The sequence below is a fragment of the Ranitomeya imitator genome, chromosome 3 (genome assembly GCF_032444005.1).
Source record: "Ranitomeya imitator isolate aRanImi1 chromosome 3, aRanImi1.pri, whole genome shotgun sequence".
Classification (NCBI taxonomy): Eukaryota; Metazoa; Chordata; class Amphibia; order Anura; family Dendrobatidae; genus Ranitomeya; species Ranitomeya imitator.
In genome coordinates this window covers 324,196,677-324,340,855 of record NC_091284.1, presented here as the reverse complement: position 1 = coordinate 324,340,855, position 144,179 = coordinate 324,196,677, and positions in this window count along the sequence as shown.

Sequence of the window (144,179 nt, the reverse complement as noted above, 5' to 3'; positions counted from 1 at the left end):
GTAAAACGGTACTCCTTCTCTTCCAAGCTCTGCGGTGCGCCCAAACAGTGGTTTACCCCCACATATGGGGTATTGACGTACTCAGGAGAAATTGCTCAACAACTTTTGTGGTCTAATTTCTCCTGTTACCCTTGTGAAAATAAAAATTTTGGGGCAAAAAGATCATTTTTGTAGAAAAAATGCGATTTTTTTATTTTCACGGCTCTACGTTATAAACTTCTGTGAAGCATCTGGGGGTTTAAAGTGCTCACCACACATCTAAATAAGTTCCCTAAGGGGCTAGTTTCCAAAATGGGGTCACTTGTGGGGGGTTTCCACTGTTTAGGTACATCAGGGGCTCTTCAAACGCGACATGGCGTCCAGTCTCAATTCCAGCCAATTCTACATTGAAAAAGTAAAACGGCACTCCTTCTCTTCCAAGCTCTGCGGTGCGCCCAAACAGTGGTTTACCCTCTCATATGGGGTATCGACGTATTCAGGAGAAATCGCACAACAACTTTTGTGGTCTAATTCCTCCTGTTACCCTTGTGAAAATAAGAATTTGTGGGCGAAAAGATCATTTTTGTGTAAACAAATGCGATTTTTTATTTTCACGGCTCTACGATATAAACTTCTGTGAAGCACTTGGGGGTTCAAAGTGCTCACCACACATCTAGATAAGTTCCTTAAGGGGTCTAGTTTCCAAAATGGTGTCACTTGTGGGGAGTTTCCACTGTTTAGGAACATCAGGGGCTCTCTAAACGTGGCATGGCGTCCGATCTCAATTCCAGCCAATTCTGCATTGAAAAAGTCAAACGGCGCTCCTTCACTTCCAAGTTCTGCGGTGCGCCTAAAAAGTGGTTTACCCCCACATATAGGGTATTGGCATATTCAGGAGAAATTGCATAACAAAGTTTATGGTTACATTTCTGTTTTTACACTTGTGAAAATAAAAAAAAATGGTTCTGAATTAAAATGTTTGCAAAGAAAAGTTAAATGTTCATTTTTTCCTTCCACATTTTTCAGTTCCTGTGAAGCACGTAAAGGGTTAATAAACTTCTTGAATGTGGTTTTGAGAACCTTGAGAGGTGTAGTTTTTAGAATGGTGTCACACTTCGTTATTTTCTATCATATAGACCCCTCAAAATGACTTCAAATGTGATGTGGTCCCTAAAAAAAATGGTGTTGTAAAAATGAGAAATTGCTGGTCAACTTTTAACCCTTATAACTCCCTAACAAAAAAAATTTTGTTTCCAAAATTGTTCTGATGTAAAGTAGACATGTGGGAAATGTTATTTATTAACTATTTTTCGTGACATATCTCTCTGATTTAAGGGCATAAAAATACAAATTTGAAAATTGCAAAATTTTAAAAATTTTCGCCATATTTCCATTTTTTTCATAAATAATCGCAATATCGAAGAAATGTTACCACTAACATGAAGTACAATATGTCACGAAAAAACAATCTTAGAATCAGCGGGATCCATTGAAGCGTTCCAGAGTTAAAACCTCATAAAGTGACAGTGGTCAGAATTGTAAAAATTGGCTCGGTCATTAAGTACCAAATTGGCTCTGTCACTAAGGGGTTAATTATCCCCTCCCTTGTGTATGACTGCTCGCGTAACGTGGATGATTGCTATCTAGCTCCCGACTTAGCCATCAGCACGTGAAACACAATACAGAGTCAGATTGCTGAGACCGCCATTGCGGCGCCGTGCGCTTTCACAGCACTTTCCTTACCCAAGCCTGGGTGGTTAGTGGCATCCGCCAGAAATTGTTAGTTTTGTTACGTGCGGTACTGCGGCCCTGTGACGCAACAGGGTTCGCTTCTTTCACACAGGGTGAAGCTAACCCGTGTGTATCCTCATTGTACCGCCATATAGTCTGTCATTGCTTAGCAGCAGGTTCCATCTCTGCACGGTGGACCCCGGGCTGCGAACACACCTTATTCCTTTTTTCTAATTATTTGGTGCCTTCCGCTAGCCCTAACAAGTACTTTGTCCAAAAATATACCAATATTTGACAAAATAGAATCACACCCCGAGACAATTGGTCTGCCTGGAGGGTGCACGAGAGATTTGTGTATCTTCGGCAACGTATATATTACCGGAGTAATTGGAAATTTAACAGTAAGAAAATCATATAAATCTTAATCAATAATTTGCCTTTCCATAGCACTATTAAGAATAGTTTTAATTTCTCTGGCAATATCAAATTTAGGATCATATGATAATCTCTCGTACACCCTCGGGTCTGCCAATTGTCCCTTAATTTCCTCAATATAATAATTCTTGTCTAAAACAACAACCCTTGTCAGCCTTCTTTATAATTATTTCATCATCCTGCACCAAATCATGTAGGGCTTCAATTTCCCCTATTGTCATGTTAGGGTGTCGAAATTTTTTTGAACAATTATTCTTTAATATCTCAATATCACTATTTACAGCAGATATATAAGCTTCTATCACAGGGGAGTTCTCAGATGGAAACTACCGTATTTTTCGGACTATAAGACGCACCGGACCATAAGACGCACCCCAAATTTGGGGTGAAAATTGCAGAAAAAAAGATTTTTTATAAGATGGGGGTCCGTCTTATTGTCCGAATTTACAGTATCTTACCTGAGGGCTGGCGGTGGCAGGGCAGGGTCACAGGAGGCAAGGTGTCGGCAGAGGTGGGGTGATACTGGGATGAGGAGGTGCTGGGATGAGGAGGTGCTGGGATGAGGAGGTGCTGGGATCAGGAGGTGCTGGGATCAGGAGGTGCTGGGATCAGGAGGTGCTGGGATGAGGAGGTGCTGGGATCAGGAGGTGCTGGGATCAGGAGGTGCTGGGATCAGGAGGTGCAGTGAGAGGTATGGCGTGAGAGCGGTCCCAGGCTTACCGTGCAGGCAATGCAGGCTTACCCTGGCGGCAGAGGTGCGGTGGCAGAGGTGCGGTGGCAGAGGTGCGGTGGCAGAGGTGCAGCGGCAGAGGAGGTGCAGTAAGCGGGGTCCCTTTCCCCGGTATGGTGATTCAGCAGCCCGGTAAGCAGCAGAGCTGGGTGAATCCTGTTGTTATCGGTGGGCGCGGCCATCTTCCTGAGGCCGCGCATGTGCAGATGAAGCCCTCTGCTTCCCGGGGCTTCAGGAAAATGGCTGCGGGAGGCCGCGCGTGCGCAGATGGATATCGCGGCGGACATTTTCCTGAAGCCCCGGGAAGCAGAGATCTCCATCTGCGCATGCGCGGCCTCGGGAAAATGGCCGCGCCCACCGATAACAACAGGATTCACCCGGCTCTGCTGCTTACCGGGCTGCTGAATCACCATACCGGGGAAAGGGACCCCGCTTACTGCGCCTCCTCTGCCGCTGCACCTCTGCCACCGCACCTCTGCCACCGCACCTCTGCCACCACACCTCTGCCGCCACGGTAAGCCTGCATTGCGACTATTAGACGCACCCCACATTTCCCCCCCCCTTTTTGGGGGGGAAAAAGTGCATCTTGTAGTCCGAAAAATACGGTACTTTTTTTCTTTAGGGCTACTTGTTTATGTATGTAAGTTCTCTGTAATCACGATTCATGGAACAGGGGCACCGGAGTTTATTTTATTAGCAATTGACTATTTAGTCAATTTTAACCACTATCACGCTGTACATAATGGAATATACCTATTAATGGTAGATCTTAGGGGTATTTAAACCTGCACAGCTGCACTTTTGTATAGAATGTCATTTCATATATCATGTACTAATTTTTATAATATTGCACCTAATGAGCTTTTGTAATGAGATGTTTATGTGTTTCATACATAAGGCTGACTCACTCTTATGTTCACTGCTTGAGAAAGGATACTATATCCGAAACGTTGCCATGCCGTTCAGGCAATAAAGTCCACTTTTTTTCTATTTTCCTGTGCTGCTTTCTCTTTTTTACCTTATATTTGGAGACCATTGGATTGCTGGTTGGGAGAGCTTTGCACGACATGTGAGTTGGTGCTGGATGCTGTTCCAATTTTTTTCGTATATATATATATATATATATATATACAGTATATTCCGCATACTGCAGGCAGGTGTAAAATATAGCAGGTGAGGAAAGACCAAAAATAAAGTGGTATGTGTAGGGTGAAATGTTTATGTACATAGCATAATAGCATTATAATAATAATAATAATCTTTATTTTTATATAGCGCTAACATATTCCGCAGCGCTTTACAGTTTTGCACACATTATCATCACTGTCCCCGATGGAGCTCACAATCTAGAATCCCTATCAGCATTAACAAACATGCCATAATTTGGGGTTAAAAAGGTTATGTAGTAAAAAAAAATTGACAGTTTACTAATCTGCATCAAAAGTGCATGTGCAAGTGAAAACCTTGGAAAAGACTGCCCTCTAGAAGCGTACCCATGTTTTATGTAATCCCTCTGGGAAGGAGCCAGACCCTGACACAAGTTTTGATACAGCTTTTATCAGCGGGTCTCATGCTAGCTGCTGTACCTACCACTAGGGTTGAGTGAAACGGGTCGAAATTTTTCAAAAGTCGCCGACTTTTGGCAAGGTCGGGTTTCATGAAACCCGACCCGACCCCAGTGTGGGGTCGGTCATGAAGTCGGCGATCTTTTGAATCTAGAATCGGAATTCCGATACCGATTCCCGATATGTTTAAGATATCGGGAATTGGTATCGGAATTCAGATTTAAGTGTAAAATAAAGAATTAAAATAAAAAATATCGCAATACTTACCCTCTGACGCGCCCTGGTACTAACCGGGAACCTTCCTTCCTTAGAATCAGCCTTCCAGGACCTTGCAGTGACGTCGCGGTGACGTCGCGGCTTGTGATTGGCCGCGCGGCCGCCCATGTGACCGCTCGCGCGACCAATCACAAGCCGCGACGTCACCGCGACGTCACCGAAGGGCCTGGAAGGGCTGATTCTTAGGAAGGCAGGCTGCCGGAAAGAAGCAGGGCGCGTCCGAGGGTGAGTATATTCCTATTAGGTATATACTCACCCTCGGACGCGCCCTGCTTCTTTCCGACAGCCTTCCTTCCTAAGAATCAGCCCTTCCAGGACCTTCGGTGTTGTCGCGGTGACGTCGCGGCTTGTGATTGGTCGCGCGATCGGTCACATGGGCGGCCGCGCGGCCAATCACAAGCCGCGACGTCACCGCGACGTCACCGCAAGGTCCTGGAAGGCTGATTCTAAGGAAGGAAGGTTCCCGGTTAGTACCAGGGCGCGTCAGAGGGTAAGTATTGCGATATTTTTTATTTTAATTCTTTATTTTACACTAAAATATGGATCGCAGGGCCTGAAGGAGAGTTTCCGCTCCTTCAGACCCTGGGAACCATGTAAACCCAATGCACTGCATTGGGTTTCAGGTTTCGGCCGACCCCGACCCCGACTTTTTTATAGGATCGGCCGATTTCACTCGACCCGACTTTTTCAAAAGTCGGGTTTCGTGAAACCCGACCCGATCCTATAAAAGTAAAGGTCGCTCAACCCTACCTACATTTTTACACCTACAGCAGTCCATTTACAGCCCCTGTGCCAAACATTGTGCTCGTGTTGTCTAGTGTCTGAAAGCAGAACTGAATTGTTACCATATTATTCCTGTGTTAATCTCATTTTCAGACATCTGTGTGGTTTTGAGTTTCAGAAGTAAACACCTTTTAATACCCCTAAATAATACTTACCGGAGTGTTTGTCTAATATTTAGCAATCTGTTAAGCTTGTTCCTGATACTTGCTTTAAAATCTCTCTGCCAGGCCATTTTGATCATATAGGTGCTATCACCTATACGCTATTCATTGTGCTCAGCTTTCTACCAGATGGGTGGTCTCTTATATGCCAAGTCACCCCGTTCATTTGTGACCATTACTATAATCAGTTCTAGTAAGAATGTATGCAACTATTTAAAAGAAGCCACACCAAGTTATGAACATGTAGAATGGATGTTATAAAAGTTACTATTTATTAATTTTACCCGTGTCATTAACATTTTATATTTTATTGTTAAATAAAAAATATTGTCATGTGTTAATTTTGTGTGACTATATAATGATTTATATAATCTAGCGGTGATAAGCCATGTGAACAGTCATGTATTGCTGTATTTTACAGCTACTTGCAACTAACTATAACTATCTATCTATATATATATATATATATATATATATATCTTTATGTAGCTACTCTTTTATTAATTTTTATATATAAATCTAGGAATTAAATGGTATGAATATTTGGTATAGTCACATCTGTGTGTATTCAGTGTGCCAATATGTATGTGTGGTGGTGGGGGGGTGTTCAGTGCGGCCTGTCAGTGTTCCACAGACTGCCTCATTAATATGCAAATTAGCCCGCTCTGTCTGAGAATCCTCTCAGACAAGCTACATGGATATGTAAATGCTAACGAACCTCTTGAAATGGCAAGTTTGCTTCCTTAGTGAAGAAGCACAGGGCAGGAGGGGGCTAAACACGAGGGGTTCAAATCTGACAGCATTATGTATGCTGTGGGGTCTCTGAGGATTGCTTCATGCTTATTCTCAGTTTTTCACCTTAATTTCAATCACTACAAACCTGAACAATTAGTTTTACTTGACCTCTACAAGTAGGTAAATGAGGTAGAGAAAAGAGCCTAATTCAATCATATATATATATACATTTTTATTATTATTATTATTATTATTATTATATATTTATATAGCACCATTGATTCCATGGTGCTGTACATGAGAAGGGGTTACATACAAGTTACAAATATCACATACAGTAAACAAACTAACAATGACGGACTGATACAGAGGGGCGAGGACCCTGCCCTTGCGGGCTTACATTCTACAGGTTTTAAAATTATTAGTATTACACTTCATCAGAACTTGAGTCTACCTGTATCTCAGGAAAGCTTGACACAGGATTTATTAACTCCCAGGTCTTCCCATATTACTGATCCATTTTACAACCCCCATGCCTTTATAACAGACTTTTCTGATAACTCCATATAATCTTTTCCTCTGTCAGTGTAACATACCTCTTTAATAAGTTATTTCATCCTTTATGACTTCTCATACTTCTCAGAATACCCTATCCAACTTGTCTACAGTGCCTTGCGAAAGTATTCGGCCCCCTGGAACTTTTCAACCTTTTCCCACATATCATGCTTCAAACATAAAGATACCAAATGTAAATTTTTGGTAAAGAATCAACAACAAGTGGAACACAATTGTGAAGTTGAATGAAATGTATTGGTTATTTTACATTTTTGGGGAAATTCAAAAACTGAAAAGTGGGGCGTGCAATATTATTCGGCCCCTTTAACTTAATACCTTGTTGCTCCACCTTTTGCTGCGATTACAGCTGCAAGTCGCTTGGGGTATGTCTCTATCAGTTTTGTACATCGAGAGAATGAAATTCTTGCCCATTCTTCCTTGGCAAACAGATTGAGCTTAGTGAGGTTTGATGGAGATCGTTTGTGAACAGCAGTTTTCAGCTCTTTCCACAGATCCTCGATTGGATTGAGGTCTGGACTTTGACTTGGCCATTCTAACACCTGGATATGTTTATTTGTGAGCCATTCCATTGTAGATTTTGCTTTATGTTTGGGATTATTGTCTTGTTGGAAGACAAATCTCTGTCCCAGTCTCAGGTCTTCTGAAGACTCCAACAGGTTTCCTTCAAGAATGGTCCTGTATTTGGCTCCATCCATCTACCCATCAATTTTAATCATCTTCCCTGTCCCTGCTGAAGAAAAGCAGGCCCAAACCATGATGCTGCCACCACCATGTTTGACAGTGGAGATGGTGTGTTCAGGGTGATGAGCTGTGTTGCTTTTATGCCAAACATATCGGCATTGTTGCCAAAAAGTTCGATTTTGGTTTCATCTGACCAGAGCACCTTCTTCCACATGTTTGGTGTGTCTCCCAGGTGGCTTGTTGCAAATTTTAAGGGACACTTTTTATGGATACTGTATATTCGATAAATGGCTTTCTTCTTGCCACTCTCCCATAAAGGTCAGATTTGTGCAGTGTACGACTGATTGTTGTCCTATGGACAGACTGTCCCACCTCAGCTGTAGATCTCTGCAGTTCATCCAGAGTGATCACGGGCCTCTTGGCTGCATCTCTGATCAGTCTTCTCCTTGTTTGAGATGAAAGTTTAGAGGGACGGCCGGGTCTTGGTAGATTTGCAGTGGTATGATACTCCTTCCATTTCAATATGATCACTTGCACAGGGCTCCTTGGGATGTTTAAAGTTTTGGAAATCATTTTTTATCTAAATCCGGCTTGAAACTTCTCCACAACAGTATCATGGACCTGCCTGTTGTGTTCCTTGGTCTTCATGATGCTCTCTGTGCTTCAAACAGAACCCTGAGACTATCACAGAGCAGGTGCATTTATATGGAGACTTGAATACACACAGGTGGATTATATTTATCATAATTAGGCATTTAGGACAACATTGGATCATTCAGAGATCCGCAATGAACTTCTGGAGTGAGCTTGCTACACTGAAAGTAAAGGGGCCGAATAATATTGCACGCCCTACTTTTCAGTTTTTGAATTTCCACAAAAATTTAAAATAGCCAATAAATTTCATTCAACTTCACTATTGTGTTCCACTTGTTGTTGATTCTTCACCAAAAATGTACATTTGGTATCTTTATGTTTGAAGCATGATATGTGGGGAAAAAAGTTGAAAAGTTCCAGGGGGCCGAATACTTTCGCAAGGTTATAGGTAGAAATCGGTCACAGGAACGCTGAAAAGAGACACTGACACTGGATACAGTTTAGCCACAACATGTCAGTTGAAACGCGCTTTGGCTAAACTGTATCCAGTGTCAGTGTCTCCTTTCAGCGCACCTGTGACCGATTTCTACCTATAACCCTGTGTCTATCCTCCTTTGGAGGTTTTCGGCTGGAGCTGCGGCAGTTCCTGGCACTTCCCTTATCCCTGGGGCTGCCTCCTCAGTGCTCCTAAATGACCGCCTTAAGCTTCTTTCACACTTGCATCGTTTGGCCTCCGTTGCAATGCATCGTTTTGGGGAAAAAAAAACCCATCCTGCAAATGTGCCCGCAGAATGCGTTTTTCCCATAGACTTGTATTGCCGACGGATCGCGACGCATTGCCATACGTCGCGTCCGTCGTGCACTGGATGCGTCGTGTTTTGGCGGACCCTCATCACGCAAAAACGTTCAAGGGAACTTTTTTTCGTACGTCGGGTCCTGCATTTCCTACTGCGCATGCGTGGCCGGAACTCTGCCCCCTTCTCCCCGGGACTTTTGATTGGGCAGTGGATGCATGGAAAAACTGCATCCACTGCCCACGTTGTGCCGAATTTTCCCAAAGCCCGTCGGTATGTCACGCCGACGCTTCGTGACGGCTCCCTACCGGTGGAAGTGTGAAAGAAGCCTAACATTGACTCTGAATACTTTCTCAAGCCACTGTATGTCCAAATAATTTCCCACTATAACGTATTTTCTATATGAGGATGGTTTCCCACATCCACATGCTTATGAAGCTGCTATGGTCAGGTCAGGAGACCCTTGTATTGTCCATGTATCGAGATTTGAGTATGAACAATGAAACACAGATGTGAGAATCCAGCTGTTACCTGTCCTGGCTCTGTCACCAGGCCTTGCTTCCTTCCCTTATGTCTGGCTCCATTTGTGTTAGCTCATGCCAGATTACTGTTGTAACCTGGCAAACACCTCTGACATCATGACCCAAGTACTTTTAAAATCGGCACAGGCAGCCATGTGTGGTCTGAGTATTGAGATAGCATTGCTTTCAGCAACCAAGTAATTGTCATGTGCTATTTTACCTTCCCTTTGGCTCAAGCTCTAGTTAGGTGACTAATTATCTAAAACTACTCCTGACTTTAATTGAAGTACCAGCATTTATTTCTATGTTCAGTTACTCTTACCTAGATGTAGTCAACAGCAAGCTCTACAGTCAAGTTTTCAGATTGCCAAGTTCTTATTTTTCTCAGCAGTGTACATACCTCATCCTCTGCAAGCAATGTAACGCATCACTGTGAGCTAGTTTCCACTTTGCTGATATATTTCTGCTGCTTATGTGTGAACCACACTCTCCAAGCAAGTTTATCAATACTTCACTACTACCACATGGTTAACTTTTTACTTGCTACATAGTCCTGTTTGCATACATCTGTGCTATAAGTCATAACTCTGCAAAGTTGGCTTCCAGATTGTTTTTTTCATTTATTACTCTAGTGTGTAAGTGTGCATCCCGTGGTCCTGGTCGTCACCGTAATATCGCTTTCCTCACGGGGAGAGTGATGTTACGTTTGAAGGCAAAAATGGATAACTGTCACCAGGTAACACAAGTATGCAACACAGTCACACTCCAGGCCACCAGGGGGAGCTTTTGATCCTATTTACTAGGTGACTCACCCTCTATATATATAGCTGGCAGTTTGGAGGGAAAGTGAGTCAGTTCTGGACAGTCAGTGCCAGACTGTAGTCTGAGGAGAAGAAGGTTTACACTACTGTGTAGTGGCAGTGTTGCAGCTCCTGGGAAGAGACATACAGAAGGCCGAATATATTGCAGAGAACATGCAGGAGAGCAAAGCACAGGATGGGAATATCAGAGGGGGACCAGCCACAAGCAGGCTGCCTCCTTCTGAGGTACAGAGACCGGTAGCCGGAACACTGAGGTTGTAAGGCCCTCTACGACTTACATCAGAGACCTGCAGGACAGCTGAACTTCAAGTTACCTGTCCGACCTAATACCCAGGAGGCACGGTGGCACACCTCAGAGGCTGGGGTGTGCTAGAGTCCCTATAAAATGCTTCAAGCCACCAGTCATATGGGTCATGTCCTATCCTACACGGGGGACAGAGAGAGAGATAACATCTGTGAGGTCCTTATGTGAAGCTTTAAGCAGTAAGGGACTACACCATCATGGCGCTAGAGGAAGGCTTTTGATTTCCACCTGGAAAAGGGGACTCCTAACTTGCCTCCAAACCGACCGGACCCTACCTGCCCTGTCATCCGGTGCCCTGGACTGTGGCTGCCTGAAGTCTTCATTAAACAAGGTAAAGAGACTGAAACCCTGTGTTCTCGTTCTTCACTGCACCTTTCACCATCTTCCATCTACACACCGGGAGCCCTGGGGATATACTTCACCTGTGGGAAGGTATACCATCTAGCTGCCATAACATCACCCCAGAGGACCCTTTAAAGCAACGTTAGTCCCCACTGACCGAATACCAAGGTGGCATCACGAACATAAACTATATTTCCCTTTAAAGACCTTTCCCTTTTACATGGGTGCCCAGGGCCACGGACCGGGTCACCACCGTGACATCCCCCTGTGAACACTGGACCCGGTACCGAGTAACCCCTAGGCCCGCCAGGCGCTCCATTCCTGGCATCACGAACGGGATGGACTGACCCAGCAAATCGGATCATGTGCGCCTTAAAGACTGTGCCTGAACTGTGCTTTATTGAGAGATTGTGAACTGTGATTTGCCTCCAAAATTGCTGCCCAAACCACCGCCATTACAGTGCCCCAAGGAGTGCTGGAGAAGAAGGGTGTGCCATCATGGGAGGACACTGATGAACGCCCTCTACGAATGCTATTACACGATGCGGACGTGCCCATCAGCCAAAGAGGTCCGCCTCCAGATTTGCAATAGCGGGAACAAGAAGGAGAAGAAGCCCCACCCCCAGAAGAGAGGGGAGCAGCATGTGTGTGTGGCCGCAGAGGACAGGTAGTCAAGATGGAGGAGGGTGAGCAGACCCTGGAGCGTGGGATGGAGCATGAGGACTCTCCCAGCCAGGGCCTGCAAGAACTGCACCCTTCACTGACAATGAATCCGGACCTCCTGCAGAAAGTAGAGGAAGAGCGCAGCTGTCAGCTTGTGCGACAGGAGCTGGAAGCTGTGGTTGGGTGGAAGAAGACCTTCATCAGAAGCCTCACCAGACATCTGTTGGCAGCCTCGTTTGGTCCGGAGCAAGAAAGAAGTTCCGGCGCTCTGAAGCCAGAAAGCAAGGCCCTGCTGGAAAGCAAGATGCTGCAACCGGACACGACCATGCCGCAGCACCAGGCCCGGCAACCAGCATTCCAGACCCTATCGGAGGTGGAGAAGACCAGCACCGGAGGGACCGCATCTGATCCGCCCCAGTAACCAACCCCGCTCCAGCGACTGCTTCTGCCAAAAGCTACTGACTCCGCTCTAGTGACTGACCTGGCCACTGCTACCGACGAGTCACTGGTAGGCCTGCTCCCAGCACTATCAGCCCTCCGACCTGATTGGGGCCATTACGTTTCCAGAACCATGACTCTAGTAAGTCGAGTCAGCAAATCCTGGCCCAGCAAGCATAAGAGAAAGTAAATGAGAAAAGTGAAGTGACTGTGCATAGTTCAAAGTTGAAAGTTAACCTACTGAAAGAGTTAAATGACTGTTGGAGTTTAAAATTTTGTTTATTTGAAAATACATTGAGGCCATGGACAGTGAATGGTCCACAAACTTTCCATTGTACATAGTTGGCACCCACAAGGTGCACTCTGGTTCTGCCCACTTGCCGGCGTGGGTAGGGCCTTACTTGCTTGTAAATAGTTTGCACCTTCTTAAAGGTGCTTCCTACTGGTTTTGCAAAGAAGTTTTAAAAGGCTCCTTCTAACATTGCCGTGAAAGTTGCTTTGTTTTCCAGAGACCTGAAGAAAAACCCGTCTGGTGCGGCATAATTCCGGGTCTGGATACACGCCTTGTAGCCCGCCCAAGAACAAATGTTGAGGGTTAATGATGGGTCCCTTGCATCATTGTTGCTGTCAAAATGTTATTAACTGATTTGAATATTACTTGAAAAATGTTTGCACCCTTAAAAGGGATGTTTGCTTTTTGCTCTTTATGCAAGTAATGTTTGAAAGTATTGAAGAAGTTAGGTAGGATAGTATTCTTATATAGCAAGTTAGGACAATGAGCCAGAATAAACTGAGACTTTGATAGTATGGAATGAAAGTATTAAATGATGCACTGTAGAATAAAAAGAAGTAGATATAGTAGACTCGTGGGGGTTGGTCAGAAGCTTTGCACTTGCAAGAAGAATAAAGAAAATGTTCATTTTTGTAGATAGTATACCTTTAGAAGGTAATCACTTTTCATAGCTAGTTAGTTATTATACTGCTTTCTATTATTAAAAATGGGCCCACAATGTAAATAATTCTTGTAACGTTCAAGTGTCCTTATCTCCCATAAAGGGAAGCTCCAGTTCATACTATTAACTTGTTTTACATGTTTGTAGCAATTTGTAAAAATTGTATGTCTTTTTGCTAATAACTATTGTTGGTCTTCTTTTCCCAGTCCGCAAGTACTGGATTTAACGAGGGGGAGTGTGGCACCCCAGGGCCCTGGTCGTCACAGTAATATTGCCTTCCTCACGGGGAGAGAGAAGTTACGCTTGAAGGCAATAAGGGATGACTCACCAGGGCCAGACTGGGACTAAAATTCAGCCCTGGCATTTAAAGTTACACAGGCCCACTTTTCACATGGTGACTGTATAATATCTTTGTACACTTGTAGGTTACAAGAAGTGAGGGGAGTGTAACACGACTATATAACATATAATTACAGCTGTATCCAGCATTACAGCTCGGTCCTATTTATTGCTTTTAGTTGCAGTACCAAGAAAAGCCACTACTTTACCTACATAACTGGATCTTGTAGATAATGAAGGGATGAGACAACCAAAGGCTATGGAACCTCATTCTGATGCTCCATAAACTTTGCCTACAGCCACTTTTGGTTCTGCTGCGCAACATGAGATCCGGTGACTCTGAAGAGCGGTGACATCAGTAACGTCACCGCTCTTCAGATATTCTGGGTCTTGCGCTGAAGCTCGGCAATTGTGAAGAGCGGTATTGTTACTACCGTCACCACTCTTCAGAGTCATTGGGTTTCACCAGGACCACAAAGAACAAAAAGACAGCGCCACAATGGATGGTGAAAAAATAAGAGCTTACATTTATTCTACCTCCTGTAGCGACGTTTTGGTCAACAGACCTTTACTGAAACATCACTACAGGAGGCAGCCAGCCCCCACAGAATGTAATGCTGTGCTGAGGACTGTATTATGCTATATGGAGGACTGAGCCAGCCACCATAGAATGTAATACAGCACCGCCCCCATAGAATGTAATGCAGCCAGCCACTATAGAATGTAATCCAGCCATCCACCCATAGAATGTAATGCAGCCAGCCCCAATAGAATGTAATGCAGCCAGCCCCCATAGAATGTAATGCAGCCAGCCCCCATAGAATGTAATGCAGCCAGCCACCCATAGAATGTAATGCAGCACAGCTCCCATAGAATGTAATACAGCACAGCCCCCATATAATGTAATGCAGCCATCCCCATAGAATGTAATGCATTCAGCCCCCATAGAAAGTAATGCAGCCAGCCACCATAGAATGTAATACAGCACCGCCCCCATAGAATGTAATGCAGCCAGGCCCCAATAGAATGTAATGCAGCACAGCCCCCATAGAATGTAATAAAGCAAAGCCCCCATAGAATGTAATGCAGCACAGCCCCCATAGAATGTAATGCAGCCAGCCCCCATAGAATGTAATGCAGCCAGCCCCCATAGAATGTAATGCAGCACAGCCCCCATAGAATGTAATGCAGCACAGCCCCATAGATTGTAATGCAGCACAGCCCCCATAGAATGTAATGCAGCCCCCCAATAGCCCCACAATCCAGTTGTCACTCGGTGATATATTTAAAAAAAAAATGTCATTGCACACCCGCAGTGTCAGCGCCAGGCAAAGCGGGGAATGATGGGAGAGGGGCAGACGCTCTCTCCTCCATCATTGCATTCAACTGTACCGGCGTCATAGATGCTTGTATAGTTGAATGCGGTGGCGCTGGCAGGGGGGTGAGTCGTGGTGGGGGGGGTGAGTTTGCACTGGCGAGCAGCCCACAACTGCCACCGGCCCTTCTGGCATTTGCCAGAACTGCCCGATGGCCAGTCCGGCCCTGACTGTCACCAGGTAACACAAGTTTGCAACACAGTCACACTCCAGGCCACCAGGGGGAGCTTTTGATCCTATTTACTAGGTGACCTCCATCTATATATAGCTGGCAGTTTGGAGGGAAAGTGAGTCAGTTCTGGACACAGTCAGTGCCAGACTGTAGTCTGAGGAGAAGAAGGTTTACGGAGCTGTGTAGCGGCAGTGCTGCAGCTCCTGGGAAGAGACATATCGAAAGCCGAATGTATTGCAGAGAACATGCAGGAGAGCAAAGCACAAGAGAAGAATGTCAGAGGGGAACCAGCCATGAGCAGGCTACCTCCTTCTGAGGTGCAGAGACTGGTAGCCGGAACACTGAGGTTGTAAGGCCCTCTACGACTTACATCAGAGACCAGCAGGACAGCTGAACTTTAAGTTACCCATCCGACCTAATGCCCAGGAGGCACGGTGGCACCCCTCAGAGGCTGGGGCGTGCTAGAGTCCCTATAAACCACCAGTCATACGGGTTATGTCCTTTCCTACCCGGGGGAGCAGAGAGAGAGATAACATCTGTGAGGACCTGATGTGAAGCTTTAAGCAGTAAGGGACTACACCATCACGGCGCTAGAGGAAGGCTTTTGATTTCCACCTGGAAAAGGGGACTCCTAACTTGCCTCCAAGCCAGCCGGACCCTACCTTCCTTGTGAGCCGGTGCCCTGGACTGTGGCTGCCTGAAGTCTTCAGTAAACAACGTGAAGAGACTGCAACCCTGTGTCCTCGTTCTTCACTACAGATTTCACCATCTTCCATCTACACACCGGGAACCCTGGGGATATACTTCATCTAGCTGCCATAACAACACCCCAGAGGACCCCTTAAAGCAGCGTCGGTTCCCACTGACCGAATACCACAGGTGGTGTCACGAACATAAACTATTTTTCCCTTTAAAGACCTTTCCCTTTTACATGGGCGCCCAGGGCCACGGACCGGGTCGCCACCGTTACATCCCCTGAGAACAATGGACCCGCTACCGAGTAACCCCTAGGCCCGCCGGGCGGTCCATAAGCACAACTCTACAAGCCTGAACCAGTTCTCATTACATAAGTTCTATACTTCAATTAATTAGTTGCTTGCTGCTTGCTACAGATTTTCTATACATCTACTGTTCCTCTCTGTGTCCTAACATCTGGCTTTGCTTCATTCAGTGCTTTCTGCTCTACTTTTCCTGTATGTAATTTCAAAGAAAATACTTGTCAAGTTTTTATTTCAGTGCAAGTGGTCAATATGTGGTATATGATCTATGTGTGAGTGGTGCGTTAATAACACTTGTGTATCATGTGTAGTGTCTGTAAGTGTCATATGTGTAACATGGTTCCTATGTGTGTGGCTTATTTCTAGTCTGTGAACGGGACTTGTGCATCATGTGGTTTATTTTAGGTGATGCATATGTGTTATGTGTCCTGGTTATAGGTTTCATAGGTGCAGTATTGGTCCAACCTGTGTCTGATACGTGTATGTCATTAGTTCAGAAAGTGGCGCATGTGCCCATTAGTCCGGTAAGTTAGTTACCCACATGTACCATGACTGAGTCCAACTTGTGACTGGCATGTGTCTTGATTGTGTTAAAATAGGGTTATTGTGCTAAACTTTCCCCATCTGCTAAAGGATAAAACTGCTCAAACAGACAGATTTACCATTTGGAAATCTAGCACACTAATAAGTACCTTTGGGGCTGTAATGGTTACTAACTAGTTGACCCACAAAAAGACAAGACTAAGAAGGAGCAGAATAGAATTTTGAGGCTAACTCATGAGGGAAATACCATTTGAGATGTCTATATCACCTCAGTAATAGGACATTTTAACAGCTAACAGACTGGAAATGGTTAAAGAGATATAATCTTGTGTTGGATTCTAAATCCTCTGACAGGCTTTCTGTGTTTGAAAAGTTCAGGATGGCTGCTCTCATGTCTAAAGTAAAAAACAAAATGGCATTTGGGGCTTGACTTTTTTATACAGTGACCCTTATCTTCCTCATGTGTCTTTCTCTCCACAGGGAAAAGGTCAATCTGTGTCCAGCCATCAAACTGCCCTCTACAAAACCCATTAATGCCTTCTGTTCATTATCAGCAGACAGAGCATTTTTGAGGCAATTTCCTATTGTATAGGATACATTTGGCCTCATCACACAGAGTTACTAAGACACACACCACCTGTAGAAACTCTAGTACATTGATATATTGTAGATGACTGACTCGTTCATGCCTACCCACCTTTCATTTATACACATAGACGGTAGCAGTTGCCATTTTCTTTCCTCAGCACTTCCACAACTGTTCATAAATGAATCACTTAGTGCATGTACCATACTGATAAATTCTTCTGAAATTACACGAAGTCAAATAGCGATGGCAGGTAGTTATGAGCGAACATGCTCACCACTACTCGTTACTCGCCCGAGTATCAGTGTACTTGGTGTACTCGGCGAGCACCGGGCATTTCCGGGATTATTCGGTGGTAACTGGTGTCTCCACCCAGCATTCTTGGCGGACTTTAGAGACCCAATCACGGTGCAGGGATTGTCTGCCAGGCCATTAAACGCTACAGCCATCTTTGTTGAGGTCGTGCAGTGATTGGCTTGGCCGTAACAGCATCATTCCGAGTATAGGAGACCTGGCGCCGCCCTGTTCGCCGCATTCACCTCCAGATTCAGCGAGAGTAGGGAGAACTGCTGCTGAGATAGGGTCAGAATCGTGGTTTTAATAGTTAGTGTAGGTCTGTAACGCTTACATCCACAACTCCTCAGAAACCAACAGTCCTATTTAGGGCTAATTCGTGGGTCACGATATTGCAGCGCTAGGTAGGCAGGGCACAGCATATCCACATCAGTACAAGGCCTGCAGGCACTGTATGTGTGTACATAGCTCCCACTGCATCCTTCCCAAAGCTCCATAACTGTCTGCTGCTGCTTATTTACTATATATCTAGTTGCAGTTTTCATTGTCTTTTCTTTTTTCTAAAAATTCACCCCCCCCCAACAAGGAACAGTCTGTTCTGTCAGACTGATGCCTGTTTAAAAATCATAATTTGTCAGGCATACGTAGCATAGTTGTTTGTGCTAGCCTTGTGCCACTGTTTTTTTTTTAATTCATCCAAAAGCTCCCCCAAAATTAATACAGTCTGTTATGTCAGGGTGAGTCCCGGTTTAACTGTTTTTGAAAAACCGTATTTCCACAGGCATACGTAGTTGTGTGTGCTAGCCTTGGTCAAATTTTTTTTGCTTACATTCACGAAAAAGCAAAAAACACATTAATACAGTCTGTTAAGTCAGACTGAGTCGTGGTGTATCTGCTTTTGAAAAATCAGATTTCCGCAGTAGCATAGTTCTGTGTGGTAGCCTTGTGTCACTCTTTTTTTTTCTTCTTCATATATCTGCGTGCTCCAAGTTTTGGCATTTTAGGCCGCTTTTCCACTGTTTTTGCTGTCTGTGACTCTACTTATATACAGCACTATTTTGCATTAAAAAAATACAGGCCACATATTTGGCAGTGTTGTATTTCCATGACAGGCCTCATATATCTGCGTGCTCCAAGTTTGGGCATTTTAGGCCATTAGTTCATTTTTTCCTGTCTGTGACTCTACTTATATACAGCACTATTTTGCATTTAAAAATACAGGCCACATATTTGGTAATGTGGTTTTTCGTGACAGGCCTCATATATCTGCATGCTCCAAGTTTGGGCATTTTAGGCCATTAGTTCAGTTTTTGTCCTGTCTGTTACTCTACTTACCGTATTTTTCTGACCATAAGACGCACTTTTTTTTCCTCCAAATTTGGGAGGAAAGTGTGGGTGCGTCTTATGGTAGGGATGTAGTATGTGGGGAGGGGGGCAGCAGCGAGTGGGATCGCAATGATATCCCACTTCAGGAGGCAGAAAAATGTCCCCACTGCAAGGAATCAGCTGCTGGGGAAACCCTGTGGTCCCAATGATTAAGTGCAGTGAATATTCATTAGCTACTCCCCGCCCACCTATCAGCTGAGCAGTGAGCCCAGAGCAGCAAATGAATACTGCACTTAAGCAGGGACATGGATTCCTCAGCACTGATTCCTGCAGCAGCTGGGTAGGTCCATGTGTCCGGGGGAGGAGGAGGAGGCAGCAGCAGGGTCCAGGGGAGAGGAGATCGCTGGTACCTTCCTGGGCTGGAGCTGAGTGCTGTGCAGGAGGACCTGTGATGATGTCAGAAGTGGGCGGGCTGGAGCATCACATGGCAGCACAGAGCCCTCCCTCTTCTTGACATCATCACAGGTCCTTCAGACTCCAACGCTAGAATCTGCTGGCTTCCATTACCTGTGCTGTGGAAAGGCAACAAGAGGGAGGGCTCTGTGTGCAGTCATGGGATGCTTTTACCTCACCACAGTGGCTGGCTGCCACAATTAAGAGGTTAGTCTTTCCAAAACACAATAAAGCACTCTGCCACTCCTTTAGTGAACTATAACTCCCAGCATGCCATAGGATCTGCAGGACATGCTGGGAGTTATAGTTCTCCCATGGAATTTTAAAGCAGCACTCCAGTGTTATTTTGCAGTGCTGGAGTGGTGCTTTAAATATAAGCCCTGTGCCCCCATTCTTATACTCAGCATCTTCATATAGTACTTCACAGACACCACACTGGTCCCGCAGCTTCCAACATACTATTATATATAATAACACCACATATAGTAGTATGTTATTAAATATTTTACCACATTTCAATTTTTTGCTTCAAATATTTTTTCCCCTATTTTACACCTCTAAAACCTGGGTGCGCCTTATAGTCCGGTGCGTCTTATAGTCCGAAAAATACGGGTATATACAGCACTATTTTGCATAAAAATACAGGCCACATATTTGGCAGTGTTGTATTTCCGTGACAGGCCTCATGTACACTGCCTGGAGCCCTGTGCGCTGCCTGGGGCCCTGTGTTCTGCCAGGGGCCCCATGTGCTGCCTGAGGCCCCTGTGGGCTGCCTGGGGCCCCTGTGGGCTGCCTGGGGTCCTGTGCACTGCCTGTGGCACCGTGTGCTGTTTGGGGCTCCCTGTGCGCTGCCTGGGGCCCTGTGCACTGCCTGGGGCCCTGTGTTCTGCCAGGGGCCCCGTGTGCTGCCTGAGGCCTCTGTGCGCTGCCTTGGGCCCCTGTGCGCTGCCTGGGGCCCTGTGCGCTGCCTGGGGCCCTGTGTTCTGCCAGGGGCCCCGTGTGCTACCTGAGGCCTCTGAGCACTGCCTGAGGCCCCTGTGGGCTGCCTGGGGCCCCTGTGGGCTGCCTGGGGTCCTGTGCACTGCCTGGGGCACCGTGCACTGTTTGGGGCTCCGTGCGCTGCCTGGGGCCCCTGTGTGCTGCCTGGGGCCCTGGGCGCTGCCTGTTCTGCCAGGGGCCCCATGTGCTGCCTGAGGCCCCTGTGGGCTGCCTGGGGCCCTGTGGGCTGCCTGGGGCCCCTGTGGGCTGCCTGGGGTCCTGTGCACTGCCTGAGGCACTGTGCGCTGTTTGAGGCTCTGTGCACTGCCTGGGGCCCCTGTGTGCTGCCTGGGGCACCTCTGGGCTGCCTGGGGCCCTGTGCACTGCCTGGGGCCCCGTGCACTGCCTGGGGCCCTATGCACTCCCTGGGGCCACTGTGTGCTGCCTGGGGCCCTGTACTCTGCCTGGGGCCCCGTTTGCTGCCTGGGGCTCCGTTATTGATTATATCACTCAATGGTTCTCAGAAGGCTGAAAAATCTGATCTACAGCAGCTGGGGTATATTCTGACCTGGAGGGGTATAATCTGGACTAGTGCAATTTATACCCCGGGGTATAGTTTGGGCTAGGCCAGAATATACCAGGGTCAATAGATATATATGACAGAAAAACATGGTAAAGTATTTAATAATTTGTAAATTTATAACCATGTATATATAGGATTACTGTGGCCTATCATCAACTACTACATAGATACTGAAAAAAAAGATGATCAAAAGGCAATAATTTCAGTAAAAAAAACATAATTTTATTAATACAACTTCATTTAAAAACATACTGCCAATCATTAGGGAAGTAGAACCACCAACATATACCACACCATCACCGGTGTCAACGCACAGCGTCCTAGCATCAATAACTTACAGGTATTAGTACCGGGCAATGTTACAATAAAACACCATGGTACATTGCAACAATACAGACAAATTCCTGCCCTCTGTGCCACTACTCAGGCTAATAACCATACCTCCTAACACAAACCCCTATAAAGCCCACAAGAGGCCTTTATAAAAAGGGGAAGTTATAGTTACCATTCAAGGGAGTAGCCGTCACCACTGGACTCCGTGCGTCTGCCCCGACGCGCGTTTCGGACTCCTTTTTCAAGGGGCTTATTGAGTGCAGTGATTCCTGTCATTTTATAGTTCTGGGATGCAGCGAGGGACGCCGCAAACTGGATGTAGAATGTCCGCCCCGGAAGTGATGCGCCATGTTGCCCAGCTACCAGCGACGCCAGCCGGGCGTCGGCGTCACTGCATGAACGGAGCAGGGGAAAACCCCCGCCCCGTCACCAGATGCCAAGAGTCGGTGGGAGTGGCCAGGAGTGGGCAACAGGGGAAAGGACACTGGGATCAAAGGATGTCATACTGCACATCGTATATACCGTCGTGATCACAAACCCATAATACCGATTAAACTATTGCCGGGCTACTAATAAGATAACCGTACTAATGACATACTGACCCGCTCAATCATTATAATACATAAATACATAACAAATTAATACAGCAGGCAATTTGGGTGAAATTCCGGTCTCCAATAGAAGTCCTTAGCTTGTTTTTCCATCATTATTGCATCAATTATTAGTGTCCTTTTTCTGCCACGGCAGTTTCCATCAAGCTGGCAATCAACGTGAAACATAATACAAAACACAAAAATATTATCTAAAAAAAATATAAAAACAAAAATTAAGGAACACATAGAGATGGTGAGAGATACGTCGCTAACAGTCGACAGGTGATAGGATAGGACTACAGAAATGAGGCGTAGCTAATATTTTCATTGAGTCCAGATGGATATATGGTACCCAAGGTCCATATCCACCTGGACTCCAACTGGGCCAGTCTTTTGGTCATATTCTCTCCCCGAATACCAGTATCAAGCACATCAATGCCACGGACCCTAAATAGGGCCCCATTACAATCATGATACTGTTTAAAATGACGGGGAATTGTTTTTAATGACTATACATCATTCACAGTTGCTGCGGCCGCTGTGCCCAACACGTGCTCTCTGACGCGTATTTTTAGTTCCCTGTTGTGAATTCTGTTGTCAAGCTCCCTCCTGTGGTCATGAATGGTACTTCGGCTGGTTCTGTCCATGGGCTTCCTCTGGTGGTTGTGAGTGGGGCTGCGGCTTCTGAGTTTCCTTCCACAGGTGACGAGGTTAATTCGTTAGCTGGCTGCTCTATTTAACTCCACTTAGATCATTGCTCCATGCCACCTGTCAATGTTCCAGTATTGGTCTGTTCGCTCCTGGATCGTTCTTGTGACCGGTCTTCTCCAGCAGAAGCTAAGTTCCTGCTTGTTTTTCTCTTGTTTGCTATTTTTCTGTCCAGCTTGCTATTTTGATTTTTGTCTTGCTTGCTGGAAGCTCTGGGACGCAGAGGGAGCGCCTCCGCACCGTGAGTCGGTGCGGAGGGTCTTTTGCGCCTTCTGCGTGGTTTTTTTGCAGTTTTTGTGCTGACCGCAAAGTCACCTTTCCTATCCTCTGTCTGTTCAGTAAGTCGGGCCTCTCTTTGTTATATCTATTTCATCTCTGTGTTTGTGATTTTCATCTTAACTCACAGTCATTATGTGTGGGGGGCTGCCTTTTCCTTTGGGGAATTTCTCTGAGGCAAGGTAGGCTTATTTTTCTATCTTTAGGGCTAGCTAGTTCCTTAGGCTGTGACGAGTTGCATAGGGAGCGTTAGGAGCAATCCACGGCTATTTCTTGTGTGTGGGATAGGATTAGGGATTGCGGTCAGCAGAGTTCCCACCTCCCAGAGCTTGTCCTGTATTATTATTACTATCAGGTCTTTCCGTGTGCTCTTTACCACCTGGTCCATTATTGTCCTAACCACCAGGTCATAACAGTACAGGTGGCCCAAAGTATTAATGCATCTCAATAGAGGGATAAGAGAAGTTCTGAGACCATTTTTTTTTCTTTGCACTGTGTTTTGCCTTTCTTTTCCCCTAGACCTCTGGGTGGTTCAGGACACAGGTGTGGATATGGACATTCAAGGTCTGTCCTCTTGGATGGATAATCTCACTGCAAGGGTACAAAACATTCAAGATTTTGTGGTTCAGAATCTGATGTCAGAGCCTAGGATTCCAATTCCTGATTTGTATTTTGGGGATAGATCTAAGTTTCTGAGTTTCAAAAATAATTGTAAATTGTTTCTTGCTTTGAAACCTCGCTCCTCAGGTGACCCTGTTCAACAAGTGAAAATCATTATTTCTTTGTTACGTGGCGACCCTCAAGACTGGGCATTTTCCCTTGCGCCAGGAGATCCGGCATTGCGTGATGTTGATGCGTTTTTTCTGGCGCTTGGATTGCTTTATGATGAACCAAATTCAGTGGATCAGGCAGAGAAAATCTTGCTGGCTCTGTGTCAGGGTCAGGATGAGGTAGAGATATATTGTCAGAAGTGTAGGAAGTGGTCTGTACTCACTCAGTGGAATGAATGTGCCCTGGCAGCAATTTTCAGAAAGGGTCTCTCTGAAGCCCTTAAGGATGTCATGGTGGGATTTCCCATGCCTGCTGGTCTGAATGAGTCTATGTCTTTGGCCATTCAGATCGATCGACGCTTGCGTGAGCGTAAAGCTGTGCACCATTTGGCGGTATTATCTGAGCATAGACCTGAGCCTATGCAATGTGATAGGACTTTGACCGAAGCTGAACGGCAAGAACACAGACGTCGGAATGGGCTGTGTTTTTACTGTGGTGATTCCACTCATGCTATCTCCGATTGTCCTAAGCGCACTAAGCGGTTCGCTAGGTCTGCCACCATTGGTACGGTACAGTCGAAATTTCTTTTGTCCGTTACTCTGATTTGCTCTTTGTCATCCTATTCTGTTATGGCATTTGTAGATTCAGGCGCTGCCCTGAATTTGATGGACTTGGAGTTTGCTAGGCGCTGTGGTTTTTTCTTGGAGCCCTTGCAGTATCCTATTCCATTGAGAGGAATTGATGCTACGCCTTTGGCCAAGAATAAGCCTCAGTACTGGACCCAATTGACCATGTGCATGGCTCCTGCACATCAGGAGGATATTCGCTTTTTGGTGTTGCATAATCTGCATGACGTGGTCGTTTTGGGGTTGCCATGGCTACAGGTCCATAATCCAGTATTGGATTGGAAATCTATGTCTGTGTCCAGCTGGGGTTGTCAGGGGGTACATGGTGATGTTCCATTTTTGTCTATTTCGTCATCCACCCCTTCTGAAGTCCCGGAGTTTTTGTCGGATAACCGGGATGTATTTGATGAGCCCAAATCCAATGCCCTACCTCCTCATAGGGATTGCGATTGTGCTATTAATTTGATTCCTGGTAGTAAGTTTCCTAAGGGCCGACTGTTCAATTTATCTGTGCCAGTACACGCCGCTATGCGGAGTTATATAAAGGAATCCTTGGAGAAAGGTCATATTCGCCCGTCGTCATCACCGTTAGGAGCAGGGTTCTTTTTTGTGGCCAAGAAGGATGGTTCTTTGAGACCTTGTATTGATTACCGCCTTCTTAATAAAATTACAGTCAGGTTTCAGTATCCTTTGCCGCTGCTGTCTGATTTGTTTGCTCGTATTAAAGGGGCTAGTTGGTTCACCAAGATAGATCTTCGAGGGGCGAATAATCTTGTGCGTATTAAACAGGGCGATGAATGGAAAACAGCATTTAATACGCCCGAGGGCCATTTTGAGTACCTGGATGTGCCATTTGGGCTTTCCAATGCTCCATCAGTATTTCAGTCCTTTATGCATGACATCTTCCGAGAGTACCTGGATAAATTCCTGATTGTATATTTGGATGATATTTTGGTCTTCTCGGATGATTGGGAGTCAGGTCAGAATGGTGTTCCAGGTCCTTCGTGCTAATTCTTTGTTTTTGAAGGGGTCAAAGTGTCTCTTTGGAGTTCAGAAGGTTTCATTTTTGGGTTTCATTTTTTCCCCTTCTACTATCGAGATGGACCCTGTTAAAGTCCAGGCCATTTATGATTGGACTCAGCCGACATCTGTGAAGAGTCTGCAAAAGTTCCTGGGCTTTGCTAATTTTTATCGTCGCTTCATCAGTAATTTTTCTAGTGTTGCTAAACCATTGACTGATTTGACCAAGAAGGGTGCTGATGTGGTCAATTGGTCTTCTGCGGCTGTGGAAGCTTTTCAGGAGTTGAAGCGTCGTTTTTCTTCTGCCCTTGTGTTGTGCCAGCCAGATGTTTCGCTCCCGTTTCAGGTCGAGGTTGATGCTTCTGAGATTGGAGCAGGGGCTGTTTTGTCGCAAAGAAGTTCTGATGGCTCGGAGATGAAACCGTGTGCCTTCTTTTCTAGAAAGTTTTCGCCTGCAGAGCGCAATTATGATGTTGGCAATCGAGAGTTGTTGGCCATGAAGTGGGCATTCGAGGAGTGGCGTCATTGGCTTGAAGGAGCCAAGCATCGCGTGGTGGTCTTGACGGATCACAAGAATTTGACTTATCTCGAGTCTGCCAAACGGTTGAATCCTAGACAGGCTCGTTGGTCGCTATTTTTCTCCCGTTTTGATTTTGTGGTTTCGTACCTTCCGGGCTCTAAGAATGTGAAGGCTGATGCCCTGTCAAGGAGTTTTGTGCCCGACTCTCCGGGTGTTCCTGAGCCGGCGGGTATTCTCAGAGAAGGGGTAATTTTGTCTGCCATCTCCCCTGATTTGCGGCAGGTGCTGCAAAAATTTCAGGCTGATAGACCTGACCGTTGCCCAGCGGAGAAACTGTTTGTCCCTAATAAATGGACTAGTAGAGTTATATGTAAGGTTCATTGTTCGGTGTTGGCTGGTCATCCTGGAATCTTTGGTACCAGAGATTTGGTGGCTAGATCCTTTTGGTGGCAGTCTTTGTCACGGGATGTGCGTTCTTTTGTGCAGTCCTGTGGGACTTGTGCTCCGGCTAAGCCCTGCTGTTCTCATGCCAGTGGGTTGCTTTTGCCCTTGCCAGTCCCGAAGAGGCCCTGGACGCATATTTCTATGGATTTTATTTCGGATCTCCCTGTCTCTCAAAGGATGTCGGTCATTTGGGTGGTTTATGATCGCTTCTCTAAGATGGTCCATTTGGTACCCTTGTCTAAATTGCCTTCCTCCTCTGATTTGGTGCCGTTGTTTTTCCAGCATATGGTTCGTTTACATGACATTCCGGAGAACATCGTTTCGGACAGAGGTTCCCAGTTTGTTTCGAGGTTTTGGCGATCCTTTTGTGCTAGGATGGGCATTGATTTGTCTTTTTCCTCGGCTTTCCATCCTCAGACAAATGGCCAAACCGAACGAACTAATCAGACTTTGGAAACATATCTGAGATGCTTTGTTTCTGCTGATCAGGATGATTGGGTGTCCTTTTTGCCTTTGGCTGAGTTCACCCTTAATAATCGGGCCAGCTCGACTACTTTGGTTTCGCCGTTTTTCTGCAATTCTGGTTTCCATCCTCGTTTCTCTTCAGGGCAGGTTGAGTCTTCGGACTGTCCTGGTGTAGATACTGTGGTGGATAGGTTGCAGCAGATTTGGACTCATGTGGTGGACAATTTGACATTGTCCCAGGAGAAGGCTCAACGTTTCGCTAACCGCCGGCGTTGTGTGGGTCCCCGACTTCGTGTTGGGGATTTGGTTTGGTTGTCGTCTCGTTATGTTCCTATGAAGGTTTCCTCTCCTAAGTTTAAACCTCGTTTCATTGGTCCGTATAAGATTTCTGAGGTTCTCAATCCTGTGTCATTTCGTTTGACCCTTCCAGCTTCTTTTGCCATCCATAATGTATTCCATAGGTCGTTGTTGCGGAGATACGTGGCCCCTGTGGTTCCATCCGTTGATCCTCCTGCACCGGTGTTGGTTGAGGCGGAGTTGGAGTATGTGGTGGAGAAGATTTTGGATTCTCGTATTTCGAGACAGAAACTCCAGTACCTGGTCAAGTGGAAGGGTTATGGTCAGGAAGATAATTCCTGGGTCTTTGCCTCTGATGTTCATGCTGCCGATCTGGTTCGTGCCTTTCATTTGGCTCGTCCTGGTCGGCCTGGGGGCTCTGGTGAGGGTTCGGTGACCCCTCCTCAAGGGGGGGTACTGTTGTGAATTCTGTTGTCAAGCTCCCTCCTGTGGTCATGAATGGTACTTCGGCTGGTTCTGTCCATAGCAACCGCATGATTAAAAAAGCCTTTAATAGGGCTAAACATGCGTCTAGAAACACCTTACTATACGGCCCCAAAGAGTTTAAAAAAGATCAAAATATGGTCAGATTTGTGACGAATTATCATTCACAGTTTGCCCGCATGATGAACATTATGGATAAATCATGGCATATTTTGAGGGCAGATCCAGTGATTGCTAAATTTTTTACCAGCAAAGGCAGCTATAACAGCTAGGAGATCAAAAAATTAACGCGATCACTTGGTATATAGCCACGATGCTGCGGAGTCCCACGACACTTTTTTAGATCATATGCCAATACGACAGGGATGTTCCTCATGCGGCCGCTGTGTCGCTTGTGTAAATATTGAAAAGAGTAACAACTTTGAGAGCCAGGATGGCTCTCGATCCTTTAAAGGGAACCTGTCACCCCGAAAATCGCGGGTGAGGTAAGCCCACCGGCATCAGGGGCCTATCTACAGCATTCTGTAATGCTGTAGATAAGCTTCCGATGTTACCTGAAAGAGGAGAAAAAGACGTTATATTATACTCACCCAGGGGCGGTCCCGCTGCTGGTCAGGTCGGATGGGCGTCTCCGGTCCGCTGTGGCGCCTCCCATCTTCATTATAAGACGTCCTCTTCTGATCTTCAGCCACGGCTCCGGCACAGGCGTACTTTGCTCTGCCCTGTTGAGGGCAGACAAAGTACTGCAGTGCGCATGCGCCGGGCCTCTGACCTTTCCGGCGCCTGCGCACTGCAGTACTATCCTCTGCCCTCAAAAGGGCAGAGCAAAGTACGCGTGCGCCGGAGCCGTGGCTGAAGATCAGAAGAGGACGTCTTGAAATGAAGATGGGAGGCGCCGCAGCGGACCGGAGACGCCCATCCGACCTGACCAGCAGCAGGACCGCCCCTGAGTGAGTATAATACAATGCCTTTTTCTCCTCTTTCAGGTAACATCGGGGGCTTATCTACAGCACTACAGAATGCTGTAGATAAGCCCCTGATGCCGGTGGGCTTACCTCACCCGTGATTTTCGGGGTGACAGGTTCCCTTTAAGATAAAAAAATGGATAACTTGCACAAGTCGGTATGTAATCTATTATGGAGTATGCCCATGCTGTAAAATCTATATTGGTATGACTAGTAGGCAACTAAAAATACGTGTCAGAGAGCACGTGTTGGGCATAGCGGCCGCAGCAACTGTGAATGATGTACAGTCATTAAAAACAATTCCCCGTCATTTTAAACAGTATCATGATTGTAATGGGGCCCTATTTAGGGTCCGTGGCATTGATATGCTTGATACTGGTATTCGGGGAGGGAATATGACCAAAAGACTGGCCCAGTTGGAGTCCAGGTGGATATGGACCTTGGGTACCATATATCCATCTGGACTCAATGAAAATATTAGCTACGCCTCATTTCTGTAGTCCTATCCTATCACCTGTCGACTGTTAGCGACGTATCTCTCACCATCTCTATGTGTTCCTTAATTTTTGTTTTTATATTTTTTTTAGATAATATTTTTGTGTTTTGTATTATGTTTCACGTTGATTGCCAGCTTGATGGAAACTGCCGTGGCAGAAAAAGGACACTAATAATTGATGCAATAATGATGGAAAAACAAGCTAAGGACTTCTATTGGAGACCGGAATTTCACCCAAATTGCCTGCTGTATATTTATATATTAATTTGTTATGTATTTATGTATTATAATGATTGAGCGGGTCAGTACGGATGTTATTCTTCTAAGAACATTCCATTAGTCCGGTTATCTTCTTATTAGTAACCCGGCAATAGTTTAATAGGTATTATGGGTTTGTGATCACGACGGTATGTACGATGTGCAGTATGACATCCTTTGATCCCAGTGTCCTTTCCCCTGTACGCGCGTGTTGCCCACTCCTGGCCACTCCCGCCGGCTCTCGGCGTCTGGTGACGGAACGGGTGTTTTCCCCTGCTCCGTTCACGCAGTGACGCCGACGCCGGCTGGCGTCGCTGGTAGCTGGGCAACATGGCGCGTCACTTCCGGGGCGGACATTCTACACCCGGTTTGCGGCGTCCCTCGCTGCATCCCGGAACTATAAAATGACAGGAATCACTGCACTCAATAAGCCCCTTGAAAAAGGAGTCCGAAACGTGCATCGGGGCAGATGCACGGAGTCCAGTGGTGACGGCTACTCCCTTGAATGGTAACTATAACTTCCCCTTTTCATATAGGCCTCTTGTGGGCTTTATAGGGGTTTGTGTTAGGAGGTATGGCTATTAGCCTGAGTAGTGGCACAGAGGGCAGGAATTTGTCTGTATTGTTGCAATGTACCATGGTGTTTTATTGTAACATTGCCCGGTACTAATACCTGTAAGTTATTGATGCTAGGACACTGTGCGTTAACACCGGTGATGGTGTGGTATATGTTGGTGGTTCTACTTCCCTAATGATTGGCAGTATGTTTTTAAATGAAGTTGTATTAATAAAATTATGGTTTTTATACTGAAATTATTGCCTCTTGATCATCTTTTTTTCAGTATCTCTACAGAATATACCGGGGGTATAATCTGGCCTAGGCCACTTTAACCCTGGGTATATTCTGGGCGGGGGGGTGTCCTTGAGGCCTGTAGCGACATGGCCTCCGACAGTGACGTGCTGTACGTTGTCACACACCCTCCCAGCCACACCACCCACCAAATGAACTGCTGCATTAGGCCCTTAGGACTTGGATGGGGGGTTCTTCGGCCTGTCTGGACAGTGGGGACTGATATGACCAGTCCGCTTGCAGAAGAAACACTGGCGAGGTTCGGTGGTAGGTCTGGTGCTGTTGGCCACGGGGACAGGACCTCTGGTGTTTTGGCTGGCAGGGGTACTGGCGTTGATTGCAGGCTTACCCCCTCTCCAGCTGGTGGTGACTGGCTTGCGCACTTCCGATCTACGGTTGGCCTCATAGGCATTGGCAATCTGCGCTGCTTTCGTCACATCTTTCGGTTCTCTGTCCATCACGAACTGTCGCACCTCAGCTGGGCAGAGATGTAAGAACTGGTCTTTGATCATCAGTTCTCGCAGCTGTGCAAAGGTGGTCACTGACAGTCCTTGGATCCACTGGTTAAAGTGGGTCCTGAGTCCATGCACCACATCACTGTAACTGTCTTGTGGGCCACGTTGGAGGTTCCGGAACTTTCTACGGTAAACCTCAGGTGTAAGCTGGTACTTTGCTATGAGGGCCTGCTTGATGGCCTCATAGTCACCATCTTGTTCTTGAGGGAGGGCAGCAAATGCCTCCAGAGCTTTACCTCTCAGCCCTTGTGTCAGGTATCATGCCCATTCAAGAGTAGGCAGCTGGTACTGCCTGCAGGCTTTCTCAAAGGCCCGCAGAAAAGTGTCCAAGTCCCCGTCCTTTTCCATAACAGGAAAGTGATCAGGTCGGGGCTTCGGTATCTGAGCGCTGCTGGGCTCACGGCTCCGGGCGGTGGAGGGCATCACCCCCTGCTGGAGCATCTCCCGTTCATGTTCTTGCTGGGCTTGGCGCTCAGCTCTCTCAGCCTCCCGCTCTGTGCTCTCAGCCTCTCGCTGGGCCTCCCACTCGGCTCTCTCCTAGTGTTGCTGGATCAGCTGCCGACGTCCATCATGGTCATCGGTGGGGAGTAGTTCCAAGACGGCCAGCAGGTGGGGGTCCAATTTGCCCTGATTGCTAATAGGGCCGGCATTCAATGGTTGGACCTCTGCTGCAGCACCGTGTTCGCTTGTGCTGGCTTCTGCGGCCACTGGGCTCTATGCACTGGCTTGGTCTGCTTCAAATTGCACCAGTTCAGCGACCATTTGAGCCTTGGACTTGCCATGGGAGTTCAGGCCATGGTACGTGCATACCCCAGCAAGAGTGTCCTTCTTCTGCTGGGCATACCAGGCTTCTCCTTTCGCAGCCATGGTTGCCAAATAAAAGATAGGATAGAAAAACAAAGAGAATGGTAGGGGATAATTACCAGTACACACAATTGTCTCATGACTAATAAACACTGAGTTCATTCTCCAAACTTATTTGCGCAGAGTTCTTGCAAGAACTTTGCAAGTTTTTAGTGAGAGGAATGATCACTCAAACCAAATCACTAATGCTCTAAGATCCCACCACCTTGCCACCAATATGTCACGAATCCCACTGCTGCCACCAATATGTCATGAATCCACACCGCTGCCACCAATATGTCATGATTCACACCGTGACTGTCACACCTACGTCACGGATCAGGGTCACTTTAGGCCAACAGACGGCTATCACATGTGCAGGGGGGCTTATCTTAGTTATCCCTCCACTGTGACAATGTGATGGAAAAAAAAAACACACACACGTCTATGGACCTCTTAGTTTACAGCAGGGGCTTATTCTAGTTATCCCACTGCTCTTCAATATACCACGAACTGCAGGGATTTATGTATATCCCGCTTTACAGTTCTGCTTGAACTTGCAGCTCTCTGGCGCCCCCTTACCCTCAGGCCAGATTAGGTACTGCATCTAGGGTAATTAGTCGCCAGAAAGTCTGCCTGCTATGTACTGGCTATTGGGCACGCTGCAGCGACGCAATATAACTACTCCCACTCAGGCGGGAACAATAATTATCAACGCCGCAGTCGCTACAACAACACCCAAAGGCCCCGCACACGATATGCTGCCACCAGCTCCGATTAACCGGGTCCGAAGCTAACCCAAAACAGTAGCGTAATTCTCTTCAGAAGATTTAGGGTACATTTTAGAGCAGAAGAACGAATCTAGTATATTAAATATTATATTAAATATTATACTCCATAAAAGATTTTAAGGCAGTGTTTATAAAAAGGCATATAAAGATGTTACAAAAGAGACAATTGAAATATGTACAAGGTAAATTATAAAATAAACAGGGATTAAATAAGAAAAGGTACAACTTACATGTTCTCAGTTCATATCAGGCAAAACCATGCTGCAGGCAGACCCCCAAATGTCCCAATGCATAGTACGGCTCTAGTCCTCAGGTAAAAAAAAACTCAGACTCCGGCTGGGATAAGGGTGGAGACTTTTAAACCCCCAGGCTCATAACATCACTAAAGGGGTTGAGTTAAGATCGCCCTCCCCTTACCTCAGCTGTAAGTTTTCTCCAACCATTCTTATAATTGTCATATTTTCGCTGGAGAATCTGGCAGAGTCATAACACACATCTCATCCATCTTGTATTAAGATTTGCTCTCTATAGATACTAAATTCGGGCTAGTGGGACACACAGTTCCAGAGAAATACGTACCTTTTTACCTGTTGGAACTGGAAGCCCGCGTTTACCGTGGCGGATAGATCCGCCGATGGACGTTAACAATATGTACTTTTTATTTTCCTAGCCTAAATCGTTGGCTCAATATCTTGCTATAACAGAACAAAGAGCCGCATGGCTTTGAGAAAGCTATCAGACCGGCTCTAGCTGGAGAGAGAATTCTGCCGCTACCATTGCACTAGACCTTTCTGGCTTGGGGGAGGGCAGAGCATTGAGAAGACAAGCTCCACTCACACATTGAAACAAAGAGAGCCAGAGAGAGAAGGGGGGGCAATGCCGACCCTATATGTGCTGGCAGAGAAACTAAACTTATTATATACATTTTCCTCACAATGTTTTTAACACTAAGGTTCAGATATGGTTTTAAATAAGGCATTTCCTTGCAAAACAAATCAATTTCATTGCAAACTACAAAATTCAAGGGATCCTAAGATTGAATAGTTTGAGTGCGCACATTTCTGTATATGTTAACAAAAACATACAAAGGTTAATAAGTTCATATAAGGATTACATAAATATACTGATTACGTGTATATGAAGATTAACTACATACAGTATAGTTAGGTAATCACCAAGAGGCTTTTAACCCCTTTCTACCATTGGATGTACTATTCCATCCATGTGGGGTGGGCCCTACTTCCCAAGGACGGAATAGTACGTCCAGAGGGATCAGCTGCGCTCACGGGGAGAACACGGCCGATCGTGGCCGGTTGTCAGCTGACTATCGCAGATGACATCTGGCACTATGTGCCAGGAGCAGTCATGACCACCCCGGGCACATTAACCCCTGGCACACTGCGATCAAACATGATCACAGTGTTCCGGCAGCATAGGGAAGCATCGCGCAGGGAGGGGGCTCCCTGCTTGCTTCCTTGAGACCCTCGGAGCAACGCAATGTGATCGCGTTGCTGCAAGGGTCTCTTACCTCCTCCCTGCAGGCCCGGATCCAAAATGGCCACGGGGCTGCATCCGGGTCCTGCAGGGAGGTGGCTCACCAGTGCCTGCTCAGAGCAGGAGCTGGGAAGCCTCCCTGCTGTGCATGTCAGATCGCTGATCTAACACAGTGCACAGCAAAGTATCAGATCAGCGATCTGTCACTTTACTGTGATGTCCCCCCGGGGCAAAGTAAAAAAGTAAAAAAAAAAATTACAAGTGTGAAAAAAAAATATTGTTACAATAAATACAATCCTTTATCTAAATAAAAAAAAACAATAAAAGTACCCATATTTAGTATCGCCGCGTCCATAACGACCCGACATATAAAACCGTCCCACTAGTTAACCCCTTCAGTGAACACCGTAAAAAAAAAAAAGGCAAAAAACAATGCTTTATTATCATAAAACTGCTTTATCCATTTTACCAAACGTGGAATGTTATAAACGAGATCAAAAAATGTCATGTGCACGAAAATGTTACCAATAAAAACGTCAACTCGTCCCGCAAAAAACAAGACCTCACATGACTCTGTGGACCAAAATATGGAAAAATTATAGCTCTCAAAATGTGGTAATGCAAAAAAATGTTTTTTGCAATAAAAAGCTTCTTTTAGTGTGTGACGGCTGCCAATCATAAAAATCCGGTAAAAAACCCACTATAAATAGTAAATCAAACTCCCCTTCATCACCCCCTTAGTTAGGGAAAAATAAAAAAATAGCAAAAAGGAATTTATTTCCATTTTCCCATTAGGATTAGGGTTAGGGTGAGGGCTAGGGTTAGGGCTAGGGTTAGGGTTAGGGTTAGAGCTAGGGCTAGGGTTAGGGCTAGGGTTAGGGCTAGGGTTAGGGCTAGAGTTAGGGTTAGGGTTGGAGCTAGGCTTAGGGCTACATTTAGGGTTGGGGCTATTGTTAGGGTTAGGGTTGGTGCTAAAGTTAGGGTTAGGGTTTGGATTACATTTATGGTTGGGAATAGGGTTGGTTTAGGGTTAGGGGTGTGTCAGGGTTAGGGGTGTGATAAGGGTTACCGTTGAGATTAGGGTTAGGGGTGTGTTTGGATTAGGGTTTCAGTTATAATTGGGGGGTTTCCACTGTTTAGGCACATCAGGGGCTCTCCAAACACGACATGGCGTCCAATCTCAATTCCAGCCAATTCTGCGTTGAAAAAGTAAAACAGTGCTCCTTCCCTTCCAAGCTCTCCTGTGCGCGCAAACGGTGGTTCCCCCCACATATTGGGTATCAGCGTACTCAGGACAAATTGGACAACAAATTGTGGGGTTCAATTTCAACTGTTACCCTTGAAAAAATACAAAACTGGGGGCTAAAAAATATTTTTTGTGGAAAAAAAAGATTTTTTATTTTCACGGCTCTGCATTATAAACTGTAGTGAAACACTTGGGGGTTCAAAGTTCTCGCAACACATCTAGATAAGTTCCTTGGGGGTCTAGTTTCCAATATGGGGTCACTTGTGGGGGGTTTCTACTGTTTAGTTACATCAGGGGCTCTGCAAATGCAACGTGACGCCTGCAGACCAATCCATCTAAGTCAGCATTCCAAATGGCGCTCCTTCCCTTCCAAGCTCTGCCATGCGACCAAACGGTGGTTCCACCCCACATATTGGGTATCAACGTACTCAGGACAAATTGGACAACAACTTTTGTGGTTCAATTTCAACTGTTACCCTTGGGAAAATACAAAACTGGAGGCTAAAATATAATTTTCGTGGGGAAAAAAATGTATTTTCATGGCTCTGCGTTATAAACTGTAGTAAAACACTTGGGGGTTCAAAGCTCTCACAACACATCTAAATGAGTTCATTAGGAGGTCTACTTTCCAAAATGGTGTCACTTGTAGGGGGTTTCAATTGTTTAGGCACATCAGTGGCCCTCCAAACGCAACATGGCGTCCCATCTCAATTCCAGGCAATTTTGCATTGAAAAGTCAAATGGCGCTCCTTCACTTCCGAGCTCTGCCATGCGCCGAAACAGTGGTTTATCCCCACATATCGGGTACCAGCCTACTCAGGACAAATTGTTCAACAACTTTTGGGGTCCAATTTCTTCTCTTACCCTTAGGAATATAAAAAATTGGGGGCAAAAATATCATTTTTGTGAAAAAATATGATTTTTAATTTTTACGGCTCTGCATTATAAACTTCTGTGAAGCACTTGGTGGGTCAAAGTGCTCACCACACATCTAGATAAGTTCCTTAGGGGTTATACTTTCCAAAATGGTGTCACTTGTGGGGGGTTTCAATGTTTAGGCACATCAGTGGCTCTCCAAACGCAACATGGCGTCCCATCTCAATTCCTGTCAATTTAGCATTGAAATGTCAAACGGCACTCCTTCCCTTCCGAGCTCTTCCTTGCGCCCAATAAGTGGTTTATCCCCACATATGGGGTATCAGCGTACTCAGGACAAATTGTACAACAACTTTTGGGGTCCAATTTCTTCTCTTACCCTTGGGAAAATAAAAAATTGGGGGCGAAAAAATAATTTTTGTGAAAAAATACGATTTTTTATTTTTACGGCTCTGCATTATAAACTTCTGTGAATCACTTAATGGGTCAAAGTGTTCACCACACATCTAGATAACTTCCTTAGGGGGTATACTTTCCAAAATGGTGTCACTTGTGGGGGTTTCAATGTTTAGGCACATCAGTGGCTCTCCAAATGCAACATGGCGTCCCATCTCAATTCCTGTCAATTTTGCATTGAAAAGTCAAACGGTGCTCCTTCCCTTCCGAGCTCTCCCTGGCACCCAAACAGTGGTATACCCCCACATTTGGGGTATCAGCGTACTTAGGACAAATAGTACAACAACTTTTGGGGTCAAATTTCTTCTCTTACCCTTTGAAAAATAAAAAATTGGGGGCGAAAAGATCATTTTTGTGAAAAAATATGATTTTTTTATTGTTACGGCTCTGCATTATAAACTTCTGTGAATCAATTAATGGGTTAAAGTGCTCACCATACATCTAGATAAGTTCCTTAGGGGGTTTACTTTCCAAAATGATGTCACTTGTGACATTGTCAATGTTTAGGCACATCAGGGGCTCTCCAAACGCAACATGGTGTCCCATCTCAATTCCAGTCAATTTTGCATTGAAAAGTCAAATGGCTCTCCTTCGCTTCTGAGCTCTGCCATTCACCCAAACAGTGGTTTACCCCCACATATGGGGTATCGGCGCACTCAGAACAAATTGTACAACAAATTTTGTGGTTCATTTTCTCTTGTTACCCTTGGTAAAATAAAACAAATTGGAGCTGAAGTAAATTTTTTGAGAAAAAAAGTTAAATGTTCATTTTTATTTAAACATTCCAAAAATTGCTGTGAAACATCTGAAGGGTTAATAAAGTTATTGAATGTGGTTTTGAGCACCTTGAGGGGTGCAGTTTTTAGAATGGTGTCACACTTGGTTATTTTCTATCATATAGATCCCTCAAAATGACTTCAAATGAGATGTGGTCTCTAAAAAAAAAAATGGTGTTGTAAAAATGAGAAATTGCTTTTCAAATTTTAACCCTTATAACTCCCTAACAAAAAAAATTTTGGTTCCACAATAATGCTCATGTCAAGTAGACATGTTGGAAATGTTACTTATTAAGTATTTTGTGTTACATATCTCTGTGATTTAATTGCAGAAAAATTCAAAATTAAAAAATTGCGAAATTTTCAAAATTTTTGCCAAATTTCCATTTTCTTCACAAATAAATGCAGGTAATATCAAAGAAATTTCATGACTATCATGAAGTACAATATGTCACGAGAAAAAAGTGTCAGAATCACCGGGATCCATTGAAGCGTTCCAAAGCTATAACCTCATAAAGGGATAGTGGTCAGAATTGTAAAAATTGGCCCTGTCTTTAATGTGCAAACCACCCTTGGGGGTAAAGGGGCTAAACACGATCCGTCTGGAATATCAGAGAAGCAACAACAAGACAGAGAACCCCTGGGAGATTACCTACACTGCATGGGAATCCCCAATTATGCAGATATCAGCACACTGTACACGTACAGGTAAGCCAGTTTTGGCATCTGTCTTAGTCATGTTTCTCTGGTCTTACATAGTTAATAACACTGTGTAGTAACTCTAGTTTCACCCCCACCTTCCAGTGGCCACTTTTCAAGGTTGGATGAAACTGAGATATCATGAAGTCATCAGATGAGGGGCCATAAACCCCTAGAAAATAAAAGCCACTATCATTTAGATCAAACCACCACCGTCATAGTTTCAGTAAACCTTAATGTTTTACAATGACAAACAGTTACCATATTGAGGCTTAGATCTGTTTGTGAAGTTAATAAACAAACATTTATCAAGATTGTGTCACTATGAGCAGTCTGTCACATCTGTAAATGTTTTACAAGAAATGCAGTATCAGGACTAAGGAAGTGGACCCTCTGGGTCACGACTTCTGAGCCCCCGAGGACGAGTGAACCAGATGATGCCACCCCTTGTATAGGGAGCGTTAGGGACAGGCCCAAGGAGGGTGAAGCCGCAACTGCCGGAGCCAAAGTGACGACTGAAGTTAGAACACAGAGAGAACGGCAGATGGAGGGAAGATGGAACTAGTGAAGTGACTAGAATGGCGGAGGCACTGGACAGATGGAGGCAGCAAAGACAAGGTACTGACCGGTAAGATGCTAGCACACGACAGATGAAGACAATGGAGACTCAGGACTGGCAGGGTACGGCAGGAACACAGGACTGGCTAGGTATGGCAGGAACGCAGAGCTGGCAGGAGACGGCTGGACCACAGGACTGGCAGAACACGGCAGGAACACAGGGCAGACAGGAAGGCAGGAATACAGGACTGGCAGGAACGGCAGGAATACAGGACTGGCAAGACACGGCAGGAACACAGGACTGGCAGGATACGGCAGGAACACAGGACTGGCAGGACACGGCAGGAACACAGGACTGGCAGGATACGGCAGGAACACAGGACTGGCAGGACACGGCAGGAACACAGGACTAGCAGGAGACAGCAGGAACACAGGACTAGCAGGGACGGCAAACAGTCAGAGTAACAGCAGAGATACAGGGATCTGAGCCTAGGAACCTACGAAGATGCTGGCGGTAAGCCAGCGAACGCAATAGACACAAAGGTGTCTGAGCAGGGCAGGCGCTGGGAAGAAATACCCGACGGGCGCTGCCATATTGGAGGTGGAGCCGCCGGGTCACGACCTCCCAGAAGCCCCAGCAATGAAAGGAGCGTGTCTGCGCATGTGCGGAGTGCAGAATAGACGAGCGCCGGAGAAGCTGGAAGACGGAGAGCAGGAGGAAGCATCGGGAGAGCGCCGGCCGGACAGATGTGTATGAGGAAGCGGCGTAACATGCAGCTATGTGATTGTCTAAATGCATTCTGTATACTGTCTTTAAATCTTGGCTACAAATCGCCATTTGTATATTTGCATTTTGTACATTTGAGGCAGACAAAGTTAAGGCTCGCAAGGAGAGAAACAAATATTGTGGAGAAAGCTATATTTTTAATGAACTACTGAGGCTAAATAACAGCATTGCTTTATCAAATTTATATGAAGTGCGACGCACTAACTTGCGGTGGATACCGCGTCCTCCACTGACCAGGACACGCAGGCTGTATACTATGGAAGGCAATACCGCCGGACTTATCCCCCTGAGACACTGGCTGTGTCTACCTATATCTATGACCTTAATGAAAACCCATAATCTTTCGGGTCCACTAACTTCTGTTCACGATCAAATATTGTGACTGATGAAGGTCCGGCTATAGGACTGAAACGTTTCTTCTGTTATTTACCGTGGACAACATTAAATCACTTTATCTGATTAAGTTAAGTCTGAGTGCCGAGTATTTTGCTGTTATTTATGTATGGAGTCTGACCTGAAATTCAATGGCCTTGTTGATGTTGGTAGTCAAAAACGGCCCTCTTCTGCTCACAAATCCTTTCCAACACATGCAGCGTAGAGTTCCAGCGTGTGAGGACATCACACAACAGTCGGTGAGCTGGAAGCTGAAAACGCTGTTGAAGCACGGCAAGGGCGGCAGAAGCTGTAGCTGACTTTTTGAAATGGACAGACAAACAGCGTATTTTCACTAACAGATCCGGCAGCTCTGGGTAGCTTTTCTAAAAACGTTGAACCACGAGGTTAAGCAGATGGGCCAAGCAAGGTATGTGTGTGAGCTCACCTTGCCTCAGAGCCGCCACCAGGTTATGGCCATTGTCACACACGACCATGCCTGGCTGTAGGTTCAGCGGTGTCATCCAAACATCTGACTGCTCTTTGAGCGCTGTCTACAACTCTTCTGCATTGTGCGGTTTGTCACCTATGCAGATTAGCTTCAGTACACCCTGTTGCCACTTGGCTGAGGCAATGCTACAGTGCTTCCAGCTTATGACTGATGTGTTGATTACAGAGATGGAGGATGAAGAGGAGGAGGAGGTGCAGGAGCTGTGCACAGTGGGGGCAATCATGATTGATGTAGGGCCAGCAATCCTCGGCGTGGGGAGAATGTGTTCGATCCCAAGGTCCAACTGGGTCCCGGCTTCCACTATGTTAACCCAGTGTGCCGTCATTGAGATGTACCGTCCCTATCCACAAGCACTTGTCCATGTGTCCGTGGTTAGGTGGACTTTCCCTGTAACAGCATTGTTTAGGGCACGGGTAATGTTGTGGGACACATGCTGGTGTAATGCCGGTCGGTACGGCACACCAGGAGAAATAGTGGCTACTGGGGACCGAGTACCTTGGGACCGCCGCCTCCATCAGGTTGCAGAAAGCTTCCGTCTTACCAAGCAGAAAAGGCAGCATTTCTAGCGCAAGCAGAAGAGAAATATTAGAATTGAGGGCTGTGGCCTGTGGGGCGTTGTGCTGGGACAAGGACGTGGACGGGCTTGCTGATGGTGCTGCTTGACTGTGGGCCACAACAGGTGCAGGGCTAGAGGCATCTTTACATGCACGGTGTTCAGGGCATTGGCTTCTATGCAAAACAGTGGAAGAAGCAGTGGTGTGACCAGCAGCTAGTCGTCCTGGAGCCTGGGGTTCGGCCCACAAAGTTGGGTGCTTTGCTTGCTGTGCCTGATCATGCTGGTGGTGGTCAGGCTGGTTGTTCTGCTACCCCTGCTGATGCAGGCATGGCAGGTGCTGCACATGGCCTGTTTCGGGTTATCGGCAGAGTCTTTAAAAATAACCAAACTCGGGAAGATCTAACAGTTATGTCACGATTCACACCATGACCGTCACCCCTACGTCACGGATCGGGGTGACTTTAGGCCAACAGACGGCTATCACATGTGCAGGGGGCTTTTCTTAGTTATCCCCCACTGCTAACAATGAGATGAAAACACACACAAGGCTATTGGCCTATCAGTTTACAGCAGGGGCTTATTTTAGTTATCCCACTGCTCTACAGTATACCACTAACTGCAGGGATTTATGTCTATCCCGCTTTACAGTTCCACTTGAATTTGCAGCTCTCTGGGCCCCCTTACCTTCAGGTCAGATTAGGTACTGAACCTAGGGTAATTAGTCACCAGAAAGGCTGCCTGCTATGTACTGGCTATTGGGCACACAGAAGCGAGGTGATATAACTACTCCCATTTAGGCAGGAACAATAACTAGCAACGCCGCCGTCGCTACAACGACTCCCAAAGGCACAGAACAAGGTATGCTGCCACCAGCTTCGATTAAACGGGTCCAAAGCTAACCCAAAACAGTAGCGTAATTCCCTTCAGAAGACTTAGGGTACGTTTTAGAGCAGGAAGAACGAAACTAGTAATTTAGATATTTTACTCCAAAGATAAGGCAGTGTTTATACAAAAATATTACAAGGATGTTTCTAAAGAGACAATTGAAAATATGTACAAGGCAGTTATAAAAATAGCATGGATTAAAGAAGAAAAGTAAAACTCACATGTTCTCAGATCATATCAGGTAAAACCATGCTGGCAGGCAGAGCCCAGATGTCCCAGTGCATAGTACAGCTCCTCAGGCAAAAACTGCAGGCTGGGTTAAGTGTAGAGACTTATAAACTCCAGCCTTGTGACATCACTAAAGGGCTGGTTAATTATATTCACTGAGGTCAGAGATATTTATGTTCTCAGACCCTGGAGACAAAAGAAATTCCTGAGAGAAGGGAGGGACAACAGGTGGCTTTGCAGGATTGGTCACCTGTATTTTAAAGCCACACCCTGCTCACACACTAGTTTCAAGTTACCCAGTGTCTGCCATAGGGCTGGTTTGTTGTATTCGGGGGGGGGGGGGGGGGAGAGAGGGGGTTTTCAGCTGCCATGTGCTTTCAGGACCATGGTCAGAAGTGCAAAAACCCCTCAGCTATGGTTTTTACATTATCGTCACACTTATATTATTCATTATCCTCATAAGTTGGAATGGCAACTTCCCTCATGTTGGTGTTACTGGGAACGGATGCACGCCTTCTGTCTGTGGCCACCACACTGCTTCTTCCTGCCTGTTGGGGGATATGCCTCCTTCATCATTTGTGCTGCTGTCCTCGCTATGCATATCCTCCTGCCAGGTTGGGTCAGTCACTATGTCATCCAAAACCTCGTCTTCCACATCCGCACCCTGCTCCTCCTCCTGACTTTCTGGCAATTGTGTCTCATCATCGTCCACCTCTTGTGACACTTTACCACCATCGCCTTCGTGTGACTGGGGCTGGTCAAAGCTTTGGGCAGCTCTACATGCGATCTCATCTTTCCCCACTCCAAGTTGACTGGCAGATATTTCTGAATCTTGAAATGGAAAACTGAACAGCTCTTCAGAGTGTCCAAGTGTGGGATCAGTTGTCTCAGGGCACTCGGCATGGTGGGAGGAAGGAGGATCAGGTTGAGGAATATCCTGGCCACACTCATGGCTACTCAGACTTGACCGTGTGGAAGACAAGGTGGTGGTGGTGGCTAAGTGACTGTAAGCATTATCCGCTATCCAACCAACAACCATTTCACACTGCTCTGGCTTCAATAGTGGTGTGCTGCGGTCCCCTAGAAACTGGAACAGGAAGGTCAAGCGTGAAGATGTGGGTATTTGTTGTTGCCCACTTTCACCTTGCCCACTGCCTCATCCTCTGGATGCACCATCAGCAACACGTCCACTTCCCTGTCTCTTGCCCTGTGCCTTAACCATTTTAAATGGACTACTGCACTATTTCAAATGCTCAACAGAAATGTCTTTATTAGTAGCGAAATAATCTGTGATCGATATGACTGCAAATCTACAATTTTTCAAACCCAAACACCAGGCAGTCCTCAGCCTGACCTAACAGACTGTATTCATTTTTGGGGGGCTTTTTTTTAAAAGTTAATTTATGTTAAAAAGTGCTGCATAGAATTTGAGTATCACACAGCCAAAAAGTAAGTACACCGGCCTCCAATGCCAAAACTTGGAGCAGAGATATATGACGGCTGTAACAGAAATACCACACTGGCAAACCTGTGGCGTTTGGATTTTTTTTAGGCTAAATGGCGCTGTATAGAATTTGAGTATCACACAGCCACAAAGTAAGTACACCGGCCTATAATAACCAAACTTGAAGCAGAGATATATGAGGGCTCTCACAGAAATCGGACACATTGGTAACAAAAGGAGGAACCGCAGGGGTGATAGAAAACACAAGAGGTGAAGGTATGAATCGAGAACGGAGGGCAGGGGCTGGCTGGCAAATTTTAGCCTGGGGGGCAAGCGCACAGCAGTGGCCCATGAGTAGCGACCCATCCTTAAAGGGGTTTTTGGATCTTAAGCTACATGTCTACAGACACTATGTGTGAATCCTCATATCGTGAGCACTGTGATGGTTCTCTGGTATCGGCGCTGGGAACAGGTGGTCTTGTTACTGCAAGCATGCAAATATATAATGTATATATTTTGACACACACACGCACAGTCCCACTGTATAATGAGACAAACACAGGGCCGGACTGGGACAAAAAAGTAGCCCTGCCTGCCACACAAACCCATATCCATTTAAATGGGTTTTCCAATATTTTTTTTTTTACTTTCCCATTAAAAAAACCCCTGAAAATAATAAACCAGTATTACATAGTAACATAGTAACATAGTTAGTAAGGCCGAAAAAAGACATTTGTCCATCCAGTTCAGCCTATATTCCATCATAATAAATCCCCAGATCTACGTCCTTCTACAGAACCTAATAATTGTATGATAGGCTTCCCAAAGTCCAAAGTCACCTCCCTGACAATAGAACAGGAGGAGTGGTACTGTGCAGTGTATATATACAGGACAGGAGGAATGGTACTGTGCAGTGTATATATACAGGACAGGAGGAGTGGTAATGTGCAGTGTGTATATACAGCAGAAGTGGTACTGTGCAGTGTATATATACAGGACAGGAGGAGCGGTACAGTGCAGTGTATTGTTGTGAATTCTGTGGCAGAGCTCCCTCCTGTGGTCACAAGTGGTACTTCGGCTGATTCTCTCTGTGAGCTTCCGTTGGTGGAGGAGAGTGGTACTGCGGCTTCTGAGTTTCCTTCCTCAGGTGATGTGGTGAAGTAATTAGGTGCTGCTCTATTTAACTCCACCTAGTGCTTTGAACCTGGCCTCCAGTCAATGTTCTAGTATTGGACCTGTTTCCTCCTGGATCTTTCCTGTGGCCTGCTGCTCTGCATAGCTAAGTTCTGTTTTGCTATTTTGTTTGCTGTTTTTTCTGTCCAGCTTGTCTATTTGTTTTTTTCTTTCTTGCTGGAAGCTCTGGGACGCAGAGGGTGTACCTCCGTGCCGTTAGTTCGGTACGGAGGATCTTTTTGCCCCCTTTGCGTGGTTTTTGTAGGGTTTTGTGTTGACCGCAAAGTTACCTTTCCTATCCTCACTCTGTTCAGAAAGTCGGGCCTCACTTTGCTAAATCTATTTCATCTCTACGTTTGTCTTTTCATCTAACTCACAGTCATTATATGTGGGGGCTGCCTTTTCCTTTGGGGTATTTCTCTGAGGCAAGGTAGGCTTATTTTCTATCTTCAGGCTAGCTAGTTTCTCAGGCTGTGCCGAGTTGCATAGGGAGCGTTAGGCGCAATCCACGGCTGCCTCTAGTGTGGTTGGAGAGGATTAGGGATTGCGGTCAGCAGAGTTCCCACGTCTCAGAGCTCGTTCTATGTTTTTGGGTTATTGTCAGGTCACTGTATGTGCTCTGACCTCTATGTCCATTGTGGTACTGAATTACCTTATCATAACAGTACTGGAGGCCCAAAGTACTAATGATTCCCAATAGAGGGAAAAAAGAAGTTCTGAGACCATTTTTTTTTTCTTTGCACTGTGGTTTGCCTTTTTTTTCCCCTAGACATTTGGGTGGTTCAGTACACAGGTGTGGACATGGACATTCAGGGTCTGTGCTCTTCAATGGATAATCTCGTTATAAATGTACAAAAGATTCAAGATTTGGTGGTTCAGAATCCTATGTTAGAACCAAGAATTCCTATTCCTGATTTGTTTTATGGTGATAGAGCCAAGTATGTGAATTTCAAAAATAATTGCAAACTGTTTCTGGTCTTGAAACCTCGCTCCTCTGGTGACCCAGTTCAACAAGTGAGAATTATTATTTCTTTTTTGCGTGGCGACCCTCAAGACTGGGCATTTTCCCTTGCGCCAGGAGATCCTGCATTAAGTAATATTGCTGTACGACGAGCCTAATTCAGTGGATCAGGCAGAGAAAAATTTGCTGGCTCTGTGTCAGGGTCAGGATGAGGTAGAGGTATATTGTCAGAAATTTAGAAAGTGGTCCGTACTCACTCAATGGAATGAAGGTGCGCTCACAGCTATTTTCAGAAAGGGTCTCTCTGAAGCCCTTAACCCCTTTACCCCCAAGGGTGGTTTGCACGTTAATGACCGGGCCAATTTTTACAATTCTGACCACTGTCCCTTTATGAGGTTATAACTCTGGAACGCTTCAATGGATCCTGGTGATTCTGACATTGTTTTCTCGTGACATATTGTACTTCATGACAATGGTAAAAATTATTTGATAGTACCTGCGTTTATTTGTGAAAAAAACGGAAATTTGGCGAAAATTATGAAAATTTCGCAATTTTCCAACTTTGAATTTTTATGCAATTAAATCACAGAGATATGTCACACAAAATACTTAATAAGTAACATTTCCCACATGTCTACTTTACATCAGCACAATTTTGGAACCAAAATTTTTTTTTGTTAGGGAGTTATAAGGGTTAAAAGTTGACCAGCAATTTCTCATTTCTACAACACCATTTTATTTTAGGGACCACATCTCATTTGAAGTCATTTTGAGGGGTCTATATGATAGAAAATACCCAAGTGTGACACCATTCTAAAAACTACACCCCTCAAGGTGCTCAAAACCATATTCAAGAAGTTTATTAACCCTTCTGGTGCTTCACAGGAATTTTTTGAATGTTTAAATAAAAATGAACATTTAACTTTTTTTCACAAAAAATTTAATTCAGCTCCAATTTGTTTTATTTTACCAAGGGTAACAGGAGAAAATGGACCCCAAATATTGTTGTACAATTTGTCCTGAGTATGCCAATACCCCACATGTGGGGGTAAACCACTGTTTGGGCGCATGGCAGAGCTCGGAAGCGAAGGAGTGCCATTTGACTTTTCAATGCAAAATTGACTGGAATTGAGATGGGACGCCATGTTTCGTTTGGAGAGCCCCTGATGTGGCTAAACATTGAAACCCCCCACAAGTGACACCATTTTGGAAAGTAGACCCCCTAAGGAACTTATCTAGAGGTGTGGTGAGCACTTTGACCCAACAAGTGCTTCACAGAAGTTTATAATGTAGAACCGTAAAAATAAAAAATCATATTTTTTCACAAAAATTATCTTTTCGCCCCCAATTTTTTATTTTCCCAAGGGTAAGAGAAGAAATTGGACCCCAAAAGTTGTTGTACAATTTGTCCTGAGTACGCTGATACCCCATATGTGGGGGTAAACCACTGTTTGGGTGGATGGGAGAGCTCGGAAGGGAAGGAGCGCCGTTTGACTTTTCAAAGCAAAATTGACAGGAATTGAGATGGGACGCCATGTTGCGTTTGAAGAGCCACTGATGTGCCTAAACATTGAAACCCCCCACAAATGACACCATTTTGGAAAGTAGACTCCCTAAGGAACTTATCTAGAGGTGTGGTGAGCACTTTGACCCACCAAGTGCTTCACAGAAGTTTATAATGCAGAGCCGTAAAAATAAAACAAAATTTTTTTCCCACAAAAATTATTTTTTTAGCCCCCAGTTTTGTATTTTCCTGAGGGTAACAGGAGAAATTGGACCCCAAAATTTGTTGCCCAATTTGTCCTGAGTGCGATGATACACCATATGTGGGGGGAACCACTGTTTGGGCACATGGGAGGGCTCAGAAGGGAAGGAGTGCCATTTGAATGCAGACTTAGATGGAATGGTCTGCAGGTGTCACATTGCGTTTGCAGAGCCCCTAATGTACCTAAACAGTAGAAACCTCCCACAAGTGACACCATTTTGGAAACTAGACCCCCTAAGGAACTCATCTAGATGTGTTGTGATAGCTTTGAACCCCCAAGTGTTTCACTACAGTTTGTAACGCAGAGCCGTGAAAATTAAAAAAAAAAATCTTTCCCCCCAAAATTATTTTTTAGCCCCCAGTTTTGTATTTTCCCGAGGGTAAGAGGAGAAATTCGACCCCAAAAGTTGTTGTCCAATTTGTCCTGAGTACGCTGATACCCCGTATGTTGGGGGAAACCAACGTTTGAGCGCATGGCAGAGCTCGGAAGGGAAGGAGCGCCATTTGGAATGCAGACTTAGATGGAATGGTCTGCAGACCTCACATTGCGTTTGCAGAACCCCTAATGTACCTAAAAACCCCCCACAAGTGACCCCATATTGGAAACTAGACCCCCCAGGGAACTAATCTAGATGTGTTGTGAGAACTTTGAACCCCCAAGTGTTTCACTACAGTTTATAACGCAGAGCCGTGAAAATAAAAAATCTTTTTTTTTCCCACAAAAAATATGTTTTAGCCCCGAGTTTTGTATTTTCCCAAGGGTAGCAGGAGAAATTGGACCCCAAAAGTTGTTGTCCTATTTGTCCTGAGTACGCTGATACCCCATATGTTGGGGTAAACCCCTTGGGCACACGGGAGAGCTCGGAAGGGAAGAAGCACTGTTTTACTTTTTCAACGCAGAATTGGCTGGAATTGAGATCGGACGCCATGTCGCGTTTGGAGAGCCCCTGATGTGCCTAAACAGTGGAAACCCCCCAATTATAACTGAAACCCTAATCCAAACACATCCCTAACCCTAATCCCAACAGTAACCCTAACCACACCTCTAACCCTGACACACCCCTAACCCTAATCCCAACCCTATTCCCAACCGTAAATGTAATCTAAACCCTAACTGTAACTTTAGCCCCAACCCAAACTGTAGCCCTAGCCCTAACCCTAGCCCTAACCCTAATCCTAACCCTAGCCCTAACCCTAGCCCTAACCCTAGCCCTAACCCTAGCCCTAACCCTAACCCTAGCCCTAGCCCTAGCCCTAACCCTAAACCTAACCCTAGCCCTAACCCTAGCCCTAACCCTAACCCTAGCCCTAACCCTAGCCCTAACCCTAGCCCTAACTCTAACCCTAGCCCTAATGGGAAAATGGAAATAAATACATTTTTTTAATTTTTCCCTAACTAAGGGGGTGATGAAGGGGGGTTTGATTTACTTTTATAGCGGGTTTTTTAGCAGATTTTTATGATTGGCAGCCGTCACACACTGAAAGACGCTTTTTATTGCAAAAAATATTTTTTGCGTTACCACATTTTGAGAGCTATAATTTTTCTATATTTTGGTCCACAGAGTCATGTGAGGTCTTGTTTTTTGCGAGACGAGTTGATGTTTTTATTGGTAACATTTTCGGGCACGTGACATTTTTTGATCGCTTTTTATTCCGATTTTTGTGAGGCAGAATGACCAAAAACCAGCTATTCATGAATTTCTTTTGGGGGAGGTGTTTATACCGTTCCGCGTTTGGTAAAATTGATGAAGCAGTTTTATTCTTCGGGTCAGTACGATTACAGCGACACCTCATTTATATCATTTTTTTATGTTTTGGCGCTTTTATACGATAAAAACTATTTTATAGAAAAAATAATTATTTTTGCATCGCTTTATTCTCAGGACTATAACTTTTTTATTTTTTTGCTGATGATGCTGTATGGCGGCTCGTTTTTTGCGGGACAAGATGACATTTTCAGCGGTACCATGGTTAGTTATATCTGTCTTTTTGATCGCGTGTTATTCCACTTTTTGTTCGGCGGTATGATAATAAAGCGTTGTTTTTTGCCTCGTTTTTTTTTTTTTTTTTTCTTACGGTGTTTACTGAAGGGGTTAACTAGTGGGCCAGTTTTATAGGTCGGGCCGTTACGGATGCGGTGATACTAAATATGTGTACTTTTATTGTTTTTGTTTTTTTATTTAGATAAAGAAATGTATTTATGGGAATAATATTTTTATTTTTTTTTTCATTATTTTGGAATATTTTTTTTTATTTTTTTTTACACATTTGAAATTTTTTTTTTTTACTTTTTTACTTTGTCCCAGGGGGGGACATCACAGATCAGTGATCTGACAGTTTGCACAGCACTCTGTCAGATCACTGATCTGACATGCAGCGCTGCAGCCTTCACAGTGCCTGCTCTGAGCAGGCTCTGTGAAGCCACCTCCCTCCCTGCAGGACCCGGATCCGCGGCCATCTTGGATCCGGGGCTGGAGGGAGCAGGGAGGGAGGTGAGACCCTCGCAGCAACGCGATCACATCGCGTTGCTGCGGGGGGCTCAGGGAAGCCCGCAGGGAGCCCCCTCCCTGCGCGGTGCTTCCCTGTACCGCCGGCACATCGCGATCATCTTTGATCGCGGTGTGCCGGGGGTTAATGTGCCGGGGGCGGTCCGTGACCGCTCCTGGCACATAGTGCCGGATGTCAGCTGCGATAAACAGCTGACACCCGGCCGCGATCGGCGGCGCTCCCCCCGTGAGCGCTGCCGATCGCATATGACGTACTATTGCGTCCTTGGGAAGTAAAGCCCACCCCACATGGACGCAATAGTACGTCTAATGGCAGAAAGGGGTTAAAGATGTCATGGTGGGATTTCCTATGCCTGCTGGTCTGAATGAGTCTATGTCGTTGGCCATTCAGATCGGTCGACGCTTGCGTGAGCGTAAATCTGTGCACCATTTGGCGGTATTACCTGAGCTTAAACCTGAGCCTATGCAGTGCGATAGGACTTTGACCAGAGTTGAACGGCAAGAACACAGACGTCTGAATGGGCTGTGTTTCTACTGTGGTGATTCCACTCATGCTATCTCTGATTGTCCTGAGCGCACTAGGCGGTTCGCTAGGTCTGCCACCATTGGTACGGTACAGTCAAAATTTCTTTTGTCCGTTACCTTGATCTGCTCTTTGTCATTGTATTCTGTCATGGCATTTGTGGATTCAGGCACTGCCCTGAATTTGATGGACTTGGAGTATGCTAGGCGTTGTGGGTTTTTCTTGGAGCCCTTGCAGTGTCCTATTCCATTCAGAGGAATTGATGCTGCGCCTTTGGCCAAGAATAAGCCTCAGTACTGGACCCAGCTGACCATGTGCATGGCTCCTGCACATCAGGAGGTTATTCGCTTTCTGGTGTTGCATAATCTGCATGATGTGGTCGTGTTGGGGTTGCCATGGCTACAAGTCCATAATCCAGTATTAGATTGGAAATCCATGTCTGTGTCCAGCTGGGGTTGTCAGGGGGTACATGGTGATGTCCCATTTCTGACTATTTCGTCATCCACCTCTTCTGAGGTTTCAGAGTTCTTGTCTGATTACCGGGATGTATTTGATGAGCCTAAGTCCGATACCCTACCTCCGCATAGGGATTGTGATTGTGCTATCGATTTAATTCCTGGTAGTAAATTCCCAAAAGGTCGACTGTTTAATTTATCTGTGCCTGAGCACGCCGCTATGCGGAGTTATGTGAAGGAGTCCTTGGAGAAGGGGCATATTCGCCCATCATCGTCGCCATTAGGAGCAGGGTTCTTTTTTGTAGCCAAGAAGGATGGTTCGCTGAGACCTTGTATAGATTACCGCCTTCTAAATAAGATCACTGTTAAATTTCAGTACCCCTTGCCGTTGTTATCTGATTTGCTTGCTCGGATTAAGGGGGCCAGTATAATCTTGTGCGTATTAAGCGAGGCGATGAATGGAAAACTGCATTCAATACGCCCGAGGGCCATTTTGAGTATCTAGTAATGCCATTCGGACTTGCCAATGCTCCATCAGTGTTTCAGTCCTTTATGCATGACATCTTCCGAGAGTACCTGGATAAATTCCTGATTGTGTACTTGGATGACATTTTGATCTTCTCGGATGATTGGGAGTCTCATGTGAAGCAGGTCAGAACGGTGTTTCAGGTCCTGCGTGCTAATTCTTTGTTTGTGAAGGGATCAAAGTGTCTCTTTGGTGTTCAGAAGGTTTCATTTTTGGGGTTCATCTTTTCCCCTTCTACTATCGAGATGGACCCTGTTAAGGTCCAAGCCATCCATGATTGGACCCAGCCGACATCTCTGAAAAGTCTGCAAAAGTTCCTGGGCTTTGCTAATTTTTATCGTCGCTTCATCTGCAATTTTTCTAGTATTGCTAAACCATTGACCGATTTGACCAAGAAGGGTGCTGATGTGGTCAATTGGTCTTCTGCTGCTATGGAAGCTTTTCAAGAGTTGAAGCGTCGTTTTTCTTCTGCCCCTGTGTTGTGTCAACCAGATGTTTCGCTTCCATTCCAGGTCGAGGTTGATGCTTCTGAGATTGGAGCAGGGGCTGTTTTGTCGCAGAGAAGTTCTGTTTGCTCGGTGATGAAACCATGCGCCTTCTTTTCCAGGAAGTTTTCGCCTGCTGAGCGAAATTATGATGTGGGCAATCGAGAGTTGCTGGCCATGAAGTGGGCATTCGAGGAGTGGCGTCATTGGCTTGAAGGAGCTAAGCATCGCGTGGTGGTCTTGACTGATCATAAGAACTTGACTTATCTCGAGTCTGCCAAGCGGTTGAATCCTAGACAGGCTCGATGGTCGCTGTTTTTTGCCCATTTTGACTTTGTGATTTTGTACCTTCCGGGCTCTAAAAATGTGAAGGCGGATGCTCTGTCTAGGAGTTTTGTGCCCGACTCTCCGGGTTTATCTGAGCCGGCGGGTATCATCAAAGAGGGAGTAATTGTGTCTGCCATCTCCCCTGATTTGCGGCGGGTGCTGCAAAAATTTCAGGCTAATAAACCTGATCATTGCCCAGCGGAGAAACTGTTTGTCCCTGATAGGTGGACGAATAAAGTTATCTCTGAGGTTCATTGTTCGGTGTTGGCTGGTCATCCTGGAATCTTTGGTACCAGAGAGTTAGTGGCTAGATCCTTTTGGTGGCCATCTCTGTCGCGGGATGTGCGTTCTTTTGTGCAGTCCTGTGGGATTTGTGCTCGGGCTAAGCCCTGCTGTTCTCGTGCCAGTGGGTTGCTTTTGCCCTTGCCGGGCCCGAAGAGGCCTTGGACACATATCTCTATGGATTTTATTTCAGATCTTCCCGTCTCTCAAAAGATGTCAGTCATTTGGGTGGTCTGTGATCGCTTCTCTAAGATGGTCCATTTGGTACCCTTGTCTAAATTACCTTCCTCCTCTGATTTGGTGCCATTGTTCTTCCAGCATGTGGTTCGTTTACATGGCATTCCAGAGAATATCGTTTCTGACAGAGGTTCCCAGTTTGTTTCGAGGTTTTGGTGAGCCTTTTGTGGTAGGATGGGCATTGACTTGTCTTTTTCCTCGGCTTTCCATCCTCAGACTAATGGCCAGACCGAACGAACCAATCAGACCTTGGAAACATATCTGAGATGCTTTGTTTCTGCTGATCAGGATGACTGGGTGTCCTTTTTGCCTTTGGCCGAGTTCGCCCTTAATAATCGGGCCAGCTCGGCTACCTTGGTTTCGCCGTTTTTCTGCAACTCTGGGTTCCATCCTCGTTTCTCTTCAGGGCAGGTTGAGTCTTCGGACTGTCCTGGTGTGGATACTGTGGTGGACAGGTTGCAGCAGATTTGGACTCATGTAGTGGACAATTTGACCTTGTCCCAGGAGAAGGCTCAACGTTTCGCTAATCGCAGACGCTGTGTGGGTCACCGACTTCGTGTTGGGGATTTGGTTTGGTTATCTTCTCGTCATATTCCTATGAAGGTTTCCTCTCCTAAGTTTAAACCTCGTTTCATTGGTCCGTATAGGATTTCTGAGGTTCTTAGTCCTGTGTCTTTTCATCTGACCCTTCCAGATTCTTTTTCCATACATAACGTATTCCATAGGTCATTGTTGCGGAGATACGTGGCACCTATGGTTCCATCTGTTGATCCTCCTGCCCCGGTTTTGGTGGAGGGGGAGTTGGAGTATATTGTGGAGAAGATTTTGGATTCTCGTCTTTCAAGACGGAAACTCCAGTATCTGGTTAAGTGGAAGGGTTATGCTCAGGAAGATAATTCCTGGGTCTTTGCCTCTGATGTCCATGCTCCCGATCTTGTTCGTGCCTTTCATATGGCTCATCCTGGTTGTCCTGGGGGCTCTGGTGAGGGTTCGGTGACCCCTCCTCAAAGGGGGGGTACTGTTGTGAATTCTGTGGCAGAGCTCCCTCCTGTGGTCACAAGTGGTACTTCGGCTGATTCTCTCTGTGAGCTTCCGTTGGTGGAGGAGAGTCGTACTGCGGCTTCTGAGTTTCCTTCCTCAGGTGATGTGGTGAAGTCGTTAGGTGCTGCTCTATTTAACTCCACCTAGTGCTTTGATCCTGGCCTCCAGTCAATGTTCTAGTATTAGACCTGTTTCCTCCTGGATCTTTCCTGTGGCCTGCTGCTCTGCATAGCTAAGTTCTGCTTTGCTTTTTTGTTTGCTGTTTTTTCTCTCCAGCTTGTCTATTTGTTTTTTTCTTTCTTGCTGGAAGCTCTGGGACGCAGAGGGTGTACCTCCGTGCCGTTAGTTCGGTACGGAGGGTCTTTTTGCCCCCTTTGCGTGGTTTTTGTAGGGTTTTGTGTTGACCGCAAAGTTACCTTTCCTATCCTCGCTCTGTTCAGAAAGTCGGGCCTCACTTTGCTAAATCTATTTCATCTCTACGTTTGTCTTTTCATCTAACTCACAGTCATTATATGTGGGGGCTGCCTTTTCCTTTGGGGTATTTCTCTGAGGCAAGGTAGGCTTATTTTCTATCTTCAGGCTAGCTAGTTTCTCAGGCTGTGCCGAGTTGCATAGGGAGCGTTAGGCGCAATCCACGGCTGCCTCTAGTGTGGTTGGAGAGGATTAGGGATTGCGGTCAGCAGAGTTCCCACGTCTCAGAGCTCGTTCTATGTTTTTGGGTTATTGTCAGGTCACTGTATGTGCTCTGACCTCTATGTCCATTGTGGTACTGAATTACCTTATCATAACAGTGTATATATAAAAGACAGGAGGAGCGGTACTGTGCAGTGTATATATACAGGACAGGAGGAGCGGTACTGTGCAGTGTATATATACAGGACAGGAGGAGCGGTACTGTGCAGTGTATATATACAGAACAGGAGGAGCGGTACTGTGCAGTGTATATATACAGGACAGGAGGAGCGGTACTGTGCAGTGTATATATACAAGACAGGAGGAGTGATATTGTGCAGTGTATAATGCAGGACAGGGAAGTGGTACTGTGCAGTGTATATATACAGAACAGGAGGAGCTGTACTGTGCAGTGTATATATACAGGATGGGAGGAGAGGTACTGTGCAGTGTATATATACAGGACAGGAGGAGCGGTACTGTGCAGTGTATATATACAGAACAGGAGGAGCGGTACTGTGCAGTGTATATATACAGGACAGAAGGAGCGGTACTGTGCAGTGTATATACAGGACAGGAGGAGCGGTACTGTGCAGTGTATATATACAGAACAGGAGGAGCGGTACTGTGCAGTGTATATATACAGGACAGGAGGAGCGGTACTGTGCAGTGTATATATACAAGACAGGAGGAGTGATATTGTGCAGTGTATAATACAGGACAGGGAAGTGGTACTGTGCAGTGTATATATACAGAACAGGAGGAGTGGTACTGTGCAGTGTATATATACAGGACGGAAGGAGCAGTACTGTGCAGTGTATATATACAGGACAGGAGGAGCGGTACTGTGCAGTGTATATATACAGAACAGGAGGAGCGGTACTGTGCAGTGTATATATACAGGACAGGAGGAGCGGTACTGTGCAGTGTATATATACAAGACAGGAGGAGTGATATTGTGCAGTGTATAATATACAGGACAGGAGAAGTGGTACTGTGCAGTGTATATATACAGAACAGGAGGAGCGGTACTGTGCAGTGTATATATACAGGACAGGAGGAGTGGTACTGTGCAGTGTATATACCGTATACACAGGACAGGAGGAGCGGTACTGTGCAGTGTATATATGCAGGGCAGGAGGAGTGGTACTGTGCAGTGTATATATACAGGACAGGAGGAGTGGTACTGTGCAGTGTATATATACAGGGCAGGAGGAGTGGTACTGTGCAGTGTATATATACAGGACTGGAGGAGCGGTACTGTGCAGTGTATATATACAGGACAGGAAGAGTGGTACTGTGCAGTATATATATATACATACACACAGGAGTGGATGAGTGGTACTGTGCAGTATATATACACAGGAGAGGAGGAGTGGTGCTGTGCAGTGTATATATACAGGACAGGAGGAGCAGTACTGTGCAGTGTATATATACAGAACAGGAGGAGTGGTACTGTGCAGTGTGATATAGAAGGGTTAATAGTTTGCCTTTAAGTGCGTTTTGCCTTTAATTGTTAGAATTACTAGAATCTGTTGATGCAGTAGTCTGATGGTCTCCACTTCAAGGAGACTACCCTTCTTATCATGTATGTTCTCAATAGTCAGTCACAACATGTTATTTGGTACGTGAGAAAATAAAGGTCAGTATGACCCTGGGTGATGGTGGGGGCTACATGAATTGCATTGAGAATTACATTTGTTGTAAATGGTATAAAATATTGCTTCTTGCTCTATTCCTTCAGATAAAAGTGACTTGCTCACAGGATATGTGTGAGGTGTCTTTTTGTCTCCAAGCGCGCTTGTAAAATGACGGGCGTAACTCCACAATTTGGTCTCACTGGTGATCTGTCAGCTGACATTGGTCAGAACGAAAACAGCTACAACAGTTTTGGCACCCAACGTGGGGCCGTGTAACCAGCACTATTCGGAATCCGTATGTGGGAGCTCCTGGGAGATTGGACATGCAAAACACCAGCTGCAGGAAGGTGAGAAATATTATTCTTACAACCTGTTTTGCACTTGCAATCTCTCATCTGGATCTCTCCATACCTCTGGGTAAAAGGCTGCGAACATGGTTCAAAGAATCCACATCACCAGTGAGTTTTGTGTTTGTTTTCTGTTTATGTCCGTATGAGAGTTGAATAATAGAGTTATAAGATGATAATTGTTATCTGTATTATTTGTCAGTATCCTAATTGGTTGTGTATTTGTTTAGTGTATGTGTGAAGTACAGAGCTGGGATAGACTCTTTGCAGTGTTGTTATTTTGGTCATTTTGGATTGGCAGTACATCATATGAAGCTGTATTTTGTATTAGGGCCGTGGTTTTTGTTGTTTGGCCTTAAAGTGCTTTCAGAGTGTCAGTGGACACTGCTGCAGTTTTTGTTATATAGATTTGTGTTAATTCCAAAGTGCAAAATAGGCAGGCTGTGTGAACCTTGTATGTATGTATGTCTATGAGAACTCTGAATGAGATGACAGGTGAGTAAATGAGTATAAGGGATAAATAGATAAATCCCTGATTGATGAGGGGTTCCGTTAGGTGTGATCCTCTGTATGTGACAGAAGACATTATTCAACGCAGTTTGAGCTGAATTAGGTGGAGTGATTGAGATAAGGGATTTTCTTCTTGTAAAAATCAACTGAAAGGTGAAAGGAAAAGAAACAACAATCCCTGAATGAGCATGTATGAATGAGTGATCACATAAGTATCATTACTTATCTAACTGTTGTTGAGGGTCCAGGATGAATGAGTTGTGGATATTTTTAATGTACATTTAATTTACATCTGAGATTCAGTGAAACCCGTGTTATATATGGTTTGACATTGGATAGGTTTCTATATGTGTTTTGGCCGGACGCGGTCAGAATCAGCTTATTCAAGTTGTGCAGTGATCTGCCTGTATAGAGAAACTGTTTTTAATTCCGAGAGGATGAATGGTTTGTAGAGATTAAGTCTGAAAACTGCTGTATTCTGTTTCTGTGTGTAAGACAAGCTCTTATCTGTGTTTATACCTGATGGGAGGGGCGGACCCCTGCACGAATTGTTTGTTATTTCTACTCTCTGTGCTGCGGGCCAGAGGAAGGGGGGCTATGCAGCTGCGCTGAAGAATATGGAGCTGTGCATATTCTGTCCTTGGTTCAGTACGCGCTGAGAGATTTGTGTTTAAAGCAATAGTACTGTATGTATTGAAGTAGAAAGAAATATCGTAAGTTCAAGTTGGAATTTGAAAGTGAAAGAATTGTGCCTATTTTAGAGGAAACTTGTAAGTGATTGAAAGATTGGTAAAAGATTCACCTGCTTCAAGTTGAGTAATTGATATGTATATATAGCAAATTGAGGATCAACAGAGGAGGTAGCCAACTGCACGGCTGATGTAGTAGGTGGTGTAACCTGCTACAGTCAGCCTACAGCAAATAGGTGGTGTAACCTTGCCGTTCCATGGAGCTGTGCTAGCCAGCTGATCTACCGGGTGGTAGGTGGTTTAACCTGCCCGCTAGAATCCTTTAGGTCTACCGGGTGGTAGGTGGTGTAACCTGCCCATTAAACCTTGACACTCGCTCTGACTTGTCACGTGTTGCAACCCTGGTTTAAGGCAAGGCACACTAAAAAGGGCATTTTTAGAGGTGAGTTGTCTGAGCGGATAAGTTGAAGCCATGGGCAACTTATTCTGTGTGCAGTCAGCGCCCCCAATGGGATCCAAAAACCGCTGTACAGATTGGAAAAAGGAAGCAGTGAAAGATGTGAGACCAATATTGAAAAAGGCAAAAATGCCAGTGAGTGGATGGATGTTTGGATGTTCAAAAAGGCACAGACAAAGGAGGAAAATAGCATGTGAATAAATGGCATCTGAGAGAGTGCAGCAGGACGGAAGTAAGGTGTATAATGAATGTTTTGATGCTCAAAAGTCCGACTATGACCGACACATTACTGCTACGGTCATACCTTTGTATAACCAGAGACCAAGACAAGACACATGGACTTGTAAACATTGCGGTCAGACAAACCCAGACTGGAGAAATACTTGTATGATCTGTGCTGCAACCCAACCTAAGTTAATTACACTGAATCCTGTCCAGACAAGATCACATGTAGTGACATAAGAAGCTGACACAGGATTGTGGTTAGTGGGTAGTGGGGACATTAACTTTTGGGAGTAAGCTGACAGTAATCCTTTTGGGAAGGAGCTGTAGACCAGCATGTCATGTCACCCCCAACCGGTCATCTAGTCACCCCCACCATCAGAGAACCAACCACATCAGGTAGTGTAAGACAGATACAGGAGTATAATCCCTGGAAGCCCTCTGACTAGCTAGCTATGCTAAAATAATTGGCTGACCCTGAGAACAAACCTTTCCCATTTTACAGTCAAAGAAAGACAATATGATGGACGTATAAGTGCACCTGAGTACACCTAGAGAGTTAGTGAGCACAAAAGCAGGTGACGTACTGGGATGCAAATTAAGACTTTTACAGATGTGGCAAAAGGAGAGAGTGTAGAGATGTACTCTCGACTGTTACAGCTGAAATGGGCAGACATGGGGTACAGTCCAGTAAACCCACTCGATGTTAAAATATTTGTAAATACATTCATTGACGGTATGACAAAAGGCTTACGAGACGCAGTACAGACAGCCAGACCTAAATGGAGAAATGTAGATCCAAAGACCTCCTGAAGGTTGCTCAGGAGTTGAAGAAACTAGGACAATAAGACGACGTGTCATGTATGCTGGAGTACAAGGAAAACACTAGAGACATAGTAAGGGACCTAAGGACTTAGAAACAGTGAAGTGCTGGAATTGTGGAGAAAATGGACACTCAGACCAATCTTCCACCTCCTTCACCTTCAGACTAGGAAACTGACAACCCAGTGACAAATGTGTGCCCTGTTCTTGTCCCCTCCGGACCTGGTCCTGCCTTGATGACCACCATATCAATGCTGGGAGGGAAATAGACAGAATTCTTGACCGACACTGGGGCAGCTGGGACTAGTACACAAAGACTTGAAAGTGCCAGACACGATTACTGACGAGACTGTGGAATGCGTGAGGGTAGAGGGACAAGCGACTGAAGCCCCTAGGACTAAAAAAAAAGACTAGAATCACGAGACAGCCAAGAGGTGCTTACAAACTTATTGTTAGTGACAATACCCCTATGAATTTGCTGGGAGCAGAGTTGAGTGCTGTCTAGGCCACTATACAGTGCTCTCCTGAGGGTATTACAGTCACAAGTCCCCTTTTCATATAAACACTTGTGGCAGAGGGACGCCAGGGTCTTCCACGTGCACATTATACCACAGGTAAATCATGCCCTATTATAGTTACACTTAATTCCATTAATTTACCAGTTTAGTAGTTTCCTTACACAAGATGGTAGAGTTACCATTTATTTCTAGGTTGTCTTCATATGATATATAGTTTTTTAGCCATTCATTATATTGGCTCAAACCATAGTCACTGTTTATTCGTCTTTTCCACTTCTTATACCTTATCGCAAGCAACTAGTATTGATATTTGGTATTTTTCAAATCCCTTCTTTTTGTATTTAGAACTGTTAGTTATGGATTTATATAGGGCTGCTACTTTCTTAGAATAAGCTTGTGCTTTGCTGTGACCTATGGCATCGTGCTCCCCCATTTTATGACTCAGTATCTTTCTTAATCATATATATAATTTTCTTTTGGTAACATTTTGTGAATCAAATTTAGTTTTTTTTAAGGGATACTCTACCCAATCAAATACGGGTATAAATATTTGGACATTAATGTGTGACTTATATAAACACTTGTGTAATATTGCAGAAATGGTGTATATGGCAAGAGTAGTGAAAGTAGCACCTGACACCAGAATGTCTGAGGACAGGGAAAAGAGTCAGGTACCAGACACCGTTTGGGCAAGGGGAAAATCTGATATAGGTCGGCTGCCCATTCCCCCTGTCATGATAAATCAAGAGAAGTAATCACTCCTCTTTGGTTAAGGCAATACCCCTTAAGTCTAGTCAAATCAATGGCCCTGAGCAGGAATATTAAAGAGTATGTTAAGGCAGGGGTTCTAGTGCAGAGATATTCCTCCTGCAACACCCCTTTGTATCCCATTAAGAAAAAAAAGGACCCAAGGGTTCGCCTGACACTTACAGAATAGTTCATGACTAACGAGCTATTAATGATGTTACAGTGAGTGTGACCTCAACTGTCCCTAATACACACACCGTACGGTCACAGATCCCCACGACGTCAAAATGTTTCACAGTTATTGATTTGACAAATGCATTCTTCTCTGTACCACTGCACTCTGACTGTCAGTATCTTTTTTTCTTTCACTCACGAAGGTAAACAATACTGTTGGACGGTAGAGTTGAGCGACCTTGACCTTTTTAGAGTCGAGCCGGGTTTCGCGAACCCCGACTATCTCAAAAGTCGGGTCGAGTGAAATCGGCCGATTATGACGTAAAGTCGGGATCGACCGAAACACGAAACCCAATGCAAGTCAATGGGGCAGCATAGTCGGCAGTGAGTGGGGGCCAGGAAAACACCTAGAGTGCCCATTTTAATGTCAAAACCATCCATTCTTCTTAATGAAGCTTGTCAAGGTAATTTACCTTATAATAATTGGAAGGCATTTGAAATTGGGGGTCATTTGGTTAAAGTTGTGGTGGGTAGGGCTGGTTCAAGTAATTAGTGGGCCCAGGAAATCTGGACCACGTCACGGCAGTGGAGCAGGGAGAGGTAAGTATTTCAACTTTGCAAGTGCTGTGAACCTGAGCAAGCAGGGGGGGCCCACTCGTTGGCATTGGCACTGGCACAGGGCCCCTCAAAGTACAGCGGTGTGTTTGCACGGCGGGGGCGCCTCCCACCGGCAGCAACACTTTTGCGTACTATGAGAGGCCCTGTGCCAGTGACGTCGCCAACTAGTATTCCTCCCCCCACCTGATGAAGGAACCTGCACTTTCATCTGCACCTTCCTCTTTGTCCCCGTGTAAGGTGGTATGGTATGCGGGAAGAGCAACCTGACTTTCAGCAGGGTCACAATGTTGTTGTGTAGCGTGCACGGGGAATGTTGCGTTATGGGTCAATGTACCAGCAGACTCATCTATCACTGGCTGGGCAATGGGCAGGATGAGGAGGAAACACAGATATAGGCCCAAAGAATAAAGTTGGCTAAATGCAGTTCAAAATTGGTAACACAGGACTAATCAGGGGGCATTGCAGTGGAGGACAACTGGAATGAGAGGCTGACACAGAGAGTAGGCCCAAATCAGTAAGTAGTCGAAATGCAGTTCAAAATTGGCAACCGTAGTAAACAGGCGGCACAGCTTTGTTCAGTGGAGGAGAACAGCAAGGAGTGGCAGACACCGATAGTAGGCCCCAACCCAACTAGTAGGCCAAATGCAGTCTAACATTAACAACTACTTAACGAGCGCCTGAAAACGGAATTTCAGGACAGGAAACCAGGAGAACAGCAAGGAGTGGCAGACACCGATAGTAGGCCCCAAACCAACTAGTACGCCAAATGCAGTTGTTCCGTTTAACCACAATTTAATGAGAGCCTGAAGATAGAAGTTCAGGAAAGGCAACCTGGAGAACACCTTGGAGTGGAACACACCATCTCTCTACACCCCATACCCAATTTGTAGGCCTAATGCAGTGTAGTTTCCAAGAACTACTAAACGAGAGCCGGAAGATCGAAGCTCAGGAAAGGCAACCTGGAGAACACCTTGGAGTGGAACACACCATCTCTCTACACCCCATACCCAATTTGTAGGCCTAATGCAGTGTAGTTTCCAACAACTACTAAACGAGAGCCGGAAGATCGAAGCTCAGGAAAGGCAACCTGGAGAACACCTTGGAGTGGAACACACCATCTCTCTACACCCCATACCCAATTTGTAGGCCTAATGCAGTGTAGTTTCCAAGAACTACTAAACGAGAGCCGGAAGATCGAAGCTCAGGAAAGGCAACCTGGAGAACACCTTGGAGTGGAACACACCATCTCTCTACACCCCATACCCAATTTGTAGGCCTAATGCAGTGTAGTTTCCAACAACTACTAAACGAGAGCCGGAAGATCGAAGCTCAGGAAAGGCAACCTGGAGAACACCTTGTAGTTGAACACACCATCTCTCTACACCCCATACCCAATTTGTAGGCCTAATGCAGTGGAGTTTCCAAGAACTACTAAACGAGAGCCGGAAGATCGAAGCTCAGGAAAGGCAACCTGGAGAACACCTTGGAGTGGAACACACCATCTCTCTACACCCCATACCCAATTTGTAGGCCTAATGCAGTGTAGTTTCCAACAACTACTAAACGAGAGCCGTAAGATCGAAGCTCAGGAAAGGCAACCTGGAGAACATCTTGGAGTGGAACACACCATCTCTCTACACCCCATACCCAATTTGTAGGCCTAATGCAGTGTAGTTTCCAAGAACTACTAAACGAGAGCCGGAAGATCGAAGCTCAGGAAAGGCAACCTGGAGAACACCTTGGAGTGGAACACACCATCTCTCTACACCCCATACCCAATTTGTAGGCCTAATGCAGCGTAGTTTCCAAGAACTACTAAACGAGAGCCGGAAGATCGAAGCTCAGGAAAGGCAACCTGGAGAACACCTTGGAGTTGAACACACCATCTCTCTACACCCCATACCCAATTTGTAGGCCTAATGCAGTGGAGTTTCCAAGAACTACTAAACGAGAGCCGGAAGATCGAAGCTCAGGAAAGGCAACCTGGAGAACACCTTGGAGTGGAACACACCATCTCTCTACACCCCATACCCAATTTGTAGGCCTAATGCAGTGTAGTTTCCAACAACTACTAAACGAGAGCCGGAAGATCGAAGCTCAGGAAAGGCAACCTGGAGAACATCTTGGAGTGGAACACACCATCTCTCTACACCCCATACCGAATTTGTAGACCTAATGCAGTGTAGTTTCCAAGAACTACTAAACGAGAGCCGGAAGATCGAAGCTCAGGAAAGGCAACCTGGAGAACACCTTGGAGTGGAACACACCATCTCTCTACACCTCATACCCAATTTGTAGGCCTAATGCAGCGTAGTTTCCAACAACTACTAAACGAGAGCATGAAGATTGAAGCATTGGCGAGGAAACCTGGGGAACACCTTGGAGTGGAATACACCATCTCTCTACACCCCATACCCAATTTGTAGGCCTAATGCAGTGTAGTTTCCAAGAACTACTAAACGAGAGCCGGAAGATCGAAGCTCAGGAAAGGCAACCTGGAGAACACCTTGGAGTGGAACACACCATCTCTCTACACCCCATACCCAATTTGTAGGCCTAATGCAGTGTAGTTTCCAAGAACTACTAAACGAGAGCCGGAAGATCGAAGCTCAGGAACGGCAACCTGGAGAACACCTTGGAGTGGAACACACCATCTCTCTACACCCCATACCCAATTTGTAGGCTTAATGCAGTGTAGTTTCCAACAACTACTAAACGAGAGCCGGAAGATCGAAGCTCAGGAAAGGCAACCTGGAGAACACCTTGGAGTGGAACACACCATCTCTCTACACCCCATACCCAATTTGTAGGCCTAATGCAGTGTAGTTTCCAACAACTACTAAACGAGAGCCGGAAGATCGAAGCTCAGGAAAGGCAACCTGGAGAACACCTTGGAGTTGAACACACCATCTCTCTACACCCCATACCCAATTTGTAGGCCTAATGCAGTGGAGTTTCCAAGAACTACTAAACAAGAGCCGGAAGATCGAAGCTCAGGAAAGGCAACCTGGAGAACACCTTGGAGTGGAACACACCATCTCTCTACACCCCATACCCAATTTGTAGGCCTAATGCAGTGTAGTTTCCAACAACTACTAAACGAGAGCCGGAAGATCGAAGCTCAGGAAAGGCAACCTGGAGAACACCTTGGAGTGGAACACACCATCTCTCTACACCCCATACCCAATTTGTAGGCCTAATGCAGTGTAGTTTCCAAGAACTACTAAACGAGAGCCGGAAGATCGAAGCTCAGGAAAGGCAACCTTTAGAACACCTTGGAGTGGAACACACCATCTCTCTACACCCCATACCCAATTTGTAGGCCTAATGCAGTGTAGTTTCCAAGAACTACTAAACGAGAGCCGGAAGATCGAAGCTCAGGAAAGGCAACCTGGAGAACACCTTGGAGTGGAACACACCATCTCTCTACACCCCATACCCAATTTGTAGGCCTAATGCAGTGTAGTTTCCAACAACTACTAAACGAGAGCCGGAAGATCGAAGCTCAGGAAAGGCAACCTGGAGAACACCTTGGAGTGGAACACACCATCTCTCTACACCCCATACCCAATTTGTAGGCCTAATGCAGTGTAGTTTCCAACAACTACTAAACGAGAGCCGGAAGATCGAAGCTCAGGAAAGGCAACCTGGGGAACACCTTGGAGTGTAACACACCATCTCTCTCCACCCGATACCCATTTTGTAGGCCTAATGCAGTGTAGTTTTCTACAACTACTAAACGAGAGTCGGAAGACCGAAGCAATGGCAAGGAAACCTGGGGAACACCTTGGAGTGTAACACACCATCTCTCTCCACCCCATACCCAATTTGTAGGCCTAATGCAGCCTACTTTCCGACAACTACTAAACGAGAGCACGAAGATCGAAGCTCAGGAAAGGCAACCTGGGGAACACCTTGGAGTGTAACAAACCCTCTCTCTACACCACGGAAGGGCTGATTCTTAGGAAGGAAGGCTGTTGGAAAGAAGGAGGGCGCGTCCGAGGGTGATTATATTCTTATTAGGTATATACTCACCCTCAGACGCGCCCTGCTTCTTTATTTGTAATGAATGTTTATTTGCAATGTGGTTTTGACTTACTCTATTTTTTTGGTAAATAATGATTTTATTATTTTCATTGTTTTGCATCTTCTTGGCAATAATATAAAGAAGACGCGACAGGACAACACTCGGTGGATGCCATATCTGTGTTTTAAATTGAAAAAAACTTTCAGTTAACTACTTGCAGGAGAAAGTTATTGTAGCTGGTGGCCATTTTTAGTACTGTACCAGATTTTTGTTGTATGTGTTTGTTTTTAATGTTAAAATGTCTGCATTTGATATCTCTCCAGTATTTTCTTTTTTATAAGCAAAATACTTATTTTTATATTTTCTGATGTTGGTTCAAGGGGTACACGGGCAGCAGTAGACAGGTCAGTGGAGGCCTAGTGGAAGGAGGGACCGCAGACAGGCTTAAAAGCCCTAACATAATAAATTGGGCTGGCTGTAGGCAATTTAAAATTGGTTCTAGGGGAACACGGGCGGCAGTAGACAGGTCAGTGGAGGCCTAGTGGAAGGAGGGACCGCAGACAGGCTTCAAAGCCCTAACATAATAAATTGGGCTGGCTGTAGGCAATTTAAAATTGGTTCCAGGGGAACACGGGCGGCAGTAGACAGGTCAGTGGAGGCCTAGTGGAAGGAGGGACCGCAGACAGGCTTCGAAGCCCTAACATAATAAATTGGGCTGGCTGTAGGCAATTTAAAATTGGTTCCAGGGGAACACGGGCGGCAGTAGACAGGTCAGTGGAGGCCTAGTGGAAGGAGGGACCGCAGACAGGCTTCGAAGCCCTAACATAATAAATTGGGCTGGCTGTAGGCAATTTAAAATTGGTTCCAGGGGAACACGGGCAGCAGTAGACAGGTCAGTGGAGGCCTAGTGGAAGGAGGGACCGCAGACAGGCTTCGAAACCCTAACATAATAAATTGGGCTGGCTGTAGGCAATTTAAAATTGGTTCCAGGGGAACACGGGCGGCAGTAGACAGGTCAGTGGAGGCCTAGTGGAAGGAGGGACCGCAGACAGGCTTCGAAGCCCTAACATAATAAATTGGGCTGGCTGTAGGCAATTTAAAATTGGTTCCAGGGGAACACGGGCAGCAGTAGACAGGTCAGTGGAGGCCTAGTGGAAGGAGTGACCGCAGACAGGCTTCGAAGGCCTAACATAAGAAAAATGTCAATACAATGGTATTGACAGTGCCAAGCATTGAAGGATGTCAGCGCATAGACTAAACATTGGTGGAGCTGTGAGAGAAAATTTTGCAAGTCGTAGAGCACTGTTTGACCTGGGGGGGGGGACTGTCTTGTGGCCGGCGGTACAGGCCCAGGGCCCCTCATATTACAACGGTGTGTCTGACGTTGGGTGCGCACCACCACCGCCAGACACTTTATTGTACTATGAGGGACCTAGTGGCAGTGCCGTCGACCAAAAGCGGGCACACCCACCTCTTCAGACAAACAGTACTCTCACGGGTGCTGGCGCCAAGTGGCGATACCACAGCCCCGTGTGGGGACTTTGGCCATTTAGGGAGGTGTTAACATGTCGGATGCTGGACAATCAGGTGCTGCAAATTACGAGATTGGAAAAGTCGTTCAGAATAGTCCACAGGCAAGACCTTTACATAGGAAAGCTAGGTGTCAGCCGGGCAAGGTGGGGCAAAAGATTTCGAAATCCAGTTGTGGTTCATTTTAATGAAGGTTAGATCATCTACATTTTGGGTAGCCAGACGAGTCCTTTTTTCTGTTAGTATTGAACCTGCAGCACTGAATACTCTTTCTGATAGGACACTAGCTGCCGGGCAAGCAAGCTCCTGCAATGCATATTCTGCCAATTCTGGCCAGGTGTCTAATTTTGATGCCCAGTAATCAAATGGGAATGACGGTTGAGGGAGAACATCGATAAGGGATGAAAAATAGTTTGTAACCATACTGGACAAATGTTGTCTCCTGTCACTTTGAATTGATGCTGCAGTACCTGTCCTGTCTGCGGTCATAGCACTCCACAACCTGGTCAGAAAACCCCTCTGGCCAACGCCACTTCTGATTTCTGCCCCTCTAACTCCTCTGGTCTGCTGGCCCCTGCAGCTCGTGTGAGAACGATCACGGGCGCTGTGTGCAGGGAATGCCAGAAGCAAACGGTCAACAAGAGTTGATTGTTTGGTTGCTAATATTAGTTCCAAGTTCTCATGTGGCATTATATTTTGCAATTTGCCTTTATAGCGAGGATCAAGGAGGCAGGCCAACCAGTAATCGTCATCGTTCATCATTTTAGTTATGCGTGTGTCCCTTTTGAGGATACGTAAGGCATAATCCGCCATGTGGGCCAAAGTTCCAGTTCTCAAATCTGCGGTTGTGCTTGGTTGAGGGGCAGTTTCAGGCAAATCCACGTCACTTGTGTCCCTCCAAAAACCAGAACCCGGCCTTGCCGCGCCACCAATTTCCAGTGGCCCCGGAAAAGCTTCCTCATTAAAAATATAATCATTCCCATCATCCTCCTCGTCCTCCTCCTCCTCTTCGCCCGCTAACTCGTCCTGTACACTGCCCTGGCCAGACAATGGCTGACTGTCATCAAGGCTTTCCTCTTCCTCAGCTGCAGACGCCTGATCCTTTATGTGCGTCAAACTTTGCATCAGCAGACGCATTAGGGGGATGCTCATGCTTATTATGGCGTTGTCTGCACTAACCAGCCGTGTGCATTCCTCAAAACACTGAAGGACTTGACACATGTCTTGAATCTTCGACCACTGCACACCTGACAACTCCATGTCTGCCATCCTACTGCCTGCCCGTGTATGTGTATCCTCCCACAAAAACATAACAGCCCGCCTCTGTTCGCACAGTCTCTGAAGCATGTGCAGTGTTGAGTTCCACCTTGTTGCAACGTCTATGATTAGGCGATGCTGGGGAAGGTTCAAAGAACGCTGATAGGTCTGCATACGGCTGGAGTGTACGGGCGAACGGCGGATATGTGAGCAAAGTCCACGCACTTTGAGGAGCAGGTCGGATAACCCCGGATAACTTTTCAGGAAGCACTGCACCACCAGGTTTAAGGTGTGAGCCAGGCAAGGAATGTGTTTCAGTTGGGAAAGGGAGATGGCAGCCATGAAATTCCTTCCGTTATCACTCACTACCTTGCCTGCCTCAAGATCTACAGTACCCAGCCACGACTGCGTTTCTTTCTGCAAGAACTCGGACAGAACTTCCGCGGTGTGTCTGTTGTCGCCCAAACACTTCATAGCCAATACAGCCTGCTGACGTTTGCTAGTAGCTGCCCCATAATGGGAGACCTGGTGTGCAACAGTGGCAGCTGCGGATGGAGTGGTTGTGCGACTGCGGTCTGTGGACGAGCTCTCGCTTCTGCAGGAGGACGAAGAGGAGGAGGAGGGGGTGCGAACGGCTACAGCCAACTGTTTCCTAGACCGTGGGCTAGGCAGAACTGTCCCAAACTTGCTGTCCCCTGTGGACCCTGCATCCACCACATTTACCCAGTGTGCCGTGATGGACACGTAACGTCCCTGGCCATGCCTACTGGTCCATGCATCTGTTGTCAGGTGCACTTTGAGGAGCAGGTCGGATAACCCCGGATAACTTTTCAGGAAGCACTGCACCACCAGGTTTAAGGTGTGAGCCAGGCAAGGAATGTGTTTCAGTTGGGAAAGGGAGATGGCAGCCATGAAATTCCTTCCGTTATCACTCACTACCTTGCCTGCCTCAAGATCTACAGTACCCAGCCACGACTGCGTTTCTTTCTGCAAGAACTCGGACAGAACTTCCGCGGTGTGTCTGTTGTCGCCCAAACACTTCATAGCCAATACAGCCTGCTGACGTTTGCTAGTAGCTGCCCCATAATGGGAGACCTGGTGTGCAACAGTGGCAGCTGCGGATGGAGTGGTTGTGCGACTGCGGTCTGTGGACGAGCTCTCGCTTCTGCAGGAGGACGAAGAGGAGGAGGAGGGGGTGCGAACGGCTACAGCCAACTGTTTCCTAGACCGTGGGCTAGGCAGAACTGTCCCAAACTTGCTGTCCCCTGTGGACCCTGCATCCACCACATTTACCCAGTGTGCCGTGATGGACACGTAACGTCCCTGGCCATGCCTACTGGTCCATGCATCTGTTGTCAGGTGCACCTTTGTGCTCACAGATTGCCTGAGTGCATGGACGATGCGCTCTTTAACATGCTGGTGGAGGGCTGGGATGGCTTTTCTGGAAAAAAAGTGTCGACTGGGTAGCTCGTAGCGTGGTACAGCGTAGTCCATCAGGGCTTTGAAAGCTTCGCTTTCAACTAACCGGTAGGGCATCATCTCTAACGAGATTAGTCTAGCTATGTGGGCGTTCAAACCCTGTGTACGCGGATGCGAGGCTAAGTACTTCCTTTTTCTAACCATAGTCTCATGTAGGGTGAGCTGGACTGGAGAGCTGGAGATCGTGGAACTAGCGGGGGTGCCGGTGGACATGGCAGACTGAGAGACGGTGGGAGATGGTATTGTTGCCGCCGGTGCCCTAGATGCAGTGTTTCCTACTACGAAACTGGTGATTCCCTGACCCTGACTGCTTTGGCCTGGCAAAGAAACCTGCACAGATACTGCAGGTGGTGCGTAAAATGGTGGCCCTACACTGCCGGAAGGGATGTTGCGTTGCTGACTAGCTTCATTGGCCGAGGGTGCTACAACCTTAAGGGACGTTTGGTAGTTAGTCCAGGCTTGCAAATGCATGGTGGTTAAATGTCTATGCATGCAACTTGTATTGAGACTTTTCAGATTCTGTCCTCTGCTTAAGGTAGTTGAACATTTTTGACAGATGACTTTGCGCTGATCAATTGGATGTTGTTTAAAAAAATGCCAGACTGCACTCTTTCTAGCATCGGATACCTTTTCAGGCATTGCAGACTGAGCTTTAACCGGATGGCCACGCTGTCCTCCAACAGGTTTTGGCTTTGCCACGCGTTTTGGGCAAGATACGGGCCCGGCAGATGGAACCTGTTGCGATGTTGATGCCTGCTGCCCCCCCTCCTCCTTCCGCTTCAGAACTGCTGCCGCCTGCACCCTGTTCCCCCAATGGCTGCCAATCGGGGTCAAGAACTGGGTCATCTATTACCTCTTCTTGTAGCTCGTGTGCAACTTCGTCTGTGTCACCGTGTCGGTCGGTGGTATAGCGTTCGTGATGGGGCAACATAGTCTCATCAGGGTCTGATTCTTGATCATTACCCTGCGAGGGCAATGTTGTGGTCTGAGTCAAAGGACCAGCATAGTAGTCTGGCTGTGGCTGTGCATCAGTGCACTCCATGTCAGATACTACTTGTAATGGGCATGGACTGTTAACTGCTTCACTTTCTAAGCCAGGGACGGTATGTGTAAAGAGCTCCATGGAGTAACCCGTTGTGTCGCCTGCTGCATTCTTCTCTGTTGTTGTTTTTGCTGAAGAGGACAAGGAAGCGACTTGTCCCTGACCGTGAACATCCACTAACGACGCGCTGCTTTGACATTTACCAGTTTCACGAGAGGAGGCAAAAGAGCTAGAGGCTGAGTCAGCAAGATAAGCCAAAACTTGCTCTTGCTGCTCCGGCTTTAAAAGCGGTTTTCCTACTCCCAGAAAAGGGAGCGTTCGAGGCCTTGTGTAGCCAGACGACGAACCTGGCTCCACAGCTCCAGACTTAGGTGCAATATTTTTTTTCCCACGACCAGCTGATGCTCCACCACTACCACTACCCTCATTACCAGCTGACAATGAACGCCCCCGGCCACGACCTCTTCCACCAGACTTCCTCATTGTTTTAAAAACGTAAACAAACTAACGGTATTTGTTGCTGTCACACAAATTACACGGTGAGCTATAACTTCAGTATGATTTAGCTACCCCTTTACAGGTGAGTGAGACCACAACGAAAATCAGGCACAATGTTACACACTGTGTTGTTGGTGGCAACAAATGAGAGAGATGCCACACACGCAGGACTGTCACTGAAGCACAAATGTAAATATTAATCTCCCACTGATTTGTTTTTTTTTTTTTTTTCAGGGAGACTTTAGGAAAAAAAATATAGAATAAAATGATTTTTTCAGGAAGAATTTAGAAACCAAATAAAATAAAATGATTTTTTCAGGGAGAATTTAGAAAACAAATAAAACAAAAAAAGGCTTTCTATGGCCCACTGAGTGAGAGATGACGCACACAGGAGTCAGGAGTGGCACACAAGCCCAGAGGCCAATATTTATCTCCCACTGATTGATGTAGTGATTTTTTCAGGTAGATTTTGGAACCCAAATCAAGCTAAAAAAATAATAGGCTTTCTATGGCCCACAATTGGAGAGAGAGAGAGAGATGGCACACCCAGGAGTCAAGACTGGCACACAAGCAGAAAGGGCAATATTAATCTCCCACTGATTTGTTTTGTTTGTTTTTTTCAGGGAGACTTTAGGAAAAAAAATAATAGAATAAAATGATTTTTTCAGGAAGAATTTAGAAACCAAATAAAATAAAATGATTTTTTCAGGGAGAATTTAGAAAACAAATAAAACAAAAAAAGGCTTTCTATGGCCCACTGAGTGAGAGATGACGCACACAGGAGTCAGGAGTGGCACACAAGCACAGAGGCCAATATTTATCTCCCACTGATTGATGTAGTGATTCTTTCAGGTAGATTTTGGAACCCAAATCAAGCTAAAAAAAAATAGGCTTTCTATGGCCCACAATTGGAGAGAGAGAGAGAGATGGCACACCCAGGAGTCAAGACTGGCACACAAGCAGAAAGGGCAATATTAATCTCCCACTGATTTGTTTTTTGTTTTTTTTTCAGGGAGACTTTAGGGAAAAAAAAATAATAGAATAAAATGATTTTTTCAGGAAGAATTTAGAAACCAAATAAAATAAAATTATTTTTTCAGGGAGAATTTAGAAAACAAATAAAACAAAAAAAGGCTTTCTATGGCCCCCTGAGTGAGAGATGACGCACACAGGAGTCAGGAGTGGCACACAAGCCCAGAGGCCAATATTTATCTCCCACTGATTGATGTAGTGATTTTTTCAGGTAGATTTTGGAACCCAAATCAAGCTAAAAAAATAATAGGCTTTCTATGGCCCACAATTGGAGAGAGAGAGAGAGAGATGGCACACCCAGGAGTCAAGACTGGCACACAAGCAGAAAGGGCAATATTAATCTCCCACTGATTTGTTTTTTTTTTTTTTTTCAGGGAGACTTTAGGAAAAAAAATAATAGAATAAAATGATTTTTTCAGGAAGAATTTAGAAACCAAATAAAATAAAATGATTTTTTCAGGGAGAATTTAGAAAACAAATAAAACAAAAAAAGGCTTTCTATGGCCCCCTGAGTGAGAGATGACGCACACAGGAGTCAGGAGTGGCACACAAGCCCAGAGGCCAATATTTATCTCCCACTGTTTTTTTTTTGTTCCAGGGAAAATTTATAAACCCAATAAAAAAATAATAAATAGGCTTTCTATGGCCCACTATCTGAGAGAGAGAGAGATGGCACGCTTAGGACTGGCACACAAGCCCAAAGGCCAATATTAATCTCCCTTTTTTTTTTCAGGGAGAATTTATAAAACCAAAAAAAAATAAATAAATAGGCTTTCTATGGCCCACTATTTGTGAGAGAGATGGCACGCTCAGGACTGGCACACAAGCCCAGAGGCCAATATTAATCTCCCACTTTTTTTTTTTTGTTCCAGGGAAAATTTATAAACCCAATAAAAAAAATAATAAATAGGCTTTCTATGGCCCACTATCTGAGAGAGAGAGATGGCACGCTTAGGACTGGCACACAAGCCCAAAGGCCAATATTAATCTCCCACTGATTGATTTATTGATTTTTTCAGGTAGAATTTAGAACCCAAATAAAGCAAAAAAAAAAAAATGGGCTTTCTATGGCCCACTGAGTGAGTGATGATGCACACAGGAGTCAGGAGTGGCACACAAGCCCTGAGGCCAATATTTTTCTCCCACTGATTGATGTAGTGATTTTTTCAGGTAGATTTTAGAACCCAAATCAAGCAAAAAAATAAATAGGCTTTCTATGGCCCACTATTTGTGAGAGAGATGGCACGCTCAGGACTGGCACACAAGCCCAGAGGCCAATATTAATCTCCCACTTTTTTTTTTTTTGTTCCAGGGAAAATGTATAAACCCAATAAAAAAAATAATAAATAGGCTTTCTATGGCCCACTATCTGAGAGAGAGAGATGGCACGCTTAGGACTGGCACACAAGCCCAAAGGCCAATATTAATCTCCCACTGATTGATTTATTGATTTTTTCAGGTAGAATTTAGAACCCAAATAAAGCAAAAAAATAAATAGGCTTTCTATGGCCCACTGACTGAGAGATGGCACACACAGGAGTCAAGAGTGGCACACAAGCCCTGAGGCCAATATTTTTCTCCCACTGATTTATGTAGTGATTTTTTCAGGTAGATTTTATAACCCAAATCAAGCAAAAAAATAAATAGGCTTTCTATGGCCCACTGAGTGAGAGATGGCACACACAGGGATGGCACTCTAGCAGAAATGTCAATCTTAATCTCCCACAAAAAAAAAAAAACAGGGAATGTCCTTCAATTACTATCTCCCTGCAGTAATCTCAGCCAGGTATGGCAGGCAGCAATAAGGAGTGGACTGATGCACAAATTAAATAAAAAGTGTGTACAAACAAAAAAGATAGCTGTGCAGAAAGGAAGGAACAAGAGGATTTGTGCTTTGAAAAAAGCAGTTGGTTTGCACAGCGGCGTACACAAAGCAATGCAGCTATCAGGGAGCCTTCTAGGGCAGCCCAATGAGCTACAGCGCTGAGGGGAAAAAAAAAAAAATGTAGCTTCCACTGTCCCTGCACACCGAAGGTGGTGTTGGGCAGTGGAAATCGCTACAGCACAAGCGGTTTGGTGGTTAATGGACCCTGCCTAACGCTATCCCTGCTTCTGACGAAGCGGCAGCAACCTCTCCCTAAGCTCAGATCAGCAGCAGTAACATGGCGGTCGGCGGGAACGCCCCTTTATAGCCCCTGTGACGCCGCAGACAGCAAGCCAATCACTGCAATGCCCTTCTCTAAGATGGTGGGGACCAGGACCTATGTCATCACGCTGCCCACACTCTGCGTTTACCTTCATTGGCTGAGAAATGGCGCTTTTCGCGTCATTGAAACGCGACTTTGGCGCGAAAGTCGCGTACCGCATGGCCGACCCCGCACAGGGGTCGGATCGGGTTTCATGAAACCCGACTTTGCCAAAAGTCGGCGACTTTTGAAAATGAACGACCCGTTTCGCTCAACCCTATTGGACGGTCCTCCCACAAAGGGTGAAAGAACTCCCCAACCATCTATTCAACAGCGATGGCAGGGATTCTTGAGCAGTGGCAACCACCTCATCCACAGATTGTACTATTACAGTACGTGGATGACCTCTTGCTCTGCTGCCCGGACCAGATGTCCTGCAAGGAAGCTACAGTTTCCTTGCTGTGTTTTTTTGGCAGAAAAGGGTTATAATAATAATAATAATAATTTTATTTATATAGCGCCAACATATTCCGCAGCGCTTTACAAATAATAGAGGGGACTTGTACAGACAATAGACATTACAGCATAACAGAAATACAGTTCAAAACAGATACCAGGAGGAGTGAGGGCCCTGCTCGCAAGCTTACAAACTATGGGGAAAAGGGGAGACACGAGAGGTGGATGGTAACAATTGCTTTAGTTATTCGGACCAGCTATAGTGTAAGGCTCAGGTGTTCATGTAAAGCTGCATGAACCAGTTACCTGCCTAAGTATGTAGCAGTACAGACACAGAGGGCTAATACTGCATAAAGTGTATGAGAACATGATGCGAGGAACCTTTTTTTTTTTTTATTATAAATAGGCCACACAGGGATCGTTAGGTTAATGCATTGAGGCGGTAGGCCAGTCTGAACAAATGAGTTTTTAGGGCACGCTTAAAACTGTGGGGATTGGGGATTAATCGTATTAACCTAGGTAGTGCATTCCAAAGAATCGGCGCAGCACGTGTAAAGTCTTGGAGACGGGAGTGGGAGGTTCTGATTATTGAGGATGCTAACCTGAGGTCATTAGCGGAGCGGAGGGCACGGGTAGGGTGGTAGACTGATACCAGGGAGGAGATGTAGGGTGGTGCTGAGCCATGGAGTGCTTTGTGGATGAGGGTAGTAGTTTTGTACTGGATTCTGGAGTGGATGGGTAGCCAGTGTAATGACTGGCACAGGGTAGAGGCATCGGTGTAACGGTTGGTGAGGAATATGATCCTGGCTGCAGCATTCAGGACAGATTGGAGCGGGGAGAGTTTTGCAAGAGGGAGACCGATTAGTAGAGAGTTACAATAGTCCAGACGAGAATGAATAAGTGAAACAGTCAGAGTTTTTGCAGAGTCGAAATTAAGAAAAGGGCGAATTCTAGAAATGTTTTTGAGATGCAGGTAAGAAGAGCGAGCCAGTGATCGGATGTAGGGGGTGAATGAAAGGTCAGAATCAAGGATGACCCCAAGGCAGCGGGCATGTTGCTTTGGAGTAATGGTGGAACCGCACACGGAGATGGCAATGTCAGGCAAAGGTAGGTTAGTAGAGGGAGAGAACACGAGGAGTTCAGTTTTTGACAGGTTTAGTTTCAGATAGAGGGAGGACATGATGTTAGAGACAGCGGTAAGACAATCACTGGTGTTTTCTAAAAAGGTCGGTGTGATATCGGGAGCAGAAGTGTATAATTGGGTGTCGTCAGCATAGAGATGGTACTGGAAACCAAATCTACTGATTGTTTGTCCAATAGGGGCAGTATACAACGAGAAGAGTAGGGGGCCTAGGACTGATCCTTGAGGAACCCCAACAGTAAGGGGAAGGTGAGAGGAGGAGGAACCAGCAAAACATACAGTGAAGGATCGGTCAGAGAGATAGGAGGAGAACCAGGAGAGAACGGTGTCCTTGAGGCCGATGGAGCGGAGCATAGTGAGGAGGAGCTGATGATCCACAGTGTCGAATGCTGCAGAGAGATCCAAGAGAATTAGCATGGAGTAGTGACCATTAGATTTAGCTGTTAGTAGGTCATTAGAGACTTTAATGAGGGCAGTTTCAGTAGAGTGTAAAGAGCGGAAGCCAGATTGAAGAGGGTCGAGAAGAGAGTTATCTGAGAGATAGCGGGTAAGACGGGAGTGGACCAGGCGTTCGAGGAGTTTAGAGATGAAGGGAAGATTAGAGACAGGTCTATAATTAGCGGCACAGTTTTGATCGAGGGATGGTTTTTTAAGTAATGGATGTATGATGGCATGCTTAAATGAGGAGGGAAAAATACCGGAAGTGAGGGAAAGGTTGAATATTTTTGTTAGGTGAGAGGTGATAGCCGGGGAAAGGGACTGGAGGAGATGTGACGGAATGGGGTCACTGGTGCAAGTGGTCGGGCGAGAAGATGCAAGGAGCCTGCTTACTTCTTCTTCTGTAACTGCTTCAAAGTCAGAGAGTGAACTAGATGCAGTGGGGGAGGGAGGACAGTGCATGGTATGAAGAGATTGGGAGATGATTTCCTGTCGAATGTGGTCAATTTTTTCTTTGAAGTAATTGGCCAGATCGTCAGCACGGAGATCCGTGGTTGGGGCCTGCTCTCTTGGGTTGAGTAGGGACTGGAACGTGTCAAAGAGACGTTTAGGGTTATTGGACAGGGAGGTGATGAGGGTGTTGAAGTAGGTTTGTTTGGAGAGGTGAAGGGCAGAATTGTATGTCTTTAGCATGAACTTATAATGGATGAAATCTTCGGGTAGATTAGATTTTCTCCACAGACGTTCTGCGCACCTGGAGCACCGCTGCAGGAAACGTGTTTGCAGCGTGTGCCACAGGGTTGCAGAGTCTCATGTGACAAATTACAGTATTGCAAACAAAAGGTGGCATTTTTAGGACATTGTATTGCTGAAGGTACAAGACACCTTACTGAAGACAGAAAACATGCAATACAAATCTCCCTTTACCCAGGTCACACCAGCATCTACGAACTTTTCTAGGTTTGGTGACCTACTGTAGGCCTTGGATAAGGTCTGCTTCACAAATGATGCAACCACTCTATGACTGTTTGCCATCAGACCCCTACAATCTCACTCAAGAAGCAATTGACTCCTTCCACTCTCTCAAGCTGCTCATTGTGTCAGACATTTCAAACTATGATCAGCCATTTTTCTTATTTTGCACAGAGCAGGGTGGACATGCTACCGCAGTACTGACACAACAACATGGAAAGAAACAGAGACCGATAGCTTACTACTTAGCACAATTAGACCCTGTGATTAGAGGGTCTTCTACATGTGTACATGCTGTAAGAGCTGCTGTATTACTGAAAGGCATGTGAGATCACACTGACTTTTTCTTTTTGACAATTTGTTCCCCACGTGACATTAATGCCATATTCGTACAAGTTCAACCAAGACACCTGCCTAAGGAGAGACAGATCAGACTTGAATGTGCTCTAATACTAATTCCTGAATACGTCACCCTCAAAAGATATAATGTTCTGAATCCAGCCACTCATCTGCCTGTGGATTCAGAAAAGGGGGAATTGGTGACAGCATTGGCAGGTGGGAAAGAGAACATGACGTTGACATAACGCATGAACATGACTGCATAGGAACTGATGAGTCAGGAGACAGTGGGTTTTACATATGAAGAAAAAAACCTGTTCCTAATGCATATTTTGAGGTTATTTTTGTAGATGGCTCCAGATACCACCAGAATGGGCGACTCTACATTGGATATGCAGTAGTATCCTCACATGAGGTAATCCGAGCTGAACCACTCGCTCCTCACACGTCGGTGCGGGAGGCAGAGTTGAAGGCGCTCACTGAGGCGTGTAGAGTTGCTGCAGGTAAAGTCGCTAACAGTTACACAGTTTCAAATTGTGCATGGGGAATATCCCATGAATATTGCCCTATCTGGAGAAGCAGAGCGTTTCTTACATCAGCCGATAAGCCCATTAAAAATGCAGAGCTGGTGAAACAATTAGTGGAGGCATTGACGTTATCAGTCCCGGTTGGCAAGGTAAAAGCACACACGGATGGTGACTCTGTGGAGGTAGAGGGCAACAAAAGGGCGGACGAGGCTGCTAAAGTAGCAGCAAGGCGGCCTAGGGAGCAGTGGACGGTGGCGGGGAGTCAGCGTATTCCAGCCACACTGAGCCTAGATGTCCTGAAATCCCTCCAGCTGCCCAAACAGAGAAGGAACACTGTGGAAGAATGGGAGCTGAGCTGAACTCAGAAAGAGTATGGGAGAATCAGGATAAATCATATATACCAAGATCCCTGCTCCCAATCATGGCGCAAGCAACACAAGATGCCTTCTGGATCGCTCCTGGTTTCAGTTACGCAGCCGCAAAGCTCGTACAGTCATGCCTCATCTGTGCACAGCACAACCCAGGTAAAACAGTAAAAATCCCTAAGAAAGCGACACCCAGGCCTCTCTACCCGTTTCAGAGACTGCAGACTGGCTACATACAGCTACTCAAGGTAGGAGTGTGTGGAAAATGTCCTAGTATGTGTAGATCTCTTCTCTGGTTGGCTGGAAGCCTATCCGGTAAAATGTGCAAATACTAAAGTGACTGCAGACAAACTGATGAAAGAACTGATCTGCAGGTATGGTGTCCCAGAAACCATAGAGAGCGATAGGGACACACACTTCACGGGAAAAATAATGAGGGAAGTCATGCAGGTCCTGGGAGTAGAGCAAGCATATCATGCACCATATAGACCACAAAGTAGTGGGAAAGTGGAGAGACTAAACGGGACACTTAAACTGGAAAATCAAAGGCCATGGCAGACACAGGAAGGAGCGGGGTAGAGTGCTTGTCTCTTGCACTCATGTCAGTCAGACACACTCCAAATAGAAAGACAGGCTTGTGTCCTTTTGAAGTCCTGTTTAGTAGTTTGCCAGAGGCTGGTCTGTACTTCCCACAGGTGCTACAAATGCCACACGGTGCTATGACAGCCCATGTCTAGGCCTTACAGAAAAGACTTAATGTGGTGCATAAACATGTGTTTTCACCCATTCCAGATCCTAATACCAGTGCAGACGTGCATCAGCTGAATCCAGGTGATTGGTGGTCAGACACAGACACGTGAGAAGAAGCCTAGACCCACGGTTTGACGGCCCATTCTAAAGTCCAGCTGACCATTATTTTCTCACGTACCAAATAACATGTTGTGACTGACTATTGAGAACATACATGATAAGAAGGGTAGTCTCCTTGAAGTGGAGACCATCAGACTACTGCATCAACAGATTCTAGTAATTCTAACAATTAAAGGCAAAAGGCACTTAAAGGCAAACTATTAACCCTTCTATATCAATTTCCCCCTTTTGTAAATGGTATAACCTCTGCTACGGGGTCAGCTGATGTCCACAAAGGAGCTACTGTCTCATGGGTCTAATACCCACAAGGGGACTTCCTACCTGCTTCGCCCATCCACCCTCAGTGTGGACACTCACCTCCCCCGTCAGCAGTGGCTACACGGGGCCTATGATACACTACAGAAGGTTCAGCCTTAGATTTTTTTCTACACCTACATTATTCCATAGCTTAGGTAATATATATATTAGCGCTTTTACGGCTACATAAAACAATAAGCAAAGCAACAAAATTTGCATACAAGTCTGTAAAATACCAAAAATAATCCATCCCGCTAGGCCGCTAAGCCAATTGGCTGGATTTAAAAAGGAGTCTCTATTGTATTAGTCTAATTAAGAGCCTTAAGGAACCAAGAAAATCTGAGTCCAAGTCTCATTGTATATGTGGTGTGGTGTTAATACCTTCCTTGGCTCCAGGGGTAAGGCTAAGTACAGCATAGTCCTTGCAGATACTGGGCTGTGTATGCAGATCCAACAGTCCAGCAGTTTTTGTCCTTCCGCGTCTTTTATAAGAAAAGCAAGATGTTGAATAAGTTTGTTTATCCAGTGCCTCTGTAAGGTGCAAACATCCTACCCCTGCCAGCAAGGTGATTAGGACAACAGTCATTCTGCTGGTGAAAAGATCTTTTTGCAGTGACTGGCATGGATCCAGGTGGGCTTTCCCTCAAGTTTCCCTTGAGGTGAATGTGGTCAGCTGGACTTTAAAACGGGCTGTCAAACCGTGGATCTAGGCTCCTTCTCACGTGTCTGTGTATGACCACCAATCACCTGGATTCAGCTGATGTACGTCTATGTATGACCACCCAATCACCTGGATTCAGCTGATATACGTCTGGACTGGCATTAGTATCTGGAATGGATGAAAACACATGTTTATGCACCACATTAAGTCTTTTCTGCAAGGCCTGGACATGGGCTGTCATAGCACCGTGTTGCTTTTGTAGCACCTGTGGGAAGTACAGACCAGCCTCTGGCAAACTACTAAACAGGACTTCAAAAGGAGACAAGCCTGTCTTTCTATTTGGAGTGTGTCTGCCGTGGCCTTTGATTTTCCAGTTTAAGTGTCCCGTTTAGTCTCATCACTTTCCCACTACTTTGTGGTCTATATGGTGCATGATATGCTTGCTGTACTCCCAGGACCTGCATGACTTCCCTCATTATTTTTCCCGTGAAGTGTGTGTCCCTATCGCTGTCTATGGTTTCTAGGACACCATACCTGCAGATCAGTTTTTTTGATTAGTTTGTCTGCAGTCGCTTTAGTATTTGCACATTTTACCAGATAGGCTTCCAGCCAACCAGAGAAGAGATCTACACATACTAGGACATTTTTCCCACACTCCTACCTTGGGTAGCTGTATGTAGCCTGAGTGTCGCTTTCTTAGGGATTTTTACTGTTTTACCTGGGTTGTGCTGTGCACAGATGAGGCATGACTGTACGAGCTCTGCGGCTGCGTAACTGAAACCAGGAGCGATCCAGAAGGCATCTTGTGTTGCTTGTGCCATGATTGGGAGCAGGGATCTTGGTATATACGATTTATCCTGATTCTCCCATACTCTTTCTGAGTTCAGCTCAGCTCCCATTCTCCCAGTGTTCCTTCTCTGTTTGGGCAGCTGGAGGGATTTCAGGGCATCTAGGCTCAGTGTGGCTGGAATACGCTGACTCCCCGCCACCGTCCACTGCTCTCTAGGCCGCCTTGCTGCTACTTTAGCAGCCTCGTCTGTCCTTCTGTTGCCCTTTTCCTCCACAGAGTCACCGTCCGTGTGTGCTTTTTACCTTGACGATGCCAACCTGGACTAATAACGTCAATGCCTCCACTAATTGTTTCACCAGCTCTGCAATTTTAATGGGCTTACCGGCTGATGTAAGAAACGCTCTGCTTCTCCAGATAGGGCAATAATCATGGGATATTCCCCATGCACAATTTGAATCTGTGTAACTGTTAGCGACTTTACCTGCAGCAACTCTACACGCCTCAGTGAGTGCCTTCAACTCTGCCTCCTGCACCGACATGTGAGGAGCGAGTGGTTCAGCTCGGATCACCTCATGTGAGGATACTACTGCATATCCAATGTAGAGTCGCCCATTCTGGTGGTATCTGAAGCCATCTACAAAAATAAAAAAAACTCAAAATATGCATTAGGAACAGGTTTTTTTCTTCCCACGAACATATGTAAAACCCACTGTCCCCTGACTCATCAGTTCCTATGCAGTCATGTTCGTGCGTCATGTCAACGTCATGTCATGTTCTCTTTCCCACCTGCCAATGCTGTCACCAATTCCCCCTTTTCTGAATCCACAGGCAGATGAGTGGCTGGACTCAGAACATTACGTCTTTTGAGGGTGACATATTCAGGAATTAGTATTAGAGCACATTCAAGTCTGATCTGTCTGATCTGTCTATCCATGGGAGGCCCAGGTACAGGTATTTTGGTTGAACTTGTACGAGTATGGCATTAATGTCACGTGGGGAACAAATTGTCAAAAAGAAAAAGTCAGTGTGATCTCACATGCCTTTCAGTAATACAGCAGCTCTTACAGACACATGTAGAAGACCCTCTAATCACGGGGTCTAATTGTGCTAAGTAGTAAGCTATCGGTCTCTGTTTCTTTCCATGTTGCTGTTTCAGTACTGCGTTAGCATGTCCACCCTGCTCTGTGAAAAATAAGAAAAATGGCTGATCATAGTTTGGAATGTCTGACACAATGAGCAGCTTGAGAGAGTGGAAGGAGTCAATTGCTTCTTGAGTGAGATTGTAGGGTTCTGATGGCAAACAGTCAGAGTGGGTGCATCATTTGTGAAGCAGACCTTATCCAAGGCCTACAGTAGGTCACCAAACCTAGAAAAGTGCGTAGATGCTGGTGTGACCTGGGTAAAGGGAGATTTGTATTGCCTGTTTTCTGTCTTCAGTCAGGTGTCTTGTACCTTCAGCAATACAATGTCCTAAAAATGTCACCTTTTGTTTGCAATACTGTAATTTGTCACGTGAGACTCTGCAACCCTTTTCTGCCAAAAAAAAACACAGCAAGGAAACTGTAGCTTTCGGACATCTGGTCCGGGCAGCAGAGCAAGAGGTCATCCGCGTACTGTAATAGTACAATCTGTGGATGAGGTGGTTGCCACTGCTCAAGAATCCCTGCCATCGCTGTTGAATAGATGGTTGTGGAGTTCTTTTCCCCTTTGTGGGAGGACCCTCCAACAGTATTGTTTACCTTCGTGAGTGAAAGACAAAAGATACTGACAGTCAGAGTGCAGTGGTACAGAGAAAAATGCATTTGCCAAATCAATAACTGTGAAACATTTGGCCCTCACTGGTGATCTGTGACCGTACGGTGTGTGTATTAGGGACAGTTGAGGTCACACTCACTGTAACATCATTAATAGCTCGTTAGTCATGAACCATTCTGTAAGTGTCAGGGGAACCCTTGGGTCCTTTTTTTTTTTTTCTTAATGGGATACAAAGGGGTGTTGCAGGTGGAATATCTCTGCACTAGAACCCCTGCCTTAACATACTCTTTAATATCCCTGCTCAGGGCCATTGATTTGACTAGACTTAAGGGGTATTGCCTTAACCAAAGAGGAGTGATTACTTCTCTTGATTTATCATGACAGGGGGAATGGGCAGCCGACCCATATCAGATTTTCCCCTTGCCCAAATGGTGTCTGGTACCTGACTCTTTTCCCTGTCCTCAGACATTCTGGTGTCAGGTGCTACTTTCACTACTCTTGCCATATACACCATTTCTGCAATATTACACAAGTGTTTATATAAGTCACACATTAATGTCCAAATATTTATACCTGTATTTGATTGGGTAGAGTACCCCTTAAAAAAAAACTAATTTTGATTCACAAAATGTTACCAAAAGAAAATTATATATATATAATTACGAAAGATACTGAGTCATAAAATGGGGGAGCACAATGCCATAGGCCACAGCAAAGCACAAGCTTATTCTAAGAAAGTAGCAGCCCTATATAAATCCATAACTAACAGTTCCAATTACAAAAAGAAGGGATTTGAAAAATGCCAAATATCAATGCCAGTTGCTTGTGATAAGATATAAGAACTGGAATAGACAAATAAACAGTGACTATGGTTTGAGCCAATATAATGAATGGCTAAAAAAAACTATATATCATATGAAAACAACCTAGAAATACACAGTAACTATACCATCTTGTGTAAGGAAACTACTAAACTGGTAAATTAATGGAATTAAGTGTAACTATAATAGGGCATGATTTACCTGTGGTATAATGTGCACGTGGAAGACCCTGGCGTCCCTCTGCCACAAGTGTTTATATGAAAAGGGGACTTGTGACTGTAATACCCTCAGGAGAGCACTGTATAGTGCTTAGCCAGCACTCAACTCTGCTCCCAGCAAATTCATAGGGGTATTGTCACTAACAATAAGTTTGTAAGCACCTCTTGGCTATCTCGTGACTCTAGTCTTTTCTTGTTTAGTCCTAGGGGCTTCATTCGCTTGTCCCCCTACCCTCACGTATTCCACAGTCTCGTCAGTAATCATGTCTGGCAGTATCAAGTCTTTGTGTACTAGTCCCAGCTGCCCCAGTGTCGGTCAAGAATTCTGTCTATTTCCCTCCCAGCATTGGTATGGTGGTCATCAAGGCAGGACCAGGTCCGGAGGGGACAAGAACAGGGCACACATTTGTCGCTGGGTTGTCAGTTTCCTAGTCTGAAGATGAAGGAGGTGGAAGATTGGTCTGAGTGTCCATTTTCTCCACAATTCCAGCACTTCACTGTTTCTAAGTCCTTAGGTCCCTTACTAAGTCTCTACTGTTTTCCTCGTGTTCCAGCATACATGACACGTCGTCTTATTGTCCTAGTTTCTTCAACTCCTGAGCTATCTTCAGGAGGTCTTTGAATCTACATTTCTCCATTCAGGTCTGGCTGTCTATACTGCGTCTCGTAAGCCTTTTGTCATACCGTCAATGAATGTATTTACCAATATTTTAACATCGAGTGGGTTTACTGGACTGTACCCCATGTCTGCCCAATTCAGCTGTAACCGTCCAGAGTACATCTCTACTCTCTCTCCTTTTGCCACATCTGTAAAAGTCTTAATTTTCATCCAAGTACGTCACCTGCTTTGGTGCTCACCAACTCTCTAGGTCTGCTCAGGTGCACTTATACGTCCATCATATTGTCTTTGTCTGTAAAATGGGAAAGGTTTGTTCACAGGGTCAGCCAATCATTTTAGCATAGCTAGTTAGTCAGAGGGCTTCCAGGGATAATACTCCTGTATCTGTCTTACACTACCTGGTTACATCACAGATCATACAAGTATTTTTCCAGTCTGGGTTTGTCTGACCGCAATGTTTACAAGTCCATCTGTCTTGTCTTGGTCTCTGGTTATACAAAGGTATGACCGTAGCAGTAATGTGTCGGTCATAGTCGGACTTTTAAGTATCAAAACATTCATAATACACCTTACTTCCGTCCTGCTGCACTCTCTCAGATGCCATTTATTCACATGCTATTTTCCTCATTTGTCTGTGCCTTTTTGAACATCCAAACATCCATCCACTCACTGGCATTTTTGCCTGTTTCAATATTGGTTTCACATCTTTCACTGCTTCCTTTTTCCAATCTGTACAGCGGTTTTTGGATCCCATTGGGGGCCCTGACTGCACACAGAATAAGTTGCCCATGGCTTCAACTTATCCGCTCAGACACTCACCTCTAAAAATGCCCTTTATTAGTGTGCCTTGCCTTAAACCAGGGTTGCAACACGTGACAAGTCAGAGTGAGTGTCAAGGTTTAGCGAGCAGGTTACACCACCTACCACTCGGTAGACCTAAAGGATTCTAGTGAGCAGGTTAACCACCTACCACTCGATAGATCAGCTGGCTAGCACAGCTCCATGGAACGGCAAGGTTACACCACCAATTTGCCGTAGGCTGACTGTAGCAGGTTACACCACCTACTACATCAGCCGTGCAGTTGGCTACCTCCTCTGCTGATCCTCAATTTGCTATATATCAATCACTCAACTTGAAGCAGGAGAATCTTTTACCAATCTTTTCAATCAGTTACAAATTTTCCTCTATACTAGGCACAATTATACCTTTTTCACTTTCAATTTCCAACTTCAATTGTACAACATTCCCTTTTTCTTCAATACCTACAGTACTTATTGCTTTAAACACAAATCTCTCAGCATGTACTAAACCAAAGACAGAGAAGCTTTAGAATGCAGCTATGTGGCCCCCTTCCTCTGGCCCACAGCACAAAAGGGAGAAATGTCAAGCGAGTCGCGCAGGGGCTCAGCTTACCCCCTCCCATCAGCTATTTCGCGCTGATAAGCTTGTTGTCTTACACACACACAAACAGAATGCAGCAGTTTTCAGACTTAATCTCTACAAAACATTCATTCTCTCGGAATTAAAAACAGTTTCTCTATACAGGCAGATCACTGCACAACTTGAATAAGCTGATTCTGACCGGCCAAAACACATATAGAAACCTATCCAATGTCAAACTACACATAACACGGGTTTCACTGAATCTCAGATGTAAATTAAATGTACATTAAAAATATCCACAACTCATTCATCCTGGACAATTAACAACAGTTAGATAAGTAATGATACTTATGTGATCACTCATACATACATGCTCATTCAGGGATTGTTGTTTCTTTTCCTTTCACTTTCAGTTGATTTTTACAAGAAGAAAATCCCTTATCTCAATCACTCCAACTAATTCAGCTCAAACTGCGCTGAATAATGTCTTCTGTCACATACAGAGGACCACACCTAACGGAACCCCTAATCAATCAGGGATTTACTTATTTATCCCTTATACTCATTTACTCACCTGTCTTCTCATTCAGAGTTCTCATAGACATACATACATACAAGGCTCACACAGCCTGCCTATTTTGCACTTTGGAATTAACACAACTCTATATAACAAAAACTGCAGCAGTGTCCACTGACACTCTGAAAGCACTTTAAGGCCAAACAACAAAAACCAAGGCCCTAATACAAAATACAGCTTCATATAATGTACTGCCAATCCAAAATGACCAAAATAACAACACTGCACAGAGTCTATCCCAGCTCTGTATTACACACTACACAAATACACAACCAATTAGGATACTGACAAATAATACAGATAACAATTATCATCTTATAACTCTATTATTCAACTCTCATACGGACATAAATAGACAAAACACAAAACTCACTGGTGATGTGGATTCTTTGAACCATACTCGCAGCCTTTTACCCAGAGGTATGGAGAGATCCAGATGAGAGATTGCAAGTGCAAAACAGATTGTAAGAATAATATTTCTCACCTTGCTGCAGCTGGTGTTTTGCATGTCCAATCTCCCAGAAGCTCCCCCATACGGATTCCGAATAGGCTGGATACACGGCCCCGGTCGGGCGCCAAAACTGTCGTAGCTGTTTTTCATTCTGACCCAAATATCAGCTTACAGATCACCAGTGAGACCAAATTGTGGAGTTACGCCCGTCATTTTACAAGCACGCTTGGAGACAAAAAGACACCTCACACATATCCTGTGAGCAAGTCACTTTTATCTGATCTATAAAAAGCCAAAGCAATGTTTTATACCATTTACACATTATGCATTTCAATGTAACTCATGTAGCCCCCACCATCACCCAGGGTCATACTGACCTTTATTCTCTCACGTACCCGGAGCATGTTGTGACTGACTATTAGAAACATACATGATAAGAAGTGTGGTCTCCTTGAAGCGGAGACACTAAGACTACTGCATCAACAGATTCTAGTAATTCTAACAATTAAAGGCAAGAGGCACTTAAAGGCAAACTATTAACCCTTCTATATCAAGGGGTACAGGGCAGCAGTGGTGTGGTCAGTGAAGGACAATTTCTATTATGGACCGCAGACAGGCTTAGTAGGCCTAACATAACAAAAGTAGGCTGTAGGCACTTTAAAATAGGTTCCAGGGGTACACGGGCAGCAGTGGTCTGGTCAGTGGAGGACTATTGGAAGTAGGGACCGCAGACAGGCTTAGTAGGCCTAACATAACAAAAGTAGGCTGTAGGCACTTTAAAATAAGTTCCAGGGGTACACGGGCAGCAGTGGTGTGGTCAGTGGAGGACTATTGGAAGGAGGGACCGCAGACAGGCTTAGTAGGCCTAACATAACAAAAGTAGGCTGTAGGCACTTTAAAATAGGTTCCAGGGGTACACGGGCAGCAGTGGTGTGGTCAGTGAAGGACAATTTCTATTATGTACCGCAGACAGGCTTAGTAGGCCTAACATAACAAAAGTAGGCTGTAGGCACTTTAAAATAGGTTCCAGGGGTACACGGGCAGCAGTGGTCTGGTCACTGAAGGACAACTTCTATTATGTACCGCAGACAGGCTTAGTAGGCCTAACAAAGTAGGCTGTAGGCACTTTAAAATAGGTTCCAGGGGTACACGGGCAGCAGTGGTCTGGTCAGTGGAGGACTATTGGAAGGAGGGACCGCAGACAGGCTTAGTAGGCCTAACTGTTGTGAATTCTGTGGCAGAGCTCCCTCCTGTGGTCACAAGTGGTACTTCGGCTGATTCTCTCTGGGAGCTTCCGTTTGTGGAGGAAACTGGTACTGCTGCTTCTGAGTTTCCTCCCTCAGGTGATCTGGTGAGGTCGTTAGGTGCTTCTCTACTTAACCCCACCTAATGCTTTGATTCATGCTTCCTGTCAATGTTCCAGTGTTGGACTTGTGTTTCTCTGGATCATTCCTGTGGCCTGCTGCTCTGCATAGCCAAATGCTTCTTTGCTATTTGTTGCTATTTTTTCTGTCCAGCTTGTCTATTTGTTTTGCTGGAAGCTCTGGGACGCAAAGGGTGTACCTCCATGCCGTTAGTTCGGTACGGAGGGTCTTTTTGCCCCTTTGCGTGGTTTTCTTTAGGGTTTTGTGTAACTGCAAAGTTATCTTTCCTATCCTCGTTCTGTCTAGAATATCGGGCCTCACTTTGCTGAATCTATTTCATCCCTACGTTTGTCTTTTCATCTTACTCACAGTCATTATATGTGGGGGGCTGCCTTTTCCTTTGGGGTATTTCTCTGAGGCAAGGTAGGCTTATTTTTTCTATCTTCAGGCTAGTTAGTTTCTCAGGCTGTGCTGAGTTGCATAGGGAGCGTTAGGCGCAATCCACGGCTGCCTCTAGTTGTGTTTGGAGAGGATTAGGGATTGCGGTCTGCAGAGTTCCCACGTCTCAGAGCTCGTTCTATTATTTTGGGTTATTGTCATATCACTGTATGTGCTCTGACCTCCATGTCCATTGTGATACTGAATTGCCTTTCATAACAGTACAGGAAGCCAAAAGTACTAATGATTCTCAATAGAGGGAAAAAAGAAGTTCTGAGACCATTTTTTTTTCTTGGCTTTGTGTTTTGTCTTTTTTTTCCCCTAGACATTTGGGTGGTTCAGTACACAGGTGTAGCGATGGACATTAGAAGTCTGTCTTCATTTGTGGATCAGCTCTCGGCAAGAGTACAAAAGATTCAAGACACTATTGATCAGGAATCTATGTTAGAACCAAGAATTCCTATTCCTGATTTGTTTTTTGGAGATAGAAATAAGTTTCTGAGTTTCAAAAATAATTGTAAGTTATTTCTGGCCTTGAAACCTCGTTCCTCTGGTGATCCAGTTCAACAGGTTTTGATTATTATTTCTTTTTTGCGCGGCGACCCTCAGGACTGGGCATTTTCTCTTGCGCCAGGAGATCCTGCATTGAGTAATATCAATGCGTTTTTCCTGGCGCTCGGATTGCTGTACGATGAGCCTAATTCAGTGGATCAGGCAGAAAATAATTTGCTGGCTCTTTGTCAGGGTCAGGATGAGATAGAGGTATATTGCCAGAAATTTAGAAAATGGTCAGTGCTTACTCAATGGAATGAATCTGCGCTGGCAGCTATGTTCAAAAAGGGTCTCTCTGAAGCCCTTAAGGATGTCATGGTGGGATTTCCTATGCCTGCTGGTTTGAATGAGTCTATGTCTTTGGCTATTCAGATCGGTCGACGCTTGCGTGAGCGTAAATCTGTGCACCATTTGGCGGTATTACCTGAGCTTAAACCTGAGCCTATGCAGTGCGATAGGACTTTGACCAGAGTTGAACGGCAAGAACACAGACGTCTGAATGGGCTGTGTTTCTACTGTGGTGATTCCACTCATGCTATCTCTGATTGTCCTAAGCGCACTAAGCGGTTCGCTAGGTCTGCCACCATTGGTACGGTACAGTCAAAATTTCTTCTGTCCGTTACCTTGATCTGCTCTTTGTCATCATATTCTGTCATGGCGTTTGTGGATTCAGGCGCTGCTCTGAATTTGATGGACTTGGAATATGCTAAGCGTTGTGGGTTTTTCTTGGAGCCCTTGCAGTGTCCTATTCCATTGAGAGGTATTGATGCTACGCCTTTGGCCAAGAATAAGCCTCAATACTGGACCCAGCTGACCATGTGCATGGCTCCTGCACATCAGGAGGATATTCGCTTTCTGGTGTTGCATAATCTGCATGATGTGGTCGTGTTGGGGTTGCCATGGCTACAACCCATAATCCAGTATTGGATTGGAAATCCATGTCGGTGTCCAGCTGGGGTTGTCAGGGGGTACATGGTGATGTTCCATTATTTTCAATTTCGTCATCCACCCCTTCTGAGGTTCCAGAGTTCTTGTCTGATTACCGGGATGTATTTGATGAGCCCAAGTCCGATGCCCTACCTCCGCATAGGGATTGTGATTGTGCTATCAATTTGATTCCTGGTGGTAAATTCCCAAAAGGTCGACTGTTTAATTTATCCGTGCCTGAGCACACCGCTATGCGCAGTTATGTGAAGGAATCCCTGGAGAAGGGGCATATTCGCCCGTCATCGTCGCCATTAGGAGCAGGCTTTTTTTTTGTAGCCAAAAAGGATGGTTCGCTGAGACCTTGTATAGATTATCGCCTTCTTAATAAGATCACTGTTAAATTTCAGTACCCCTTGCCTTTGTTATCTGATTTGTTTGCTCGGATTAAGGGGGCTAGTTGGTTCACCAAGATTGATCTTCGTGGTGCGTATAATCTGGTGCGAATCAGGCGAGGCAATGAATGGAAAACTGCATTTAATACGCCCGAGGGTCATTTTGAGTATCTAGTGATGCCATTCGGACTTGCCAATGCTCCATCAGTGTTTCAGTCCTTTATGCATGACATCTTCCGAGAGTACCTGGATAAATTCCTGATTGTGTACTTGGATGACATTTTGATCTTCTCGGATGATTGGGAGTCTCATGTGAAACAGGTCAGAACGGTTTTTCAGGTCCTGCGTGCTAACTCTTTGTTTGTGAAGGGATCAAAGTGTCTCTTTGTTGTGCAGAAGGTTTCATTTTTGGGGTTCATCTTTTCCCCTTCTACTATCGAGATGGATCCTGTTAAGGTCCAAGCCATCCATGATTGGACTCAGCTGACATCTCTGAAAAGTCTGCAAAAGTTCCTGGGCTTTGCTAATTTTTATCGTCGCTTCATCTGCAATTTTTCTAGTATTGCCAAACCATTGACCGATTTGACCAAGAAGGGTGCTGATTTGGTCAATTGGTCTTCTGCTGCTGTGGAAGCTTTTCAAGAGTTGAAGCGTCGTTTTTCTTCTGCCCCTGTGTTGTGTCAACCAGATGTTTCTCTTCCGTTCCAGGTCGAGGTTGATGCTTCTGAGATTGGAGCAGGGGCTGTTTTGTCGCAGAGAGGTTCTGATTGCTCAGTGATGAAACCATGCGCCTTCTTTTCCAGGAAGTTTTCGCCTGCTGAGCGGAATTATGATGTGGGCAACCGAGAGTTGCTGGCCATGAAGTGGGCATTCGAGGAGTGGCGTCATTGGCTTGAAGGAGCTAAGCATCGCGTGGTGGTATTGACTGATCATAAGAACCTGACTTATCTCGAGTCTGCTAAGCGTTTGAATCCTAGACAGGCTCGTTGGTCGCTGTTTTTTGCCCGTTTTGACTTTGTGATTTCGTACCTTCCGGGCTCTAAAAATGTGAAGGCGGATGCTCTGTCTAGGAGTTTTGTGCCCGACTCTCCGGGTTTATCTGAGTCGGCGGGTATCCTCAAGGAAGGAGTAATTGTGTCTGCCATCTCCCCTGATTTGCGGCGGGTGCTGCAAAAATTTCAGGCTAATAAACCTGATCGTTGTCCAGCGGAGAAACTGTTTGTCCCAGATAGGTGGACAAATAAAGTGATCTCTGAGGTTCATTGTTCGGTGTTGGCTGGTCATCCTGGAATCTTTGGTACCAGAGAGTTAGTGGCTAGATCCTTTTGGTGGCCGTCTCTGTCGCGGGATGTGCGTTCTTTTGTGCAGTCCTGTGGGATTTGTGCTCGGGCTAAGCCCTGCTGTTCTCGTGCCAGTGGGTTGCTTTTGCCCTTGCCGGTCCCAAAGAGACCTTGGACACATATCTCTATGGATTTTATTTCAGATCTTCCCGTCTCTCAAAAGATGTCAGTCATTTGGGTGGTCTGTGATCGCTTTTCTAAGATGGTCCATCTGGTACCCTTGTCTAAGTTGCCTTCCTCCTCTGATTTGGTGCCATTGTTCTTCCAGCATGTGGTTCGTTTGCATGGTATTCCAGAGAATATCGTTTCTGACAGAGGTTCCAAGTTTGTTTCGAGGTTTTGGCGAGCCTTTTGTGGTAGGATGGGCATTGACTTGTCTTTTTCCTCGGCTTTTCATCCTCAGACTAATGGCCAGACCGAACGAACCAATCAGACCTTGGAAACCTATCTGAGATGCTTTGTTTCTGCCGATCAGGATGACTGGGTGTCCTTTTTGCCTTTGGCTGAGTTCGCCCTTAATAATCGGGCCAGATCGGCTACCTTGGTTTCGCCATTTTTCTGCAATTCTGGGTTCCATCCTCGTTTCTCTTCAGGACAGGTTGAGTCTTCGGACTGTCCTGGTGTGGATACTGTGGTGGACAGGTTGCAGCAGATTTGGACTTATGTAGTGGACAATTTGACCTTGTTCCAGGAGAAGGCTCAACGTTTCGCTAATCGCAGACGCCGTGTGGGTCCCCGACTTCGTGTTGGGGATCTGGTTTGGTTATCTTCTCGTCATATTCCTATGAAGGTTTCCTCTCCGAAGTTTAAACCTCGTTTCATTGGTCCTTATAGGATTTCTGAGGTTATTAATCCTGTGTCTTTTCGTCTGACCCTCCCAGATTCTTTTTTCATACATAACGTCTTCCATAGGTCATTGTTGCGGAGATACGTGGCACCTATGGTTCCATCTGTTGACCCTCCTGCCCCGGTTTTGGTGGAGGGGGAATTGGAGTATATTGTGGAGAAGATTTTGGATTCTTGTGTTTCAAGACGGAAACTCCAGTATCTGGTTAAATGGAAGGGTTATGCTCAGGAGGATAATTCCTGGGTTTTTGCCTCTGATGTCCATGCTCCCGATCTTGTTCGTGCCTTTCATGTGGCTCATCCTGGTCGGCCTGGGGGCTCTGGTGAGGGTTCGGTGACCCCTCCTCAAGGGGGGGGGTACTGTTGTGAATTCTGTGGCAGAGCTCCCTCCTGTGGTCACAAGTGGTACTTCGGCTGATTCTCCCTGGGAGCTTCCGTTTGTGGAGGAAACTGGTACTGCTGCTTCTGAGTTTCCTCCCTCAGGTGATCTGGTGAGGTCGTTAGGTGCTTCTCTACTTAACCCCACCTAATGCTTTGATTCATGCTTCCTGTCAATGTTCCAGTGTTGGACTTGTGTTTCTCTGGATCATTCCTGTGGCCTGCTGCTCTGCATAGCTAAGTGCTTCTTTGCTATTTGTTGCTATTTTTTCTGTCCAGCTTGTCTATTTGTTTTGCTGGAAGCTCTGGGACGCAAAGGGTGTACCTCCGTGCCGTTAGTTCGGTACGGAGGGTCTTTTTGCCCCTTTGCGTGGTTTTCTTTAGGGTTTTGTGTAGACCGCAAAGTTATCTTTCCTATCCTCGTTCTGTCTAGAATATCGGGCCTCACTTTGCTGAATCTATTTCATCCCTACGTTTGTCTTTTCATCTTACTCACAGTCATTATATGTGGGGGGCTGCCTTTTCCTTTGGGGTATTTCTCTGAGGCAAGGTAGGCTTATTTTTTCTATCTTCAGGCTAGTTAGTTTCTCAGGCTGTGCCGAGTTGCATAGGGAGCGTTAGGCGCAATCCACGGCTGCCTCTAGTTGTGTTTGGAGAGGATTAGGGATTGCGGTCTGCAGAGTTCCCACGTCTCAGAGCTCGTTCTCTTATTTTGGGTTATTGTCATATCACTGTATGTGCTCTGACCTCCATGTCCATTGTGATACTGAATTGCCTTTCATAACACCTAACATAACAAAAGTAGGTTCTATGCACTTGGAATTATCTTGCAGGGGTACACAGGCAGCATTGGTGTTGTCAGCGGAGGCCGATTGTAAGGAGTGTCTGACAGTTTGTACTCCCAAAAAATAAATAGATGTTAATGTCTCGCAATACAACAAAACCAAAAAACAAAAGGGTGGCATATTTAGGTACAGGGGTGGGCTTCTCTGCTGAGTTTCAGACCTAGTAATTTGGCGCAAAGTATTTACTGATGTAAATATCGGACACTGCCCCTGACTGTTTTAAGTAGCATCATACATGTCAACACATTGGAATTGTCAGTGCCAGGCATTGAAAGATGTCAGCGCATAGACTAAACATTGGTGGAGCTGTGAGAGATAATTTTGCAAATCGTAGAGCACTGTTTGAGCTGGGGGGGGAAACTGTCTTGTGGCTGGCGGTACAGGCCCAGGGCCCCTCATGTTACAACGGTGTGTCTGACGTTGGTTGCGCACCACCACCGCCAGAGACACTTTATTGTACTATGAGGGACCCAGTGGCAGTGCCGTCGACCAAAAGCGTACACACCCACCTCTTCATACAAACGGCACTCTCACGGGTGCTTGCACCAAGTGGCGAGACCACGGCCCCGTGGGGGGAGTTTGGCCATCTAGGGAGGTGTAAACATGTCGTATGCTGGACAAACAGCTGATGCAAATTACGAGATTGGAAAACTCAGTCAGAGCAGTCCACAAGCAAGACCTTTTCATTGGAAAGCTAGTTGTCAGCCGGGAAAGGTGGGGCAAAATAATTCAAAATCCAGTAGTGGTTCATTTTAATGAAGGTTAGATCATCAACATTTTGGGTAGCCAGACGAGTCCTTTTTTCGGTTAATATTGAACCAGCAGCACTGAATACTCTTTCTGATAGCACACTAGCTGCTGGGCAAGCTGGGTCACTTTTGAGGATACGTAAGGCATAATCCGCCATGTGGGCCAAAGTTCCAGTTGTCAAATATGCGGTTGTGCTGGGTTGAGGGGCAGTTACAGGCAAATCTACGTCACTTGTGTCCCTCAAAAAACCAGAACCCGGCCTTGCCACGCCACCAATTTCCAGTGGCCCCGGAGAAGCTTCCTCATTAAAAAAATACTCATTCCCATCATCCTCCTCGTCCTCCTCCTCCTGTTCGCCCGCTACCTCGTCCTGTACACTGCCCTGACCAGACAATGGCTGACTGTCATCAAGGCTTTCCTCTTCCTCTGCTGCAGACGCCTGCTCCATTATGTGCGTCAAACTTTGCATCAGCAGACGCATTAGGGGGATGCTCATGCTTATTATGGCGTTGTCTGCACTAACCAGCCTAGTGTTGAGCGATACCGTCCGATATTTGAAAGTATCGGTATCGGATGGTATCGGCCGATATCCGAAAAATATCGGATATCGCCGATACCGATATCCGACACCAATACAAGTCAATGGGACACAAATATCGGAAGGTATCCTGTAATGGATTCCAGGGTCTGAAGGAGACGAAACTCTCCTTCAGGCCCTGGGATCCATATTCACATGTAAAATAAAGAATAAAAATAAAAAATATTGATATACTTACCCTCTGACGCGCCCTGGTCGTCACCGCTGCAACCGCCTTGCTTTTGTTACGAAGATTGAGCGCGTAAAGGGCCTTCGATGACGTCGCGGCTTGTGATTGGTCGCTGAGCGGTCATGTGACCGCTGAGCGGTCATGTGACCGCTCACGCGACCAATCACAATTCTTAGGAATGAGCACGTTAAGGACCTTCGATGACGTCGCAGCTTGTGATTGGTCGCGTGAGCGGTCACATGACCGCTCAGCGACCAATCACAAGCCGCAACGTCATCGAAGACCCTTTACGAGCTCATTCTTCGGAACGAAAGCAAGGCGGTTGCAGCGGTGACGACCAGGGCGCGTCAGAGGGTAAGTATATCAATATTTTTTATTTTTATTCTTTATTTTACACATTAATCTTAATCCCGATACCGATTCCCGATATCACAAAAATATCGGAACTCGGTATCGGAATTCCGATACCGCAAATATCGGCCGATACCCGATGCTTGCGGTATCGGAATGCTCAACACTAAACCAGCCATGTGCATTCCTCAAAACACTGAAGAACTTGACACATGTCTTGTACCTTCGACCACTGCACACCTGACAACTCCATGTCTGCCATCCAACTGCCTGCCCGTGTATGTGTATCCTCCCACAAATACATAACAGCACGCCTCTGTTCGCACAGTCTCTGAAGCATGTGCAGTGTTGAGTTCCACCTTGTTGCAACGTCGATGATTAGGCGATGCTGGGGAAGGTTCAAAGACCGCTGATAGGTCTGCATAAGGCTGGAGTGTACGGGCGAACGGCGGATATGCGAGCAAAGTCCGTGCACTTTGAGGAGCAGGTCGGATAACCCCGGATAACTTTTCAGGAAGCACTGCACCACCAGGTTTAAGGTGTGAGCCAGGCAAGGAATGGGTTTCAGTTGGGAAAGGGCGATGGCAACCATGAAATTCCTTCCGTTATCACTCACTACCTTGCCTGCCTCAAGATCTACAGTGCCCAGCCACGACTGTGTTTCTTTCTGCAAGAACTCGGACAGAACTTCCGCGGTGTGTCTGTTGTCGCCCAAACACTTCATAGCCAATACAGCCTGCTGACGCTTGCCACTAGTTGCCCCATAATGGGACACCTGGTGTGCAACAGTGGCAGCTGCGGATGGAGTGGTTGTGCGACTGCGGTCTTTGGACGAGCTCTCGCTTCTGCAGGAGGACGAGGAGGAGGAGGAGGGGGGGGGGCGAACGGCTACAGCCAACTGTTTCCTAGACCGTGGGCTAGGCAGAACTGTCATAATATTGCTGTCCCCTGTGGACCCTGCATCCACCACATTCACCCAGTGTGCCGTGATGGACACGTAACGTCCCTGGCCATGCCTACTGGTCCATGCATCTGTTGTCAGGTGCACCTTTGTACTCACAGAGTGCCTGAGTGCATGGACGATGCGCTCTTTACCATGCTGGTGGAGGGCTGGGATGGCTTTTCTCGAAAAGAAGTGTCGACTGGGTAGCTCGTAGCGTGGTACAGCGTAGTCCATCAGGGCTTTGAAAGCTTTGCTTTCAACTAACCGGTAGGGCATCATCTCTAACGAGATTAGTCTAGATATGTGGGCGTTCAAACCCTGTGTACGCGGATGCGAGGATGAGTACTTCCTTTTTCTAACAAGAGTCTCATGTAGGGTGAGCTGGACTGGAGAGCTGGAGATCGTGGAACTAGCGGGGGTGCCGGTGGACATGTCAGACTGAGAGACGGTTGGAGACAGAATTCTTGCCGGTGCCCTACATGCAGTGTTTCCTACTACGAAACTGGTGATTCCCTGACCCTGAATTCTTTGGCCTGGCAACGAAACCTGCACAGATACTGCAGGTGGTGCGGGAAATGGTGGCCTTACAGTGACAGAAGGGATGTAGCGTTGCTGACTAGCTTCATTGTGAGAGGGTGCAACAACGTTAAGGGACGTTTGGTAGTTAGTCCAGGCTTGCAAATGCATGGTGGTTAAATGTCTATGCATGCAACTTGTATTTAGACTTTTCAGATTCTGACCTCTGCTTAAGGTAGTTGAACATTTTTGACAGATGACTTTGCGCTGATCAATTGGATGTTGTTTAAAAAAAATGCCAGACTGCACTTTTTCTAGCATCGGATACCTTTTCAGGCATTGCAGACTGAGCTTCTTTAACCGGATGGCCACGCTGTCCTCCAACTGGTTTTGGCTTTGCCACACGTTTTGGGCCAGATATGGGCCCGGCAGATGGAACCTGTTGCGATGTTGATGCCTGCTGCAGCCCCTCCTCCTCCGCTTCAGAACTACTGCCGCCTGCACCCTGTTCCCCCAATGGCTGCCAATCGGGGTCAACAACTCGGTCATCTATGACCTTCTCTTCTATCTCGCGTTCAACTTCGTCTGTGTTACCGTGTAAGCCGGTGGTATAGCGTTCGTGACGGGGCACCATAGTCTCATCAGGGTCTGATTCTGGATCAGTACACTGCGAGGGCAATGTTGTGGTCTGAGTCAAAGGAACAGCATAGTAATCTTGCTGTGGCTGTGCATCTGTGCACTCCATGTCCGATTCAACTTGCAATGGGCATGGCCTATTAACTGTTTCACTTTCTAACCCAGGAACGGTATGTGTAAAGAGCTCCATGGAGTAACCCGTTGTGTCGCCTGACGCATCCTTCTCTGTTGTTGTTTTTGCTGAACAGGACAATGGAGCGACTTGTCCCTGAGCGTAAACATCCACTAACGACGCGCTGCTTTTACATTTACCAGTTTTAGAAGAGGAGGCAAAAGACCTAGAGGCGGAGTCAGCAAGGAAAGCCAAAACTTGCTCTTGCTGCTCCGGCTTTAAAAGTGGTTTTCCTACTCCCAGAAAAGGGAGCGTTCGAGGCCTTGTGTAGCCAGACGACGAACCTGGCTCCACAACTCGAGACTTAGGTGCTATATTGTTTTTCCCACGACCACCTGATGCTCCACCACCACTACCATCATTACCAGCTGGCAATGAACGCCCACGGCCACGACCTCTTCCACCAAACTTCCTCATTGTTTTAAAAACGTAACCAAAGTAATGGTATTTGTTACTGTAAAACAACTTACAAGGTGAACTCAAACTCCTGTAGGATTTAGGTATCCCATTATAGGTGGGTAAGACTGCAAGGAAAATCAGGCACAATGTTACAAACTAGGTTTTCTGTGGCACAAAATTAGAGAGATGCCACACACGCAGGACTGTCACTCAAGCACAAATGCCAATATTAATCTCCCACTATTTTTTTTTTTCAGGGAGAATTTAAAAACCAAAAAAAAAAAAAAACAGACACTAGGCTTTCTGTGCCCCACAATTTGAGAGAGATGGCACACACGACTGGCACTCAAGCACAAATGCCAATATTAATCTCCCACAATTTTTTTTTTAAACCCCCGCCCCCGCCAAAAAAAAAGACTTAACGCTTTCTGTGCCCCACAATTTGAGAGAGATGGCACACACGACTAGCACTCAAGCACAAATGCCAATATTAATCTCCCACTATTTATTTTTTTTCAGGGAGAATTTAAAAACCAAAAAAAAAAAAAAAACAGACACTAGGCATTCTGTGCCCCACAATTTGAGAGAGATGGCAAACACGACTGGCACTCAAGCACAAATGCCAATATTAATCTCCCACTATTTTTTTTTCAGGGAGAATTTAAAAACAAACAAAAAAAAAAAGACACTAGGCTTTCTGTGCCCCACAATTTGAGAGACATGGCACACACGACTGGCACTGAAGCACAAATACCAATATTAATCTCCCACTATTTATTTTTTTCAGGGAGAATTTAAAAACCCCCCAAAAAAAACAGACACTTGGCTTTCTGTGCCCCACAATTTGAGAGAGATGGCACACAGGACTGGCACTCAAGCACAAATGCCAATATTAATCTCCCACTATTTATTTTTTTCAGGGAGAATTAAAAAACCCAAAAAAAACAAACAGACACTAGGCTTTCTGTGCCCCACAATTTGAGAGAGATGGCACACACGACTAGCACTCAAGCACAAATGCCAATATTAATCTCCCACTATTTATTTTTTTTCTTCAGGGAGAATTTAAAAACCAAAAAAAAAACAAAAAAACAGACACTAGGCATTCTGTGCCCCACAATTTGAGAGAGATGGCAAACACGACTGGCACTCAAGCACAAATGCCAATATTAATCTCCCACTATTTATTTTTTTCAGGGAGAATTTAAAAACCAAAAAAAAACAAACAGACACTAGGCTTTCTGTGCCCCACAATTTGAGAGAGATGGCACACACGACTGGCACTCAAGCACAAATGCCAATATTAATCCCCCACTATTTTTTTTTCAGGGAGAATTTAAAAAAAAAAAAAAAAAAACAGTATTAGACACTAGGCTTTCTGTGCCCCACAATTTGAGAGAGACGGCACACACGACTGGCACTCAAGCACAAATGCCAATATTAATCTCGCACTATTTTTTTTTTTTCAGGGAGAATTTAAACCCCCCCCCAAAAAAAAAACAGACACTAGGCTTTCTGTGCCCCACAATTTGAGAGAGATGGCACACACGACTGGCACTCAAGCACAAATGCCAATATTAATCTCCCACTATTTATTTTTTTTCAGGGAGAATTTAAACCCCCCCCCAAAAAAAAAAACAGACACTAGGCTTTCTGTGCCCCACAATTTGAGAGAGATGGCACACACGACTGGCACTCAAGCACAAATGCCAATATTAGTCTCGCACTATTTATTTTTTTTCAGGGAGAATTTAAACCCCCCCAAAAAAAAAACAGACACTAGGCTTTCTGTGCCCCACAATTTGAGAGAGATGGCACACACGACTGGCACTCAAGCACAAATGCCAATATTAATCTCCCACTATTTTTTTTTTCAGGGAGAATTTAAACCTCCCCCCCAAAAAAAAATAGACACTACGCTTTCTGTGCCCCACAATTTGAGAGAGATGGCACACACGACTAGCACTCAAGCACAAATGCCAATATTAATCTCCCACTATTTATTTTTTTTCTTCAGGGAGAATTTAAAAACCAAAAAAAAAAAAAAACCAGACACTAGGCTTTCTGTGCCCCACAATTTGAGAGAGATGGCAAACACGACTGGCACTCAAGCACAAATGCCAATATTAATCTCCCACTATTTATTTTTTTCAGGGAGAATTTAAAAACCCAAAAAAAACAAACAGACACTAGGCTTTCTGTGCCCCACAATTTGAGAGAGATGGCACACACGACTGGCACTCAAGCACAAATGCCAATATTAATCCCCCACTATTTTTTTTTTCAGGGAGAATTTAAAAAAAAAAAAAAACAGTATTAGACACTAGGCTTTCTGTGCCCCACAATTTGAGAGAGACGGCACACACGACTGGCACTCAAGCACAAATGCCAATATTAATCTCCCACTATTTATTTTTTTTCAGGGAGAATTTAAAAACCAAAAAAAAAAAAAAACACTAGACTTTCTGTGCCCCACAATTTGAGAGAGATGGCACACACGACTGGCACTCAAGCTCAAATGCCAATATTAATCTCCCACTATTTTTTTTTCAGGGAGAATTTAACCCCTTCCCGACCCATGACGCCACGTAGGCGTCATGAAAGTCAGTGCCAATCCGACCCATGACGCCTATGTGGCGTCATGGAAAGATCGCGTCCCTTCAGATCGGGTGAAAGGGTTAACTCCCATTTCACCCGATCTGCAGGGACAGGGGGAGTGGTAGTTTAGCCCAGGGGGGGTGGCTTCACCCCCCCCCCCCCCCGTGGCTACAATCGCTCTGATTGGCTGTTGAAAGTGAAACTGCCAATCAGAGCGATTTGTAATATTTCACCTATTATAACTGGTGAAATATTACAATCCAGCCATGGCCGATGCTGCAATATCATCGGCCATGGCTGGAAACACCGATCGCCCCCCCAGCCCCCCGATCTGTCCGTTACACTGCTCCGGCTCCCCTCCGTCCTGTGCTCCACTCCCCCCGTGCTCTTGTCCGCTCACCCCGTGCTCCAATCAACCCCCCGTGCTCCAATCACCCCCCCTGCACTCCGATCCACCCCCCCGTGCTCCATTCCACCCCCCGTGCTCCGTTCCACCCCCCCGTGCTCCGTTCCACCCCTCCCGCGCTCTGATTCACCCCCCCATGCTCCGATCCCCCCCCCGTGCGCCCCCCCACCCCATCATACTTACCGATCCTGCCGGAGTCCGTCCGTCTTCTCCCTGGTCGCCGCCATCATCCAAAATGGCGGGCGCATGCGCAGTGCGCCCGCCGAATCTGCCGGCCGGCAGATTCGTTCCAAAGTGCATTTTGATCACTGAGATAGATTATATCTCAGTGATCAAAATAAAAAAATAATAAATGACCCCCCCCCTTTGTCACCCCCATAGGTAGGGACAATAAAAAAAATAAAGAATTATTTTTTTTCCACTAATGTTAGAATAGGGTTAGGACTAGGGTTAGGGTTAGGGGTAGGGTTAGGGTTAGGGGTAGGGTTAGGGTTAGGGGTAGGGTTAGGGTTAGGGGTAGGGGTAGGGGTAGGGTTAGGGCTAGGGTTAGGGTTAGGGTTAGGGTTTCGGTATGTGCACACGTATTCTGGTCCTCTGGATTTTTCCGCTGCGGATTTGATAAATCCGCAGTGCTAAATCGCTGCAGTTTTATGACGGATTTACCGCGTTTTTTCTGCGCATTTCACTGCGGTTTTACAACTGCGATTTTCTATTTGAGCAGTTGTGAAACCGCTGCGGAATCTGCACAAAGAAGTGACATGCTGCGGAAAAAATCGCTCTACACATGCTGCGGAAAAACTGCACGGAAACGCTGCGTTGTATTTTCCGCAGTATGTCAATTCTTTGTGCGGATTCTGCAGCGTTTTACACCTGTTCCTCAATAGGAATCCGCAGGTGAAATCCGCACAAAAAACACTGGAAATCCGCGGAAAATCCGCAGGTAAAACGCAGTGCCTTTTACCCGCGGATTTTTCAAAAATGATGCTGAAAAATCTCACACGAATCCGCAACGTAGGCACATAGCCTTAGGGTTAGGCTTGGAATTAGGGTTGTGGTTAGGGTTGTGATTAGGGTTATGGCTACAGTTGGGATTAGGGTTAGGGGTGTGGGGGGGTTAGTGTTGGAGGAAGAATTGAGGGGTTTCCACTGTTTAGGCACACCAGGGGTCTCCAAACGCAACATGGCACCTCCATTGATTCCAGCCAATCTTGTATTCAAAAAGTCAAATGGTGCTCCCTCACTTCCGAGCCCCGACGTGTGCCCAAACAGTGGTTTACCCCCATATATGGGGTACCAGCATAATCAGGATAAACTGCGCAACATTTACTGGGGTCCAATTTCTCCTGTTACCCTTGTGAAAATAAAAAAATGCTTGCTAAAACATAATTTTTGAGGAAAGAAAAATGATTTTTTATTTTCACGGCTCTGCGTTGTAAACATCTGTGAAGCACTTGGGGGATCAAAGTGCTCACCACATATCTAGATAAGTTCCTTGGGGGGTCTAGTTTCTAAAATGGGGTCACTTGTGGGGGGTTTCTACTGTTTAGCCACATCAGGGGCTCTGCAAACGCAACGTGACGCCCGCAGAGCATTCCATCAAAGTCTGCATTTCAAAACGTCACTACTTCAATTCCGAGCCCCGGCATGTGCCCAAACAGTAGTTTACCCCACATATGGGGTATCACCGTACTCAGGAGAAACTGGACAACAAATATTGGGGTCAAATTTCTCCTGTTACCCTTGGGAAAATTAAAAAATTCTGGGCTAAATAATTATTTTTGAGGAAAGAAAACGTATTTATTATTTTCACGGCTCTGCATTATAAACTTCTGTGAAGCACTTGGGGGTTCAAAGTGCTCACCACACATCTAGATAAGTTCCTTTCGGGGTCTAGTTTCCAAAATGGGGTCACCTATGGGGGGTTTCTACTGTTAAGCCACATCAGGGGCTCTGCAAACGCAACGTGACGCCCACAGAGCATTCCATCAAAGTCTGCATTTCATAATGTCACTACTTCACTTCCGAGCCCTGGCATGTGCCCAAACAGTGGTTTACCCCCACATATGGGGTATCAGCGTACTCAGGACAAACTGGACAACAACATTTGCGGTCCAATTTCTCCTATTACCCTTGGCAAAATAGAAAATTCCAGGCTAAAAAAAATCATTTTTGAGGAAAGAAAAATTATTTTTTATTTTCATGGCTCTGCGTTATAAACTTCTGTGAAGCACCTGGTGGTTTAAAGTGCTCAATATGCATCTAGATAAGTTCCTTGGGGGGTCTAGTTTCCAAAATGGGGTCACTTGTGGGGGAGCTCCAATGTTTAGGCACGCAGGGGCTCTCCAAACGCGACATGGTGTCCGCTAACAATTGGAGCTAATTTTCCATTCAAAAAGTCACATGGCGCGCCTTCCCTTCCGAGCCCTGCCGTGTGCCCAAACAGTGGTTTACCCCCACATATAAGGTATTGGCATACTCGGGAGAAATTGCCCAACAAATTTTATGATCCATTTTATCCTATTGCCCATGTGAAAATGAAAAAATTGAGGCGAAAATAATTTTTTTGTGAAAAAAAAGTACTTTTTCATTTTTACAGATCAATTTGTGAAGCACCTGAGGGTTTAAAGTGCTCACTAGGCATCTAGATAAGTTCCTTGGGGGGTCTAGTTTCCAAAATGGGGTCACTTGTGGGGGAGCGCCAATGTTTAGGCACACAGGGGCTCTCCAAACGCGACATGGTGTCCGCTAACGATGGAGATAATTTTTCATTCAAAAAGTCAAATGGCGCTCCTTCCCTTCTGAGCCTTACCATGTGCCCAAACAGTGGTTTACCCCCACATGTGAGGTATTGGTGTACTCAGGAGAAATTGCCCAACAAATTTTAGGATCCATTTTATCCTGTTGCCCATGTGAAAATGAAAAAATTGAGGCTAAAAGAATTTTTTTGTGAAAAAAAGTACTTTTTCATTTTTACGGATCAATTTGTGAAGCACCTGGGGGTTCAAAGTGCTCACTATGCATCTAGATAAGTTCCTTGGGGCGTCTAGTTTCCAAAATGGGGTCACTTATGGGGGAGCTCCAATTTTTAGGCACACGGGGGCTCTCCAAATGTGACATGGTGTCCGCTAAAGAGTGGAGCCAATTTTTCATTCAAAAAGTCAAATGGCGCTCCTTCCCTTCCATGCCCTGCCGTGCGCACAAACAGTGGTTTACCCCCACATATGAGGTATCAGCGTACTCAGGACAAATTGGACCACAACTTCCGTGGTTCAGTTTCTCCTTTTACCATTGGGAAAATAAAAAAATTGTTGCTAAAATATAATTTTTGTGACTAAAAAGTTAAATGTTCATTTTTTCCTTCCATGTTGCTTCTGCTGCTGTGAAGCACCTGAAGGGTTAATAAACTTCCTGAATGTGGTTTTGAGTACCTTGAGGGGTGCAGTTTTTAGAATGGTGTCACTTTTGGGTATTTTCAGCCATATAGACCCCTCAAACTGACTTCAAATGGGAGGTGGTCCCTAAAAAAAATGGTTTTGTAAATTTCGTTGTAAAAATGAGAAATCGCTGGTCAAATTTTAACCCTTATAACTTCCTAGCAAAAAAAAATTTTGTTTCCAAAATTGTGCTGATGTAAAGTATACATGTGGGAAATGTTATTTATTAACTATTTTGTGTCACATAACTCTCTGGTTTAACAGAATAAAAATTCAAAATGTGAAAATTGCGAAATTTTCAAAATTTTCGCCAAATTTCCATTTTTATCACAAATAAACGCAGAATTTATTGACCTAAATTTACCACTAACATGAAGCCCAATATGTCATGAAAAAATAATCTCAGAACCGCTAGGATCCGTTGAAGCGTTCCTGAGTTATTACTTCATAAAGGGACACTGGTCAGAATTGCAAAAAACGGCAAGGTCTTTAAGGTCAAAATAGGCTGGGTCATGAAGGGGTTAAAAACAACAAAAAAAACAGTATTAGACACTAGGCTTTCTGTGCCCCACAATTTGAGAGAGATGGCACACACGACTGGCACTCAAGCACAAATGCCAATATAAATCTCCCACTATTTATTTTTTTTCAGGGAGAATTTAAAAACCCAGAAAAAAAAGACACTAGGCTTTCTGTGCCCCACAATTTGAGAGAGATTGTTAGGAGTCGAGTTTCCTCTGCTGCACAGGGGGAATCTCGATCCGTCTCCGCTACGGTCTCCCATTCTTCTCCAGCCGCAGTGGAGTCTGCTTAGCAGGGACGTCGATCCCAGCGTCTCGCTCAGTCTGACTCTGTGCGAAGAGTTACTGCTGCTTTTCCTGCTTCTGCCATTGAAGCCAGTGCGGGGCAGCGGCGAGTGGACGTTTCTGGATCTAAGTCCTGCTTTTCTCTGTCTGAGCATGCCCAGGGCAGGATCTCCCGTTGGAGATCGAGGGTCACATGCTCAGGTGCTGCAGCACATCCCATTGGTCCTTTTGGCAGGTCCTGAAAGGGCAAAACTTCTGTAGCTGTTTCCTGTGCTGCAGCTATATAAACTGCGCATGACCGCACGGCCATGCGCTAGTATTGTCTTGTAAATATGTGTGTGTGTTGTGAGTGAAAGTCGCTCTTTAAATAACCCTCCCTATTGAATGTCTGTTCGCGGAAGGTGTATGTTTGCTATCTAGCGCCCGACTTATCCAACAGCACGAAACACACATTACAGCTACCAGTTGCTGTGTCCGCCAGTACGGCGCTGTGCGCTTGCTCTGCGCTTTCCTGACCCAAGCCTGGGTGGTTAGTGGCGTCCGTCAGTGCGGCACCGCACGCACTCTTGTGCCTTAATATTATTATTTATGTTCCTCTGACACACCCAGTTGCGGTGTTGTGCCAGCAAGTGTCTAATCGGACTTCAATCCTGTGTAGGGGTTGAGTCCGCTGACTTCTTGCTCGCGCTTTATGTGCGGTACTGCGGTCCTGTGACGCAACAGGATCGCTTCCTTCACGCAGGGTGAAGTTAACCCATGTATGTATACTTAGTACCGCCATATAGTCCGTCTTACTAGCAGCAGGGTCTTTTACCTGCACGGTGGACCTCGGACTGCGAACGCACCTAATACCATAACATCTGATTCTTGGTGCGTTCTGCCAGTCCCTAACAGAATACTAGCGCCAAGGTCTGGCTAGTAATGACGGATGATCAGCGTTCACAGCGGTACATCCAACAGCTGGAGGGTAGGTTGGCGGCTCTAGAGCGTGCAACCTCAGTTGTGGACGTTACTGCTGTCGCTGTTCAGGCTGCAAGTGCAGTTGCAGCCAGTTTGTCTGCTGCCACCCATGCTCCGACCTTATCCCATCTCCCGCTTCCAGACAAGTTTGCTGGTGACAGTAAGCTATGTCGGGGATTCGTGAGCCAGTGCTCCATACATCTCGAGCTGCTGGCTGCACATTTTCCTACGGAACGGGCGAGGGTGGGATTCATCTTGTCTCTTTAGTCGGGCAGGGCGTTGGAGTGGGCAACGCCGCTTTGGGAACGTGGTGATCGTGTGGTACAGAGTGCTCCTATCTTCCTGGACGCTCTGAGGCAGGTCTTTTTGGGACCCCGTGTCACCCACGATACCGCGCTCCAATTGTTGGCAATTACTCAGGCTTCGTCCATGGTCAGCCAGTTTGCCATCCTATTCCGGACTCTAGCTTCTGAGCTGGAATGGCCGGATAAAGTCCTTATTCCGGTGTTCTGGAAAGGACTGGCAGATCATGTAAAGGACGCCTTGGCCACCAGGGAGATTCCCGCCACACTGGAGGAGATTATTACTATAGCTACCCGCATCGATCTCCGTTTTAACGAGCGGAGGTTGGAGCGGACCCAGTGTAGGCAGAGGTTTCGGCTGGCTCCCACCTTTGCCAAACCTCTAGAATCTCCTGTTATGGCGTCTGACTCCCATGAGGCCAGGGAGGTTTCTTGAGCGGGACCTAGGTCTCAGACCGCTTGAGTACCTGTGGTGTGTAAAAATTGCCAGCAACCGGGACATTACGCTAATAAATGTCCACGGCGGTCGGGAAAACGATCGCGTCTAGTGACCATTGGAGGAGGTTCACTGGACACAGCGGCATTTTCCTCCAAATTGTCCTTTAAAGGGACAATCCTGTTAGGCACATCCACTCTTACAGTAGAGCTTTGTGTGGATTCAGGAGCAGAAGGAAATTTTATGTCTTCTGCTTTTGCTCTGCGCCACGCAGTACCTCTGGTTATACTTGCCAAACCAGTAACCGTTAGAGTGGTGAATGGGTCGACACTTCCGCTACAGATCACACATCAGACTGTCCCTTTCACGTTAGCCATGTCCCCATCCCACCAGGAGATTATTTCCCTTCTTGTCCTTCCCGAGGGAATGGATGAGATTCTGCTGGGAATACCCTGGCTCCGATTCCACTCCCCACATATTGAGTGGACCTCTGGGAGGATATTGGGTTGGAGTGAATCCTGTAAGGGCAGAGGTGTGAAAGAGTGCGTTCAGGTTTCCACCACTGAGATGCCCGCAGATCTCTCTACTCTCCCCAAATACTATTGGTCTTATGCAGACGTCTTCTCCAAAAAGGCCGCGGAGACCCTTCCGCCTCACCGTCCCTATGACTGTCCTATAGATCTCTTGCCTGGAGCAGAACCTCCTCGGGGACGTGTCTATCCCTTCTCTCTCCCGGAAATGGAGGCTATGTCCCAGTATATCCAGGAGAATTTGGCAAGAGGGTTTATTAGGAAGTCAGTGTCACCAGCAGGGGCAGGGTTCTTCTTCGTACAGAAGAAGAATGGAGAGTTGCGTCCTTGCATAGACTACAGGGGTCTTATCGCCATCACCGTTAAGAATAAGTACCCGCTGCCCCTGATTTCTGAGCTTTTTGATAGGCTACGGGGGGCTAAGGTATTTACCAAATTAGACCTGCGGGGAGCTTATTACCTGATTCGCATCCGTGAGGGGGACGAATGGAAGACGGCGTTTAACACCAGAGATGGGCACTATGAGTATCTGGTGATGCCCTTCGGGCTCTGTAATGCCCCAGCCGTTTTCCAAGATTTTGTCAACGACATCTTCCGGGATATGCTTTCCACCTCGGTCGTAGTCTATCTGGATGATATTCTCATCTTCTCTCCAGATATTGACTCCCACCGGAGAGATGTTGGCAGAGTCTTCGACCTCTTATGGGCAAACTCTCTTTACGCAAAGTTGGAGAAGTGTGTGTTTGAGCAGGAGACTTTACCTTTCCTGGGCTATATCATCTCTGCCCAGGGATTGGCTATGGATCGTGCCAAACTACAGGCTGTGATGGACTGGCAAGAACCCCATTCACTTAAAGCGGTGCAGCGCTTTATGGGGTTCATTAATATTACCGCCAGTTCATTCCCCATTTCTCAACTTTGGTAGCTCCCTTGGTAGCCCTCACCAAGAAGGGAGCAAATCCCAAAGTGTGGTCTGAAGAGGTCTCCAAGGCCTTTTCTTCTACTAAGTCTCATTTTGCTAGCGCTCCCATTTTACATCGTCCCGATGTCGATAAGCCGTTTATAATGGAGGTGGATGCCTCTTCTGTTGGTGCTGGAGCAGTCCTCTTCCAAAAGGATGCTCAAGGTCGGAAGCATCCGTGCTTCTTCTTCTCCAAGACCTTCACACCAGCGGAGAGGAATTATTCCATCGGGGACAGGGAGTTGCTAGCGATGAAATTGGCCTTTCTCAGAGTGGAGACATCTCTTGGAGGGGGCTCGTTTTCCCTTTCAAGTTTTTACAGACCACAAAAATTTGCTCTATTTGCAAACAGCCCAGCGGCTAAATTCTCGCCAGGCCAGATGGTCCTTATTCTTCTCCCGATTCCACTTCACCCTCCATTATCTCGCTGGGGAGAAGAATATTCGAGCTGATGCTCTTTCTCGCTCTGTTGTGTCATCTGAGGAGGAGGAAGGAGAGCCTCGGCTTATTGTTCCTTCTGAGAGCTTGAGAACCGTGGCTCCGGTGTCGCTTGAGTCTGTGCCTCCGGGCAAGACTTTTGTGCCCATAAATTTGCGACCGGAGGTTCTCTCTTGGGCTCATTCCTCCAGGGTGGGTGGACACTTTGGGACAAAAAGGACATCTGAGCTGCTGGCGAGGACGTACTGGTGGCTGCATATGCTCCGAGATGTCAGAGATTACGTTCTGGCGTGTGTCTCATGCGCCAAAAATAAGTCTCCTCGACAACGGCCGTCTGGGTTACTCTATCCCTTGCCGGTGGCAGACAGGCCCTGGGAGATGGTCGGGATGGACTTTGTAGTGGGTTTGCCCAAGTCTCGCGGCTGTACTATCATTTGGGTTATTACCGATCATTTCTCGAAAATGGTGCATTTGGTGCCGCTCCCACGGTTACCTTCTGCACGGGCCTTGGCAGCATTGTTCATAAGACACATCTTCCGCCTACACGGCATGCCAGACAAAATTGCCAGTGACCGGGGTCCCCAGTTTGCGTCTCGGTTCTGGAGAGAGCTTTGTCGTCTTCTCAGCATTGAGTTAAATCTCTCTTCCGCATATCATCCCGAGACGAATGGGTTGGTAGAGCGGGCCAATCAGACTCTGGTCACATATCTACGACATTTTGTTTCTGCCAGGCAGGATAACTGGGCATCTTTATTACCATGGGCAGAGTTCGCCCTTAATAACGCTGTAGCCGACTCCACCGGTCAGACTCCTTTCCTCCTTAATTACGGCCAGCATCCGCGGGTTCCTGTGTCTATGCCCGTGTCCTCTGCTGACTCCAGGGTGGCAGACTGGGCAGTGGAGGCACGGGACATTTGGGACCGCACTCAGGATGCCATTCGGGCCTCGAAGGAGAGAATGAGGTCCTCCGCCGATGCACATCGGCGCCCTGCCCCGACCTTTGCTTTGATTTAGTGTGGCTCTCCGCCCGTAACATCAGGCTGCGAGTTGAGTCCACTAAATTTGCTCCTCGCTACTTGGGCCCATTCAAGGTCCTCGAGCAGGTTAATCCTGTGGTCTATCGTTTGGCCCTTCCGCCACGCCTGGGTATCACCGACACCTTTTCATGTGTCCCTCTTGAAACCCGTGTATATGTCCCGGTTTTCCGAGTCATCTGCTGGGACATCGGGTTCGTCTACGGACGATTATGAGGTGAACGCTATTTTGGGGTTCAAGATGGTACATGGCAAAAAATTTTATTTGGTGGACTGGAAGGATTATGGCCCCGAGGACAGGTCCTGGGAGCCTGTTGAGCACATTCGGGCCCCGCAGCTCATTGCTGCCTTCGAACGTAGCGAGGCCCAAGGAGGGGGGGCCCTAGGGGGGGGGGGGTAATGTTAGGAGTCGAGTTTCCTCTGCTGCTCAGGGGGAATCTCGATCCGTCTCCGCTGCAGTCTCCCATTCTTCTCCAGCCGCAGTGGAGTCTGCTCAGCAGGGACGTCGATCCCAGCGTCTCGCTCAGTCTGACTCTGTGTGAAGAGTTACTGCTGCTTTTCCTGCTTCTGCCATTGAAGCCAGTGCGGGGCAGCGGCGAGTGGACGTTTCTGGATCCAAGTCCTGCTTTTCTCTGTCTGAGCATACCCAGGGCAGGATCTCCCATTGGAGATCGAGGGTCACATGCTCAGGTACTGCAGCACATCCCATTGGTCCTTTTGGCAGGTCCTGAAAGGGCAAAACTTCTGTAGCTGTTTCCTGTGCTGCAGCTATATAAACTGCGCATGACCGCACGGCCATGCGCTAGTATTGTCTTGTAAATATGTGTGTGTGTTGTGAGTGAAAGTCGCTCTTTAAATAACCCTCCCTATTGAATGTCTGTTCGCGGAAGGTGTATGTTTGCTATCTAGCGCCCGACTTATCCAACAGGACGAAACACACATTACAGCTACCAGTTGCTGTGTCCGCCAGTACGGCGCTGTGCGCTTGCTCTGCGCTTTCCTGACCCAAGCCTAGGTGGTTAGTGGCGTCCGTCAGTGCGGCACCGCACGCACTCTTGTGCCTTAATATTATTATTTATGTTCCTCTGACACACCCAGTTGCGGTGTTGTGCCAGCAAGTGTCTAATCGGACTTCAATCCTGTGTAGGGGTTGAGTCCGCTGACTTCTTGCTCGCGCTTTATGTGCGGTACTGCGGTCCTGTGACGCAACAGGATCGCTTCCTTCACGCAGGGTGAAGTGAACCCATGTATGTATACTTAGTACCGCCATATAGTCCGTCTTACTAGCAGCAGGGTCTTTTACCTGCACGGTGGACCTCGGACTGCGAACGCACCTAATACCATAACATCTGATTCTTGGTGCATTCCGCCAGTCCCTAACAGAGATGGCACAAACGACTGGCACTCAAGCACAAATGCCAATATTAATCTCCCACTATTTATTTTTTTTCAGGGAGAATTTAAAAACCAAAAAAAACAGACACTAGGCTTTCTGTGCCCCACAATTTGAGAGAGATGGCACACACGACTGGCACTCAAGCATAAATGCCAATATTAATCTCCCACTATTTATTTTTTTCAGGGAGAATTTAAAAACAAAAAAAAAAAAAACTGACACTAGGCTTTCTGTGCCCCACAATTTTAGAGAGATGGCACACACGACTGGCACTCAAGCACAAATGAAAATATTAATCTCCCGCTATTTATTTTTTTTAAGGAAGAATTTAAAAACAAAAAAAAAAAAAAAACACTAGGCTTTCTGTGCCCCACAATTTGAGAGAGATGGCACACACGACTGGCACTCAAGCACAAATGCCAATATTAATCTCCCACTATTTATTTTTTTTCAGGGAGAATTTAAAAACCAAAAAAAAAACAGACACTAGGCTTTCTGTGCCCCACAATTTGAGAGAGATGGCACACACGACTGGCACTCAAGCACAAATGCCAATATTAATCTCCCACTATTTATTTTTTTTCAGGGAGAATTTAAAAACCAAAAAAAAACAGACACTAGGCTTTCTGTGCCCCACAATTTGAGAGAGATGGCACACACGACTGGCACTCAAGCACAAATGCCAATATTAATCTCCCACTATTTATTTTTTTTCAGGGAGAATTTAAAAACCAAAAAAAAAACAGACACTAGGCTTTCTGTGCCCCACAATTTGAGAGAGATGGCACACACGACTGGCACTCAAGCACAAATGCCAATATTAATCTCCCACTATTTATTTTTTTCAGGGAGAATTTAAAAACAAAAAAAAAAACAGACACTAGGCTTTCTGTGCCCCACAATTTGAGAGAGATGGCACACACGACTGGCACTCAAGCACAAATGCCAATATTAATCTCCCACTATTTATTTTTTTTCAGGGAGAATTTAAAAACCCAGAAAAAAAAGACACCAGGCTTTCTGTGCCCCACAATTTGAGAGAGATGGCACACACGACTGGCACTCAAGCACAAATGCCAATATTAATCTCCCACTATTTATTTTTTTTCAGGGAGAATTTAAAAACCAAAAAACAAAAAACAGACACTAGGCTTTCTGTGCCCCACAATTTGAGAGAGAATGCACACACTGTTAGGGCTAGCGGAACGCACCAAATAATAAGACAGATAGAGTATGGTGCGTTCGCAGCCCGGGGTCCACCGTGCAGAGATGGAACCTGCTGCCAAGTAATGACGGACTATATGGCGGTACAAAGTGAATACACACATGGGCTAACCTCACCCTGTGTGAAGGAAGCGAACCCTTTTACGTCACGGGGCCGTGGTACCGCACCAAGAGCACAAGCAACGAGTCTCAGAACTCAATCCCAAGACCCAGGATTTGAGTACATAGACCTCATGCGCTCGACACCGCTACTGAGGTGTCAGAGTGACAGCAATAGAAGCACGAGAGTGCATGCAGTGCCGCACTGGCGAACGCCACTAACCACCCAGGCTTGGGTCAGGAAAGCGCTGTGAAAGCACAAGGCGCCGCACTGGCGGTCACAGCAATAAGACGCTGTATTGTGTGTTTACGTGCTGATGGCTAAGTCGGGCGCTAGATAGCAAACATACACCTTCCGCGAACAGTCATCCAATAGGGAGGGTTATTTAAAGAGCGACTTTCACTCACAACACACACACATTTACAAATGTACACTAGCGCATGGCCGTGCAGTCATGCGCAGCTTATACAGTTGCATCATGTTCAGGACCTTCCAATAAAGGACCAATGGGAAGCTGCTACCAAAGTTTTGCCCTTTCAGGACCTTCCTGGAGGACCAATGGGATGTGCTGCAGTACCTGAGCATGTGACCCTCGATCTCCAATGGGCGATCTTGCCCTGGTCATGCTCAGAAAGAGAAAAGCAGGACTTAGCCCCAAAAGCATCTGCTCGCCGCTGCCCAACACTGACTTCAATGGCAGAAGCAGGAAAAGCAGCAGTAACTCTTTGTACAGAGTGAGACTGAGCAAGACGCTGGGACCGACGTCTCTGCTGAGCAGACTCCACTGCGGCTGGATAAGAATGGGAGACCGCAGCGGAGATGGCTCGAGATTCCCCTTGTGCAGAAGCGGGAACTCGACACCTAACATTACCCCCCCTCCTTGGGCCTCGCTACGCTCGAAGGCAGCAATGAGCTGTTGGGCCCGAATGTTTTCAGCAGGCTCCCAGGACCTGTCCTCTGGGCCATAACCCTTCCAATCCACCAGATAGAACTTTTTGCCACGTACCACCTTGCACCCCAAAATAGCGTTCACCTCGTAATCGTCCGTAGACGAACCCGATGTCCCGGCAGATGACTCGGAAAACCGGGACATGTATACGGGTTTCAAGAGGGACACATGAAAGGTGTCGGTGATACCCAAGCGTGGAGGAAAGGCCAGACGGTAGACCACAGGGTTAACCTGTTCAAGGACCTTGAAGGGACCCAAGTAACGAGGTGCAAACTTAGTGGACTCAACACGCAGCCTGATGTTACGGGCGGAGAGCCACACTAAGACCTGTAGAAGCGCTGGTAGAGCGCGAAACAGCTGTTGTCTTCCCCTGCTCACTTCCACTATGTCCGCACTCCCCCGAGCCGTGAACACGTCATGATGGATTTTTTACCTTCAATAAAGGTTTGATCTACGCAATCTGGTGAGTGCTGCCGCAGTTCTTCTTTTTTCATATTTATACTGGATTGTTTGTTTTTTCGTATGCGAGCACCTCCAGTTACTGAAGCCCTACACCCACAAGTGACTGTGTTCTTACCAGTACGTTACATTCAGGCTGTGCAGCAATACTTTTTTTTTTTTCTCTTCATTGATTGGAGATCCACACTAAGTCGCCAGGAGCAAAGGTAGGAGCGGGACGCCGATGAGCATCGGCGGAGGACCTCATTCTCTCCTTGGAGGCCCGAATGGCATCCTGAGTGCGGTCCCAAATGTCCCGTGCCTCCACAGCCCAGTCTGCCACCCTGGAGTCAGCAAAAGTCACAGGCATGGGCACAGGGACACGCGGATGCTGGCCGTAATTTAGGAGGAATGGAGTCTGACCGGTGGAGTCGGCTACGGCATTGTTAAGCGCAAACTCTGCCCACGGTAGCAAGGATGCCCAGTCATCCTGCCTGGCAGAAACAAAATGTCGTAAATATGTGACCAAGGTCTGGTTGGCCCTCTCTACCAACCCATTCGTCTCGGGATGATATGCCGAAGAGAGATTCAACTCAATACTGAGTAGACGACAAAGCTCTCTCCAGAATAGAGACGCAAACTGGGGACCCCGGTCACTAACAATTTTGTCTGGCATACCGTGTAGGCAAAAGATATGTTTGATGAACAAGACAGCCAACGCCCGTGCAGAAGGTAGCCGTGGAAGAGGCACCAAGTGCACCATTTTAGAAAAAATGGTCGGTGATCACCCAGATAATGGTGCAGTTACGAGACTTGGGTAAGCCCACCACAAAGTCCATCCCGACCATCTCCCAGGGCCTGTCCGCCACCGGCAGAGGGTAAAGCAAACCAGCTGGCCGTTGCCGAGGGGACTTGTTCTTGGCGCAAGAGACACATGCCCGAACATATTCTGCGACATCACGAGCCATATGCGGCCACCAGTATGTCCTCGCCAGTAACTCAGATGTCCTTTTGGAACCAAAATGTCCACCCACCCTGGAAGAATGTGCCCAAGAGAGAACCTCCGGTCACAAACTGGATGGTACAAAAGTCTTGCCCGGAGGCACAGACTCTAGCAAAACCTGGGCCACAGTTCTCAAGCTCTCGGTGGGGACAATAAGCCGAGGCTCCTCTTCCTCCTCCGCAGATGACACAACGGAGCGAGAGAGAGCGTCAGCCCGAATGTTCTTCTCCCCAGAAAGAAAATGGAGGGTGAAATGAAACCGGGAGAAGAATAAGGACCATCTGGCCTGGCAAGAATTCAACCGCTGGGCTGTCTGCAGGTACACTAAATTTTTATGGTCTGTGAAGACTTGGAAGGGAAAACGTGCTCCCTCCAAGAGATGTCTCCACTCTGAGAAAGCCAACTTCATGGCTAGCAACTCCCTGTCCCTGATGGAATAATTCCTCTCTGCTGGTGAGAAGGTCTTAGAAAAGAAGAAGCAAGGATGCTTCCGACCTTGAGCATCCTTTTGGAAGAGGACTGCTCCAGCACCAACAGAAGAGGCATCCACCTCCATGATAAATGGCTTATCAACATCGGGGCGATGTAGGATGGGAGCGCTAGCGAAGTGTGACTTTATGGAGTTAAAGGCCTTGGAGACCTCCTCAGACCACAATTTGGGATTTGCCCCCTTCTTGGTGAGGGCAACCAAGGGAGCTACCAAAGTTGAGAAGTGCGGAATGAACTGGCGATAATAATTAATGAACCCCATAAAGCGCTGCACCGCTTTAAGAGAATGGGGTTCCTGCCAGTCCATCACAGCCTGTAGTTTGGCAGGATCCATAGCCAGTCCTTGGGCAGAGATGATGTAGCCTAGGAAAGGTAAGGACTCCTGCTCGAACATACACTTCTCCAACTTGGCATAGAGGGAGTTTGCCCGTAGGAGGTCGAAGACTTTGCAAACATCTCTCCGGTGGGAGTCAATATCTGTAGAGTAGATGAGAATATCATCCAGATAGACTTCGACCGAGGTGGAAAGCATATCCCGGAAGATGTCGTTCACAAAGTCTTGGAAAACGGCTGGGGCATTACAGAGCCCGAAGGGCATCACCAGATATTCATAGTGCCCATCCCTGGTGTTAAAAGCCGTCTTCCATTCGTCCCCCTCACGGATGCGAATCAGGTTGTAAGCACCCCGCAGATCTAATTTAGTAAATACCCTTGCTCCCCGAAGCCTATCGAAGAGCTCAGATATCAAGGGCAAAGGATACCTATTCTTAACGGTGATGGCATTAAGACCCCTGTAGTCTATGCATGGACGCAATTCCCCATTCTTCTTCTGCACGAAGAAGAACCCTGCCCCAGCAGGTGACACTGACTTCCTAATGAATCCTCTTGCCAGATTTTCCTGGATGTACTGTGACATTGCCTCCATCTCCGGGAGAGATAACGGATAGACTCGACCCCGGGGAGGCTCAGCACCAGGCAAGAGATCAATAGGACAGTCATAGGGGCGATGGGGCGGAAGGATCTCCGCCGCTTTTTTGGAGAACACGTCTGCATAAGACCAATACTGCTTGGGGAGAGAGGATAGATCTGCGGGTACCTCTGTAGTAGCAACCTGAACGCACTCCCTCTGACACCTACCCCCACAAGATTCGCCCCATCCCAGAATTCTGCCTGAGGACCACTCGATATGAGGAGAGTGGTACCGTAGCCAAGGTATTCCCAACAGGACCTCATCAATTCCCTCGGGAATGATGAGCAGAGATATAATCTCCTGATGAGATGGCGACATGTACAGAGTAAAAGGGATGGTCTGGTGTGTTATCTGTGAGGGCAGTGTCGACCCATTCACCACTCGTACCATTACTGGTTGAGCTAGCATAACCAGGGGTATTGCGTGACGTTGGGCGAAGGCAGAAGACATAAAATTGCCCTCCGCCCCAAAATCCACGCATAGCTCTACCAAGTGGGAGAATGAGCCTATAATAATTGTCCCCTTAAAGGACAATTTAGAGGCAAACGTCGCCGTGTCTAGTGTACCTCCACTACTACCATTAGACGCTGACGTTTCCTCGACCGCTGAGGACATCTGGTGGCTAGATGTCATGACTGCTGGCAAACATGACAGACCTTGAGTGCACAAGCGGTCCGCGACTTAGATCCCGTTTGTGACACTTCCATGGCCTCATGTGACTCAGGAACCAGGACCGGAGGTTTGGCGAAGGTAGGAGCCAGCCGAAACCTCTGCCTACACTGGGCTCGCTCTAACCTCCGCTCGTTAAAACGGAGGTCAATTCGAGTGGAGACAGTTATTAACTCCTCCAGTGTGGCAGGAATCTCCCTAGTGGCCAGAGCATCCTTAACGTGATCAGCCAGGCCCCTCCAAAATATGGAGATAAGGGCTTTATCCGACCAGTCCAGCTCAGAAGCTAAAGTGCGGAATTGGACGGCAAAATGACTAACCAAGGACTCACCCTGAGTTAATGCCAGCAGTTGGAGCGCAGTATCATGGGTGACTTGAGGTCCTAAAAAGACCTGTTTCAGAGTGCTCAGGAACAGCGGAGCACTCTGCACCACATGATCGCCACACTCCCACAGCGGCGTAGCCCATTCCAACACCCTGTCCGACAAGAGAGACACTATAAATCCCACCTTAGCCCGCTCTGTGGGAAAACGTGCAGCCAGGAGCTCGAGGTGAATAGAGCACTGACTCACGAATCCCCTACAAAATTTGCTATCACCAGAAAATTTTTCTGGCAGCGGGAGGCGAGATAATGTCGGAACAGGGGTGGCAATGGACAAGGTTGCTGCAGCCACGCTAGCAGCCTGTACAGCAACTGCGGTAACATCCACAGCTGAGGTTGAGCTCTCGAGAGCCGCCAACCTACCCTCCAGCTGCTGGATATACCGCAAGGATTGCTGTTTGTCCGTCATTACTAGCCAGACCCTGGCGCTAGTGTAATGTTAGGGCTAGCGGAACGCACCAAATAATAAGACAGATAGAGTATGGTGCGTTCGCAGCCCGGGGTCCACCGTGCAGAGATGGAACCTGCTGCCAAGTAATGACGGACTATATGGCGGTACAAAGTGAATACACACATGGGCTAACCTCACCCTGTGTGAAGGAAGCGAACCCTGTTACGTCACAGGGCCGTGGTACCGCACCAAGAGCGCAAGCAACAAGTCTCAGAACTCAATCCCAAGACCCAGGATTTGAGTACATAGACCTCATGCGCTCGACACCGCTACTGAGGTGTCAGAGTGACAGCAATAGAAGCACGAGAGTGCATGCAGTGCCGCACTGGCGAACGCCACTAACCACCCAGGCTTGGGACAGGAAAGCGCTGTGAAAGCACAAGGCGCCGCACTGGCGGTCACAGCAATAAGACGCTGTATTGTGTGTTTACGTGCTGATGGCTAAGTCGGGCGCTAGATAGCAAACATACACCTTCCGCGAACAGTCATCCAATAGGGAGGGTTATTTAAAGAGCGACTTTCACTCACAAAACACACACATTTACAAATGTACACTAGCGCATGGCCGTGCGGTCATGCGCAGCTTATATAGTTGCAGCACGTTCAGGACCTTCCAATAAAGGACCAATGGGAAGCTGCTACCAAAGTTTTGCCCTTTCAGGACCTTCCTGGAGGACCAATGGGATGTGCTGCAGTACCTGAGCATGTGACCCTCGATCTCCAATGGGAGATCTTGCCCTGGGCATGCTCAGAAAGAGAAAAGCAGGACTTAGCCCCAAAAGCATCTGCTCGCCGCTGCCCAACACTGACTTCAATGGCAGAAGCAGGAAAAGCAGCAGTAACTCTTTGTACAGAGTGAGACTGAGCAAGACGCTGGGACCGACGTCTCTGCTGAGCAGACTCCACTGCGGCTGGATAAGAATGGGAGACCGCAGCGGAGATGGCTCGAGATTCCCCTTGTGCAGAAGTGGGAACTCGACACCTAACACACACGACTGGCACTCAAGCACAAATGCCAATATTAATCTACCACTATTTTTTTTTTCAGGGAGAATTAAAAAAAAAAAAAAACAGTATTAGACTCTAGGGTTTCTGTGCCCCACAATTTGAGAGAGATGGCACACACTACTGGCACTCAAGCACAAATGCCAATATTAATCTCCCACTATTTTTTTTTTTTCAGGGAGAATTTAACCCCCCCCCCCAAAAAAAAAGACACTAGGCTTTCTGTGCCCCACAATTTGAGAGAGATGGCACACACGACTGGCATTGAAGCACAAATGCCAATATTAATCTCCCACTATTTTTTTTTTTTTATTTCTGGGAGAATTGGCAAGAAATCAGGCCCACTGTTAGACTGTATGTATTCTGTGCCAGAAAATGAGACACAGATGCCACACACAGGACTGCCACTGATGTAGATTTGCCAATTTTAATCTGCACCCTTTTTTTTTTTATTCAGGGAGACTAGTGAATAAATCTGGGCCACTGTATTAGAGTATATTTTCTGTGGCAGAAAGTGGCTTGAACAGATGTAACGAGAAAAAAAAAAAAAAAGGGACTGTCCTACAATTATGAAAATGACCGACCCGTTTCGCTCAACCCTACTGTGGACCACTCAAAATGAGGAGAGTGGTACCGTAGCCAAGGTATCCTTAACAGGACCTCATCAATTCCTTTAGGAATGACGAGCAGAGATTTAATCTCCTGATGAGATGGTGACATGGACAAAGTAAAAGGGATGGTCTGGTGTGTTTTCTGTGAGGGCAGTGTCGACCCATTCACCACTCGTACGGTTACTGGTTGAGCAACCAGGGGTATTGAGGGACGTTGGGCGAAGGCAGAAGACGTAAAATTGCCCTCCATTCCAGTATCCACGCAGAGCTCAACCATATGAGTGGATGAGCCAATTGTAATTGTCCCCTTAAAGGACAATTTGGAGGCAAACATCGCCGTGTCTAGTGTACCTCCACTTACTACCACTAGACGCTGATGTTTCCCGGACCGCTGGGAACATCTGGTGGAAAGATGTCCTGACTGCTGGCAAACATGAAAAACCTTGAGTGCACGAGCGGTCCGGGACTTAGATCCCGCTCGTGACAATCCCATGGCCTCATGCGACTCAAGGGCCCGGACTGGAGATTCCAAAGGCTTGGCAAAGGTGGGAGCCAGCCAAAACCTCTGCCTACACTGGGCTGGCTCTAACCTCCGCTCATTTAAGCAGAGTGGAAACAGCTATAAGCTCCTCCAGTGTGACGGGAATCTCCCTAGTGGCCAAAGCGTCCTTCACATGGTCAGCCAGCCCCCTCCAAAATATAGGGATGAGGGCTTTATCCGACCACTCCAGCTCAGATGCTAAGGTGCGGAAGTGGACGGCAAAAAGACTGGCCAAGGACGTGCCCTGAGTCAATGCCAACAGTTGGAGCGCCGTATCATGGGTGACTCGAGGTCCCAAAAAGACCTGTTTCAGAGTACTCAGGAACAGCGGAGCACTCTGCCCCACATGATCGCCATGCTCCCACAGTGGCCTAGCCCACTCCAACGCCCTGTCCGACAGGAGAGACATAATGAACCCCACCTTTGCCCACTCTGTGGGGAAACGTGCAGCCAGGAGCTCGAGGTCTATAGAGCTCACGAAACCCCTACAAGATTTGCTATTGCCAGAAAGTTTTTCTGGCAGCGGAAGGCGAGACAGAGTCGGAACAGGGGTGGAAGTGGACAAACTGGCTGCAGCTACACTAGCAGCCTGAACAGTGACTGCGGTAACATTCACGGCTGAGGTTGTGCGCTCAAGAGCCGCCAACCTACCCTCCAGCTGCTGGATGTTCTGTAGTAGACGCTGATCATCCGCCATTTACTAGCCAGACCCTGGCGCCATTATTATGTAAGGTTGGCGGAATGCACCGAGTATAAATATATGTACTAATAGGTGTGCTTGAAACCTGGGGTCAACCGTGCAGGAGAGAAACCTGCTGCTAGCAATTGGCGGCGCTATATGGCAGTCTTAGCAAACTCTGTTACTTTACAGAATCGCTGGGACAGGGAAACGATGTGCCCTGTTAAGCTCACAGAGGAACACAACTACCAAATAGAGCAAAACTGTGGTCAGTCAGCAAAGCACGCAAACAACTCCTCAACGGAAGATGCCGGTATTCTAGGGGCTTATTTCATCCAACCCTGACCTCATGCAAACATGACCACACAGTAGCAAGGCTAAAAAAAAAAAAGGTTGATACTAGCGCATGGCCGTGCGGCCATGCAAGCTTTTTATAGCTGTAGCAGACAAGGACCTTCCTGGTGGTCCAATAGGAGCTGCTACAGGACCTGAGCATGTGACCCCCGACCTCCAATGGGAGGTCTTCCCATGGGCATGCTCAGTATGGGAAAAGCGGGACTTAGTCCCAGAAAGACCTGTTCACTGCTGACCATTGCTGGCTACAATGACAGAGCCTGGAAGGGCAGTAGTAACCAGTCATCCTGTATCAGCCTGAGCCAGACGCTCGGACCGATGTCTCCACTGAGCAGGCTCCACTGTGGCTGGAGGAGAATGTGACACCGCAGCAGACATGGTTCGAGATTCCCCCTGTGCAGTGGTGGGAACTCAACACCTAACAGTAAGGATGCTGCTCAGACCCTACTTGGCCCTGCCCCGGATCCAAGCTAAAAAAAATTTGTGCATCAGTGCAGATTTCCTCCTCTTGACTCTGTGAAGCTTTTGAGTACACTTCTGATGACCATGGCATAGAATATGTGAACAGCTCTTCAGACTCACCCATCTGTGGTTCCGTATAGTCAGTTGTATGGTTGGAGAGTTGGGGCACAAGGGGAAGCAAGGGTAATTTGGGTGCCATCTCTGTGGACTGTAGTGGGTGTGATCTGGAGGTAGAGAAAGAGGAGAAGAGACCACTTGAAGCTGCTCTTGCCATCCACTCGAGCACATGCTCTTCCTGGGCCTCATCAACAAGGCTTACCACTGTGCGTCTGCCAAAGAAAGGTAGAGGAGTAGCCCATACAGTAACAGAAGTTGTCAATTGTCTCTGCATAGGACGTGATGTTATTGGTTCACTAGTGCTTTTGCAAACATTACCACCTTCCCTGCATTCACCTTGAATACCAAGCCTAATTCCACTTCCACCAAGGCCTCACTTTTTCTCAGTCATGTTGCTCAGGTAGTGTGGTAGGAGCACAGTATTAGCAGCAAAAAATTAGATTTTTAACTCTGCACCAGCTCTGCAAACAGCTGAATTTCAGTGGCAGTAAATTACAAGGTCAAATGTGGCATGCTGAAACGCATTAGTCAAAGAAGAAAGAATTGTTTGAGTGTGGATGAGGCCTGTATGACAGCAAAGTTATGCTACAAACAATTTGAAAATGAGATGTCCCCTACTGTATGATGTTAGTAACAATATAATTTCTGGTGGATTCTGGATAAGGCCTCTATATCACACTAGATGCTACAAACAATTTTAAAGTGAGGTGTCCCATACTGTATAATTTTAGTAACAGAAGATTTTTCTGTGCCCTATAGATCAGGCCTCTATAACACACTAGATGCTGCAAATAGAGTTGAGCGACCTTGACCTTTTTAGAGTCGAGCCGGGTTTTGCGAAACCCGACTATGTCCAAAGTCGGGTCGAGTGAAATCGGCCGATTATGACGTAAAGTCGGGATCGACCGAAACACGAAACCCAATGCAAGTCAATGGGGCAGCATAGTCGGCAGTGAGTGGGGGCCAGGAAAACACCTAGAGTGCCCATTTTAATGTCAAAACCATCCATTCTTCTTAATGAAGCTTGTCAAGCGTAATTTACCTTAAAATAATTGGAAGGCATTTGAAATTGGGGGTCATTTGGCTAAAGTTGTGGGGGGTAGGGCTGGTTCAAGTAATTAGTGGGCCCAGTAAATCTGGACCACGTCACGGCAGTGGAACAGGGAGAGGTAAGTATTTCAACTTTGCAAGTGCTGTGATCCTGAGCAAGCAGGGGGGGCCCACTCGTTGGCATTGGCACTGGCACAGGGCCCCTCAAAGTACAGCGGTGTGTTTGCACGGCGGGGGCGCCTCCCACCGGCAGCAACACTTTTGCGTACTATGAGAGGCCCTGTGCCAGTGACGTCGCCAACTAGTATTCCTCCCCCCACCTGATGAAGGAACCTGCACTTTCATCTGCACCTTCCTCTTTGTCCCCGTGTAAGGTGGTATGGTATGCGGGAAGAGCAACCTGACTTTCAGCAGGGTCACAATGTTGTTGTGTAGCGTGCACGGGGAATGTTGCGTTATGGGTCAATGTACCAGCAGACTCATCTATCACTGGCTGGGCAATGGGCACGATGAAGTGGAAACACAGATATAGGCCCAAAGAATAAAGTGGGCTAAATGCAGTTCAAAATTGGTAACACAGGAATAACCAGGGGGCATTGCAGTGGAGGACAACTGGAATGAGAGGCTGACACAGAGAGTAGGGCCAAATCAGTAAGTAGTCGAAATGCAGTTCAAAATTGGCAACCGTAGTAAACAGGCGGCACAGCTTTGTTCAGTGGAGGAGAACAGCAAGGAGTGGCAGACACCGATAGTAGGCCCCAACCCAACTAGTAGGCCAAATGCAGTCTAACATTAACAACTACTTAACGAGAGGCTGAAAATGGAATTTCAGGACAGGAAACCAGGAGAACAGCAAGGAGTGGCAGACACCGATAGTAGGCCCCAAACCAACTAGTACGCCAAATGCAGTTGTTCCATTTAACCACAATTTAATGAGAGCCTGAAGATAGAAGCTCAGGAAAGGCAACCTGGGGAACACCTTGGAGTGTAACACACCATCTCTCTCCACCCGATACCCATTTTGTAGGCCTAATGCAGTGTAGTTTTCTACAACTACTAAACGAGAGTCGGAAGATCGAAGCAATGGCGAGGAAACCTGGAGAACACCTTGGAGTGTAACACACCATCTCTCTCCACCCCATTCCCCATTTTTTAGGCCTAATGCAGCCTACTTTCCGACACCTACTAAACGAGAGCATGAAGATCGAAGCTCAGGAAAGGCAACCTGGGGAACACCTTGGAGTGTAACAACAACCTCTCTCTACACCACGGAAGGGCTGATTCTTAGGAAGGAAGGCTGTTGTAAATAAGCATTGCGCGTCCGAGGGTGATTATATTCTTATTCGGTATCTACTCACCCTCGGACGCGCCATGCTTCTTGATTTGTAATTAATGTTTATTTGCAATGTGCTTTTGACTTACTCAATTATTTTTTTAATTATTGATTTTATTAAATTAATAGTTTAACATCTTATTGGAAATAATTTAAAGGAGACGCGACAGGACAACACTCGGTGGATGCCATATCTGTGTTAACAACTCCAAAAAACTTTCAGTTAACTTCTTGCAGGAGAAAGAAATTGTAGCTGTTGGACCTTTGTAGTACAGTTCCAGATATTTGTTGTGTGTTTGTTTTGATTGTTAAAATGTCTGCATTTGAGATCTCAACACGATCTTATTTTTTATAATCAAATTAATTTTTTAAATATTTTATTAGGTTGGTTCAAGGGGTACACGGGCCGCAGTAGACAGGTCAGTGGAGGCCTAGTGGAAGGAGGGACCGCAGATGCGCCACTGTTTCACCCATACACAATTAGTAGGCCTAATGCAGCGTAGTTTCCAACAGCTACTAAACGAGAGCCGGAAGATCGAAGCTCAGGAAAGGCAACCTGGGGAACACCTTGGAGTGTAACAACAACCTCTCTCTACACCACGGAAGGGCTGATTCTTAGGAAGGAAGGCTGTTGTAAATAAGCATTGCGCGTCCGAGGGTGATTATATTCTTATTCGGTATCTACTCACCCTCGGACGCGCCATGCTTCTTGATTTGTAATTAATGTTTATTTGCAATGTGCTTTTGACTTACTCAATAATTTTTTTAATTATTGATTTTATTAAATTAATAGTTTAACATCTTATTGGAAATAATTTAAAGGAGACGCGACAGGACAACACTCGGTGGATGCCATATCTGTGTTAACAACTCCAAAAAACTTTCAGTTAACTTCTTGCAGGAGAAAGAAATTGTAGCTGTTGGACCTTTGTAGTACAGTTCCAGATATTTGTTGTGTGTTTGTTTTGATTGTTAAAATGTCTGCATTTGAGATCTCAACACGATCTTATTTTTTATAATCAAATTAATTTTTTAAATATTTTATTAGGTTGGTTCAAGGGGTACACGGGCCGCAGTAGACAGGTCAGTGGAGGCCTAGTGGAAGGAGGGACCGCAGATGCGCCACTGTTTCACCCATACACAATTAGTAGGCCTAATGCAGCGTAGTTTCCAACAGCTACTAAACGAGAGCCGGAAGATCGAAGCTCAGGAAAGGCAACCTGGGGAACACCTTGGAGTGTAACAACAACCTCTCTCTACACCACGGAAGGGCTGATTCTTAGGAAGGAAGGCTGTTGTAAATAAGCATTGCGCGTCCGAGGGTGATTATATTCTTATTCGGTATCTACTCACCCTCGGACGCGCCATGCTTCTTGATTTGTAATTAATGTTTATTTGCAATGTGCTTTTGACTTACTCAATAATTTTTTTAATTATTGATTTTATTAAATTAATAGTTTAACATCTTATTGGAAATAATTTAAAGGAGACGCGACAGGACAACACTCGGTGGATGCCATATCTGTGTTAACAACTCCAAAAAACTTTCAGTTAACTTCTTGCAGGAGAAAGAAATTGTAGCTGTTGGACCTTTGTAGTACAGTTCCAGATATTTGTTGTGTGTTTGTTTTGATTGTTAAAATGTCTGCATTTGAGATCTCAACACGATCTTATTTTTTATAATCAAATTAATTTTTTAAATATTTTATTAGGTTGGTTCAAGGGGTACACGGGCCGCAGTAGACAGGTCAGTGGAGGCCTAGTGGAAGGAGGGACCGCAGATGCGCCACTGTTTCACCCATACACAATTAGTAGGCCTAATGCAGCGTAGTTTCCAACAGCTACTAAACGAGAGCCGGAAGATCGAAGCTCAGGAAAGGCAACCTGGGGAACACCTTGGAGTGTAACAACAACCTCTCTCTACACCACGGAAGGGCTGATTCTTAGGAAGGAAGGCTGTTGTAAATAAGCATTGCGCGTCCGAGGGTGATTATATTCTTATTCGGTATCTACTCACCCTCGGACGCGCCATGCTTCTTGATTTGTAATTAATGTTTATTTGCAATGTGCTTTTGACTTACTCAATAATTTTTTTAATTATTGATTTTATTAAATTAATAGTTTAACATCTTATTGGAAATAATTTAAAGGAGACGCGACAGGACAACACTCGGTGGATGCCATATCTGTGTTAACAACTCCAAAAAACTTTCAGTTAACTTCTTGCAGGAGAAAGAAATTGTAGCTGTTGGACCTTTGTAGTACAGTTCCAGATATTTGTTGTGTGTTTGTTTTGATTGTTAAAATGTCTGCATTTGAGATCTCAACACGATCTTATTTTTTATAATCAAATTAATTTTTTAAATATTTTATTAGGTTGGTTCAAGGGGTACACGGGCCGCAGTAGACAGGTCAGTGGAGGCCTAGTGGAAGGAGGGACCGCAGACAGGCATCGAAGGCCTAAAATAATCACACATGGCTGTAGGCAATTTTAAATTGGTTCCAGGGGTACACGGGCAGCAGTGGTGTGGTCAGTGGAGGCCTAGTGGAAGGAGTGACCACAGACAGGCATCGAAGGCCTAAAATATTAACACATGGCTGTAGGCAATTTTAAATTGGTTCCAGGGGTACTTGGGCAGCAGTGCCCTGGTCAGTGTAGTAGTAGTTGAAAGAATGGACCGCAGACAGGCATCGAAGGCCTAAAATAAAAAAATTGGGCTGGCTGTAGGCAATTTTAAATTGGTTCCAGGGTTACACGGGCAGCAGTGGTGTGGTCAGTGGAGGCCTAGTGGAAGGAGTGACCGCAGACAGGCATCGAAGGCCTAAAATAATCACACATGGCTGTAGGCAATTTTAAATTGGTTCCAGGGGTACACGGGCAGCAGTGGTGTGGTCAGTGGAGGCCTAGTGGAAGGAGTGACCACAGACAGGCATCGAAGGCCTAAAATATTAACACATGGCTGTAGGCAATTTTAAATTGGTTCCAGGGGTACTTGGGCAGCAGTGCCCTGGTCAGTGTAGTAGTAGTTGAAAGAATGGACCGCAGACAGGCATCGAAGGCCTAAAATAAAAAAATTGGGCTGGCTGTAGGCAATTTTAAATTGGTTCCAGGGGTACACGGGCAGCAGTGGTGTGGTCAGTGGAGGCCTAGTGGAAGGAGTGACCGCAGACAGGCATCGAAGGCCTAAAATAATAACACATGGCTGTAGGCAATTTTAAATTGGTTCCAGGGTTACACGGGCAGCAGTGGTGTGGTCAGTGGAGGCCTAGTGGAAGGAGTGACCGCAGACAGGCATCGAAGGCCTAAAATAATCACACATGGCTGTAGGCAATTTTAAATTGGTTCCAGGGGTACACGGGCAGCAGTGGTGTGGTCAGTGGAGGCCTAGTGGAAGGAGTGACCACAGACAGGCATCGAAGGCCTAAAATATTAACACATGGCTGTAGGCAATTTTAAATTGGTTCCAGGGGTACTTGGGCAGCAGTGCCCTGGTCAGTGTAGTAGTAGTTGAAAGAATGGACCGCAGACAGGCATCGAAGGCCTAAAATAAAAAAATTGGGCTGGCTGTAGGCAATTTTAAATTGGTTCCAGGGGTACACGGGCAGCAGTGGTGTGGTCAGTGGAGGCCTAGTGGAAGGAGTGACCGCAGACAGGCATCGAAGGCCTAAAATAATAACACATGGCTGTAGGCAATTTTAAATTGGTTCCAGGGTTACACGGGCAGCAGTGGTGTGGTCAGTGGAGGCCTAGTGGAAGGAGTGACCGCAGACAGGCATCGAAGGCCTAAAATAATCACACATGGCTGTAGGCAATTTTAAATTGGTTCCAGGGGTACACGGGCAGCAGTGGTGTGGTCAGTGGAGGCCTAGTGGAAGGAGTGACCACAGACAGGCATCGAAGGCCTAAAATATTAACACATGGCTGTAGGCAATTTTAAATTGGTTCCAGGGGTACACGGGCAGCAGTGGTCTGGTCAGTGGAAGTCTAGTGGAAGGAGTGACCGCAGACAGGCTTCCAAGGCCTAACATAACAAAATTGGGCTGGCTGTAGGCACTTTAAATTGGTTCCAGGGGTACATGGGCAGCAGTGGTCTGGTCAGTGGAAGTCTAGTGGAAGGAGTGACCGCAGACAGGCTTCCAAGGCCTAACATAACAAAATTGGGCTGGCTGTAGGCACTTTAAATTGGTTCCAGGGGTACATGGGCAGCAGTGTATGGTCAGTGGAAGTCTAGTGGAAGGAGTGACGGCAGACAGTCTTCGAAGGCCTAACATAACAAAATTGGGCTGGCTGTAGGCACTTTAAATTGGTTCCAGGGGTACATGGGCAGCAGTGTATGGTCAGTGGAAGTCTAGTGGAAGGAGTGACCGCAGACAGGCTTCGAAGGCCTAACATAACAAAAATGTCAAAACAATGGTATTGTCAGTGCCAGGCATTGAAGGATGTCAGCGCCTAGACTACACATTGGTGAAGCTGTGAGAGATAATTTTGCTAGTGGTAGAGCACTGTTTGAGCTGGGGGGGGGGAACTGGCTTGTGGCCGGCGGTACAGGCACAGGGCCCCTCATATTACAACGGTGAGTCTGACGTTGGGTGCGCACCACCACCGCCAGAGACACTTTATTGTACTATGAGGGACCCAGTGGCAGTGCCGTCGACCAAAAGCGGCCACACCCACCTCTTCAGACAAACAGCACTCTCAAGGGTCCAAGCGCAAAGTGGCGATAGCACGACCCCGTGTGGGGAGTTTGGCCATTTCGTGAGGTGGAAACATGTCGTATGCTGGACAATCAGGTGAAGAAAATTACGAGATTGGAAAAGTCATTCAGAATAGTCCACAGGCAAGACCTTTTCATAGGAAAGCTAGGTGTCAGCCGGGCAGGGTGGGGCAAAAGATTTTGAAATCCAGTTGTGGTTCATTTTAATGAAGGTTAGATCATCTACATTTTGGGTAGCCAGACGAGTCCTTTTTTCTGTTAGTATTGAACCTGCAGCACTGAATACTCTTTCTGATAGGACACTAGCTGCCGGGCAAGCAAGCTCCTGCAATGCATATTCTGCCAATTCTGGCCAGGTGTCTAATTTGGATGCCCAGTAATCAAATGGGAATGACGGTTGAGGGAGAACGTCGATAAGGGATGAAAAATAGTTTGTAACCATACTGGACAAATGTTGTCTCCTGTCACTTTGAATTGATGCTGCAGTACCTGTCCTGTCTGCGGTCATAGAAAAATCACTCCACAACCTGGTCAGAAAACCCCTCTGGCCAACGCCACTTCTGATTTCTGCCCCTCTAACACCTCTGGTCTGCTGGCCCCTGGAGCTCGTGTGAGAACGATCACGGGCGCTGTGTGCAGGGAATGCCAGAAGCAAACGGTCAACAAGAGTTGATTGTTTTGTTGCTAATATTAGTTCCAAGTTCTCATGTGGCATAATATTTTGCAATTTGCCTTTATAGCGAGGATCAAGGAGGCAGGCCAACCAGTAATCGTCATCGTTCATCATTTTTGTAATGCGTGTGTCCCTTTTGAGGATACGCAAGGCATAATCCGCCATGTGGGCCAAAGTTCCCATTGTCAAATCTGCGGTTGTGCTTGGTTGAGGGGCAGTTGCAGGCAAATCTACGTCACTTGTGTCCCTCAAAAAACCAGAACCCGGCCTTGCCACGCCACCAATTTCCCGTGCCCCCGGGAAAGCTTCCTCATTAAAAATATACTCATCCCCATCATCCTCCTCATCCTCCACCTCCTCTTCGCCCGGTACCTCGTCATGTACACTGCCCTGACCAGACAATCGCTGACTGTCATCAAGGCTTTCCTCTTCCTCTGGTGCAGACGCCTGATCCTTTATGTGCGTCAAACTTTGCATCAGCAGACGCATTAGGGGGATGCTCATGCTTATTATGGCGTTGTCTGCACTAACCAGCCGTGTGCATTCCTCAAAACACTGAAGGACTTGACACATGTCTTGAATCTTCGACCACTGCACACCTGACAACTCCATGTCTGCCATCCTACTGCCTGCCCGTGTATGTGTATCCTCCCACAAAAACATAACAGCCCGCCTCTGTTCGCACAGTCTCTGAAGCATGTGCAGTGTTGAGTTCCACCTTGTTGCAACGTCTATGATTAGGCGATGCTGGGGAAGGTTCAAAGAACGCTGATAGGTCTGCATACGGCTGGAGTGTACAGGCGAACGGCGGATATGTGCGCAAAGTCCACGCACTTTGAGGAGCAGGTCGGATAACCCTGGATAACTTTTCAGGAAGCACTGCACCACCAGGTTTAAGGTGTGAGCCAGGCAAGGAATGTGTTTCAGTTGGGAAAGGGAGATGGCAGCCATGAAATTCCTTCCGTTATCACTCACTACCTTGCCTGCCTCAAGATCTACAGTGCCCAGCCACGACTGCGTTTCTTGCTGCAAGAACTCGGACAGAACTTCCGCGGTGTGTCTATTGTCGCCCAAACACTTCATAGCCAATACAGCCTGCTGACGTATGCCAGTAGCTGCCCCATAATGGGAGACCTGGTGTGCAACAGTGGCAGGTGCGGATGGAGTGTTTGTGCGACTGCGGTCTGTGGACGAGCTCTTGCTTCTGCAGGAGGACGAGGAGGAGGAGGAGGAGGAGGGGGTGCGAACGGCTACAGACAACTGTTTACTAGACCGTGGGCTAGGCAGAACTGTCCCAAACTTGCTGTCCCCTGTGGACCCTGAATCCACCACATTTACCCAGTGTGCCGTGATGGACACGTAACGTCCCTGGCCATGCCTACTGGTCCATGCATCTGTTGTCAGGTGCACCTTTGTGCTCACAGATTGCCTGAGTGCATGGACGATGCGCTCTTTAACATGCTGGTGGAGGGCTGGGATGGCTTTTCTGGAAAAAAAGTGTCGACTGGGTAGCTCGTAGCGTGGTACAGCGTAGTCCATCAGGTCTTTGAAAGCTTCGCTTTCAACTAACCGGTAGGGCATCATCTCTAACGAGATTAGTCTAGCTATGTGGGCGTTCAAACCCTGTGTACGCGGATGCGAGGCTAAGTACTTCCTTTTTCTAACCATAGTCTCATGTAGGGTGAGCTGGACTGGAGAGATGGAGATCGTGGAACTAGCGGGGGTGCCGGTGGACATGGCAGACTGAGAGACGGTGGGAGATGGTATTGTTGCCGCCGGTGCCCTAGATGCAGTGTTTCCTACTACGAAACTGGTGATTCCCTGACCCTGACTGCTTTGGCCTGGCAAAGATACCTGCACAGATACAGCAGGTGGTGCGCTAAATGGTGGTCCTACACTGCCGGAAGGGATGTTGCGTTGATGACTAGCTTCATTGGCCGAGGGTGCAACAACCTTAAGGGACGTTTGGTAGTTAGTCCAAGCTTTCAAATGCATGGTGGTTAAATGTCTATGCATGCAACTAGTATTGAGACTTTTCAGATTCTGACCTCTGCTTAAGGAAGTAGAACATTTTTGACAGATGACTTTGCGCTGATCAATTGGATGTTGTTTAAAAAAATGCCAGACTGCACTCTTTCTAGCATCGGATACCTTTTCAGGCATTGCAGACTGAGCTTTAACCGGATGGCCACGCTGTCCTCCACCAGGTTTTGGCTTTGCCACGCGTTTTGGGCAAGATACGGGCCCGGCAGATGGAACCTGTGGCGATGTTGATGCCTGCTGCGGCCCCTCCTCCTCCTCTGCTTCAGAACTGCTGCCGCCTGCACCCTGTTCCCCCAATGGCTGCCAATCGGGGTCAAGAACTGGGTCATCTAATAACTCTTCTTGTACCTCCTGCGCAACTTCGTCTGTGTCACCGTGTCGTTCGGTGGTATAGCGTTCGTGATGGGGCAACATAGTCTCATCAGGGTCTGATTCTTGATCAGCACCCTGCGAGGGCAATGTTGTGGTCTGAGTCAAAGGACCAGCATAGTAGTCTGGCTGTGGCTGTGCGTCAGTGCACTCCATGTCAGATTCAATTTGTAATGGGCATGGACTGTTAACTGCTTCACTTTCTAAGCCAGGGACGGTATGTGTAAAGAGCTCCATGGAGTAACCCGTTGTGTCGCCTGCTGCATTCTTCTCTGTTGTTGTTTTTGCTGAAGAGGACAAGGAAGTGACTTGTCCCTGACCGTGAACATCCACTAACGACGCGCTGCTTTTACTTTTACCAGTTTCACGAGAGGAGGCAAAAGAGCTAGAGGCTGAGTCAGCAAGATAAGCCAAAACTTGCTCTTGCTGCTCCGGCTTTAAAAGCGGTTTTCCTAATCCCAGAAAAGGGAGCGTTCGAGGCCTTGTGTAGCCGGACGACGAACCTGGCTCCACAGCTCCAGACTTAGGTGCAATATTTTTTTCCCCACGACCACCTGATGCTCCACCACTACCACTACCCTCATTACCAGCTGACAATGAACGCCCCCGGCCACGACCTCTTCCACTAGACTTCCTCATTGTTTTAAAAACGTAACCAAACTAACGTTATTTGTTGCAGTCACACAACTTACACGGTGAGCTATAACTTCAGTATGATTTAGCTACCCCTTTACAGGTTGGTGAGACCACCGCGAAAATCAGGCACAATGTTACACACTCTTTTTTTGGTGGCTGCAAATTAGAGAGATGCCCCACACGCAGGACTGTCACTGAAGCACAAATGTTAATATTAATGTCACACTATTATTTGTTTTTTATTTTTATTTTTTTCAGGAACACTTTAGAAACCCCCCCAAAAAAAAAAAATTGATTTTTGCAGGGAGAATTTAGAAAACAAATGTAACAAACTATATGCTTTCTATGGGCCACTGAGTGAGAGATGACGCACACAGGAATCAGGAGTGGCACACAAGCCCAGAGGCCAATATTTTTCTACCAATGATTGATGGAGTTATTTTCTCTGGTAGATTTTGGAACCCAAATCAAGGAAAAAAAATATAGGCTTTCTATGGACCACAATTGGAGAGAGAGAGAGAGAGAGAGAGAGAGAGATGGCACACCCAGGAGTCAAGACTGGCACACAAGCAGAAAGGCCAATATTAATCTCCCACTGTTTTTTTTTTTTTTTTTTTTTTTTCAGGGAGACTTTAGAAAAAAAAAAATAAAAAAAATATGATTTTATCAGGAAGAATTTAGAAACCAAATAAAATAAAATTATTTTTTCAGGGAGAATTTAGAAAACAAATAAAACCAAAAATAGGCGTTCTATGGCCCACTGACTGAGAGATGACGCACACAGGAATCAGGAGTGGCACACAAGCCCAGAGGCCAATATTTTTCTACCAATGATTGATGGAGTTATTTTCTCTGGTAGATTTTGGAACCCAAATCAAGGAAAAAAAATATAGGCTTTCTATGGACCACAATTGGAGAGAGAGAGAGAGAGAGAGAGAGAGAGAGATGGCACACCCAGGAGTCAAGACTGGCACACAAGCAGAAAGGCCAATATTAATCTCCCACTGTTTTTTTTTTTTTTTTTTTTTTTTCAGGGAGACTTTAGAAAAAAAAATAATAAAAAAAATATGATTTTATCAGGAAGAATTTAGAAACCAAATAAAATAAAATGATTTTTTCAGGGAGAATTTAGAAAACAAATAAAACCAAAAATAGGCGTTCTATGGCCCACTGACTAAGAGAGAGAGAGAGAGATGGAACGCTTAGTACTGGCACACAAGCCCAAAGGGCAATATTAATCTCCCTTTTTTTTTCCAGGGAGAATTTCTAAAACCCCCCCCAAAAAAAAAATAGGCTTTCTATGGCCCACTATTTGTGAGAGAGATGGGACGCTCAGGACTGGCACAGATGGCACACTCAGGACTGGCACAGAAGCCCAGAGGCCAATATTAATCTCCCTTTTTTTCTGGGAGAATTTATAAAACCAAAAAAATATTTAAATAGGCTTTCTATGGCCCACTATTTGTGAGAGAGATGGCACGCTCAGGACTGGCACAGATGGCACGCTCACAACTGGCACACAAGCCCAGAGGCCAATATTAATCTCCCTTTTTTCAGGGAAAATTTATAAAACCAAAAAAAAAATTAAATAGGCTTTCTATGGCCCACTATTTGTGAGAGAGATGGCACGCTCAGGACTGGCACAGATGGCACGCTCACAACTGGCACACAAGCCCAGAGGCCAATATTAATCTCCCTTTTTTCAGGGAAAATTTATAAAACCAAAAAAAAAATTAAATAGGCTTTCTATGGCCCACTATTTGTGAGAGAGATGGGACGCTCAGGACTGGCACAGATGGCACGCTCAGGACTGGCACAGAAGCCCAGAGGCCAATATTAATCTCCCTTTTTTCTGGGAGAATTTATAAAACCAAAAAAATATTTAAATAGGCTTTCTATGGCCCACTATTTGTGAGAGAGATGGCACGCTCAGGACTGGCACAGATGGCACGCTCACAACTGGCACACAAGCCCAGAGGCCAATATTAATCTCCCTTTTTTCAGGGAAAATTTATAAAACCAAAAAAAAATTTAAATAGGCTTTCTATGGCCCACTATTTGTGAGAGAGATGGCACGCTCAGGACTGGCACAGATGGCACGCTCACAACTGGCACACAAGCCCAGAGGCCAATATTAATCTCCCTTTTTTCAGGGAAAATTTATAAAACCAAAAAAAAAATTAAATAGGCTTTCTATGGCCCACTATTTGTGAGAGAGATGGGACGCTCAGGACTGGCACAGATGGCACGCTCAGGACTGGCACAGAAGCCCAGAGGCCAATATTAATCTCCCTTTTTTTCTGGGAGAATTTATAAAACCAAAAAAATATTTAAATAGGCTTTCTATGGCCCACTATTTGTGAGAGAGATGGCACGCTCAGGACTGGCACAGATGGCACGCTCACAACTGGCACACAAGCCCAGAGGCCAATATTAATCTCCCTTTTTTCAGGGAAAATTTATAAAACCAAAAAAAAAATTAAATAGGCTTTCTATGGCCCACTATTTGTGAGAGAGATGGCACGCTCAGGACTGGCACAGATGGCACGTTCACAACTGGCACACAAGCCCAGAGGCCAATATTAATCTCCCTTTTTTCAGGGAAAATTTATAAAACCAAAAAAAAAATTAAATAGGCTTTCTATGGCCCACTATTTGTGAGAGAGATGGGACGCTCAGGACTGGCACAGATGGCACGCTCAGGACTGGCACAGAAGCCCAGAGGCCAATATTAATCTCCCTTTTTTTCAGGGAGAATTTATAAAACCCAAAAAAAAATAAAATAGGCTTTCTATGGCCCACTATTTGTGAGAGAGATGGCACACTCAGGACTGGCACACAAGCCCAAAGGCCAATATTAATCTCCCACTGTATTTTTATCAGGGAGAATTTATACACCCCACAAAAAAAAATACAGAAAAATGAAAAGGCTTTCTATGGCCCACTATGTGAGAGAGATGGCACACACAGGGATGGCACTCTAGCAGAAATGCCAAATTGCCAATCTTAATCTCCCACCAAAAAAAAAAAAAAAACAGGGAATGTCCTACAATTACTATCTCCCTGCCTGCAGTAATCTCAGCCAGGTATGGCAGGCAGCTACTATCTCCCTGCCTGCAGTAATCTCAGCCAGGTATGGCAGGCAGCAATAAGGAGTGGACTGATGCACAAATGAAATAAAAAGTGTGGACAAACAAAAAAGATAGCTGTGCAGAAAGGAAGGAACAAGAGGATTTGTGCTTTGAAAAAAGCAGTTGGTTTGCACAGCGGCGTACACACAGCAATGCAGCTATCAGGGAGCCTTCTAGGGCAGCCCAATGAGCTACAGCGCTGAGGGGAAAAAAAAAAAAAAAAAACTTCCACTGTCCCTGCACACCGAGGGTGGTGTTGGACAGTGCAAATCGCTGCAGCACAAGCGGTTTTGTGGTTAATGGACCCTGCCTAACGCTATCCCTGCTTCTGACAAAGCGGCAGCAACCTCTCCCTAAGCTCAGATCAGCAGCAGTAAGATGGCGGTCGGCGGGAACGCCTCTTTATAGCCCCTGTGACGTCGCAGACAGCAAGCCAATCACTGCAATGCCCTTCTCTAAGATGGTGGGGACCAGGACCTATGTCATCACGCTGCCCACACTCTGCGTTTACCTTCATTGGCTGAGAAATGGCGCTTTTCGCGTCATTGAAACGCGACTTTGGCGCGAAAGTCGCGTACCGCATGGCCGACCCCGCACAGGGGTCGGATCGGGTTTCATGAAACCCCGACTTAGCCAAAAGTCGGCGACTTTTGAAAATGTTCGACCCGTTTCGCTCAACCCTAGCTGCAAACAATTCGAAAGTGAGATATTCCCTACTGTATAACGTTAGTAACAGAATAATTTTTCTGTGGCTTCTGGATCAGGCTTCTATAACACACTAGTTGCTACAAACCATTTGAAAGTGAGATGTCCCCAACTGTATAATGTTAGTAACAGAAGTATTTTTGAGGACCTATGGAACAGGCCTCCATAACACACTAGATGCTACGAACAATTTGAAATTGAGATGTACCCTACTGTATTACGTTAGTAATAAAAGAATTTTTCTGTGGCCTCTGGAACAGGCCTCTATAACACACTAGATGCTACAAACAAATTGAAAGTCTTGTCTCCTACTGTATGACATTTAGCAACAGAAAACATTTTTTGGTTATGTGCATGAGATAATAATAAAAATAATAATAATCTTTATTTATATAGCGCCAACATATTCCGCAGCGCTTTACAGTTTAACGGTTTCAAACACAAAAGTCATAAGTAACAACGTTAACAATACAATAATTAAAGCAAAATAAGATGACCCTGCTCGTGAGAGCTTGCAATTTACAATGAGATCTGCAGACACCTTAATTTCAACCCAACAAAATGACAAAGTGGGATACAGCAGATGTGTTTTACATTTAGCTAGTCAAAAAAAATTAGAATGCTCTACTCGTGCATGGAGCGCAATAGAAGCAGTGCACAACACACTAGTAGTATATGTGCCCTGCTGTCATTACCTGTGGACCTCAGTAATAACAAAAACAATTGCTGGAAGGTCAATTTCAAAGCTACACTGGACAGTAGCTAGCTAAACTATCTGACTGATAAGAAGCCACCTAGCTAACTAGCTATAATCTTGCTGCTAACTTTGCCAGTGTCAGGAGCACAAAAAGCCGAAATAAGCACACATAAAGTTAGGGGGAAAAAAAATTCCGTTTACAAGAACGCTGTGCCTCTGAGCTCTACAAACCCAAACTCCTCATCAATCATGTTCCAAAAGCTCATGATACACCACCATTATCGTTGCTAAAGTGCTGAAAATACTTGTGTGGAAAAGCAAATATTTTCCCGCAATTTTTACCGAATGTTACCGATTTTTTCTGATATTATAAAATTTTTCTTGTGTTTCCGATCTGAATCTGAATGTGCCATATTTGTGCTGAATTTATGTTTGCCGATCAATTTCAGAACAAATTCGTTCACCACTAATTAGGAGGCATGCACCTCTTAATAAATCAGGCATTTCGTACTCCAGCACACTCCATTATCAAGACTGGCATGAGTAACGTTGGTCCTAAATACAGTATGTTCCTCATCACTTGGTGACTAGGGTTGAGCGACTTTTACTTTTTTAGGGTCGAATCGGGTTTCGCAAAACCCGGCCTTCTTAAAAGTCGAGTCAAGTGAAATCGGCCGATTATGACGAAAAGTCGGGGATCAACCGAAACACGAAACCCAATGCAAGTCAATGGGGAAGCATAGTCGGCAGTGAGTGGAGGCCAGGAAAACACCTACAGTGTCCATTTTAATGGCAAAAACATCCATTCTTGTTACTGAAGCTTGTCAATCTTAATTTACCTTATAATAATAGTTAGGCATTGGAAATTGGGGGTCATTTGGCTAAAGTTGTGGGAGGTAGGGCTGGTTCAAGTATTTAGTGGGCCCAGGAAACGTGGACCACGTCATGGCAGTGGAGCAAGTAGAGGTAAGTATTTCAACTTTGCAAGTGCTGTGATCCTGAGCAAGCAGGGGGGGGCCCACTCGTTCACATTTGCACTGGCACAGGGCCCCTCAAAGTACGGCGGTGTGTTTGCACGGCGGGGGCGCCTCCCACCGGCAGCGACACCTTTGCGTACAATGATGGGCCCTGCGCCAGTGACGTCGCCAACGAGTATTCCCCCCACCTGATGAAGGAACCTGCACTTTCATCTGCACCTTACTCTTTGTCCCCGTGTATACCGGTTTCACACGTCAGTGGCTCCGGTACGTGAGGTGTCAGTTTCATATATCATATCTAATATTCATATCTTCCCTGCAGCAAACGCTGCTGCAGGGAAGGTATGAATGGGGCTTCAGCACGATGCCGGGGACAGCGCTAAACTTTAGCGCTGTCTCCGACACGGTGCGTGTACTACCCAGTGGGCACATGGGCGGCACACGTGTGCCGCCCGTGTGCCACACTGATGTACCACAGAAACGCACCGGCACACGGACACGGATAATTCCGGTACCGATTTTTCCGGTACCGGAATTATCTGGACGTGTGGGACTGCCCTAAGGTGGTATAGTATGCGGGAAGGGGAACCTGACTTTCAGCGGGGTCACATTCTGGCTATATAGCGTGCAAGGGGAATGCAGCGGTCTGGGTCAGTGTACTAGCAGACTCATCTAGCACTGGCTGGGCAATGGGCAGGATGAGGAGGAAACACAGTGATAGGCCCAAATAATAAAGTGGGCTAAATGCAGTTCAAAATTGGTAACAGGACTAACCAGGCGGCATTGCTTTGTTCAGTGGGGGACAACTGTAATTACAGGCTGACACAGTGAGTAGGCCCAAATTAGTAAGTAGGCTAAATGCAGTTCAAAATTGGTAACAGTAGTAAACAGGCGGCACTGCTTTGTTCATTGGAGAACAGCAAGGAGCGGCAGACACCGATAGTAGGGACAACAAAACTAGTAGGCCAAATGCAGTGTTATATTAAAAACAATTTAACGAGAGCCTGAAGATAGAAGCTGAGGAAAGGCAACCTGGAGAACACCTTGGAGCGACAGACACTGTTAGTAGGCCCCAACCAAACTAGTAGCAGCAATGCATTTGTTCCATTTAACAACTATTTAACAAGAGCCTGAAGATAGAAGCTCAGGAAAGGCAACCTGGAGAACACCTTGGAGCGACAGACACTGTTAGTAGGCCCCAACCAAACTAGTAGCCCCACTGCATTTGTTCCATTTAACAACTATTTAACAAGAGCCTGAAGATAGAAGCTCAGGAAAGGCAACCAGGAGAACACCTTGGAGCGGCAGACACTGTTAGTAGGCCCCAACCAAACTAGTAGCCCCACTGCATTTGTTCCATTTAACAACTATTTAACAAGAGCCTGAAGATAGAAGCTCAGGAAAGGCAACCAGGAGAACACCTTGGAGCGGCAGACACTGTTAGTAGGCCCCAACCAAACTAGTAGCAGCAATACATTTGTTCCATTCAACAACTATTTAACGAGAGCCTGAAGATCGAAGCTCAGGAAAGGCAACCTGGAGAACACCTTGGAGCGGCAGACACTGTTAGTAGGCCCCAACCAAACTAGTAGCCCCACTGTATTTGTTCCATTTAACAACTATTTAACGAGAGCCTGAAGATAGAAGCTCAGGAAAGGCAACCTGGAGAACACCTTGGAGCGGCAGACACTGTTAGTAGGCCCCAACCAAACTAGTAGCAGCAATGCATTTGTTCCATTTAACAACTATTTAACAAGAGCCTGAAGAAAGAAGCTCAGGAAAGGCAACCAGGAGAACACCTTGGAGCGGCAGACACTGTTAGTAGGCCCCAACCAAACTAGTAGCAGCAATGCATTTGTTCCATTTAACAACTATTTAATGAGAGCCTGAAGATCGAAGCTCAGGAAAGGCAACCTGGAGAACACCTTGGAGCGACAGACACTGTTAGTAGGCCCCAACCAAACTAGTAGCCCCACTGTATTTGTTCCATTTAACAACTATTTAACGAGAGCCTGAAGATAGAAGCACAGGAAAGGCAACCTGGAGAACACCTTGGAGCGGCAGACACAGTTAGTAGGCCCCAACCAAACTAGTAGCAGCAATGCATTTGTTCCATTTAACAACTATTTAACAAGAGCCTGAAGATCGAAGCTCAGGAAAGGCAACCAGGAGAACACCTTGAAGTGGCAGACACTGATAGTAGGCCCCAACCAAACTAGTAGCCCCACTGCATTTGTTCCATTTAACAACTATTTAACAAGAGCCTGAAGATAGAAACTCAGGAAAGGCAACCAGGAGAACACCTTGGAGCGGCAGACACTGTTAGTAGGCCCCAACCAAACTAGTAGCCCCACTGCATTTGTTCCATTTAACAACTATTTAACAAGAGCCTGAAGATAGAAGCTCAGGAAAGGCAACCAGGAGAACACCTTGGAGCGGCAGACACTGTTAGTAGGCCCCAACCAAACTAGTCGTAGCAATGCATTTGTTCCATTTAACAACTATTTAACGAGAGCCTGAAGATCGAAGCTCAGGAAAGGCAACCTGGAGAACACCTTGCAGCGACGGACACTGTTATTAGGCCCAACCAAACTAGTAGCCCCACTGCATTTGTTCCATTTAACAACTATTTAACAAGAGCCTGAAGATAGAAGCTCAGGAAAGGCAACCTGGAGAACACCTTGCAGCGACGGACACTGTTAGTAGGCCCCAACCAAACTAGTAGCCCCACTGTATTTGTTCCATTTAACAACTATTTAACGAGAGCCTGAAGATAGAAGCTCAGGAAAGGCAACCTGGAGAACACCTTGGAGCGGTAGACACTGTTAGTAGGCCCCAACCAAACTAGTAGCAGCAATGCATTTGTTCCATTTAACAACTATTTAACGAGAGCCTGAAGATCGAAGCTCAGGAAAGGCAACCAGGAGAACACCTTGGAGCGGCAGACACTGATAGTAAGCCCCAACCAAACTAGTAGCCCCACTGCATTTGTTCCATTTAACAACTATTTATCAAGAGCCTGAAGATAGAAGCTCAGGAAAGGCAACCAGGAGAACACCTTGGAGCGGCAGACACTGTTAGTAGGCCCCAACCAAACTAGTAGCAGCAATGCATTTGTTCCATTTAACAACTATTTAACGAGAGCCTGAAGATCGAAGCTCAGGAAAGGCAAACTGTAGAACACCTTGGAGTGGCAGACACTGTTAGTAGGCCCCAACCAAACTAGTAGCAGCAATGCATTTGTTCCATTTAACAACTATTTAACGAGAGCCTGAAGATCGAAGCTCAGGAAAGGCAACCAGGAGAACACCTTGGAGCGGCAGACACTGTTAGTAGGCCCCAACCAAACTAGTAGCCCCACTGCATTTGTTCCATTTAACAACTATTTAACAAGAGCCTGAAGATAGAAGCTCAGGAAAATCAACCAGGAGAACACCTTGGAGCGGCAGACACTGTTAGTAGGCCCAACCAAACTAGTAGCCCCACTGCATTTATTCCATTTAACAACTAATTAACAAGAACCTGAAGATAGAAGCTCAGGAAAGGCAACCTGGAGAACACCTTGGAGCGGCAGACACTGTTAGTAGGCCCCAACCAAACTAGTAGCAGCAATGCATTTGTTCCATTTAACAACTATTTAACGAGAGCCTGAAGATCGAAGCTCAGGAAAGGCAACCAGGAGAACATAGAAACCTTCAAAAAGAACCTGAAGACCCACCTCTTCCGACAAGCCTACAGCCTGCAGTGATCCTCAACCTACTGAACAGCCGCGCAACCTGCCCTACCCTCTCCTAGTGTATCCTCACCCACCCCCTGCAGACTGTGAGCCCTCGCGGGCAGGGTCCTCCCTCCTTATGTACTCGTGTGCCTTGTTATCTGCTCATGTTTAATGTATTTGTCTATATTTGCCCCGTATTCACATGTAAAGCGCCATGGAATAAATGGCGCTATAAAAATGTATAATAATAATAATAATAATAATAACACCTTGGAGCGGCAGACACTGTTAGTAGGCCCCAACCAAACTAGTAGCAGCAATGCATTTGTTCCATTTAACAACTATTTAACGAGAGCCTGAAGATCAAAGCTCAGGAAAGGCAACCAGGAGAACACCTTGGAGCGGCAGACACTGTTAGTAGGCCCCAACCAAACTAGTAGCCCCACTGCATTTGTTCCATTTAACAACTATTTAACAAGAGCCTGAAGATAGAAGCTCAGGAAAGGCAACCTGGAGAACACTTTGGAGCAGCAGACACTGTTAGTAGGCCCCAACCAAACTAGTAGCCCCACTGCATTTGTTCCATTTAACAACTATTTAACAAGAGCCTGAAGATAGAAGCTCAGGAAAATCAACCAGGAGAACACCTTGGAGCGGCAGACACTGTTAGTAGGCCCAACCAAACTAGTAGCCCCACTGCATTTATTCCATTTAACAACTAATTAACAAGAACCTGAAGATAGAAGCTCAGGAAAGGCAACCTGGAGAACACCTTGGAGCGGCAGACACTGTTAGTAGGCCCCAACCAAACTAGTAGCAGCAATGCATTTGTTCCATTTAACAACTATTTAACGAGAGCCTGAAGATCGAAGCTCAGGAAAGGCAACCAGGAGAACATAGAAACCTTCAAAAAGAACCTGAAGACCCACCTCTTCCGACAAGCCTACAGCCTGCAGTGATCCTCAACCTACTGAACAGCCGCGCAACCTGCCCTACCCTCTCCTAGTGTATCCTCACCCACCCCCTGCAGACTGTGAGCCCTCGCGGGCAGGGTCCTCCCTCCTTATGTACTCGTGTGCCTTGTTATCTGCTCATGTTTAATGTATTTGTCTATATTTGCCCCGTATTCACATGTAAAGCGCCATGGAATAAATGGCGCTATAAAAATGTATAATAATAATAATAATAATAATAACACCTTGGAGCGGCAGACACTGTTAGTAGGCCCCAACCAAACTAGTAGCAGCAATGCATTTGTTCCATTTAACAACTATTTAACGAGAGCCTGAAGATCAAAGCTCAGGAAAGGCAACCAGGAGAACACCTTGGAGCGGCAGACACTGTTAGTAGGCCCCAACCAAACTAGTAACCCCACTACATTTGTTCCATTTAACAACTATTTAACAAGAGCCTGAAGATAGAAGCTCAGGAAAGGCAACCTGGAGAACACTTTGGAGCAGCAGACACTGTTAGTAGGCCCCAACCAAACTAGTAGCCCCACTGCAGTTTTAAAATTCCGATAGGCTGAAAACCTGACAATTGCAGCTCATTTTTTTTAAGAGGACAGCTGAATTGAGTGGCGCAGACAGACACTGCTAGTAGGCCTTACACCACAAAGTTGGCTCAATGCAAGATTAAAAATGGTTACATGGGTACACGGTCAGCATTGGTGTGGTCAGTGGAGGGCTATTGGAAGGAGGGACCGCAGACAGACTTACTAGGCCTAAAATTAAAAAAGGAGGCTCTATGCACTTTTAATTAGGTTCCAGGGGTACACAGGCAGCATTGGTGTGGTCAGCGAAGGACTATTGGAAGGAGGGACCGCAGACAGACTTAGTAGGCCTAAAATAAAAAAAGGAGGCTCTATGCACTTTTAATTAGGTTCCAGGGGTACACAGGCAGCATTGGTGTGGTCAGCGTAGGACTATTGGAAGGAGGGACCGAAGGCAGACTTAGTAGGCCTAAAATAAAAAAAAGTTGGCTCTATGCACTTTTAAATAGGTTCCAGGGGTACACAGGCAGCATTGGTGTGGTCAGCGGGGGACAATTGGAAGGAGTGTCTGACAAAATAATACCTAGATGTTAATGTCTCGCAAAAAAACAAAACAAAATAAAAAGGTGGCATACTTAGGTACAGGGGTGGGCTCCTCTGCTGACTTTCAGACATTGTTATTTGGTGCAAAGTATTTACTGGTGTAAATGTAGGACAGGGCCACTGAATATTTTAACTAGCATCATACATGTCAACAAATTGGTATTGTCAGTGCCATGCATTGAAGGATTTCACCGCATAGACTAAACAGCAGTGGAGCAGTGAGAGATAATTTTGCAAGTGGTAGAGCACAGTTTGAGCTGGGGGGGACTGTTGTGAATTCCGCTCTTGGGCTCCCTCCGGTGGTTATAAGTAGCACTTTTGTGAGTTCTGCTCTTGGGCTCCCTCCGGTGGTTTTAAGTGGAATGGCTGCTCCT